Source organism: Homalodisca vitripennis, chromosome 4 (assembly GCF_021130785.1).
Source record: "Homalodisca vitripennis isolate AUS2020 chromosome 4, UT_GWSS_2.1, whole genome shotgun sequence".
In the NCBI taxonomy this organism is placed as follows: domain Eukaryota; kingdom Metazoa; phylum Arthropoda; class Insecta; order Hemiptera; family Cicadellidae; genus Homalodisca; species Homalodisca vitripennis.
In genome coordinates this window covers 105,249,372-105,360,166 of record NC_060210.1, presented here as the reverse complement: position 1 = coordinate 105,360,166, position 110,795 = coordinate 105,249,372, and the positions used below count along the sequence as shown (strand labels likewise).

The 110,795-nt window shown below is 32.4% G+C and overlaps 2 protein-coding genes across 4 annotated transcripts; both read left to right on the top strand.

The window, feature by feature from the left end:
* The first annotated feature begins 18,003 nt into the window (after nt 1-18,003).
* On the top strand, nt 18,004-81,722 carry LOC124359887 (protein Daple-like). Of its 3 annotated transcripts, none has more exons than XM_046813002.1 (26): nt 18,004-18,159; nt 21,260-21,363; nt 23,798-23,886; nt 24,939-25,044; nt 28,040-28,249; nt 29,575-29,688; nt 31,340-31,485; nt 33,490-33,571; nt 33,893-34,198; nt 34,712-34,841; nt 37,580-37,761; nt 37,863-37,994; nt 38,695-38,880; nt 41,381-41,487; nt 45,032-45,217; nt 52,786-52,984; nt 54,157-54,444; nt 55,248-55,448; nt 58,952-59,097; nt 63,217-63,309; nt 64,060-64,123; nt 64,730-64,814; nt 66,309-66,391; nt 69,479-69,549; nt 71,089-71,220; nt 74,120-81,722. In XM_046813002.1, the coding sequence occupies exons 2-26, from the start codon at nt 21,310-21,312 to the stop codon at nt 74,172-74,174; spliced, it is 3,447 nt and encodes a 1,148-aa protein (XP_046668958.1). In that variant the 5' UTR covers nt 18,004-18,159; nt 21,260-21,309; the 3' UTR covers nt 74,175-81,722. The 3 variants fall into 3 exon arrangements, 2 of the variants coding, with proteins under 2 accessions (XP_046668958.1, XP_046668959.1); XM_046813003.1 differs by having other exon boundaries at nt 18,029-18,126; XR_006922194.1 differs by lacking the exons at nt 69,479-69,549; nt 71,089-71,220; nt 74,120-81,722 and adding an exon at nt 63,587-63,588 and having other exon boundaries at nt 66,309-66,366.
* Nucleotides 81,723-97,015: 15,293 nt separating this feature from the next.
* LOC124359884 (ionotropic receptor 21a) lies at nt 97,016-107,545 on the top strand. Its single transcript, XM_046812998.1, is given in 9 exon segments — nt 97,016-97,218; nt 99,712-99,834; nt 100,129-100,299; nt 101,973-102,078; nt 102,081-102,216; nt 103,214-103,354; nt 105,735-105,930; nt 106,018-106,222; nt 107,045-107,545. Coding segments are annotated over 9 exon segments (1,659 nt in total). The 5' UTR covers nt 97,016-97,036; the 3' UTR covers nt 107,444-107,545.
* The last annotated feature ends 3,250 nt before the right edge of the window (nt 107,546-110,795 follow it).

The window sequence follows — 110,795 nt, the reverse complement described above, 5'->3', positions numbered from 1 at the left end:
AATGCTGCACTAACAGGAAGATGAAGTGGAACTACATAATCCCCTCCCACTATGGATACGATGATTGTTTGACATTATTTGTTATAATTCTTCCTATTTAAAACTAAAGACTTTAGTTATTAGGTTTGAGTTTTACAAGGTTTGCTATATAGTCTCTCTTTGTTGCTTTTTGAACGGATGTTCATAGAAAACTGAAGCGTTTTTATATCTTGTCAAAATATATCTTAGGTTTTCAGTTGCGCACCCAAAAATCTTCTCTGGGGAGTGTCCGGAACACCGGGCAGCCAGTAGCATGTAAACCCCTGATACCAAGGGGATACCCCTTGTAATACCCCTGGGGATCCGGGGTCCCTCCCCAGTGAAATTTTTGAATTATTAGGTTCTAGAATCTGTATTTGATAGTAATTTCGGACTAATTAAAATGGAGCAAAAATCAGATCAGTGTATAAAGTTTACAGTAAAACGACTCTACCAACAACCACCAGGCAGTTTGTACAGGAATAATACAAATATTGTGCAACAAATACAATTTATATGGAGTAGGCTATATTTAATTAAAACGAAATTTAATTATAACATTAATAAAATTATAACATAAATGAAGACAAATCTTTCTGTCTACCTGGATCAAAAATTATAGATATCCGAATTTAAAATTTGACCACAAACTACCTAATAGACTACAATAATGGGGTTTATTATTTCTGCGTTCCTACATATAAAACTGTTCACTAATAATAACTTACCGTTTTTATATAGATAACTACAAAAAATATACCGATTTGGTGCTTTACAACCAAACTGCAACTTTGAACATTTAACGTAAAATTAAGCACTTGTTACGTTATAGAGCTGAGTAATTTATCTTGAGCGCGTAACTTTGTATACCACTAGTTAAAACGTTTCATTTTAATACAGAGTAAATTGAGCGGGATTTGTTAATTTACTAGTAACTACTCGTTGTAACGCTCAAATCACTGGATTGCGCCCAGGATAGTATTGCCTTGTGGTGACAATGAATGACAACAAACATAGCACAGAACTGCTCAGAGCTTGTGGAATTCAGTCACTACTGTGACAAATGATCACATCAGAACTACTATAACAGATACTTTGTACCGGATACTTGTCTGTCCCGAGAGTAGGTACAAGTTACCGCAAGCCGAAAGTATTCGGTACAGGTTAATCTACTGCTAAAGGTACTTTTAAGTTACAGATGCTTACACGTTTACCACCATTTCCGGTACAAAGTTAATCCAACTAGTTTAATAGTAACAGTAGCTGGAACATGTAACTGTATAATTTTAGGAGTACTCTGTTACATATGATTCTAAATCAGTACGAGTAGGCTACATTTTGTGCTTGGTTATTGAAAGTACCGAGTACAGGTAGAAGCCACAATAAATACTGTAGTAAGAAATAACCACACTTTCGTAGTTGCTGCGAGACTGTAAATTTCAAATATTTAGAGTTTTGAACAAAATTAAATTATTAAATGTATAGTACCACGCATTTCTCAAATAAAAAAATATAGTTTTATATATTTATACGTATTTATATATTTTATTATCACTGATTTCAAAGTTTCGATATCAGTGTTATTTTTAGCCTAAAAATATTGTTATGAAATCGGTTATTTTGAAATTAAATGCTCTTGGGGGGAGAGGGACTGTCCCGTTCGTCTTCCCTGTCGGTGCGCCCCTGCACGTATTATTCAAAATATACCACTCTTCAGGGTTTTATCCTATGTTTGTGTTAAAATTGCTTCACAACTGAAAACTTAACACAATATTTTATCTTATGAGATTTTTTAAATATGACTTATGGTTATTAATTTTTTGTAAGGGGTGCAATTCTAATTTTAATATTACAAGCCCTAAAAGAAAACAAAATGCACTCAAATTCATGGTTTTATATTTCCTTTCTTACCATGTGTCACAAAGGAAAGGAGTCTTGTTTTTATCTCACGCTTCCAAATGATTTGCATATGATTTATCAGAGAAAATTTTATTTAAATGTCTATGAAATATTTTGATGCATGGATAAAACATCCAGTAATGTTTATTAGGTATATGTAACAACATTTTTACTTTAATACAGCAATAAATGTCAGGATTACTGATGAATGTTTAGTCTAATCCACTGCCGACAGCTTAATCAGGGATACCACAATGTTCCAGGTGTCTGTTTATTATAAATGTACTTTTTTAACTCTGCAATGCTCTACATTATTAAGAATACCCAATCATAAACAATTCGGAACAAAAATGTACGTTGGCGGGATACTACGAGTAGTTTTGTGTTTATTTTATTGGAACCTAAATAATCGAACTGTGTATAGGAATTACGAGTCATAATAATTTACGAGTACACTTTGAATGCACATTGCATAAATACTATATGCAATAAACCATCTGGAGATGAACTACATTATGATTAGAAGTTTTTGAAATATTTACGTAATTTTGCACTTATCATAGTTACGATTTCGTCATACTGTAATCGTATGGGGAAAATCATGTTTCAATTATGTAGAAGATGTATTTGGCCTATATTGCAAAAAATTCAATAAGGCCAATTTCAAAATAAACGACATTTAAAAAACGAAATTATCTCATAAATTCTTCTCCAATATATTATTTTAAAGTTGTGCGTACGTGAAAACCTATCCCGAATCATTTTGAAAACCCATTACAGTTAATTCTTTCAACTAAATATTAAAACATATTACTCACAATGCAGTTGTTGCAATAACCAGATATTTATTATATTTTAATATTTTAGGTGATCTAATGAAATACATAATCAAATTAGAAAAAGAACAAACGTGAATACATTAGAATTAAAAATGTTTAAATCAAATTAAAGAAGAAAATATAGACTACGGCTAAGATACCATCTTGTAGTCACTATAAATGGAACAAATTTTAATAAGATCTATATCTATGTAAGTGCCTACATAGTATTGAATATTTTAGCCAATGCAATATATTTTCATGGCGTCAAAATTAGTCTTCCTCACCTTCGACTTACAAATATAAAGTAACCCACGAATATATTTTTAAATCTCCTTTGCCTGTTTATACATAGTATGATTACACAGAAATCTGAGGATTTGGGATATTAGTCGAGTGGTTAGGATGTGAAGGGTAAAAACCACGCCAAAGATATAAATCATATTATTTAGAGATGTAATGTCATGGGTAATAAAACATGTTCATATTAGTGAAGTACAGTTGGTCTCTTTTAATAATTCATAAATAAGGTTTATAACTTTATTAACAATTAGTAACACTAATTTCAATTTCAATATTCTAGCCCAAGATTTATAATCTTCTCCCAATGCTTTAAAATATTTTGAAATAACTTATTTTCACAAAATAAATTAAATTATTTTCTTACTTGCAGTTTTTATTTTATCTATTTTTTTATGAGAACAAATAAGACAACACATTTTAGTAAAAAGTTCTATGTTTTATACTTGTATCCTACAAAGCATATAATACATATACCACACGTTAAGAGTTCCCAAAGAGTATTGGGGAATGAAGAGAATACATCCATTACCTTCCTTGGAGGTGTACTCCCACAAAAGGAGTTGCATTCCAGGATAATTATATAAAAGCAAACACCCATGTTCCAAATTTCCTTCTTCGTTCACATAAAATTATGCTTTTTGTCTAGTCAATCATTATTTACCTTATGCGCAGCACTCTCGTCGTTGCGACCGCACCACTAGATGGATACCAGCAGGGTGATACCCTTTTTCTTTTTTGGGGTGATACCCCAAAAAAGGTGACACCCGGTGCGGCCCGTCCCCTCCACCACCCTTTGTCACGCCACTGGATACCAGCTTGATTTACATCCCAAAGTACACAGATGAAGTATAGCGGTGGCGTTTATAATTTACACTAAAGGATACTTTCAATGGCATGTATCACAAAGTTTTATATTGAATAGGTTAACATGCACTGTTAGAAGTAACAAGCAGAAAAGTAACAAAAGTAAAGTTTGTTTTAAAATAATCCTCAAATTTATTTTAAACCATAATGTTAATCTCGTTGCTGCTCGAATCTATTTTCCGTTAACCATACTTCGTCACGATCTGTAACTTTATATATCTGTGAGGCTGTGCTGTATGAAAAATGTTTATCAAGATTTATATGGAATTTCTAAAATGAACGATTGTAAATAAAGTTTTTGTAAAAACATTTCAATGGGATACAATTTTGCACAAAATGTTTGGAACTAGTTAAGAATTTGTATTACATGTTTTTTTTTACGTATAAGAGTTTTGATAAAACGTTGTAAATTATATACATTTTGCGGTTTTACTCTTTATATACACTTAGAATTGCTTTCATTTATTTCTGGTACACAATATGGTGTACCCATATGATTACGATAGTCATTCATTTGATATAGAATTTTACAAATGACGACTATTGAGATAAGCGTTATTGAAGATTATTGAGATTTGGGTACATACTCAAAGTGTTCTAATATTTTTGATAGAGTGATTCTTATTTCAATCGCCGCCATTGTATAAGCATTGTATGAAATTAAGGTGTCATATTACAATCTTCTGTGGCTTAACATATTTTCTCAAAGAAAATATCTAGATCAGAGGAGAACAATTCCCAGTCAACGTCACCGTCGATAAGTCTAGGCAGGATGGGTAAAAATATTGGTTGTAATAAAAAGGTTACAGTAATAGGAAGATGATAGGAATCAAGTTCACTTACAACTTGTTGTAACATCGGAAATGTGAAAACTTTATGTCGATTATGTCTGGATGAAAATAGTTTTGCCAAGGTTAATGCGTAGGCTTGGAAAGGGGTAGAAATAGTTAGATAAACATTAATGACACGAAGGATAGATGCTTCGCTTCTTTTTACAGCCTCAAAACGGTGTTTACAATACTTAAAATCACCTACAATTTAAGTTTTTCATGGAATTAATTCCAAATATCTTGCTGGTAAAAAGGGCGATTTGGCGACTTGCATGCAGAAATAATTTGATAGCCTGACAATAAAAAAAAATTAGTTTGATTCTAACATCTTTAATTGATAAAGTCATGATAATATACTATAACATTACTATATATAATGTGTACTTATTAAAATAAATGCAACACTTTATGAGCAATATATGTATGAAGAACATTTCTGTCTTCCGTATATATAGAGTAGCCGGAGGTTTTAAAATATTTCGTATGCATTGGGTTTCGGTGATACAAGTAACATCTGTATTATGCCCGATCATGAAAGAGCCAAACACATTTTTAATTGATTTAAGACGTTCCACATTCCTATTAAGAAAATGATTAATTTTAAATGATTGAGATTATATTGGCTCATTTTGGAGCAATGATTTAATAAATATACTCAACACTTGCATTACTGTTGGCATAAGTATTTTACAACATTAAGGGCAGTTTGTTCAATATTTGAAAAGCGTAAATCATCGTTTAACTATTTCGAGTGTTAACCAGGTTCGTTGGCAGTCCTGGGTGGAGATCCGTTTTGTAAGGGGAAGGGTGGGCAAAGTGGCCACTGCGGGCATAGTGGCCACGGCCGATTTCTCTGCCCACGCAGTGCTGCTACGCAGCGGCCAACGCCTCAACTACTGCGCGAGACCTCCATTAGTGTTCTGTAGCGTTGTGAAGGTGGTCAGTTTACGTGTTCGGATTTTATCATCAAATGTGTTGTTTTTTCAAGTTGCTGATGTAAGGTAAGTGGTCTGCTTTACTTGTTATAACTATAACTACGACCCTAGTAAGTAATGCTGACAATAACCATTAAAAAGAGTGTGATTTAGGCTATCAATTTCATGTGTAGGAGTAAGAGCTGGGTGTTACAGATGTACGTGCAAGGTCGCTATTTTTGTAATGGCGTTCAGAAAGGGCAAAGTGGCCACTGCCGTGGCCACTTTGCCCTCCGCCGTGGCCACTTTGCCCGACATCAAATATTTAGTTTTTAATATAAAATATACTTTATTTTATATAATATAAAACAAATATTATTTGTTTTACCTGTTCCGAAACCCCAGTTTAGGTGCCCTAAAGCAAGTATTTAGTTTTAATATTTAAAATATATTAATTGTCGATGTGCCCAAATCCAATTTAGGTGACCTAGAAACGGTATTCACTTGTATGCAACTACAACGTATTTTTTTTTTTTTTTTAGTTGGAGTCATGGTGTCCAAATACAAACGGAAAACCGAGCAGCAGTCTTGGGACCCTCAGGCGATGCAACGAGCTATCAACGCCGTGAGAGATGGTATGCCAATGCAAACAGCTGCAAAAAACTTCAATGTGCCAAGAAATACGTTGAAACGCCGGGTTTTAAATAAGAACCAGCATGCTAAGGAAACAAACAAAGTTCTTGGCCACTACCGTCCTGTTTTTAATGCAGAACAAGAACAGCATCTTGTAGAATATCTTTTAGAAATGGAGGTACGATTTTTTTGGAATCACTTTAAATTGATTTGCGTAGTCTTGCTTACAAACTTGCAGAGCAAAATAATATCACACATAATTTCAACCATGAAACAAAATTAGCTGGGAAAGATTGGGTTAGGGGCTTTAGACAGCGCCACCCTGAAATGGTGTTGAGAGTACCAGAGGCTACTTCGGCAGCAAGAGCCCAGGCTTTTAACAAAGTAAATGTTACAAAGTTCTTTGACATTTTAGAGGATGTCCAGAAAAACCACTTATATCCACCTCACAGGGTTTTCAATGTCGACGAAACAGGACTTATGACTGTCCAGACTAAATCGTCAAAGGTTTTTGCACTTAAAGGCAGACGACAAGTTGGCTCACTCACATCTGCTGAAAGAGGTGTTTCTCTCGACATTTGTAGTTTCAATGTCAGCAGGAGGGACTTTTATACCTCCTATGGTCATATTTCCAAGGCAGCGAATGAAAGTTGAGCTGCAAGATGGTTTCTCCACCAGGGACAGTTTTTGCCTGCCATCCATCAGGGTGGATGCAAACGGACATTTTCACTCAATGGTTTTGAGCACTTTTTTGCGCTTTGCTAAGCCTTCAAAAGACGACCCCGTCTTATTGGTACTTGATGGACATGCAACTCACACAAGGAACCTTGACTTTATCGAAAAGGCTAGGAAAAAACCATACAACTGTGGTTTGCATCCCCCCCTCATTGCAGCCACAAGCTCCAGCCGTTAGACGTAGCGTTTATGGGGCCATTCAACACCTATTATGTCCAAGCAATCGAGAGATTTTTTACGAAATAACCCTGGTAGGCAAGTAAACTCAATACCAAGTGTCTCGTCTTCTCGGGGAATCATTTTTAAGTGCTGCTACTCCTACTGTTGCGGTTAAGGGATTTAGAAGGTGTGGCATAGTGCCAATCAACAGGGATGTGTTCACTGATGCAGATTTTGTTGCTTCTACTACAACAACGGAAATTCCCCAATCCATCTCAGTCACACCCAACAGCTGACATCAATCCAGTTTTCACCGGACCCTGATAAAGATGGACCTGCTGATGCCGATCCCAATGCAAGTGCAACATCAGGGCCTGTTGATCCCGACCCTAATGCAAGTGCAACATCAGGGCCTGTTTGATCCCGACCCTAATGCAAGTGCAACATCAGGGCCTGTTGATCCCGATCCCAATGCAAGTACAACCTCAGGGCCTATATTAGGTTCCGGAGACCCCACAACATTATTTGTTCTCGTCTCTTCAAGCCCAAATACCTCAAGCAATGAACGTCCATTAAAAACCCAATGCCTCATCTGCCTTAAGCTCCATGCCTAGTAGGCCTACCTCATCTGCTTTAAGTCCAACCGCCATACCCAGTACATCATTTGTTGTAAGAGCCCTCAAGAAATTATCCCCGATTCCTAAAACAAACATCATCAAACGACAAAATAAGAGGAAAAAGGGTTCGGCTGCAGTGTTAACCTCAAGCCCTTACAAGGCTGAACTTGAGGCAGCGAAGGCAGAAAAGGAAAACAAAGAAAGACTGAAGAAAATTAAACTGGAGAAAAAAAGAAGAAAAAAAGAAGTTGGCGAACAAAAAAAAGAAGCCTGTCAAAGAGAAAAGGAAACCAAAAGTGGCAAAACGTGCTTTGTTTCTGAACGAATCAGATAGTGATGAAAGTGACGCGGATTGTTTGTACTGCCAGAACTTGTTCTCAAAATTCTAAAAGTAATGAAGGGTGGATACGGTGTTCGGGTTGCCACAAATGGGCACATGAAGCGTGTGCCGGATGTGAAGAGGATGATAATGAATTCATTTGTGACCTATGTAAATAGACTGCAAACAAAAGACAACAAAATCGCAAAAAGTTGTAGGCCTAAAGTAATTTTTTTTATTGTATTATTTTCTACTTTACACGTTTCAAAATATGGTAGACAATGTAATAATAACTAAATTTGTAACAATACATACATACTTTGGTATTTAAAATGCATTTGTAGTATTATTTTTGACATCGGGCAAAGTAGCCACCCTGTGGCCATTTTGCCCTACCCCAACGGGCAAAGTGGCCATTTGGTAGGGCGTGACAAAAAAATTATGTTTAAAAAAAGTAACTAAGATACAGGTATATATTATTTTTTTTTAATGAGTGTAACTATATATGGTATCTTATAAATAATTTTCATTTCTTTTGAACAATTATAACAGCTTGAAAAAAATAAGTTTTCCTTAGGGTGGCCACTATGCCCACCTTTCCCCTATTACCGCTTGACAATTGAGATGTTTAGGAACATACAAGTGATGTCACCGCCACACTTAGTTCTGCGTTGGCTTTTCTTTTTCCACGACCTTGAGGAAGATGATTTTAATTCGACATATTCTATTTTAAAAGAGATCGTAGAGAGAAGGGTCTTATTCACATGGTTATCTTGATATCTTTATAAAATTTTGAACCTCTGTAGTTGAAGGTATGTGTCTAACCGCAATTAACACATATAGTGGTGTAGATATTTTTGTAGGAACACTCCAAGTAATTATGTTGTCCTGCAAATTTGACACATTCAGGTGTAGTGTGCAAAGTTTTTTTGTATGTCCAAAGCGCTCACATCGAGTTCTCTGAGGCATATCTCTAGATTTTCATTCTGGTTCAACTCCTATAACAGCTTAGAACATCCTGATCAGTGTGTATATTTTACAAGTTTTGTTGTCGTTTTCTACGGAAACAGTGCACAATGGGATGGTTATATCATATTTATTTAATAGATAAACTACAATTTTTACTGAGAACCTAAGAGATACTAATTTATTATAATTGATTTTCTTCATCAGAGAGGAAGCAAGGAACGTTTCTTAATACTACATCGTTTCTTATCTAGCCTCGTTTAGAAAGTGTGATATTTCGAGTCATCACAAAACCCCGTCAGAATTCTAATTCTATATATACACATATATATATACATTAACAAAATTTGTATAAATGCCAATAGCAAAATTTAATTTCAATAAACATTGCATCTCAATGCCTTGCCAGGCGAATGTGCTACAATTACACAGTGGTATTTTTGTCCATTACAAAGTTGGTTGTATTGCCATTTATTGCAGCGTAATTATGTCCTGATAATATAAAGTTTATTTTGTCCACACAATTGATCAACGTTCAGAACGTATTTCTTACGATGAACAATGCTATTTTAACTTCTTGATTTTAGCTTAGCTAGAGTGACGACCCGTAGCCATTACTCTAGAACTGTTCACGTTTAACAGTGATGCATCGGCACTTATAGTCATCTGTTTGCAGTCGGTGTTGTCATTTTACAAATCACAGGATGCCCGGGGCCATGTTTATGTTTGAACAGTGTTGGTTTGATACATTTTACAATGGTAACAAATATAAAAATGTGAACCAAGCTGTTGGTACTTAAAAAGAGTGACAAAATACCTATATCAGTTCACACTGTGAATGATAAACGAACACAATTACTAATTAAAATAAAGATAAAATAGTTAACCAACTTACCGTAAAATCCCCAGCTGGTATAAAAATAATTCAGTTTATGTATAATTTAGCTTTAAGATGTACAGGTGTTCTCTGCTCATTTGATTAGCAAAGTAAGAAGTTCTATTCCAACTCTTGAATGGTTGTCTATGTCTATGTACCACCACATATCTTGCCGCACGTTTACGGCTTTATTGGGTTTCTCATTTACTAGTGTTAATTCAAAACTCCATTTGAGTAATAAATGTGTATTGGACACAAAAAAATCCTTGCCTCCCATTAACAAGTTCCATTAAATGTCAAGTACGAGTCTAGGATCTCCTCTTGCTTCAGCACGCGTCCTCATTATTACACCAACTGACTTTTGCAGTGCAAATTACGCTCCAGTGTGCCTTAATACATCTTCAATCAATTATTTGGTATATTCCAGTGACTTTCTTCTCTTGCTACTTCTGACACGGTGGGTGTGGTCCTCCGCACATATCAAAAGGTATTCTCACCTCATGGTGTCATTGCTTACTTAATTTTTGAAGTGAAAACTTCTTTAGGCGCGTTGAGCGTTTTGGTAGAGGGTAAAATCCTCGGTTCGCATCACCGACATGCTAATGATACTAACCTGCATGAAAAAGTCAGTCTCGCTGTGTTTTTTAACCGTAGACTTGGCCGCGGACTACTAACCTGCATGAAAAAGTCAGTCTCGCTGTGTTAAAACTGTCCCGGCGGAGTATGAAAACAGACTGCGAAAATCAGTGACCTTTACGGCTTCCTCTCGCGATTTAAAAGTGAAGCCAATGTCGTACAATTCTGTAAGATGCGTCAAATTAAAGCTCTTAATATTGGCAATCTATTGGTTACATTTTTAAATATAAAAAAATTTCGAAATAATTTTGATTATTGTTTACATTTTACATAGCGTTTACAATGACAAGAAAAAAGTAGTAAGCGAGGATTTTTTTTATTTTTTGGTCAGACAAAATTTGTCAGCGAGAAAGTTGTGTGAAAATAGATGAATATTTTTTTTTGTAATTTATCATTTTTTTATTGGAAGTTTAGTTTAGCCTGTAGTAGCGTATGAAGTGATGAGTGAACGTTTCTGCCGGAACTGTAGTTGGCGCATTGGCTCACTGATACCGTATTAACTCAATAAATTAGTTTTTGTGCAATAAAAATACCTTTACGAAAGAACCAAGTTAATTTAACTAATTTATTAGTTTTAAAAATATTGTGGGTTTAATTGTTATTGCAATTATATACTTATCCGTAGCAGGGGTGCCCAGCCCCCCCAAGGGCAATGGCGCATGCCCCCCCCCCAATCCAAGTGTAATGCCCCCCCCCCCCCCAAAGTACCCAATACCCAACCCTTTAGTTTTTAACATTAGTCAGTGTATGACAATAAAATTTCACATCTTACATTCTAATCTTCCAAAGGACATCATTTACCTTTTGGTCTTGGTGAGGAATTCTTTTCTGTTTTCATTATTGTAAAAAATATATACCACTGTTTATTATCTTTTTTAGAATAGAAATAAAGTATCTTTTTGAATTTTGATATAATTTTTGACACTAGCAGTGCACCCGTTCTTTGTACGGGAGGACTAAAAAGTAGTAAACAATTATTATAGTTTTTAATATTTATATGTTTATCAAAGTACTAGATGTACATCAGGAATAGCTACATGACAAATATTTTTAATAGGACATTAAAAGGTCAGTAAGGGAGGCTTTGCCTTTTAAATGTTAAGGTTACTTATAAAAAGTTGAATAATAATATCATTGATAATTCTTTATTGCAAAAGAATATTGCATAGCAACTTTGGTAAACATTCATACAATTTTAGAACGTTTATAAAAAGTTAGATTCCAGCCAAAAAACCAAAAAGGATTGAAAAAGAATTGAAGAACTGAAGGTTAAGGTTATCAAAGGTTAGGGCAATGAATTAATTAATAGCACTTCAATCTTCAATGTATATGTCATTTTAAACACTTTTTATTTATAAGTAATTATACTGTAGTTCCAATAGCAATTATAGTCACTAGTTAGTATGTTGCTGTCATGAAAACAATGAGATACAATTTACAGCTGATCATACAATACAATCCAAATAGTACAACATATTATATATCCAAATAGTGTTGTAAATTTTATTTCATTAACACGGCATGTATTAAAAAGTTTAATAAATGTATTAATTTAATTTTGTTTTTCTATTATGGTGGAGGCATCATGTTTAACAATAACCAGAGTTTTCAAAAGTGAATGGAATAAAACATAGCTGTAAAATTAATATATAATGTTGGCAAGTTTAGGTATTCTAAAATTATTATAAATTGGAACAGGTTGTTACTGATGTTGTGTTGTAGGTTGTATTTACTTTTACATTACAAGAGTAAATAACAAAAATCTAACAAAATGTATCATTATATGGTTTGATTTTTGGAATAAAAGATATCATCTGAACAAGTACATTTTTGTAAATTCTATCTACTAATACCAATAACAATAACAACTTTTACAAAAAAGAAAAAAGTAATAAAACATTACAATAGTTTACTTGATTACTGTGTGGTAAATAGGGTGTAAATTTAAAAGGTTGAAATTGGCTTCATTTGATACTTTTCTTAAATTTTTGACAAAAGAAGTTTTTTTCTTTGCACACTTGAAAGTGCAAATCTGTTGATGATTTCTTCATATGAGATCTGTTTTAGAATTTCTTTCTCGCAAGAAAGAATGAGCAAGCTTGAAAGCCAAACTATCCCCCATGGTGCTTCTTAGACGATTCTTAACTATCTTCAACCGACTCATAGTTCTCTCAGCAGAACAACTTGTGACTGGCAGAGACAAAACAGTATCCTATAAAGTATACTGAGATGAGGGAATCCTGATAGATTCAATAGGCACCATGTATGGTCTAATAAATCCTCTTTTCACCAGACGTCAACATTTTTCTTTTTCTTGAACTTGTCAGTCACTGTAACGTCCTCCTGTTCTTCATCTTCATCATGGTCAGAACGTAAACTATCCATCGGGGTTAGCAGCACTGGTTCTCTCTGATTTCTTCTTCTCAGACATGACATCAGAATATCTATGTCCCAAGTGAGTAGCTTTGTAAACATCAATGACAGATGTCTAGTTCATCTACAATTAATTCCTTGTCTAGATTGTAGTATTTCACAAGAAGATTCTCAATTGAAGATGGGATTACATTTTAGCCTTTTTTCTTATCATCTACCATCTTCAAAATTCCATCATGAGAAAAATATCCCATCTGCGACACCATAGCCAGAGAACTTTCTGGAAAATCTGTCATTTAGCTGGTTGTAGAGAGAGTCTAGAACGTTGAAATAAATATCAACCTTTACTTTCTTAAGTAGGGTCTTCTATGCATTCCTCAATTGCCAAACTCGTCCATGAATCTTTTCCTTTTTCTGATTCGTTGTCTGGTGGGTAAAGAAATGTTGTGTTCTTTCAGCAAAGGAAGTAATGCCACTTTCAAATCTTTTCCACGCCGAATCTTGGCGCATGAACGCCAGTTTTTCCTGTGTTTCTTTAATAACTTTTGGGACTATACTGTAATCAATGGTAGGTGACTGAAAACAAATTGTTATGGGAGACAATATTTTGAACAAAGAAGATGCTATGTATATTGTGCTTATATTTTCAAAATCTGTCATTTGCTTTAGGAGGCCTATTGCTTTGGCTTTGGTGTTGTTGTCAGAATTCTTGTCAGTCGACAAATCTTGCAATGTATCTCTTATTGTTTCAAAACAACTCACAATGGTTTGAAGGGCGTCAGTTTTACTCGACCAAACGAGTAGTCTGTACTCTTTTAAGCGTCTCTTGCTTCTTTTTTCCCCCTTTTCTAGATTTTCGAGCAAAAGGTGGTGTCTCCTGGGGCCTGATATTGAAAAACATACAAATCTTCCAAGAATGAAAACAAATTCCTCATTTGACAGCATATATCAAGGGACTGCTCTACAACAAGGGCGAACCTGTGAGAGCAGCACCATACATAAAAAGCTTTAGGGTTTTCTTTTGTGACTAGTGATTTGAGACCTTTGAACCGCTGCCCTCTCATGTTCCCTGCACCGTCCATACTCTGGCCCACTATACCTTTGGGATCAAGGTTTAGGGCTGTTAAGCATTTCTTTAGCTCTCTAAACAACATTTCCCGGATGTATCCCCACTTGTAAAAACATTGACCAAGCGCTCTTTTGGTTTTACGTTTGATATTGTAGTTTGTTGTGTATCATCCATGTGCTCAATGTAGCGAACTAAGAAAGTGGTACATTCTTTTTTACTCACATCCTGGGTAGAGTCTAGTATAATCGAATAAATGTTGGTTTTAAATTCACATTGTTACAATTTTATTAACTACCACGTCACTCTCATTGTATTGATAAGATCAAAAAATATTCCTGTAACTCAAGAAATTAGATCCCAGTCTTACATTCTCAGCCCTTGCTCTATCAATTTTTTCAAGGTAAACTCTCGCATCTGGGCTATATTTTCCTAAAAGTCTAAATAACCCTAACAGCTTTCCTTCTAAAAACATCGTTTTTGCCAAAGGCAATCATTTCCTCACTCAAGTAACTACAACAATCAATGACAACTGACAGGACTTCTCGGTTTTGGTTCAAACTGCTCTGTTACATTGTTGAGCAAGGCTCGAATCTATTCTCTTTTGTGAGATCCATTGAATTCTGGCAACCCTCAGCAGATATATGATTTTTGGAAGTCTCGTGGAGTAAAAAATCTCTTTCTCCTCTATGCTCTGTTCCACCCTCTGTAGCCGGTTGTTCCCCCCCATACAGACCGTTCAGTTGGAAGTGCAAATAGTGTGCAAGGCAAACAAAAATACAGTGTCCTTTTTTTACTGTACACTAGCCACTTCCTAGGTTTCACACTGTTATTGGGCAATATAAAATTTTTCCACAGAGGATTAAAATTTTCTTCCACCCGTTGAAGGAAATTCTATTGATGATAAGTCTTGATTTTCCAAATTTAGAGCCACATTTATGTCTTCAGGAGAGAGCTTGAGGTTAGCATATGAAGCTGGATCACTGTGATCTTCATTAGATGAAATATCCGAGTCTGGTTCATCTACATCACTTGTTCCAAAATTGTCAGGTTCCTGTTCTTCCAGTTCTTGGTTTGATCTACAAATATATACACAATTTGTTTAGTCTGTGAGAAGTTATTAAGCCCTAAGCTAATAGGTTTTAAAATTCTCAAAAAATGGTAGGCCTATTGCCTATAACTTCCAACATATGCCTGAAGAAAATTAACCCTTCTATGCACGCCCAAATTCTATGCTCTACCGTCGATAGATAAACAACCAAGAAGCTTCTGAACTCTAACGGGACTTTGGCGAACTACAACAATATTCAGACAGTGAAGAAAGTCAAGAATGTTGTACACGGTTATATTTGTATTCAGTATTTGGGTCAAACTATTTGGGTAACATAACTATTAGGCCTATGTTATAACCTAACCTAACTCCACAGAGTGCTGAACAGTACCAAAAATACCTATAACAGTGAATACGGCCAGAACCAAATCAGACTTTGGTTTGATCCTCAGAATACAAGCTTGGGTAAGTTAGTCTATACCATACATTTTACAAGATATTATGTTTTTTTAGGTAGGTTGGATACATAAAGGCTTAGTATTCGTGTTAATCGTGTTTGCCTCTATAAAACAAATATAACAGCCTGCGCCCTGCGCCTAGGCCTAGACATATTAAAATTTTGACTAAGTAAAAACAGTTTTTTTGCCCCTTAGGTTTACATTAGTTAGTTATTACAAAGTTAGGCCTACCTTTGTGTTTCAGTTCAGAGTCTGTGACTTTAGTAGTGGTAGGAGTAATTGCATCAGTCTCGATCTCGCTGGTAGATTTATCTTGGAAAACTTCTGATGTTGGCTCAAAAACATCTTCATCTTGGTCTTGGGTAGGCCTACTCGTCAAAGTATGAGGGATGTCATCCAGGGATGTAGATTGGCTTGGGCTTGGGTCTGGAACGTATTTTTGCCATGGGCCGTTGTCGACTTTTATTTCAACTCCACTTTATAATCGATTTTTAAATTGTTCTTAAACTTGTAACTATGTTTTCTACAGTGATCCAACCATTTGGTCTTTGCGATGGATCGTGTTGCACATCACTTCTAGGCATTTAAATTTGTACAACGTTTTTGCTCTCTTAGGCATCTTTAGTTTTAGTTATGAACAAATACAAAATCTACAACATAACATAAGACATACCATACGCATAACAAATACACGCACATTCAACCTTCATTAACGTTCCGTATCCGAGCTTCTTCAAACGAGACAGTTTTGTTCTGTTGCAATAGGTACTCCAACTCAAAAACTCACGACTCACATTCACATCAGTACATCACTAACGGCTGTGATGTGACTGTGACAGACAGCAGGACGGCAGACAAGACAGTGTTGCCAGTTTGAGCCACTTGCCAACCTAATCGCCTAAACAAATAAAATATTTCTCTTAAGGATTTTACACGGAGATCCTGGAGTTAGTTTAAACGGCGGAATAATATTTAGCTATGGCAAATTTCGATCTTGAATCTTGATGATATGGTTAAATGATTAATCAGTACTTTTAACTTAACTGTTGAGTATAATTCTCATTTCTCTGGTTATCGTCATGGTTTAAAATGTTAACATAAAAAAATCATGCCCCCCAAAAAATTTTTGATGGCGCAAATTGCGCCATGCCCCCCCTTCTGGGCACCCCTGATCCGTAGCAATAACTGTATTATTTACAACGGTGTTCAACTCACTGTTGTTCATTCGGTGTTTACTCACTTGTATTCTATGTTTAACTAACTATTAATATTGAGCAATTACAACATATTTTTATACAGATAAATGAATAATGAAAACAACGAATATATTTTTAAACATTTTTAATATTTGTACGAATATTTGTATTTAAAATTTAGCATTATTCATTTTAATTATGTTTTTAATATTTAACCTCTTCATCATGAAATGAGTATTATTACGGTATAAGATTTATCTTACTAGCGTGGTAAAATAGATTTCTAGTTATTTGATATTTTTTCGTGGATTTTAAAATTGGAACATTAAAAACGCGTCACATTTACAATTACAGATGTACTGCTACTATAACGTATTGTTAATTACTCTCAACTTAATAGTTCCGTTTTCACTTCTATCGGCAGTCCCACGACTGCTACTGTTTTTTTTATTATTAACTTCTCGTAACTTCGCACAACATCTGTTCATACCAACATACGGCTTGAAGAAATGATGCACGGGTGATTCTTGACCTGATTTTGGTTATATGTATTTGGAAGAAGAAGCTATCCGTGGTTGGAACAACATTTTTTTGTCAACCCGGTCGGGGTTTCCTGGACAAACATTTGACAGAGAGGAGCAAATCGTTCTTCCAAAGATCCAATTACAAAATTGATACATCAATTTGATCTGTTTGGGCCAATAAAATTTATCAATATATGCTACTGTGCTATATGAAATTTGTACTATATTGGTTCATATTTAAATGTCATTTACGAATAAACGATGATACATTTGGAAAAACAGTTCATGTATGTTTTATCTAAAATTTCAGTTCATTTAAATTTACGATTCGAACCACATAAAAACAACAACAAATTCTTTACAATAACATTTATGTAAGTTATAAAGGTAAGTTATCGTAACGTTTAAATTACAATCATAATCCATGGATCAAATTATATAAAATATTTGATAATGACAACACTTTATTGACATTGATGTTATTGTACTTTATAGTACTGTTTTTAACATTTATATTCTCTTTTATAGACTTGAAGCACAAGCTTGGCCTAATCTGCTTTTATGTGCTCCAAATCTCATTTGACGGATCGGATTGACATATCATACAGTGCAATAACTAATTAAAAAAAGAATGATTACCAGAAATTGACAAATGATATATTTTCTTCTTTGGTAGTTGTCATATGTTAACATGCAATCCATATAAACTAAGAAAAAAGACAGTATGAAAGTGCCAAAGCCTGAAAAAAGTAAAAGTTTAAGTTCTTGAAAAACAAAAGATGTATCTACTATTGAGATTGGGAAAGGAGGTCGTGTCTATCCAATAGTGATTTCAATTGTTTTGTATATTAACATAATGTTTAAAACAAAGTGAGTGTTCTGTCTTCAACATCGTTGTTGAAGGTAACATATCAATTCCCGAACATTTTGGGGAAAAAGGTTGAAGTTAAAGTATTTGTTCTTATTCAAAACTAACCTAAAATAATATAATATGATATTTATTTGTCATCTAGGTTTTATTTTCTAATATTTACTTAAAATTTGTAATATAAGAATTATATGCGCCTTGAATAATCATATTTAATAAAGTACTGTTTTGTTTTTATTCATTTTTATTTTAAATTTAAATTATATTTAAGTTGTTTTTAAGCCTTAGAATTAGGATAAAAGTTTGAAGTTTGGTTTTCTTCTTTTATTACTACTAAAATGCACCACATCGATAGGCTGTTTTGGAATTGTAACATAAAGGCTGATATACCTAGGTTGTTTTCTTTTTATTTTATGTATAAACAATTTAATTCTTTTTATGGATGGAATCTATGGCCAGTTTCACACTGCAAAATGCACCACATCGATAGGCTGTTTTGGAATTGTAACATAAAGGCTGATATACCTAGGTTGTTTTCTTTTTATTTTATGTATAAACTATTTAATTCTTTAGCCACCAAGTGACTCCATGTCTGACAATATAATATGTCATTATGTATAACAATACTACTTTAACCTTCATTAGTGTGTGGGCTGCAGTATAATATGCAGCCACCACCACTTCAGATGAATCATCAATATTTATTATTATCTAAGTTAAACTAGCAAAACCAAAATGTTGAGCTAAATTACGTTACGGGTATTTCAGAGTACAGTGCAGTCTTTTCACGGCAGTTATATCTAAAATAGTTACAATATATCTATATGGACTAGTGTATTTGTTAAATTTATCAAAGTAGTGTAACATTTAGTTACTTTTTGCTATTTTGAAGATACCTGTGACACAAATAACACATGCTTATTTGACAATAACTGTTTTCTATTAGGCTACTCAAATACCATAACAATATTATTTTGTTTGAATTAATATTGATCAATTCATTAAAGAGTTAATAATTAATTTTAAATAACTATAATTAGAATGTTTTAGTATTCAATAGTTTAGGTATTTATAATTGATAATTTGGTTACTTGATTCGATTGTGGTGGTGACCTTTTCCCATACTGCAGCCAGGAATATTTTATATTATATCAGTACAAATCTAACTATAGTGTATACAATGTTAACACTTGTAGCCAAAGGACTACAAAGCAGCTCAATGTCTGACAATACAAAGTGTCATCACATAACACTACTTTAACCTTCGATAGTGAATATGTTATATGCCAGTGCTACTCTAGCTCTAGTACATACAATGTTATCAGTTTGGCTACTAAAGGGCTCAAGGTTTAACTTGAGTGTCATCACACATCACTACTGTGCCCTTCGGTAGCTTTGTTAAATCAGTACCGCTGTGGCTATAGTACATACAAAGTTATTAATTGTAAGCAGTAATTCAGGTAGTTTAAATTTGTCTGATATTGATGCTTTGTTTTTGTTCAAACATTAAATAACATGAATTAACTATCAATCTGATCGAACACACATAGCCCTACATGTGATAATATCTGTAATCTGGTTTGAATTCATACTTATTTGTGCTCTTATTACATTCAAGTAAAGATTGATAATGCGTATTAAATGAAAGAAAGTTAAGAGAAAAATAAATAAATATAGTCTGTACTTGCCTCTTTATGATTTCAATATCATTATAGTAAGTGAAAAAACTAAAATAATATTTCATAAAAATTATACTATATTGTATTAACCTACATGATGCGAAAAAAACGTTTTTAGTTTGATGTTTTAAGTCCAAAGTCTGAACCCCAGAAAGCACTATCACCCTGGCAAAAGTACTTCCTTCTAAGTTACAAGTTAAACATAAATGGGCAGTAAGGTTTTTCATATAATATATTTTGTAAACCTTTCCAAGTAATGCATTCTTATAAATATTCAATCCGCAATGTTATTTTATTGAGCTATTGTCTTGAAAAATAACATTGGATTGTCAAATAAATAACACAGATACATGTACAACTGATTTTGATTTATTGTATCTGTAAAGGCAGAAATTTAATAAACTATCAGGTGAGTTACAGCCAATTAAGTGGTTAGTAATTCAGTGGACCAGACAAGCATGATAGATCCTACCACCTTTTTCAACCACTGTTAATGTCTTTTCCAATTTTGTAAGGTTGTTTGTTTCTTTATTTTTACTGTATCTTTTTAACTTCCATTCCAGAAAAGTGTGAAAGTGAAGTTACTGCATATCAAAAATTTAAAAAAATAAGAAAACATTAGAAATTCTGTATTTATTATGGATTGGTATGTCAAAAACGTGGATTGGTGTTTTCATTGGCTCAAGTTCCTCCTCGGATATTTGGTTGGTAAACTCTTGACTATTTTTCTCCTTATATGCCATAAACAACAAAACCATGTTGTATTAAAACAGTCATGTTCAGTTTATGGCATTGCTTAAAATTGACCCTGGTACTATTGACACATCTGGGAGTTGTAAGAATCAGGAAAAAAACAACACCTCTTCCACTTTATCTCCAGAGCGTTGAGTTTCGTAGCTCAATTCCTCTCTTGGCATGTTCAAGCTCCCTCTCCTTCTCTCAGCACATTACCATAAACTTCTTTACATGGATACTAAAGACACCATGTCTATAAAACAAATCTGACAATTTTACACAATCTTCCCTGAACACAATAAACAAGCTTCTCTTGTTATGACCATATTAATATTAATTAATACATAGAATTCAATACATGTTTGAAGAGCTCCTTGTCATGTGAAAGATTCACGTGATTGTCTTATTGGCAAAAACCATATATCCTTGTGATATACATGCCTTATGAATACATTAAATGACAGCTGTAATGGTATCACATTCAATAGTCATAGTGGTAACTCTTATCCTTATCATCAGTTATATATTAGGCTACTCTCGCAACTAAAATTGGTTTTAGATTTGCAATTTTTGTTTTATTTCATGTTTTGAATATTATTTATCTAGTTGCGATAACTATAAGTTAATTAAATAATTGCCCATTAATTATTTTCAATACAATTGTATAAACATTCATTAAAGCAAATGTATCTTGGATGATCCATTTTTTAATGTTTTCCAGGATGGTGTCCATTGCAAATTCTATTAGTAGTTTGATTCCTTGACAACAAAATGGCTTCCTCAAGTGAGCTTGAAGATTTTCTTCAAGGACCACTTGTGACATGGGTAAGTATGTTATACAATACTTAAAGTAAAAGAACAATAATAAAACATACAGTTAGTTATTAATAGTAAAATATTCTTTGTCAATGCCTCAAATTTAAAAAGATAACTTGATTGTGATAGAAAAACATATAATTGTTTCAGAAATTCTTAAATTAAAATTACAGCGTTATCTTATTGTTAGAAACCTAAAACAGAAATAATATTTCAGAAATATTGAAACAGAAAACATAGTGTTATACATCAGTGGTTTTTACTGTTTTTTTAAATGAATTGAAGCTAAAGAGCAAGATTAAGGCAGAGCTTTAACCCTGATTGCGATTTGTTCACGTACTTTCCGAACACGCAAAAGTTACCATATGTTTGTCAAAATTCCCTGCTTAGAGTTTACGTTTTACACGGTTGTGTGTGTCGTTATTGAAAAGGGTGTATTCTTGGCTTTCAGAAACATCATTACAATAGCTTGTAAGTGTATAAATGTTTATACAATAGTTGTTTAAAAAGGTAATGTTTTGTAAAATCTCAAAATGCCTAATGCGTAAAAAATAGCTTCATTAAAGTTTATTTTATTATTTTTACTTTATCGTTGTCTGGAAGTTGTCAAAATCATATCAAAATATAGAAGAACTTCTCTTAAGCAAAAATATCATCACTGAAGACGTTGAACTAGTATTTTATTTTGTTTTGTTGATTAATAATGGACTCAGCTAGAAGATAAGAATTATGCATCATTTAGTTGTCATAATGGATTCTCGGTTGTTACACCATTGTCAATACTAGTGTCAATTTAATATTTGTATCATATATTTTTCATTGTTTAGAGTTTATAAATAAATGTTAGTGTAATGTTTTTTTTTAATTAGTGCAGAGGAAAATGTGGAAGTTTGTGTAAGGTTTGAGTAAATTGATTGAATATTTGTGGAACATTACTGTTGATTGACCTATGTTAATATAGGTTAAATATTTTTATTTAGTAAATAATTTTTCGTACGTTTCTCAAAAAGTGTTAATTTAAACAGTAGTGGCATTAGGAATTTTCTGGGTGATCCAGAAGACAATGTTAGTTGGTAGATGTGGATGAAGTTTTATCTGAATTGGAAGAACCATTGCGTAGTGAATTAATTGTGCCTGATCCTACTGATTTTGAAAATAATAAAGATAAAAATACATTGTTGTACATTTTTGTAAACTTCTATAAATGTACTTTCTATAGCCTTATAAATAATTTTGATTGAAAACAAAATTGCTATCTAAAAAAGATTAGGTCTTTATTTCAAAGCTTTTACTTTTTTTAAATTTTAAAACATGTTGCCTTACAAAAAATGTTATTAACATAAAATTCTATAAATATATTTTTTTCTACACATATTTATATTAGTTAAAAATTTCATCCAATAGAATCCAAACTGTCATAAGTACATTCAAAATATACAATAAGATTTTTGCAGTATTTGTAGTTTTTATAGATATATTAAAAATTACCAATAAACTTTTTACTGATATATGTTTTGGTAATCTGTGAGTTAAATATATAACAAAACTTTTGGATTTATTAAAATAAATTTGACATTGGCCGTGAGGATGCTATTGTACATTGGAGAAAAAATAGTTTTTACTACGTTTTATGTTATTTTTTTTTAAGTAAAATTCAAATGATTTAATGTTTAATTATCTTGTTGTAAACTAAACTTTTTTCTAAAACATTGATATCTTAAAAATGTCTCTATCTAAAAAAATAGATGACCAGTGATTCAAATTAAAAAAAAAAAAAAACTTACAAACCCACAAAAAGTGCCTGCCATTTTGGGAAAAATGATGGGCAGTTCATGGTTACAAAACTACCAGTAATAGTATTATGCCATGTATGAAATTAATACCCAATGATGTTCTGCAATTAAAAATATCCAGCTGCTTTGTGATGATTATGCTCTAGTTGTATTTTTAGTAGGATTTGTTTTTCCTGAGTTTTATATTATTTATTCTGCAATTAATATGCAATATCTCTAAATCTTGGTGTCTACTTTCAGATCATAAGTATGATCTATTTGTTTTTTGTCCTTGTTTAATTTTACTTTTCTTTTGGTAATAAATATCTATTTATGACAGTCCTGCATCATCCAGTAGAGAATTTTAAATAGGAAGTTTGAATAAATTATCCAGTTACAAAACCGAAAGAAACCGAATTTATAAAAAACTTAATAATATAAGGAAGCTTCATATTATACTCCATTATTAGTTTACAATCATAAAAAATTTAAGCCAAACAAATCTTTCAATACATATTTGATTTCTGCTAACTGAAACATCAATTGATTTTCATTAAAGCTTATTAATTAGAAAATAGCCAAAATATTTGTAAGTTTTAAAGAATTTAAGTTTTATTTATTACACTATGATCGCCGGATTAAATTAATAATATGAAAATTCAATTTTTCAGTTGCAGTCCTGCATTGACAGCCCTGAGAAAATTACAGATTTTGAAGACTTGGCTGATGGAATAGTAATTCATGAAGTATTGCTGCTCATGTAAGTATTATGTGTTGTGTAATTTTATTCTTAAAAGTAGCTGACTATAATATTGAAGAGAGCAAGGTTAAGACAATACTCCGAGTTGCAGTCGTGTTGCAAGCTGGTGCATGCAAGTGTAAAACCGTGTCTTTCCCTTGTCCACATGTGACAGAAGAAAACACACGAAAACAGTGATATTGGGGTAGAGGGGGGAGCAATAAACAGCAGAAAACTCTCAGTTGCATATAAAGTTTCTGCTTATAGCATTATTGCAAGCTGTCAAAGCGGAAGAACGTCATAAGCGGGTTCCACTATATGTTGCTTCTTAGTTACCAAAGTTTAACTTTTAATGAAATATTACCCAAAGTAGGTCTAGGCCTACCTACCTAAATAAACTAATAAGAACACTTCAGTTTACTTGTCCAGTGAATAAAAACATGTACCTAATGTTATCTTTGTGCTTTTTTACCTGTATTCATGCAATTTTGGTTTTTTACTTTTATAGCTGAAATAAAATTTTTTTTATTTTGATACTTTACAAATTGATGTCTATAAATATAAATAAAATGTTCTAAAATAATGTATAGCCTCTTTTGATATTATTGTATAAAGAGAAAAAGAAATAATATTGTAGAAAAACAGTGTTTTTTTTTTTTTGTATTTCGAATAAAGGTGCAAAATAGCAGAATATAAATACGACCTGGGCACAGTTGAAGCGATTTTTAATGAGACCTCAAAGTGTTAACAACCACTAGATTTTCAATTAAACTTAGTGTATAAGGCAAACTTCACCCAGGCAAATTTCAGTCTGATCAAATGTTTATTGTGTAGATTAAACCAGTATGCAGGCTACAGGTTAATGACAGCTTTCCCAGCTTTTGACATAAAAGTGATTATAAGACTATGACATATTTTTAAAACCGATAAAACTGATATAAGTTTTTGTAACATTTTTACAAATATGGCAATCTTGTATACTTTTTTGTTGTTTTAGTACTCTTTTATTCATTATGTTTCAGCCTGTTAATAAGTCACACACTGAAGTAAACCACTTTCATTATTTGTTCTAGCGATCCTGAACCTCTTCATCATGGTGTACTTCCAAGCCTTGGGAATGCATCTATTCGTGTCAGAAATTTTGATTGTATCATTAAAAATATTAAAACTCTTTATGAGGTATGTAGAAAAAGTTATATCAATTTGCAATTTTTAAAACACAGATTTTTAATGTTACTGTTAATAAAAGGTGTATACTTATCATGTGTATATAAATGAATTAACCCTTCGCGCGCTGTTGACAAATATAACCGCCAATATTTACTTTGCTAAAAACGCTTTTGACAAATATATTCGCTTTTAAACATTGAGGTTATTATTGGGAGTAATTAGTTCCCAGTTTTGCCGGTGGAGTGCAGCAACTGCTGGAGCATATATCCCTCAATAGAAAAGCACAGTAATAGTTGTCCCCGCCTCCCGGTTTTTCTCCAAGCTGCAAAATGGCGGCGCACTACCCATGCCACTGCCTGTTTTGCCAGACACTAGCACTACTGACGAAATAACTCGCCGGTTTAGTTCTTTTGTGGACTGCGAGTGGAACTGTTGTGTTTACGTTGTCAAATTGGTTTTTGACATATTGGGAAGATGTGTTGTGTGTACACGCAACGGTTTACGCAAGGAGACCATTTACGTGTGCGAGACATGCACCGCCCGGCCGAACCTGCACCCGGATACGGATTTCAAGACGTACCACACGTTGACGTTATCTTGAACACCGTGGTGGCTAATTTTAGATCTTTTTATACCCATTAATGTTTTATTTTAATTGTATTATATACATACTATACATATAATATACTATAATATAATAATATACACGATAGTAAAATTTCGTTCAACATTTCTTTAAATTTGGTGTATTTATATTGTTTTATAATTTAAATAAACGTATTTAAAAAATTATACTTTTTTCGTTCCCAAAAGACTTTTTATATGGTAACAAACTCAAATACAACGTTAGCGTTGACTTTATTGAAAAAAAAATTTTGAGGTACATGTAGCGTTTGGGTATGGTGCGTCCCAAATTGCCGTAGTGCGGGAAGGGTTAAAGATTAAACCGAGACAGACAAGTTAAAGTCTCCCCACAGAGCAATTTTATCTAATATAATACTACGATTTAGTTCCCTGTTTTGTTACTGTTTTATATCTAATTGTTGTTTTGTAATAATTGCAGTAGTGTAGAAAAACAATTACTTTAATAAAATCCACAAATAAAATTAATTGAAATAATAAATAATGTGGATTTCTCTGCAGCTAACGATACAATATAAAATGAGATTTATCAGAGTTTTTCTGTGTAAATCTTCTTTTGCAGATGTAAATTATGTTTAATGAATCATGCGTAGGTTTACCTTGAAGTAAGAAGTTGGGTGGTTTTTTTAAATAGATGTATTATATCTTTTCTAAGGATTGGAATAATTCTATGATTTAAAAAAATGTTAGTAAGCTGATGTAATTGAAACAAAGTCTACAAAGTTCATCAGCACCAACATTACGCTATTGTGTCACGGCACAAAACTGTCTACATAAAGGAATATATAACCAGATTGCGGTCTGTACCTTAAGCTAAACATTAACTATTCCAAAACAGCGAGTAGTTTGCTTCCATCTTAAAAATACACTGGCTGATTTGGCACTTAAGATCTGGTTACAGCTAAAATAGAATGAATATCCTAGGTAACAATAGACTGATCTCTCTCTTTCACTTTCAGGAACCGTCTCCCAAAAAACAACAAGAAAATTAAAGACTAAATTAAATGTGATACAACTTTTAGTTTTAGAGGAGGGTACATACAAATTCATTAAGTTAAGCTCTTTCCTCAGTGTTCAGGCTGTAGTATTATATACCAATCAATATATCTTTTATTCAGTTACTACATTTTGTTCTATGCATAGTATTACACTATATTACAAATTCTTAAAACTAATATAATTTGAGTGATGTAAGGTTAATTTAATTAAAGCTGGTGAACATTCCTTTTTTTTAATGAGTAAATAACATGTTTAATCAAAAAGAGTATTAATATAGATCAAACACAAATTTTACATAAATATTGTGCTTCTATCCGTTTAATCTGTAACCATGTGAGAGGGGTCAACCTACAACTAATCAGGTCAAGAAGTATGATCTTGGTATCCTCAGGGCTCCTGGTTCTAAGCAATATTGTCCCTCTGTACACTTCTCATTTTGCACGATTATATTACTCAGGTTAACTGTTTGAATACCCACCCATTCTTAGATCAGCATCCTCTATCTATACGCTGGTATTCCATCGATTCTAGCAGGCCAAAATTTGAAAATCATTGAGGGAAAAATTAGTAACTCAACAAAAACATAATTGAAAGGGTCTCCCCATCAGATAATGGTCTTATATTAAATTGGATTCATAAGGTTTTTGATATTAAACAAATTATATATTTTTGCATAACATATTACCTATGGAAATTACCTAGCTTATTTATAAATAGAAAACATGTTATTTCTCTTCTGTTACCTTTCATATACATGCTACAAAAATTCATATCCTTACCTTCAGCCGTTTTTCTGGAAGTCTAATTAAGAGATACCTCCAGATACTACTATTCGTCATGGATATTCACACAAAATTCTTTGTATTTTTTTTTTGTCTTGAAAAACAATATCTGAAAGGTCTGTGTCTAAAAATGTTTTAAATTAACTACCTGAACAGTAATTGTAATTGTATCATCTTAAAAAAGTACACTATTAAGCAGCCAGCCCTGAGCTGAGACTTCTTTTTAAACATGAAGCTAAAATTTCAAACAGTGTTACTGGCTAAATAGAAACTTGTTTCAAATTAATAAATGTTTCAATTCAGAAACAGATTTTAGTATCTCAATCTAATGAATTGTTGAAAATATAATTATCCCTTAATACTAATTATTTATAATTATATTCAGTACAGATTTGCTCATAAGAAACTCTAATGAAGTGAAACATTTATGGATTTCTTTCCGTTCTACATTTCAAAATCTACAAGGCTGTAAATTAAAAACCAAACAGTGTGGTTTTTTATGTACAACAAAATAATAATTTTGATTCTAAAAAATATTGTATTTGGTGTATTAATTTGGATTGACTAATATGAGTGTGTAGGAGGAGCTATGTCAACTGATAGTGAGTCTCCCTGACTGTGTGCGGCTTGGACGAGACATCAAGACCAAGGAGGGGTTGGAAGACCTGCAGTTACTGCTGTTGCTGCTGCTGGGCTGTGCAGTGCAATGTCCCAACAAACAGACCTTTATTGAAGGCATCAAATCACTTCCTGTAGATGCCCAACATGGTCTTGTCCACTGTATCAAGCAGGTAACAGAGTTGCATTATTCCTTAACATAACTAGAAGAGATTCTTGTATGTACTACACTCTAAACCCAACTTGCTTCCTTGGTATCTTGCCTTTATCGTTGTGAAGATAGTGTTAGTTAGTCCCTTGGCAAAATCAGTAGGTATTTTTCATTGTGAAGTATTATAAGCATATGCAATAAAATACAAGTTCAATATAATAATTTTATTCCTGTATTTGCAATCAAAGTTAAGAATTTAAAGTTGCTCGGTTAGTACTTAATAGAATGAATGTAATCCTAAAACTGGTTTAGAAATTCAGTTAATTTATTTATTTTGAAATTTAAATATTTAGAAAGTTTGCGTGTGTTCAAGTTCAAAAATTCTTTATTCAGAAAATACAATACAATATTTTACATTTATAATCCTCCCAATGCATTTAACAGAGCGTGCGGGAGGGCAGTTGGTAATTTATACAAATGATGTTAAATAATTTTTTAGTTTTTAACCACAGACTGCTCACTTAAAAAATTAATACTATCAAGTCTACAAGCCATGCGCATATCTACAAAAATAAACTATTAAACAGATAATTAATTCTTAACTATAAAATATATAAAAACAAAACAATAATCCATTACAAGGTGTCAGACAGTTATATAATGAATTCAAATAACTTACAGGAATTTAAAGTTATTCACACATAAAGAGTATTAAATAATTGAACAAAATTCAATAAAAATAAAGACAAATTCAACAGTCAGCAAACTCTTTAAATAAAATAACAGATAATAAATTATATAAACAAAATTTTTAACACACATTTGAAAGTTACTGTAACAGCAACAAATATTATTTGGTAGGAAGTTTATGTAACAGGTAATAAATTTTTTAAATGATACAACAGAAAATAAGCTATAGAATATTATACATAACATCTGATAAAAAAATAATAATAATAACAATAAATAGTGAAATAAAGATAATAAACTAAACAAAAATATGTACGTATAATATTAAATAAATACACGTTACTTTTAATAAATACTAATATTTAGCAATTAACTATCTTGCATGGATTTGAAATATTCTATAACTGTCAACTTTACTCTAGGTTTTGTTATAAAAAATAACACTTTGGCCACTATATGATAAAAACTTGTTCTACATTTTTGGTGCCAGATAACAAAACTGATGCCTACTGGTCTCTTTTGGCAGACATGGAACATCTAATGTTAAATTTTGATTTGACCTGGTTACTGTATTACTTTGTTTAATTTTGAATTGGCTAAAATTCTTTTGGATAAATAAAATGATTGAATACTGGTAAAGATGACTATTTTGTTTAGGTGACGGAGAGCCAACAGATTGTACTGACTCCTGACAACTTGGAGTCTGTTTCCAATGAACTGCTGCTACGTCATGTCCGCCACCTTATCAAACAGAGGGACAAATACCTACAGGTACTAATAAACTCTATTGTGATCTTTATATGTTGATTATAAGGCTGTGTTTACACTGAAGAGTAAAGTTGTGTGAGAACTTATGCTACTGTTGTTGCATAATATGAACAAGGATGAGCTCTGGTCACACACAACAGTAATATTTCGGCAATGTTTATAGTTGAAATTTTAATGTCAGAGATTGCTCTCCAAAGATCTGTTTACATGAGATAGTTTTGCTATCCAAACTTCTCTCTAATTCTTGTGTACAACTGTTCCACACTCACGAGAGCTCTTGTGCCCATTTAGGCCATCAATTTTTGCTGTTGGACATGAAACTGACATAAATTTTAGAGTTTAGAAATTACATAGTAATCTTGTAGTTTTCACAATACATCAAATAAATCATCAAGCTAACGCAAATCATTATGATTAGTAATGTAGAGACGAATATTTTACTTACATTTATTTTGTATAGGTGTCGGTAACTTTGTAAAAACCAAAATAACCCTATTATATTTACATTGAAAACTCACGTTTTTCACTTGGACACAACTCAAATCATTAAGTTATTTTTAAAGACAAATATGGTAAAACACTGTATAAGTAACTATTTTAGTTTATATTTGGTCAAATGCTTGGTTACCGGCACATAAACAAAAAGAATGTGCGTTAAGCAACATGATACTCGTCCGCTATGTCATATAACGGGAAGACAAAATCATCACATAGCTACTTCGGTAATATCTGGAGCCCACTATTTTTGGACGAATTTTCTTTATCGGAGACCAAAACATACTTCTTTATATACTAGTACTTTGGAAAAATACTCCATGAGTCATACTTCCTGTTGGTAAATCCCTTCAAATAGGCTTAGACAAGCGACCCTTAAAGTAGACCTAGACGCATGAATCACCTATCATATTTGAATAATTAATTGTTGTTCTTTTAGTTTTTGTTTTCATTGATTGTCGTAATAACTTGTGAATTTAAAAAAAGATTAAATAAAGTTCTTTTGAACACCATCATTTATTTTGGTCCCCGATAAGGAAAATTCGTAAAAAATAGTGGCCTTGTTCAAAAATTCAATAACCAAAGTACCCAAACAACATATGTATCCTTGTATAATATCTGATGATTGTCACATTGTGACTGAAATCAGCCGTTAGTCATTGACAGAGATGAAGACAGAGTGGTGAGAATACCATTTTCATTTTACATAGCTTTAACCAATCAAATATATAGCCTACTTTTTGTGTTCTTAGAATATCCCATAACTAATTTAAAACTAATGTTTTGGGTTTATTCAGTTTAGAGGCAGTTTTAATAAGAAAAGTGTAAATATTTGGTTGAACTGTTGTAAAAGATAGTTTAGAACATATGAAGTCAGCTGGTATGTTCGGGTATCCTACTCATGGAAGTCGTACTAATCAGATGTAAGTGATTGTCACTTTTCCTGTTTTCTGTCCTAGTTTTTCTCACTGTTGCTTTTTTGATACAACAGTGTTTTTGTTGTATGTTTTCATTAAAAACATAAGTGAATTTTGGATTAAATAAATGTAAATAATTCACTAGTCACATCACTGATAGTAAAGTTTGTTGTCAAAGTTTAAACAAATCTTTTGAAAACATTGTTGTGTAGCCAGTAATGCTAAAACAACTATGTTCATAGTACTGGGCAGGGCAGGAGGAACGCAAGTGTGGAGCAGTGACCCCTACAGTCACTGCACTAAGCACCGGAGAGAGGGGCGAGTCACAGCATCTTGCAGTCGAGTTGGCTGACTGGAAGGCTCGACTAAGGAAACAGCGACAAGAGTTGTGAGTCAATTTCAGTTCATTGTAGCATTTTTATTATATCACTTGCGAAATTTTAATATTTTTGTGTGACAAATATTTGCATTTTTTCTAAACGTTATAAAATCTGCAGTTAAATCTAAAGTTTTACAATTCATGCAATACTCTTTCCACACTCTCTCTTACTCTTTTTACAATACTCTATATATATATATAATTAGTTAGCCGGGATTGGCGGAGTTAAAAATACAAAATGTTGGAAAAGTAACCCAGACAATTAGTATTAATTATTGTAAACACAGAATGAGAATGTGGAAGTCTCTTTGTAATTTGAAAGAGATAATTAATAAAAAAGATGACCAGTTATCATCAAGTTGTTATATATTTACAAGCCCAATGTTTACTTATACAAGTTTACTACCAAATAAAGTGGAATCAAGAAAAAAAAAAAAATATATATATATATTATATATATATATATATATATATATATTTTTTTTTTTTTCTTGATTCCACTTTATTTGGTAGTAAACTTGTATAAGTAAACATTGGGCTTGTAAATATATAACAACTTGATGATAACTGGTCATCTTTTTTATTAATTATCTCTTTCAAATTACAAAGAGACTTCCACATTCTCATTCTGTGTTTACAATAATTAATACTAATTGTCTGGGTTACTTTTCCAACATTTTGTATTTTTAACTCCGCCAATCCCGGCTAACTAATTTATCAGAACTTCCGATGGTTTTGACGCAGGTAAATCAAGTACTCATGTGGCGACTGAATAAAAGTATAATTTCAGAACTTTACTCAACTATACAATCGGGTTTTTAAATTAATGTTATACAATATTATATTTTAAAAATAAATTAGAAACAAACAATTTAGAAAATGATTTTAACAATGTTACATTAATAAATGAGAGAGAGAGAGAGAGAGAGAGGACGCGGACCAAGATGTTACCTACTTATAATTTTGAACATGACTGACGACCACTGGCTCAGCAGGTCAAGCGGCGGTCATTGCCTCAGTGGCCGTGGTCAATCAAAAAGGACTATAGCCTGTGTGAGAGGCTAGCTAGCCCTGGAGTCAGCAAATTGTATCAGCAGTGCACGAGGCTAGCTGCACAATTCCAGCTCTATAACTTTGTACTATTTCTATTGTAATAATATTAGATTCCAGTTTCTGGGCTCAAAAAACCTTAAATTACTTGGTTGGTGACAGGTCAGATTAACTATTAATATTGAAAAAAATTATTTACTTATAAAATGGAATAATTATGTGACTAATTACGATATATTATATTATTTCTGAAATCATGGTTAACATATGCTTTGACTGGCAGTAACGATTGCATATTTATGTTGCATATTTATACCTGAAATCAGTTCTAATAAATTAATAGGGGATGGATATCTTTACAAATGATCTTAATCAATTGGACGACCACATACAAAACATGTGTATGGTATCCATGTGCCAATCATGGAAGACAAAAACGTCAGCTGGGTATGATGATATCTCATCCAAGATGTTGAAATTATGCGAGGAAGAAATATTACAACCCCTTAATTGATATTACTAACAAATTTCTTCATTCTGGAATTTTTCTATCGGCCTTAAAGCTGACTAAATTTAAGAAAGGATCCACAACACTAGTACTAAACAAAAGAATTAATATTTTACTATTAGTAATCAGTTAGTTATATTTTAAAATATGTACAGTTATGTACATGTATGTATATGTATTTCTGTAAATAATCATAATAATTTGTTTTAAGTTTCATAATTTAATTAAAAGATAATGTATAGTTTTTAGTTTATAATTTATGTTATGAGCTGCAAATTTAAATAAGTAATTAATTAAGAAGTATTTAATAATTTTTATTTTTAGAAACACAGACATATATTACTTATAATCAATAACCATTAAATTATAAGGAGTTGTTTATGTGTAAACTTTAACATTAGAATGCATACATTTAACTGTTAGCAAAGTTAACTAAGTAAATGAATTGATTACAGGGAAGAGAAATCCGAAGCCTTAGCTGAAATGAAGGATGAGCTGGAACACAACCGTGCTCAGGTGGCCAAGTTAAGAGCTGAGGTACAAGCCAGGATTATTAAACATTCCATATTACATTTACTCATATTTATTTGCAGAAAAATTTATAAATATAATTATTGCTAACTTACTGTAAACCTTTAAGTTATAAACAAGGTTTTTTTTTCTTGAAAGTATTTTAAGTTAAATCTTTCAAACTGAAGCATTTTTAACAGTTTTGTTTAAGGAAAACATTTCAAAATCTTTGTATGAAATAAATTAGGTTGATTATTCCTCAGAAAGTATAACTAATTGAAAGCCCAATGATTGGAATTACAATTTGGTATAAACATTGTTTCCTTTACTAATACAATGTGTGATCAGATGCAAGACCTGAAGCAGCAGGCCCGAGCCACAAAAGCATACCGGGATGAACTGGACTCATTGCGGGAGAAATCAGAGCGTTGTGATAGACTGGAGGCGGAGGTGGCTCGATACCGCGACAAGCTGAGTGACTTGGAGTTCTACAGGAGCCGTGTGGAAGAGCTACGCCAGGATAACCGTGTGCTGGAGGAGACCCGTGAAATGTTAGAGGAACAGCTGGCACGTGCACGCAAGCGTGGGGACCATCTGCTGGAGCTGGAGGCGTCTATACTGCAATACAAACAAACTATCAATGACTTAGTCCTGGTATGGTGACAGTTCTTTACACAACACCTATTAAGTATAATATTATGACAGCTACAAAGAAAGGAGTGAGCATGTAATTCACAATTCAACTTAAAATTTATGTAATTAATGACTAAATCACCATTCTCTTGCTTTTAGTCTATACCAAGTTACTGGATACAATGATGATTTAAGCAACATTGGAAGTACTTGTTGTATGTTTAAAATTTGCTAAAACAATCTTTATAGATACATTTGGCTAAGCTCAAACTAAAATGTTAGGTTAATATTTCCCTACTAAAAAGTGATCCTAAACTATTTTAAGACTATAGTTTAGTCATTTAGTATAAACTAGAGACTCTTGATACTGTTATTGTTTGGGATACAAAATAAAGCCAACTAAATTAAATATATATATATATATATATATATATATATATATATATATATATATATATATATATAGTTATACAAACTGTTAATTTCAAAATATTTACATTTAAAATGTGCTTAAATTTTTGTGATTGTTGTTAGGAGAGAGATGCTAACCATGAAAAGCTACAACAGATGTTTGAGGAAAATGCAGAACTAGCTATTCTGAGCCGATCACAACTAAATAACACCGTCCATGATTCTGATCACCTAGACGAAGACACCGACACAGGTCTGACAGAAATGTTACTGTATTTATAAACTCAATTCAATCTATTGTGATATAAATGAGTATGTATTTTTACTCCGGTTTAATATTACATTAATGAATTGAAGCAAGTATTAACACTTCAAGTTACTTGGAAACCAGTACATCTGTGCATGTCTGAAATATTGGACCTTAGACAAAAAATTTTAAGTTGAAATCATCCAATGCATGTTATGTAGTCTAAAATTTCAGTGTTTGAAAATGCTACAAATAACCTAGCATATTTGATAAACTGATTTGTTAACAAAATTTATTGCTTAACCCTTTGAGTGCAACAGTAATTTCCCATAGTTACAATGCAAAACGTGCTACTGCATGTGTATAAATTAGCAAGCATTTGTGAAAGAAATATAGTACAATAAACATCCTAGAGATTTTCATAATTCTTTTTTTTTCCAGTTAAATAAAGAATATAGCATATAGGCTATTAAACAAATAAATATAAGTGTTAAAATTTGCTTTACAGAATTACTTTCATTTGATAAAAAAAATATGATTCAATGTTTGGTCTATTTAATAGTATTTAGATTTGTTAGATATCATACACATCATAAAAACTAACCAGATTTATCATAGTAATGCATACTACACCAACTATTACTTCGGAATGCAAAGGTTTAAAAAAGTTATAATTATTCAATTGATTTTATATTGCTCTTTTTCAATGTATTGATATATTAGTTGTAGAATACAATATGAACATTGTATAAAATTTTGTTGTTAAGTAAACAAACAAACAAACTTCTACACAAACATTGTTTCTCCATTTTCATAAAATTTTATGTTTGTACTAGTTTTTATTCCTTTTAATTTAAAATATATGTACTGTATAAATGACCATGGAAGTCTGTATAAAAGTCATATACTATCAGTTACTACTGCCCCTGCTAGCCATATGGGTTTTTACTTGTTATTATTAGCAAAAAATGCATAACAGGCACTTTCATCTAGTACTTATAATGACTAATTTTATCATCAGTAATGTTGTTTCCACAAATTCAATGATTATTTCAAGAAGAACGGCACTAGAAGAATGTTAGGCATACTGATAATAATAATGCAAATAATGTTCATACAAAACGTCTATAACTTTGGAGGACCCATACTAAAATTTAACACGTTTTTATTTTAAAATAATTTATTTACATTGTTGATATGAATTTTAAAAATAATACAGTTGCAATAACATACTTTTTAAATGCTTATTTGTACCAAAACATATTATTAACAACATATACAAACCACACTATGTTTGACCTCCATGTTAACTATGAGAGAAAAATATTGTTACATTCACAGATCCAATTCAATTCAATTCAAAACAGCTTTATTCATTTGGCATATATACATATATACAAGAATAGTGTCAAGATTCAATTCATATTCTTACCAAATTATAGACAGAGAAAACAAGAATTCATAACAAAAAATACGAGATTTATCAACAGGAAATAGAAAAAGTTTAAAATACAGTTTTTACAGTTGATAAAAGATTACAATTAAAACAGTCAACATTAAAAGTAAATCACAATTTATACAGATACAAGTAAAACAGCTTTTGGCATAAAACTATTAATTATGGAGTACTCCACCTCCAGAATCATCACAGGAATTCATCAAAGGAGTATATAGCCTTGTTGATGAGAAACTTTTTTAATTTTATTTTGAAAATATTGAATATTTACAAAAGATTGACACTTTTACTGTGGGTCTGAATGATCTTGATTACTATCATGATGCAGCATCACAATGGCCGTTGCTGCAGTCAGTGTAAGTGAGAAAGAGTATATTATAGAACACACATATTGATCATATGAAGCTTATAAAATACATAGTGATATGACCAGAATAATATACCACAATATTAGTATTACTGAATTACAAACTGTGATATAATCGATATCAGCACTTTATACCCATTTTATACCTTTGATATCGTCAGCACCATGGCATTCAATGGTTTAAGAACTGTCACAAAGAGTGTGATATACATGTATCAATTCAATATTTTATCTTGACAGTGGATAAAATACATTACTATTGGTTTATAAAACTTTATTGTATTGAATACTTAATGAGCATATTTTAAAATAGCTGTAACAATTTTGTAGAGTTTAATAAAAAAGAAAAGTTATAAAGGAGATAATATTTGCTATGATGCTTCAGCTATCAATCATATTTGTATTGAACTTCAATGTACGAGTTGATTAGTCTTCATGACATTTTACATACCACTCCATCTATTTAAAAATGCATTTTTCCATTTCTTCTTTATTAATTGACCCATTTCAAGAGAAAGTCCTCATTTGTAAGAAAATAATAGAACATTTATTTTATTTTATATGAATATGCATTAGTCCTTTTCAATATTGTTATCAACTGAATTCTATTGGTGTAAAGAATTTCTAGGTATACAAGCAGTGTCAGAATCTGTATTACAAACAAGTTACTATTAAGAAAAGATTTATAGCTGAATTTCAGAGAGAAATCTGCCATAGCACTCCTAGATTTGTTTTTTTGTCAAACTAAAACATTATTTTCCATTTTGTTGTATTCAGTAAATATCTAAACCCAATGCTTATGATCGTAAGCTGTTGTCTTGCAACTATTCCAAGAATTCTATAATGTTTATATTAAAATAATTGAATTCATCAAGTTAAAAAAAAATTAGTTTTTCAAGTTAAATAAAATTAATTTTACAGGATCTGGAGATAACAGTTTGTCGGAACAGTTAACCAGTAATGCCCAAGCTCGAGCATTACGACTGGAGCTGGAGAACAGACGTTTGGCACAGACTGTGGAGAACCTACAGGAGACGGCATTCCAGCAGACCAACCAAACCATCCTGGAACTGGAGAAAGAGAAGAAAAAACTTTCTTTGTTGGTCAGTAATATTATTCGTAAAAAATTGTATTTTTAACAGTTATAAAACATTTAAAATGGGTTATAGAGTCTTTAAATTGTGATGTATGTGGTCACTTTTAGGTAGAAGACTTGGAATGTAATAAGCGAAAACTGGTCCAACAGAATTCAGATTTAGAGAACACAGTTAAGGATGCCCAGAGAGACACCAAGAAAATGCAAGAACTGAGAGATACCCTGCAGTTACAACTTGAGGTAAGTTTCTGTGTTACAACTCAAATTTAAATTGCAAGTTATTCGATAATGCAATATACAAATGACTAATCGCTGAAACATGTTTTTGTCATATTTTGTGTTTCAAAAACTGCTGTTAGCTAATTAATTATTGTAGTTTTCCAAATAATATTTTGCTTACAGTTTGTATTTTTTTTATTTATATATGTGTATCATCACATGTCTGCTGTTGTTGGTGAGAGCTGATCAATAGTATGTAAATAACTGGTTGATAAACTGTTTTTATTGTACTCTGTGTATAAAAAACGTACTTAGATAACCAAATTAAAAAATTGCCCTATTTTAGTGAATTATTTTTTGCTTGCAGTTTGTATTTTATATATTCATGTTCGTGTTTCCTGCATATATGGACAATCGTGAGTTGCGGTTTGTTTACCTCACTATTTGTGTAGTTGTAATATAAATATTTTCTTTTTAACATTTATGTGCCTTTATAACATTATATTAATTTTTTAATACGGTTATGTGAACCGTGTAGAGAGAGATTTAAATTAATTTAATTGAGTTAAGCTATAGAGAGGCAAACCAACTTGATAATGACAAAGTTAACTTAATTTATCTTGAAATATAACAGCAAATAATACGTACTCAATTTTGGATAGGAAGTTGGGAGACATTATTATCAGCAACTGTAAATATCTGTATATGATTGTTATGACAGATTCGCAGTGAGGAGGCAGAGTCTCTTCAACGGGAGAAGCAGCGGTTGGAGAGGCGAGTGCTGGAGCTGGAGGCCAGTCTAGAGACAGCCAAGGCCCAAGCAGAGAGAGCAGAGAACCAGCAAGATGCTCAGAACAAAGCAGCCTCACTTGAGAGAGATGTTGCTAAACTGAAAGAAGCTTTGGAGGTAAATACATTTTCCTTTAACTGTATACAGTAAACGCAACACATAAATAAGTCTTAATCCTGGATCAGGAAGTTTAAAAACCTGTAATAGCAAACAAACTTTGCTAATTTTTTTATATAAACATTTAATTATTTGTAAATTGTCAATTATTGTAGTGAAGTAGTATACATTATTGTTCAAATGAGTATTTTGTTTGTAAATGCAGGTTATTTTCAGAGTAACTAGAAGAAATCTAGTAGTTTTGTAGTAACGAAACACATTTTTAAACTAAAACTCTGACACACTGATGTAAATGAGAGTGCAGCAGAGAAAACAATAGAAGGCATGGTCTGTACAGCCCACCACGTAGCCTCAGAATTACCAGAGATGCGTTACTAAACTGTCCACTTGCAACAAAGACTCCGAGCTTGACATTGATGTATTCAATCTATAACTTTGGCATTTCAAAAATAAGAGAGCTGTTTTGTACCCTTCCTACATCTATTACAGAAAATCCTGTGTATCTGAACATTGTTTATAGAGGCTGTAAGATGACTTTAATTGAGGCGTCAAATTGTGTGTTTTCTGTGAATTGGAAGATTTGATGTTTTTCTTTTTTATACATAGTCTTGAAAAAATCAGTTTCAATTTTTTTACTTCCTATGATAACTTTAGAAATCTTAATTCAAATAGAATTTAAAGTTAATCAACATTAGTTTTTAAAAATCTAATTACACGCCAGGGGAAGTATAGAAATTTATATCGAACACTCTAAGGGTTAATCATATACTACATAAGGGGAATCTGAAAATAATTGTTTTGTTAAAAAGATCACTTCTCTAGGCTCAAAATTAAGATAATTAATTGACCAGTATATATTTTTATGTTAAACCTGTACTGTCATCCTTTACTATTTTTCATCTTGTATTATTTAACTAAAGTTATATACAAAATTAAAATAAAGTTTCAAATTCGTTATAAATTCACAGTTTTGTATTGTTCTGATACAAACATGACATAAAGATATATAAGCTGTTCTTGAATTATGTATTAAAGCCTTAATACATTCACTGTGGGTGAGGTCTCGGGACCTCAAGCGGAGGGTCCGGCACATGTGCATGATGTCTCGGGACATCATGTGCACATCACTTCTTTCTTTCATTAGTGTGTCCTCGGCACTTGCGCGGGACGGTTGATGTTATGTTTGTTGTTTTGTTGTATGGGCTCGGCTGAATTCTCGGGCACGTGTAGTTTACACTTCCTGTGCTCGGCGAATCTGTGGCGTTTTATTAAAAATAAATGTCACAAGTATGGAATCAAGTTGTATACATTATGTGATCCCATGGATTTATGCTTAAATTTTTAATTTACTGTGGAGTTTTGGACGACATGGGAGGAGAAGGGCACGCCGCGAATGTAGCCACAGTCTGTATAGGGATAATTATACAGGACATTTGGGTGGCTGGTAGGGATGTATATATAATTTTAAATACCTAGTTATGCATATATTTTAGCTTTCTCACAATATTTCTAGACATAAGAGACAAAATGTGTTTCCTTTGCGCAAGTGATAGTGATAAGTCGGGCGCTGTGTGCGCGTTAGGTCCCGTGACCTCAAGTTTTCAAAATGGCCAAAATAAACTTTTCCAAGCTACAATCAACAAAATACCATCCCCAGTCTACAAGAAAACATCTAACGTTAAGTTTAAACCAAAAATATATTTTAGCATATTGGGTACGTAGTGGGCTGAAATTCAGTGAATGTGTTAAACCGTATTTTGATAGGTATTAAAAAACGAATTTTTATTCTTTCTTCATATTAATTATGATTTTTTTCTTCTTACTTTTTAAATAAATAAAAAAATTACACATTTCACATAAGTTAAAAAGATTTTAAAGTTACTATTTTTTGTTATTGTGATTTATATTTTACATTGGCTAATGCTAATAATATGCATTCAGAGTACAAATATGTTTAAATATTTCTAGGAGACATTTGAATAATTATTAAGCAAATTGTATTTTTATTAAATTTAACTCCATTTAGCAACAATAGGTATGCAAAGCAAAACTCCATCAAGATATTTTAATCTATAAACTGTGCATAGGGGGAAGATTCATTACAGATGGGCCAAGGAATCTGCATGCGCGGGCCTGCTGGCAGGCTGATGAAATGGCGGGGAAGAGGGGCGTCTTTTTTAAGAAATCGCGCTTTCCCTTAGAACCCATCTTTTAGTATTCTCGTGGCCCAAGAGGCAAGAACTGGAATATTTACTGATTTATTCAGTTGTCTCGTGGTTACATTCATATGAAAGGTGTTCCAAAAGTTAAATTCTTTTAAATCAATGACAGAGTGTATGTGAGATCAATGTTTTGTGGATGGCTAGTAGAGCCTTGGCCGCATGCACAGATCCCTTGGCCCTTTTGTGCACAAAGTTAATCATAACTACAGTCTTCAACTACATTAAACAAGTTTTTAATGCTACAAATGTCTTTATAAATAATTCTTCTTTTGTTTTAGGCTAAGTCTGTGACGCTAGACGAGGTTACAACAGAGGCTGAGAAAAATCTGAAAGAGAAACTGCAACTAACAAAAAAACTTGATGAAGTAAACAATCAAGTGATAAGGTAAACTACACATAGCAAAATGGATTTAAAATTAATTGGACAAAATCCTGTAGTAATTATTAGATGTTATTAAGTATAGGTAATCTGAAATGTACTGATTCACTACAAAATAACATACATGAAACTTTATTTTGAAGCAATTAAAGATAAAGAATTAACTCTTAACCTGTGCGGACAATATATTGTCTGCCTAAAACTACACGAAGCATACAGATGGACATATTATTCTCCACCGAGTTACTTGCCGAACATACGGGCAGACAATTTAATGTCCGCCGATTCTATGTTTTGAAAAAAGTGTTTTGGCTCAAGGAATATATATTTAATCGTGTTTATAGTATTTTGTAGTTTATTGGCGATTTCATATTAAAGACAAATTCAATAGTCTTTTACTTTTTTTATTCAAAATACTAAGGTGATCGTGGTGTACTGGGTAGGCCTCGGGCAGGACGTTTTTCATTGTTGATTGAAGTTACATGGTAACAAGATGAAAACTAGTTAGGTTTGTTCAAATAAAGGGATCAACTGTGACATGAGTAATAGAAAAAGATTAAGAACTGTCTGTTCTCAATGTCAAGAGGTCTGCCACCCAATTTGTTTACCCAAGACCTATCCAATTTTGTTATAAGCCTACCTTTATTGTGAATATATAAAAAAGTGTTAGTAAAATTTTGTTAAACAAACTTCATAGGCTCAATTATTGAAACTCATTTTATGCTATTGGTGGATAAATTGTATTTGTTTTTATTTTTCCAAAAATTTGCGCATAACAATTTATTTTGTTTTATCTTAAAATAATATTTTTCACTAAAGGGTGTGACATTTCGATATTTTATAGCAAATTAAATGCAGAATTGAAATATTTAGTTGTTGTAGTAAAGTTTTTATTATTTCTTGTAGCTTTAAAGTTATTTTTAACATTAAAACATTTATAACCTTACAAAAAAATACATGCTAGTAAATTATATCATTGCTTTGATAAACTTTATAGTTCTCTATTTAGTTAGAGAATTTAATTTTGTAAATTTTAGTACCAGATACACTATAATACCCTGAGTAGAAATTGGAAAAATGAATTGTTATACATAAACATACAAAAAATAAAGTAGTATGCATGTGGCAGTTATATGAGACTTTAAAGAATGGGTATAATAGTTTTAAGATTTTACGAGACAATAATTTTTTACAGGTTAAAAGGTTTAATCTAAATTTGTAAAAAAAAAACATTCTAAAATAGAAGGTAAACCTAAAAAGAACAAGAATAATTTTGTTTGAGGCTGACAAACATTTTAAACACTTTCTGAAGATACATAACCAGATAAAGTCCATAGTAACAAAGTCTGGATTATTGATGATTTACTGCAGTTTAAAACATAGTCTTTAAAGAAACATATTCACTATATCAATCAATACAATCTATGGGTTGCCCACCTGCAAAAGACTCAGATTGTATCAATTACTATTTTTAGGGTTAATAGTTTGCCATTTTTTCATAGGTACAAAATATAAAGTGAGATTTTGCAATCAGTGAATGTTATTTTTTAATTACTTCTGTAATACCCATTTCTGGACAAAACATTACTATATAGTAGAATATAATTTTTACAGAGCTTATATTTTGGTGATTATTAAAATTATTTTTTCAGAATGCTTAAAAGGCTGTTTTGTTCAGATTCAAATGAAGATGATTTGTACAAAATCATAAATGAGGAGAACATTAAATAAGTGTAAATAAAAACAAATTAAATGTAATAAAGATTGTTTATCCATGGAGCATATAATAAAGAAAACATATTGAGTACATGCACATATAGATTTTTAAACAGGTTTATTTGTATTGGCCTAAACATAAGCCATTGCTTATTAAAGTGTGACAGACAGACAGATGACCCCTACCCTTGTCACTACACACCCACATTCCTGAGTGACCATTCACTTTCTCCTGCCACCCTAGAGCCATTCTGGCACATTTCAGACAGGGCAATGTTAGTGTAAGTGTATGGTGAATCCAATTATAATTAATTTTTATATGAATGATATATCTATATTTTGTTTGTAATAATAATTATAATAAATTGTTATTTTGAGATAATGTAGAGGGAAAATGACCATTTATTATGGAGCTCAAGCCAAGATTGTAATTTAAATTAAGACCTTTAGCCTCTATTAAAGTAATGACAGTTGAAGAAGTTTTTTGTAAGTATATTAGAATTTTTATAATATGTGGTCATAAAAATCATGTACAGACAAACAATAATATCAAGTACACAGTTCTTTAATAAACAATGTATATTGTATTGTAATTTTATTACTGTTAAGGAAGTTTATCATAAATAATTTATGATAATCAAATAAAGCTTTAAAAAATTAATGGCACCAAACATGCAATACACTCCATGAAATTGTTTTAAAAGTTTATTTATATGAAAATAAATGTTTTCATTTCATTTTAAATAAAGTAAGCATATATTTAAAATGAATATATGCTTATCACACATATCTTGCTTCACATTTTGTATTGCAAAATATCAAGTCTATTGCTTATTTTATTAGGCTATAGACAAGTTTAGAAAAATAAACATTAATAACAACAATTATGAAGTTCACAATTAAATTATTCTCTAAAAAGTATTATTGACGACTTAGCAGTTTTGTTACTCTGTCATATGATTGTATTCAGATTGTTTCTGTGATTTTTTATTACCATCAAGGTTCTCAACAAGACCAATATAAAAATGTCCAATGCACAGCCAAATAATTAAATTTATGAGTCTAAATTACAACTGTTGTAATGTAGCTTCCAAATATTACTACGTATTCGATGTTTGAACTCCATTGTCACCCATTGAGCCAATCAGAGTTCCAATCTTATAGTAAATTGGAAGTAGTTAACGCAAAATCTAACATAATATAAAACTTACAAGAATTTTATTTGCTCAGTAGAATAGGGAAAGCAATATTGTTTTTTCCGATCACTACTTTTAATTATTTAATGAAGAAAACTCCCTACACTGAAGCTAAATTGTTATGTAATGTAACAGTGAATATAAACCAAATAAAAATAATCAAATAGAAAAAGAACTAAAAATTGTTTGTCTAAAAAAGACCATAAAAATAAGGAGATGTATGAATGTTGAATATACTAGAAAAGTGTGTGAAGGGTGTTACTATGTCTTACTTCATAAAATGAGATTAGAGTCTTCTCCTGAACTCTCAATTAAAAAATATGTTTTAACGTGACCACTAAGAACAAATTTGAGAATCAAGCTCAGGGCTAACTGAGATACAAAAGCTTCAAATTGTTGGAAGAGAAATTTATTTATAGCATCTGGTTTGCGATGATTTCTGTATCAATTAAGACTACCTTCAACAAGTTAAGGCATTCAATTTAATACAAAATCTCATTTATAGAATATTTTAGATTATAAATCAACCTTCTATTGTGTTTTTTCCCAATACTTTATTAAAGATTTCAGTTTGTAAATTGATGATACAGGAAATTTATAGCTTATTAGTTGATTGTTAATTGACTGAGTTACCGTAGGTTACAAGAGGTGGAGAGGGAGATGCAGGAGCTGGAGCGGCGGTGTGCCGTGGACAAAGCGACGTTGACAGCTCTGCAGAGTGACTTAGTTGCTGAGAAACTTAATACTCAACAACTCAAGACTAGTCTGGACAAGCTCGGCCTGCCAATGGATCACCTCTCAGACCCAGATAATGCTCTTGATAGGTAAACAGAACTTGGTGTATATCGAGAAAATTTATTAAGTTTATGGATAATTTAAAAAGAGAAGGGGCTAGTTGGTAAATTTTAATTTAAACTAATGTTTTGTAACTCGCTCTTTATCCAACAGCTTTACATGAGTTAATGGTATCTCTAAATACCTGTATTTTAGAGGTACAGTGTATAGAAATGGCATATAAAGTAGTATCTTCATGACATGTTCAATACAATATAAAATTTGTCAGGATGAGCCAGAACAGAAAAAGGACTTCTTTGAGAAATTCAGTCAATGGTAGGAACATTCTAAAGCAGAATGGGACTGCAGGATTACAGGTAAACAAAAGTGAAAATAGACAAAGCTCAAAAGTAGATAAAAGTTTGATATTTGATTTCATGTTAAAACAGATGCAACTATATTATATTGATAATAAATCACTGACATTCGTCAGCTACTAAATGCAAAATACATGGTAAATTTAAAAGTAGTCATTTCATTTAAAACGCATAGGCATATATCAAAGTAAATCTTAAAATTCACACAAAGGTATAAAATTATACTTATGTGAATGTATTAGTAGATCTGTTTGGCTGAATACAACAGTGCATTTTTCATATTACTACAAAATTTAATCACATGCCTCACAGCATATATAATGCCCAGTACATGGATGTTCAATGTAAATAAACAATTTTAAATTAAAATTCTGTTATTTCTATATACAGTACATAAATAATGCATAAGGCTATTCTAACCTATAGAATTTATATTATTTTGTATGTAATAAAACTTTAAGGAAATTTAGCCTCTCCAGTGCCAACGCCCAGTTTACAAGAAAAAAATAATACATTATATTTTTACACACATTTTACAACAAATGAAATTTTAAATAAGCATACTTTCTTTCAAGCATGTATATAGTGCACAAACACAGCTGATCAATCAGTAACAATGACGAAAGTTTACAACCAAATTGGCTAGCCATCAATAACATTGTAACCGAGACGCTTCATAGTTGTCAGACTGCTGTTTCGTCGAGTATTCTGTCAGAATGTTGTGGTAATGTATACATTTGCTTATAAAATATAACCAAATCGTGTGTGTGTTAACATGTTCTGTTATTTCTGTGTTTAGGCATGTAGTGAAGTATTATGAATCGTTCAAGGTCCCTAGTGAAAATACTCTTAGAAGAGTAGATTCAAGATTCAAGATTCAAGATTCAAGATATTTTATTGTCATTAAGCACAATACATATTATGCAATAGACAAAGTCAACATATTATATAGCCTACTTTAATCTAATCTTTAATCTAGGCACAGTTATAGGACAAAATACAGTATTGCCAGCTAGAACTAAATAACAATAATATAAATGTGAATAAAAACAATAAAAATACAATTAAAATAATTAAAAATCTATACAATATGTGCTAACAATCCTAATCTTTAAATTAACAATGGATTAAAAACTTAATGAGCTAATATCACAGGCTAGGTAATCTTCAACAGTGTAAAAAGCTTTATTTTTTCAGCCACTTTGCAATGGTAACTTTAAAATTATTAAGTGTAACATTCCATGCTTTCTCTGGTAATTTATTAAATAATTTTATACTGAAAAATATCTGGCTGTTTCTGGTCTTTTCGAGTCTGACTGGGGGTAGATCGAGTAAATACTTTTTTCTTGTGCAGTGTGTATGAACATCTTGTCCTATTTATGAAACTATTCAAATTTTCTTTTACATCAAGTAATGAGCAGTAGATGTATAAACCTTGGCAAAGGTCATAATTTGAAGTTCTTTGAAAAAGGTGAACAAGATTCTTGTTTAGAAACATTTTTTAAAAATCCTAATAGCTTTTTTTTTGCCATAAAAATATTTTTTGGCACTGGAACTGTTTCCACCCAAAGAGTCACACCATACCTCAAGTGTGAGTGGAAAAATGCATAATAAGCAGTTATCAACATCTCCTGAGTAACAGTATTCCTTAGTTTACATAATAGGTATATAACTCTAGATAGTTTTAGTACATAAATAATTAACATGATGTTGCCAGCTTAATTTACTATCTAGGATAACACCCAATAACTTAACAGAATCATTACTGTATTTAGTATTATTGTGTAGAGATAATGTTAAATATTCAGTTTTATTATGATTCACTGCCAACCCATTTGCTTTAAACCATGTCTAGAGCTAATTTAAATGAACGTTCTTGATCAGATTTTAAGGTTTGTGAGTCTTTATTACAGTTTAAAAGAGTAGTATCATCCGCGTACAAAACAGAATTACAAGGTAGGCTAGATGAAAAATCATTGATTGCAACAATAAACAGAAAAGGTCCCAAAACAGAGCCTTGCGGAACTCCCAATTTCACTGTTCTGAAATTGGACTTGTTCTCCCCTTGGACAACCATCTGTTTCCTGTCAGATAAATAAGATGACAATAATTGTAATGCTTTATGTTTTATGGCCATAACTAAACAACTTTTTTAACAACAACTCATGATTAATACAGTCATACAGTCAAACGCTTTACTTAAATCTATCAATGTTGCAGATGATATAATCTTTTTCTCAAAATTATTTAAAATGTTTTCCACAATTTTTCCTATTGCTTTCACAGTGTTTGATTTTTTTTTTATAAATCCATATTGTTCTTTACAGAGCAAATTGTTTTTTGAGAAAAGAAATCATACAATTGGTCTTTTAAACAACACTCAAAAATCTTACTCAGTATGGGAACCAAAGAAATGGGACGGTAACTAGCAGGATCTGCCTTGCTGCCCTTCTTATATACTGGTACTTACTTTGGAACATTTCAGTGCTTTAGGAAAAATCCCCTCAGATAACATCCAGTTGAATAGAAATGTCAATGGTTTTACTATGTAGGGTATAATATCCTTGATGATTTTATTAGAAAACCCAAAATAATCTTCGCTTTTTGATCCACTCAACTTAGATACATTATTTTATAATTTCAAATTCAGTTATTACATTTAATTGGAATGTTTTTACTAGCATTATTAAATCTAGATAAATTAATTACTCAAAAGCTCAATAGCAGTGTCAAAATTATTTTGCTTCAAATGTGTAGTACTAACTATATTTATAAAATAATCATTAAAGTCATCAGGCTTTATTAATTCTTCAACGCTTTCTTTCTTACAATGAATTTCCTTTTTTATTATACTCCAAGCAGCTTTACATTTATTTGGAGCTCTCATAATATCTGTCAGTGGCTAATCGTTTTTCTTCCTTAATTCTATTTTTATACATCTTTTTTATTTTCTATATACATTTTTTTTTGTGTTCAGCTTCATTTTCTGTGCCCTTACTTATCTTGAATCTATCATAAAACACTGTTACTATATTTCTAAGTTTATATAGTTCAGGTGTTAAAACCAGTCAACCTTTGGTCTATTTCTACTTTTGATTTTGACATCTTTAACAGGACAGCATTCTTTAAGTGAACTTGTTAATATTTTTTATAAAAAATCAAAAAGCATCGTCAACAGTTTGAAAAAAAGTAAGCTGCCACCAGTCAGTCTGATTCAGTCTATATTTCAAACCTTCAATGGCACCAAAAGACAGATCTCTCACTTTTCTTTTAAGAATATTTTTGTCTGGTACTGTATTTGAAAAATGCAACTCATAAAACTCTGTGTATATACCAGCATGATCAGATACATTTGGTTCGATAACTTGACATTTTACTTTGTTTTTTGCTTAAATTACTAACAACATTGTCAAGACAAGCATCCTTCTCTAGTTGTATCAAAATTATGACAATACATATTAAATGATCTTAATAAATTCAAAAAAGTAAATTTTTCAGAAGAATCTTTTTCTTACATCTACATTAAAATCACCTGTTAGTATCACAGTTGCAAAATTTTTATTTTAAAAATATCATTAAAGACTCCAAATAGTCAAAGAAACTAAAAATATTACTCTTTGGAGTACGGTAGATGGTAACTATAACAACATCAATCTCCTTTAAATATATAGCTGTTGCTTCCAAAACAAAGACAACACAAAAATTACTAATATCTACAGTTTTATATTGGATTTTGGACTTTACAAAGATTGAGCTGCCGCCCCTACAGAGTGTGTTTCTCTCTACAGTAAATACTTGCTAATTGATAACCATTTGGTATATACAAATCAGATTCTTCATAAAATAACCAGTGTTCATTAAGAGTTAGGATATCACAGTCATAGCTATCTAAAAATAAGTCTAAAACATCTACCTTATTTTTTATAGATTGAATGTTAAGATGAAAAAGAGTTAGGGGTTTGGATGAGTGCTGTCTGTTTGTTCTTCTATTCGATGACCGTGAAGAGGAGGCTGCACATTTCCCGTCAAGGTTTTCGACAGTAGGTTGTAACATGTCTTCCCGTACTGGGTTCTCCTGCGCTGCTCGGGTCCATGGCCGAAGGAGGTCGAGATGCTGTAACTTTTCACGGCCTCATCAATTTTACCAGCCAGCCAGTCCTTACCTTTGGCATTGAAATGCATACCGTGCTTCGTGTGCATGTCCTTTGTAGCAACCCTTGCTTCCACCAAAGACACATTGCCAAAACCATTGCTCAGTTCTTTTAGCACTAAATTGGTTTTTCTTGTTTCCTTATTCACACAAAGACCACTCAGCGAGATCGTACCTATTGGTAGATCAACGAGGAATTACCTTTTTTTCTTATCACACTTTCTAATGTATTTGTTATGTTGTTAATTAAAAACTCCGCTTCGTTCCGTGCCACATCATTTGTTCCACACAATAATAACTAGAAAATCTTCTTTGGAAACCACTTCACCATTGATATTGTCCATGTTTAAAATTTGTTCAGCTCGGCCACCTGGTCTTACAAAGCCAACAGAATTTAGAGAGTGTTTTGTTATTTAAGTGCCATGCAAGATCCTTACCCATGGCTATCAGAACAAATTAATATTTTCCCTTTTGGTTCTAGGTCTTCTACATAGCCCACTTCATCATTATCATCATTGTCTTGACGTAAAACATCATAAATATTATTTGAGAAAATATTTTTTTTCTGTAATTTCGACCTTTGTTTTTTTTCATATATTTTTCTTGGGGGTTTGTTTTCTTACATTTAGAAAATGCCTGTTCACTCAGGGTCTTAGTTGAAGTTTTCTCATGGGAATTACTTAGTCTGCAGAAAGAATGTGGTTTGATGGAAGGCTAAGTCTATTTGATGAAAGTTTCTTTTTTACAAACTGTAGCATATGTTTCCTCAGATTTTTCTCAAATTCCACAATTTTATTTTCAAGTTTAACTATTTCCTCTACTTTCAGCAACAAGAGATGTTCCAACTGAACTTTTTCATCTTTGTATTTCTGTATTTCTTCTTGGGCTTTAATGAGTCTTCGTGTAGAGATTTAATAAGGAGGTCAGAATGTTGTAGTTGTTGTTCCAGTAATTCATTTACATCTTTCATGTTCATGTCCAAAATTTCATCTTCATTACACTCACCACAGCTCCACTTTACTTTTGAACTCTTTATTTCCCCCATAGTCCTCAGCTGTAAGCTCGGTACACTTAAGATGAAACCATTTTTGCACATTTGTCTTTGCATAAAACAGCTTTCACATTTTTTGTAACATTTTTTAAGCAAACTCCACATGAATGCTTTATTTGTTTACTTTTCATCCTTTAAATTTAAATAAAACAGAGCAAACAAAGTTTAGTAAAATAAATAAATAAAAATAATAATAAGTAAAGCTACTTTAATACAATTTATTCAACTGAGAAAAGAATAACAAATTAAATAAAGAGTGCAAAAAGTTCAGGCACTGGGAGGGATTTGAACCATGTACCCAGTGCTTGACAGTTCACAACTCTAACCACTGAGCTATCTCAACTTACAATCACAAGTCAGATAGAACTTAATAGCTGGTTTACATCAGCTATTTATCAGTTTCCAGACGCGTTTATCAGTTCACTGAAAATACTGTTATCACACAGTAAACATTAAACTAATTATAGTTAGTTAGAGTTATGTAGCTTAAACTGTTTGTTTTTTATAAATTCTCTTGTTTTATTTTTATTTATTACTTGAAAGCTTGAGTTACAGTACTGCTTTCAATTAAATCTAGTTTGCCCTTTTCTTTTAAGGTTATACTAATGTGATCACTTTTTAATTGAAGAAAATATTATACTTGAAATGTTTATAGAATAAAAACTTTAGTTTCAGGTAATAATAATGTCTTTAAAATCTTGAATTCAAATAACTTTGCTCATTTGTACTTACGAAACACCCATAAATTCATATAAAATAACTGTTTAAAACACAAGCCAAAACCACTGTAACAGACGACAGGTGTGTTCCTAGTGAAGGAAGAGTACCTAAATGACAAGCATATTGTAACTGATATTTCTTTTGTCATGTAAATATTTGTAAATAGCCAACATCATGTTAGACGTACTCATTTTTGTTCTATCCTACGGTATTATGTAGTTATTATTATGAAATAGAAAAGTAGGAAAACTAGGAAAGTCATTAAAGGACATGGACATTTGCTATTCAGGTTGTGTATCTTAGTTCCTCATAAAAAAGTTAGTGCCGTTAAAAAAATGCCATAATATTTTTATTTTGGGTAATAATTTGATAAAAATTAGTGGATATGTTTAAAATAAAGTGTTCTTTTAGTGTGCTTGACTTTATTGAGTTTGAAAATTCTTTTGGTTATTTATTTGAATGCCAAACCTGAAAATTAAAAAAAGAAATGCCAAGGTAAAATTTTATTGTTTTTATCTTTTATTTTTCTTGTAGTATAAGAAGTTTTTGAGTATATTTAGTGTTAACACTTTTTTGTATAAACAAACATAAAATAGCCAATAAATAACAAAGTTATGACATTTTATAATAACTGTATGCAAATTGCTAAAATGACATGGCACTTTAGGACGATACCTGTAAAAATACCCTTGGCATTATTGACCAGCATTCTAATAAATTATCTGGCACTGAACAGCTTCAAAAAGTCTGTGTATATTGAATTTTTTTTAATCTTACCTTTCTTCATCTGTTAACTAAGGACAAACAGGAATCATTGCTCTTGTAATACTGCTGAAATTATTGTAACAAGGTTATTTACTTCAGAATATCAGGTGGTTCAGCTGCCAGCCTTCAGCTTACTTGTGTTTCTTGTAGCTTATTTATTTGTACATAAATTTGGAATATTTTGTAAATAAAGTATCAGCAAACTGGAGCATAGTCATAGATTGAAATTTAATCTAATCTACAGTATATATTTCAGAATATCAAATATATACCTGGTAGCTTAGTGAGCAGTACGAAATTCAAATTGTTTAGTATATTATTTATATCCTATTTATCTAACTACAAGTAACTACATTCAAACATCATTGTTTAAAACTTTTCATGAATAGAGTAGTATGTTTAGCAGTGTAAAAAATTTGATTTTGACTGTCTCTTTATTTGGATTTTTTACAAGAATAAATTCTATAAAAGTAAGGCCATTTAAAAATAAAATCAATTAAATTAATTTTTGAAAGTATTTTGAGTCCCGATTATTAAGTTGTCATGGTTTGCCAGGATATTGTCAAGCCCAGAGGTGATGCGGCTGGTGAAGGAGCGGCTTTCACAAGACGAGGAGACAGCTAATGAGTTAGCAGCTCACAACGCTCGACTGGAGGTAGATGTGGCTACACTACAGTCCCAAATCTCCTCCTTCACCTCTCAGCTGACAGCCTTGCAACTCGCCAACTCGCAGCTGGTGGCTGAAAAAGAAGAGGTACAGTTAATTTCTTATTATTGTCTATAACATGTCATAGTTTTGTAATTTCCTTACTTGATAAATGATTATTTCCAAATAATTACTTGGTGTATGCTTTTTGCAAACAGAACTAGCTGTACCCATACCACTATAATATGAACATGTGTAGTAAAATGCAAAACTAATTTTGATTAGTTTATAAATTAAGATTTTTAAGTAGTTTGAGTTTTAAAACTTGTTAAAACCACCCATTAAAATTATACAAACAAAATTTTAATTTAGTAATACACTTGATAGCCTACAACCATCAATTCATCCAGTTTGATAGTGATTAGTTTTTGGTGGGGCAGTAAATCAAGTGAAATTTCAACAAAAACTACTGTACTAAACATTAGAATTAAAATTTTTAGTGTAGTATCCGAAAATAGATAGCCTACCTGGCATATGTATACTCTTTACTGAACTATAATTCTCCTTGTTCTGCGTTATTGCGTAAAAAGGCATTAAGATTTTGTCTATTTTTTGTTAATGTGAGTTTGCAGCAGTAAAAGTAATACATTAAATCACAGAAAAATTGAATTTTTGTAATATTGAAAGTGTAATGTTTACACAAATATTACTGTAACATGTTCCACTGCTTACAGTAATAAAGTGTGGAACAACTCACAATATTAGATAACCGCATTTAGATTGCCATTCGGTATGCAAAGTTTTAATTTCAAAGAATACTTTTCAGGAGAAAGGGAAAAGAAAAACGCTAAAAGAATATCTCTGAACTCTAAGCTAATTAAAAATATTTGATAAAGTGAAGGTTCTCAGTGTTGCTCATCTCGCAAAACAAGAACTTCCAGGGCAACACTGAGACAGAATAACAGTGTAGAGAGGAGGATTTCCTCCAATGACTATAACTGCCTTTAGGGCTGTATGGGGACCTCTAATTGTTCAAGGAAGGTTTCCTAATGTCATTCTGAAGGGATACAAGGCATAAAGCCCTCGTGCAAAAAGAAGGTTAAGGCTTCGGAGGAAGTGATTCCTTTAATAACCATAACAGACATGAGTTACTTTCTGAACAACCCCTTTAAGCGAAGAAATTCATTTTTTTAGAAAATGATTTCAATTTATATGGAATTGCCTTTAAATGTGTAAAAGTTAAGAAATTTGGAAGGGCTATAAATATGAATTGGTTAAAGGTTTTGAAGAACCATGCAGACCTGCAAAATGAACATCAGCAGATGTTGGTGGACCAGCTGACTCTACAAAAGCTTCATGAACAGCTGACAAGTGAGTATGACAGCCTGGTGAAGGAGAGAGAGGCCCTGAAGATAAGTTATCGGGACCTGCGTGCAGATCAGCGTCAGCTCAAGGAAAACTATGACATCCTCACCACCACCATTGAGTCTCTGCGAGGAGAGAGAGATACATTTAGAGAGGAAAGCCGTTCTCTCGGTAATCTGCGAGCTGAACATTCCAAACTGAAGGTTAGAAATATGTTATCTGCTTTTAGTAATAAAAACACTTGCCACTGATGTTGTTTATTCTTAGCTTTGATCACATTAACTGACTTTAAGTAATGATGTGAGAAATGAAATTATTACTACTATTTATTTTATAATCTGAATTAAAGGATAATATGTACATAAAATAGATGCATAGAAAGATGGCAATAGGTTAACAACACGAAACTCTTCTTTTGCCTCTCCAACCATTAATTTCACATTTTTCAATAAATGCTGCAACATATTTAAATGTAGAAATCACAAGTTTGTTAATTTATAGTAATGGAATTAATGTATATAACTAGTTGTATATTCATTAAAATTCACAGTTTAATTATTTAACACATCAGAAGAAATTGAGACTTTTAAGTTTTAAATAATAGTCATATAAGCGTCAGTCAATAAAATAAAATAAGAACTTTCAATCTTGTTATCCCATTGGCTAATGCTGATATAACCTTGTGTAACTATTATTTCTTTGTTTGATAGTTGTTTTTAATTTTTGTGAAGCTATATATTTTAATTATGTATTCTGAAAAAAGATATGACATTTGTATTTTTTATTCTTTTCTGTCCTCCTATTTCAGAAGGAGCTATCAAAATTCTATGTGGCTGACATTTCATTCTTTGGAGAAATTCCTCTAACAACTATTAAAATATTAATTGTCCTCTTATAAATTGAATATTTTGCCTCTCAAACTATTGAAATAAGATCTTTATAAGATTCTTGATAAGAAATTCCAATTTTAAATATGTACAACTTAAAATAAAATCTGTAATTGTAGGATGATTTCCGTAACCTGTTTACTGCAAGTGAGAAGGTGAAGAGCGAGTACCGCGGGCTGCAGGAGGAGTATAAGAATGTACGAGGAGAGGCGTGCAGGCTGCGGTTGACAGTGACTGAGCTCCAAGGAGAGTTGGCCGCTCGCACAGATAGAATCACAACTCTGGAAGTGCAGCTGTCCAAACTGTCCAGCCAGTGTGAGGTAATCCTGTAAACATCCTTCACGTTGTGTTGACATCTTCTTAGGTTGCGTTTTATTTGTTTTTGTCCTGAGAGTTTGGTAAATATGATTTGTTTGATAAAACGTATTGTTTTTAATACGGCAGGGAACAAATAGTTATATATTTATTGATTCATAATTGTTGTAACATTTGAAACAAAAATGATGCTGCATAAAGACTAAAACTTTAGTTTGTGCAAAGACAACAATTATTAGTTTACGCATAGCATCAAATTCATTAGTTGGACACAATGCTATGGATAAAAAGTAAATGTTAAAATTTGTTTAGAAAAAATCAGCATTGTTGGATTATAGGTAAATGATGTGATATTAGAGTGGGTGGGTTGAAAGGGGGGAGGGGTGATTGATGTAAGAGAGATTGATTCATATAATAAATAATATTTTCTTGCTCCCTCTTTTTGGAGTAATTTTGAAGTGTACTCTAACGGTGAAATCAAATTTTCCTACACACTATATATATACAGTGTCCAAAAAGTCCCGGGTCGGTTGAATATTTTTCAAAATATTTAAAATAGAGCTACAAAACCTTTCACAAAGTTACTGGACATAAAAATCTATTTTATCACATATTCAGTGATCCGCTACTTCCTCAGGGGGGCGGCCCGCTAGGAGTCAGAAGAAAATCTTAAATGTAAGCATAGGTTGATATGCATATCAAATTAAAGGTCTATATTAGTAGAGTACAGAGCCACAAACCCGACCTCAAACGGATAACCGAGTCAAAAATGGCAGCCGTTCAAAGATGGCAAGAGTTTGGGTCCAAAAAGTCCCGGGTCGGTTGAATATTTTTCAAAATATTTAAAATAGAGCTACAAAACCTTACACAAAGTTACTGGACATAAAAATCTATTTTATCACATATTCAGTCATCCGCTACTTCCTCAGGGGGGCGGCCCGCTAGGAGTCAGAAGAAAATCTTAAATGTAAGCATAGGTTGATATGCATATCAAATTAAAGGTCTATATTAGTAGAGTACAGAGCCACAAACCCGACCTCAAACGGATAACCGAGTCAAAAATGGCAGCCGTTCAAAGATGGCAAGAGTTTGGGTCCAAAAAGTCCCGGGTCGGTTGAATATTTTTCAAAATATTTAAAATAGAGCTACAAAACCTTACACAAAGTTACTGGACATAAAAATCTATTTTATCACATATTCAGTCATCCGCTACTTCCTCAGGGGGGCGGCCCGCTAGGAGTCGGAAAAAAATCTTAAATGTAAGCATAGGTTGATATGCATATCAAATTAAAGGTCTATATTAGTAGAGTACAGAGCCGCAAACCCGACCTCAAACGGACAACCGAGTCAAAAATGACAGCTATTCAAAGATGGCTAAGAGTTTGCAACTTAGGTTAATGTAACAAAATACACTGAGCTTTTTGATTTTAACTTTACTAACCCAAAACTGTTTACAATTTAATGAGTTATTCAAATGACCCTCAAACACCTCAAGAAACACCTCATGTCCATTTTTTAATGTTAGGAAAGTTAAAGTCAAAAATCTCATCAGTGTATTTTGTTACATTAACCTAAGTTGCAAACTCTAGCCATCTTTGAACGGCTGTCATTTTTGACTCGGTCATCCGTTTGAGGTCGGGTTTGTGGCTCTGTACTCTACTAATATAGACCTTTAATTTGACATGCATATCAACCTATGCTTACATTTAAGATTTTCTTCTGACTCCTAGCGGGCCGCCCCCCTGAGGAAGTAGCGGATGACTGAATATGTGATAAAGTAGATTTTTATGTCCAGTAACTTTGTGTAAGGTTTTGTAGCTCTATTTTAAATATTTTGAAAAATATTCAACCGACCCGGGACTTTTTGGACCCAAACTCTTGCCATCTTTGAACGGCTGCCATTTTTGACTCGGTTATCCGTTTGAGGTCAGGTTTGTGGCTCTGTACTCTACTAATATAGACCTTTAATTTGATATGCATATCAACCTATGCTTACATTTAAGATTTTCTTCTGACTCCTAGCGGGCCGCCCCCCTGAGGAAGTAGCGGATCACTGAATATGTGATAAAATAGATTTTTATGTCCAGTAACTTTCTGTAAGGTTTTGTAGCTCTATTTAAAATATTTTGAAAAATATTTAACCGACCCGGGACTTTTTGGACACCCTGTATACATATACATCCTATTCACTGTATAACAACTAGATTTTTGTAATAAAGAATATTTATTGCTGCTTTATTTTCTAAATTTACTAATTAGAACTGCATCCCACTTGTTATTGTCCTTAGAAATGTGATTCAGTACTAAGCTAAAAAATTATTCCCTACTTTATTTCAACTAGTTCCTATCATACTGACAGAACCACTAATCAAAATGAAAAACAAAACTCACGCATGATAACAACTTGCAAAACACACAATGAATGGTAATGTTCTGTTTAAATTAAACCAATATTTTAGTTTTTTAAAAGTCAACACATCCACTAGAGTACAGTAGGAATCAATTGGAACTAATATACAGTTGTAGTTCAATGGTAAACTATTAGAGGCTCTAGTCAATCACTTTACTACTCAACCAAACAGATTATGGAAGTGATACAATATAGGTATGGCAGTCAAGACATTTAATTAAAAAGAATAATAAGTAGTATATTTACTTTGTGTTGACACTCATTTAAACAGTAGGTCTAGTAGCCAATAATGCTTCCAAAAATTTAAATAAATAAAACAAACTTTCTTATGAATAGAAATAAATAGAGGAGTTACTATAGCAAAATGTTATTTTAAACATGAAAAGAAATAATTATAGTGTATATTAGTGATTAAAGATGGAAACAAAGTGAAAGCGGTGCAGCACTACATTTGCCTGAAAAGTTCTGTGACAGTATTTTGTCTGTGACGTTGTTTGTGTTTTCTGGCAACAATGTCTTGCCAGTTTTGTATATAGATAATGTTTGCACCCATCTTACCGTCTCTATACAGTTATGTATCACAAAAAATAGCTAACATGGACTTAAGTTAGTATGGATAAGTCCAGTAATCAAACTACTTTGAGCTTATTTTACTTCACTACAAATTTAACTGATTCATTTATTTAAAAATCGTATCCAGTTATTATGTTTATAGTTCTTTTAACAGTTCTTGAACACAATTATTTTGTCTTAATTAATTCATTGCTCTCGTACTTTTCTTTTGTAATTTCAACATTTAGTTCAGATTGTTTTAGTAATAGCAGGGGCATTGTACTCGGGCATGGAAAACGCAATGTAACCGATATGTAAAAATGCACATGCTGTGTAAAAAATCTACAATGATCTAAACTTGAATGTCAGTAAATTTTTAAGAGAAATTTATGAAATCCATAGTAAAATTGCAGTATTAAGAACTATCAATTTATTCTCTTTAGAAAATTATTAAAACTGTACAGATTTTGTGAATAGTCATAAAGACCTTCCAACTATCTTGAATGTATTGTAAAGATTTTATTTACAAAATGCAGTATTGTGTAGCTGCTGAACCAAGTGAAAATGGGACTGGAGGAGGATCGTCGCTCGTTGATGGAGCATGTCAGCCTGCTGTTCAACCAGTATCATGAATTACTAACCCACTCACTCGAGGACAAGGAACATTACCATACAGAAGAGAAACTGTTTAGGTTGGTATCAGGTTGTATTTGTCAACTCAATCAGTGTCTCTTAAGATGTAACTGTATAACAATGACATTTGTATGTAGTTTGAACCCATAGGTGTTGTGTAATGTACATGTTCTTTTTGAAGTATATTCTGTATGAAAATTTATTGGATTAATAGAGTTTGAATCATCTAAATATCCATTACTTTAACATCCATATTCCTTCACAGAATTCTCTTTTAACTTGGGTTTGTCTGTGGAATTTGTTTTTATAATAAATTCCTATAAACTGTAGGTTTAAAATCACTGTCACATTGAATGCGGTGGCTACTCCTATATTCGGAGGTGCACCATGTGTTGGAGGTGTATTACAGCGAAAAAAGAATGCATTTTGTTCCAAATACAACCAACACCAAACCCATCGTATTTCAGTTTTCGACTAGTTTTGTGTTCTATTTTACATGGTATGTTTCTTGAAGTAATGATATTTCTAATGGTTAAAGTTGTTTTCATTAGGTTTTTACCCAAAACAACATATTTTCTTCGGACAATTTTTTTGAAAGTATTTCAAAACATTTGACACTAAAATCTATTTAAGCGCCTTCGCATGGGCCGTGGGGAAGTTGAAGCAACTTGCATGACAATAAATCATGTACGCTCACCATCTCATTGAAGACATCGACAGCAATATGGTAGAACACTATAATTTGTGTGTCGCTATGTTTGCTGGTGGGAAAAGAACAAATCTTATTCAAAAGAATGCATACAAAATAAGATGTGCCGCAGCTGTATTTAGCCACAACACTGGTACTCCAATCTACAAACTCCATAAAGTCATGATGAGCCCAAGTCCTGGTATGTATGCAAAAAAATACAAGTCGTCTGTGAAAAGGAAAGCTGAACGTGATTGTAACAGACAGGCCAAACAACAAAAAGTACAAAGATCACTGCAGCTATCTGCGCCCACGTCATCAAATGACAAGTTGGATTACGGGCCACATGCTCAAAAGCCGGATATTGATCATGGAGTGTACACGATAAAGGCTAAAGAATTTATTTGAAAACTACAAAAAAATGAAAATGAATTAAAGGCATTGGATCGAGCCACAGTGATGCAGAAGAGCTAATAATGAGTGATTAGAAGAACGAAGAGCCAATAAGAGAATCTGTTCAAACTATTAAACCTCAACAGGTAAATCTAAATGTTTAATGCAATACGGCCCAACATGCACAATATAAATAAAATATTTTATGCGACTGTTTTCATGATTTATATACATGTATAGTATACAACCAAATAATTTAAGGTTTAGGATATCATAACGTAAAACATTTAGTCTTCTGCTTTAGAGTTGTTATTAAAAGGGTGCTTAAGATAACATTATGTTGAATGTTGATAATGTTATTCATCATTGAATAATTTTGGTTTTCCCGGGATAACTGTCCTGAAGTCTCAATCTTCACTGCAGCAATCTTTTCAGGGTCAGCAATGGCATAAGAGTAACTGTTTTGTTTCTTTGTAGTTCCATCTTATATTTATTTTATATAATTTTGTAAATAGTAGGAATTTAAAATTAGATTATACTTAAATATTGCTAATGTTATTCTGCTTGTTCATGTTGTTTTATATTAAATAAATATAATAGTGTCCGCTAGTTGATATTTGTAATGAATTGTATATTTTATTAATAATGTTATTTTTATTTATCTTACCATATAGGTAACTGTTTTGTTGGTTGTTTTTCATTTTATTATATCATATACAACTTGTGGATATTATAAATAACAGTGTGTCACATGATGGGTTGCTTAATGTCCTTAGTGATTTGAATATAAAAGGCAAGGAATACAATTGGTTTAGGTCATATTTGAAGAATAGACAGCAGTGTACTCAAATTCAACACATTTTAAACTATGTTGGAAGTCAATATAATTACATTAGAACCTATTTTTCAAAATTTAAAATAGTAAAACGTGACGTTCCTCAAGGTTCTATCCTGGGCCCTCTTTTATTTCTCTGTTATTTAAAGGGGCTCCCTGGGACGGTTTCAGGTGGAGGCTCAATATGCCTTTATGCTGACGATGCAAGTATTACGGTTTCAGGTAATAAAGAGGAAGACATTGAGCTTTTATCTTTTTTAAACCTTCTAACTGTTAAAGATTTCCTGAGTTCCAAAAATCTCTTGCTAAACCCAAATAAATCAAATTTTCTATCGTTCAGTACCAAACAATCAAGATTACAATTTGAGCCTAACATATATTTAGAAAAGTCAAAATTGAATCAAGTAGACAATACAAAGTTTTTTTGGAATAATATTAGATCGGAATTTAGATTGGGAGAAACATGTTGATTATGTGGTAAAAAAAATGTCCTCCGGTCTATTTACTTTACGCCAAATGTGAAGGGTGTGTAGCATTGAGACATTGAAAGCCATCTACTTTGCTATGGTAAATTCCCATATGTCTTACAATATAGGCATATACGGAGCCACAACTAAAAGAAATCTGGACAGAATCTTATTACAACAAAAAAAAGCTTTAAGAATAATTTTTAACCTAAAACAAAGAGATACAGTGAAACCATACTTTTCTCAACTTCGAATTTTGACTGTATATGATCTATACATTTATGAAACTGTTTTATACGTAAAAAAATACAACAACCCAATTAATATTTTAAATCATCATGATTACAATTTAAGACGTAGCAGATATGTGGAACAACATAGGCTGAAGTTTTATGAAAAGAAAACTAGTTTCATCGGCACAAAATTTTTGTTTAACCTTCCTCTCAATATTCAAAATGAGCAAAATTATGAAAAATTCAAAATACTACTTAAAGATTATTTATTAACGTTATCCTTGTATTCTTTTGAAGACTTTTTTTGTTTCAATATGTAAATAACTTTTAAGTATTGTTGGGTATGTTTAGAAATGTATAAAATCCCCTTAAATTACCTAATAATTACCTTAAGTAATAACTGCCTTGATGTAAAAATGCTTTAACTTACTCTGTAGAAGGCTACATAGCCAAATCTTACTTTTTCAGTGAGTGTCAAACTGATTTTTATGTTTTAATATATAAATGATAAATTTATATTGAGATTTATTGTGACGCTATTCTTGTAATCTGTTACATGTCTGAATAAAGAAATTTTGAATTTGAATCAAAGTAAATTATAATTATTATTTTTCATTAATATACAGTATATTTATAGTTGTATATTATGCTATTATTAAACACATACTTTCTTCTATGTTTTATTGCAAATGCAAATGCAAATTTATAGTTAAATATTTTGTAATTTTTCTTCAGTTATTTTATTGTTTGTATTTAATTGCAGAACTCTGAAAACCGTTAGAAAATAGTGTAATTGTATTGAGGTGGCAAGTATTATACATTAAAATTAAGATGCTTAAAATACACTCTCAATAAAATATTATTTTATGAAGTTAAATATATATTTTCTTCCTAAAAGCTTTATTTGCTAAGAAACAATACTTTATAAAGTGTTTAAAGAGATACATTTAAACTATTGTTACAAACTATATTTGAAAGAAATTACATCGTGTTTTACAAAATCTCGTTTTACTGAATCAATGCCTTCTCAACAAGGAAGCCGGATTCCATTCTCAAGCCTGGCCAGACCCGACCGAGGGTGTTTGTTGATATTGCCTCGTCACATTTGGGACAACGGGACTTTGACAGGTGCAAAACTACCGAGGAGCCCTTCCGTATCCTGTTCTAAAAATACAATATACTGTCTTGAGCTTTCGTCTCTTGTACGTAGTTCCAACAGCACCTATGGAGAGAGTCAGTCGACAATTAAATCTTTGCTGGATGGAGCACCCCCTTAATGTGGCTAATATATTCTTAGCCCACTTACATAAGTGATTAGTTCTCATTTCAACTATGGAAGAATCCCTTCAAAATTAGAAATAATAAAACTAATGCTTATTAATAAAAAATACTATCTCTACATGCAGATTTCAATAATTTCAGTATACACTAAAATCTTGGAGAAATATTCCAGAGATCAGAAAGGTACAATGATGTAAAAAATATGCAGCCTGGAATTATCAGGAAGTATGTTAGAAAGGATTAATATGACATATTAATACCATAAATGTATTTATGTTTAGGGACAAACTCAACAACTTGTGTAGACAGAAAGAGAAATTAGAAGAGAAAATAATGGAACACTACAGGCGACTAGATAGTTGTCCAACAAAAAAGTGAGTACAACTGTGAGAAACTAAAGTGTATGTTTAAGAAAACTGTATGCATCTCTCTATTTTTAGTTCAAGACAAGCCAACTTGTGATTTGTAAAATTCTTATGCTCACTTTTATTTTTAGCTGAGTTGAAATATGCCAAGAGTTGTGAATAATTATTGCCTATTCATTGTTTAGTTTAGGTCTGTTATGAGGTGTAATAAATAGCTTGTGATTCTCCCAAATCACCAATACAGTTGGAGAGGGTTAACATAACTCAATATCTGGTTTCACATTAGAAGTTTAAAATATAGCCTTGCCTACATTGTAGTATTTTTCTTGTTAATAAATAGATGACAGTCTCAATATAAAACATAGTATTTTGCTTTTGCTTTTTAATGATTGTGCTACTATTATTTGTTGCCAGATACATTGTGACATCATTTATTAATCTCTTGCCAATTCTATGTTCACCCTATAGCAATCTTGTGGTTTCTTCCCTTAATAAAGGGATTCTTGATAAATTGGCTTTAGCTAATCATTTTCTAGTTCTGCTTTGTTCCATGATATACCCCACATCTACCCCACACCATCCCTCCACTCAATGAGCATAGTTTATGAACAGCTCAAAAATGTTTGTTTTAAAGGCTAGATGCATATTAACAATAAATATTACTTGTTAACATTGTAGGGATGTCGTACTTTAAATGTTTATGTATTCAATTTCTTAGTCTATTTGTGAAATTTCTAAAAATGTTTAATTTGTGCTTAGAAAAAGTATTGGGGCCAGCTTAGTGAGAAGAATGCGGAAGGCTGGCTCAGATTTTATTAGTAAGGTAATGTATATTTCTTTTTGTCCTTATTGAATTATATGTACTTTTAATTTATATTTTAACTTTTGGTTTGTAATTAGGTATGTTATTTTTTTACAAAGACAAATCTCATAACAAATAGAAATTAATGTGAGACCAGTATAGAAATGTTTAGGAGTTTTTTGTTGTTAATAAATAATCCTAACATTTTGAATTCAAGGAATAGGTTGAAAGATAGGGCTAATATTATCTCTTAGCAAACCACATTAAAGCCAGCAAGTTTTCTCTCCCTTATCCCACCCATATCTTTCTCTACATGTTTTTGTTTTATATATTCCATACATTCCAGATCTGTAAAAGCCCAGATTTGATAGTTTAACACCAACAAAGCTGTACATTATTAGAGAAAAATACTAGAGAAGAAGAATCTTTCTTGTTTTGAATACTTTAATCTTTAATCATTTAGAACCTTAATTAATATTAAAGTAAAATTGAAGAGTGCAAAAACCAGGTTTTAATGTAAGAGTTTTGTTAGGTTAAGAAGAGCACCTTTACTCGATCAGAAAGGTTTTAAGTAGTTTTAATTTCATTAGACCATTTTAAGGGAATAAAATTTAATTATTCAAACAGAGCCGTAGATCATGGCATGAAGATGCAACAAGAAGAGGAGGCACTGACTCAGATACAAGTCTTGAAGATGTACGCACCAGGCAGGGTAAATATGTTTGTACAATCTCACTACACAGTAGTTCACTGTCAGTTAAAAATGTTTATATTTATTTCATAACACTTTATATGTCAAGCCATGAACATTTGATGAATTATTTGTTAGAATTAGTTAGCATTTTTTGTCCCATATAAATTTTAAAATTATATTTAAATGCCAATTTGTGGTCACAAATCAGCACACACAAAATCTGGTTCCTTTGTAATCTTCCCAAATGGTATTGAAAGTATTTATAAAATGTCTACATATCATAAGACCAACTCCTAGTTTTTTAAGATAGTTGTTGAGACTTTCTTTTAGTATGATTATCCTATTATTGATTCTGAACAGTGAAACAAAGCACATTGAATGTGGGGAAGGAACATACAAAATAGGAAATAAAAAAACCTGTTTACTATAAAAGATTATCAGTTTTTATGTAAAGAGTACAACAAAACTGTTGTTTTCCTTGCACTCAACCTACTACTTTTCCTTGAACGAGTACTGTGTAGCCGATAACTCAAATAACTGTGAATCTTTGTCCATGTACAAATATACACTTTTCAAATCTGTATGTTTACAAAGTAATACATGCGCTTAATATTATGTTCATGATATTCAAGTTATTATACGTTGTTTGTGTTATTAATTGTTTATATAAACATTTATTTATTTTCACTATTACAGAATTTAAAAAAGCTGTGATCGGTCTGTGCCCTTTATTTTTTTATTTTTCCATTGCATTCTTTTGCTGTGATTAGATATCTACATGTATGATGTAGGACAATAACACATCAGCAGCTGTGACTGCTTCGGCTGGCCAGAGATGTGATGACCATATGGCCATCATATTGGTGTGATAGCACACTTAAATCATTCAAAAACTTGAATAGAATAAATTAAATATACAAAAGTCAATTCTGTTGGATTTGTGACCTAAAAATGTATAAACAATAATCTAACTGCATGCCATTTTAGTGGCATTTATTTGGATGATCGTTGCCTAGTATTAAGTTATACTATTACATCCTTCAGCTGACCATCAGCATGATCGCTCTAGTGCACATTCACCCTTACACAATGGTTTCTGTTTTTATCTACATTATTCATTACGTTTAACAATGATGCCTAGTTGTGATATGGCAGAGCATTAAGTGGCATTTTTAAGAGGGAGTAATCAACACATTGCAAATAATAAAATAAAAGGTGTTTTTGCTTGTTAAATTTCATGCCTAAAAATATAAACTTGTGTTAATTTTTAAATTTATAGAAAACATTACAAGTTTTATAAAATGATTTATTTTATTTTTCATCAAGAGAAATTTACTATTTATCATGTATCTTTTACTTTGATTTAAAAAAATAATTATAGAATAAATATATATGACAGAAGGGCTGCCTCTTTGTACAAACATATTGCATGGATACATTTCCTTATATTATCTTGTTTTTAATACATGTACAGTTGGAACCATTGATTTGTAAAATAATGTAATGTTTCAGATGGTCTGAGTGGCCTCGGAACTCCTGGCACTCGCAGAGCTGTCTACTACTCAGCAGATGAGAACAATTCTGCTTCCGCCAATGTAAGTAGTGGAGATTCCTTGTCTTACTCTTTTAGTTGCTCTTACTATTAATTACTTACATTTTATATACACTTGTATAGTGTATTAAGTTTTACCATAATTGTTTCATTTACAAAAAATGTGTGTTATATGGTTTCAAAATGCATTTACTGTTTTTGTAAATAATGTGGTTTTGGAATTAAAATTGTCATTCATGTTGTGCAAGAGGCTTCACTGAGGTTTAATACAAAATTTCAAGGCTAAAGTTCATTTTATTATTGACAGATAATTATGTGGCAAAGCAAGTTTTACATCCTCAGGTTAACAAAAGAGAAATTATGTCTGTCTATTGAGTGATACTACTTCAACGACGTTTAACCAAATCCATGGTTGGACTCGCATCGGCATACAACACATTCTTGTCTATGTAAAAATTAAGTTTAATGCAAAATTTCAAGTCTGCAGATGAAATATTCTAAAAATATCTTGTTATTCATTTCGATATTTTCTTGTTGCCATATCATAGTTGTCCATGAGACCAATTTAAAAATATTCGCTAATGCTTATCCAAATCCCATTGAGTGGCATGCACCAAAATAGAACTCATTGTTCCTCATATAGAAATGAAGCTTCTTCCTGATGCATGAAATCTAGTCTATAGGGCAGTTTGTTTTTGAGATGTAACCCTTAGCCCTCGAATTACTTTTACAAGAACTGATAGTCTAATCGATTATGGGTTTTGGAGTGATTTGGTATTTTAGGTTATCTTTTTTTATATATTTTGTCCTCTTATAGGGGTTTGACAGTTTCACTCTTAAAAGTTATTTAGTAACTTATATAAAAACCTTGATCTGAGTATTTTAGATACATTTATAACATTTTTGAGAGTCAAAAATAAATTTTTTAAATTTTAAAATTCTTTTTAGTTTAGAAATTGCAGGAAATGTATGTTTCTTACATGTTTTTTTCAGGATACCACATATATTTATCGTATGGATGCATATAAATACCATTTAAGTCTTGTATAACCAAAAACATACAATAAATAATTTCAAATAAATATCCAAAGTCTAAAAACAACTACAACTCTTGTAGTCATAGGCCTATTAGAACTAGTCGATTTCAAGTCACCATCTAAATTAAATTTATGTTCTGAGGATCAGTAGTATCATTTTCATCATCAGTTAGGTTTTCATCATCAAATAAAAATTCATCTTCAACACCATAAAAATCTAAGACTTCATCTATTTCATGCCGATCAAAAATATCCCATTCGGTGGTATAAGCAATCACTTACACAATAGTATATCACCTAAATGAAAGGAAGGATTCTCAGTTTGCAAAGAAACAATGAAAATGCATCACAGTTACAGAATTGTTGAATGAAGTAAACACAACCAGTCTGTTTCAGACTACAATCCACATGATGATAGCAGTAATAAACTAAATTGATCTGAAAGTAATGTTTTTTCATGTATTTGGAAGCAACTAGTTATCTCCAAGCCGATTATTTTATTGTATCATGTATCGAAGTATATGTCCAGATCGATTTCTATTTGGTTTGTGATGAAATATTCAGTCTATAACGCGATAAGCGGCAACTACGCAGTAGGCGGGTTGGCCCTGACCTGCGAGGGCATGGCGGAAAAACGCATCGGCGGGCCAGTCCCGCCCTGTGAGCGCTAACAATGAATGCAAAAAGTCTCCAGATGAAATATTCTCAAAATATCCTGCCACATATACATTCCGAAAGTTATTCTCAACAAAATATTCCAACAGAGATTAACAAGACGATACAGAAACCTACCCGAAAAAGCGTCTATTCTTGTAAGATGTGCCCTAAAACTTATACACAGGTTGTTAACTTGGTTACTCATGAACGCATCCACACTGGTGAGAAACCATTCAAGTGTAATATTCACTTTTTTGTTCATTAAATGTGGTTTCATATCAGTGTTTGAATAATAAATATTATATTTAAAAAATACACAGATAAGTGATTAGTGTTTAGTATTATTTTGTATAAATACTAAGGTAAGGCACTAGATGAACCCAGTTCGATAAAGTGTACATTTATACTTTTGACAATTTATTTAGTGGTGTGAAAGGTTTTGAGGAACACAACCCAACCACTTGAAACACTTGCAGCACATCCATGTCATGTCTCTGCACCATTGCTGGCCGATACAGTTTTTACCCTTCTAATCTTTTTTTGTTAATTAGAACTATCATAACAATTATAGTCATTTTCTTCATTAATAAAAAATCCTCTATAAAGGTTAATTTAAAAGCTTTTCTTGCACAATCCTGTGCAATCGCCAATCACAAAAATGTTTATTCCCTAATCCATTTATTCACAATCCGTAAATACCACATCTATCAACTATGTAAATATGAGATTACTAAGTAAGACAAATCTAGCAACTTAAATGTAAAAATATGAAATAGAATTAGGTGATTGCTTTCACTATTTTCCCCATCTGAGATAGATGACAAGCCACAGTGAATCAATGGAAAATTATGAAGAAATGAAGGTAATGGAGAAAACAAGAAACAAAGCAGGAATTATTGTTTAGTAATGTAGCAGATCCCTTAGAGAGATTTCTGCCGGTGGTATAAGCCACGCTCTCTTGTGACAGTTGGAGTTAAAAGAGTAAAAATGGAAATTATTGTATGTTTAGGTTAAGTGGCTCTCTAGATTTGGCTCCATAATGGTAGCGTAAATATCATCTCCTCAGATGGGGTTGACTGGTCTGATTGAGTAGGTTTATTATTACTTTAGTTGTATTGTACAAGGAAGTGACATTCTGGCTGTTTGAGCATTGGTTGACAAGTTTGTCTGTATTTCTTTTTGTATCTTGTTAGTGGCCGGCCATTCATATGGGTTCATAAGTTATTGGATGTTAGGTCTATGAGCAGGGCATTGATTGTACTGAACTTTGCAATATGGTGCCCTTTTATCTAATGGAAGCGATGACACCTGGCTTATTATTTTTGACAACCAATCTAGACAGATTCTATTATCAAATCTCTTCATGTTGAGTAACTAACCGTAGGTTATGAGTTTTACGTTTATACGTCACTATATTTAACCTATTTTGTTAACAGGAACGGGATGATAGCAAGAGCTCAGCAGGTGATATCCCTGTGACTTCCACTCCTCATCCAGAGCAATCTGGGTAATAAATTATGTGTTTTATGGATACATAAGTTTAGGCTATCTGCAGTTGTTTACATTTTCTGAGTAATCAAAACTACCTTGATATTAATAGTTAAAAATTGGTTTTTATACCATATACATCTGTTATGAATGTAATTTTTTATCCCAAATAGTTGGTCATCAATAATAACTTTCAAAATGTGTATGAAGTACATCACAATTGCTCTTAAACTATTTTCTGTTGTAAGATAAAAATATTACTGTCTCATTTAAGAAATACGTTTACTACATTCAGTTCAGTGAAAATAGAAATGTATTAAGCTAAATAGTGGTATTTTAATTCGATTAAATTTTAATATTTTCTACAAATTAAATTCAATATTAACACATTGACTGTTGAATGTTGAAAATCATGCAATATTGGTAACTGTATGCAATAATTTATTTTTTCACTTACCAAAAGGATCATACTAAAGAATATTCATATAAATATTACTGGAATGGATATCCAGGTTATTTTCACCATCTTATATCAGCAGGAACTATGCTGATCTTCCATCATAGTTTGGTATATACAGTTCCCAGCGTGCACCTGCAGCCGGTCATTTATGTTACTGAACACTGCACTATATTGTGTTTCTAATTGTATTGTAATATTTTGTTTTGTTATTTTTTAAGTTATTATTATTCAGATCATCTACTTCTGCATGATCCGTGCTGTATCCATATCATGGCTGCCAGTTATCATCAGAGTTCTTTATAGTTACGGTTATTGGCATATCACACAAACCATTTGACACTGGTGGTAGATTCATAATAATAATGTCACAATAAAAACTGCAGCAAATAAAAGTAATACTATTTACAAACGAAAGTTTGAAATAATGCAAATTAAAACCTTTGACCACTGAAACTAAGAAAAAGTATGAAGCATTGTTTTAAGTAAGTACAGTTTGATATATTTTTAAAAAATCAAGTAATTTTTTGTATCAATTTTATTTTATATAAAAGCCCATACATTTATCTACTTGGCTGTATAATAAACATCAATATTAAAGCACTTGTCATATCTAAAAACAACCTTTTGTATACTGCCGTTATAGATGATTCATGCCTGATTTAACAGGGACTACAACATGATCATTTAATTACTATTGTCATTGTTGCCGCACTGACCTTGAAGATGCTTCTTCCGTTGAAAAAACAATTGGTAGTCATTGAGCACTAAATTGGAGCTGTTTGGGGAAATTACCAAATTATCCATAGCACAATTCTGTGATGAGATCTTGAGTTCGTTTTGCTGCATGTGGCTGGATATTGTCTTACAGCAAAACATGTTTCTCAATGGTTTTAAAATTCAATATTGTCACTAAGTGCAATTTCTAAGCTTATTTATTGTCCTAAGAGAACAAAAAATAGAAAAACACTAATATCGTATTATTTTGCAAGATTACACTGATAAGTTGGCCTGAATTAATTAAATTTGTAAAAAAAGCAAAAAGCACAGGTGTATAAATGTACTGAAATACTGAAAATACCACTTCTTGTTTGTTGTTAGGAACAACATGGTGGTGTACAACAGAGTAACAAATGTGCTAGGCAGCGCCACCCCACCCCATAGCCCCCACCATGGCAAGAAGACACCCCAACCTCCGCCTACAGAGCCCAAAGCAGGGCCTCCTCCCATCTGGTATGAGTACGGGTGTGTCTGACAAACCGGGCCTTGAGCACCTGTATACCACTCAATAACCATTTCCTAGTTTGTGTAATACATATATTTTTTAATACAAATCATAAAATTATCACCAAACTCTTGGAGTTACACTAAAAATTGTTTCGCTCCATTGATATGTTATTTATAGTTAAGACATGGTATAAGTAACTTGTAAATCCAAGTAGTTTGCTTTTTGTAATGAGTCTCACAAAGGTGTTCCTATTTAATAATACATTTTTACTGCTGCATCATCGATTATACTTTCCTAAAGATCTTCACCCTTAACTTTTCTGTATACTAGAAATACAAATGATATATTACATTTTGTATGTCAGAATATGCCTTTATAGAATGTATTTCACTAGACTTTCATGGTTGTGTTCTGACAGCACACTTCTTCATTCATGTTAATTCTAAGCCACTCGCATACAAGTTATTTATGTCAATACAGTAGCTTTCATAACTATGTTCTCTAGGCCTATAGAATGACTTTGTTCTTTATCACTTGTGTATGATTATATCATACGAACACAAACATATTTACCGAAGTGAAAAGTACCTATACACAGCTAAATGCTAGAGCCATACTGTACAGGGTTGGACATGCACCAGCCGTTTACATTCACCTAACTGGAATACATGTAGTGAGTAGGGTAACTGGATGAGTTTCAGTAAAAGTTTTAAGAGAAATTCAAATTTTGTATTTAAGTTCAAAGTTTCAATTAAAAGTATAAGTGGTTGTAAAATCATGCATGTTGTTATGGTTGACACTAAAATAGTAGAGAATAATCACTGTAAGGAGACAAAATTAGTTTTTTTTTAATAGTTGTGTATAGTTAAAAAATTAATCATTAAAATTGATAAATATTGCACCTTAACCCAGTTAAATAAAAAAGATTAATTTGTCATATCAAGAGAAGAAGTCGTCATCTCATGTGCAAACCATATTGAACTTACATTGTCCAGACCACTCAGTCACAGTCATTGTATTGCACAGCATCATGGTATTTTTGTATCCACCTATTAAGAAAGCACGCTAATCAGCTGCTGGTTGTGCACCTGAGGATCTGCTTTTAACATGGGCATAAATTTTAAAACTGAACGGTTTATAAATAGGAACTCACCTCAAATCCATTAACGTTTCCAAAACCTAGATTTTAGTATCGTAATTCCAATTAATTGTATAAAACACAATTATCTGGTAGTAATAATGATTTATAGTTTATATTCAAAATAGAGTTTTCTGTTGGGGGGAGGGAATCTAGACTAAGTATAAATTATAAATAATTAGTATTAACAGGCAATTGTATTTTTAACCTATTAGAAATAACACGCTAAAATCAATGTTTCTGAAGTGAAAGCTTCATGGATCTGAGACGAGTTCCTATTTAAAATATAGTTTTAAACTTTATCCCCGTGTTAAAAGTGGGGCCTCAGATGCACGGCCAGTATTCTCTTTTAATTTAATTTTAGATGCATTTCAAAGTGTTATGAACACCTTAATGTGACTCATTAAATGTTCATCAGGAATAAGCATTTTATACCATAATGGATCTGTTATCCAAGTTTATACAAAGCTGACTTGTTAGTGAGTTTGAAAATGTGCTTGCCACTATCTACTTCTATTAATCGCTGATCACTTCTGTTGCTGTAGCAGCGAACCTAAATACATGGTGCTTCTCATAATATGTAATTAACAGAGTTTCCTGTATTTGTTTTTACATTAAGTAACAATCATTGCAGATATTGGTCAATTATCAACAAAATCTTTCAAAATATATATATATATATATATTACTAGCAGTTACTCGCTGCTTTGCATGTAATTTCGTAAGTTTTGCACCTGTATGAGCATTACTGGTTCGAGTAAATTATATTTCTGACGCCAATGTTGAGTTTACCTTCTTGCCACAATTAAGAATGTTAAAAAATGTATATTTATGGTTGCGTGATCATGTAATTTACTCTGGTCTTAGTATTTTTTGTTTCATAGTTGATTTTACCGATCAGAAACCTATATACATACACAGATCTGAGCCTACTTCTGTTAAAAGATGGTTAAAAATGGCTAACATAGGGCTGTATAATTGGAGTAGGATCATCTGGAATATCCCTAACAATCGTCAGCCTGTGTAGTATAACATCTCAGTTTGTTATGTAGAAAAGCAAATAAACTTCAAAACTCAAAAAATCATATTTTATTATTACAAGTAAAATTACAACTCAATTTTGAAGTCTTTCACGTCTATTAGTTGTATATAACCACAGAGAAAACTATTTTTAGTGTGATAATGAGAAAAATAATTCAAAACTTTTACAATAAAGTGAAATTAAACCACAGTTTTCTTGGATATTTTGATGCCTTTTGAAGCATTATATAGCATTCAATAGCATGGGTATTTATAGAACTATGTTATTACTCTAGCCATTAAAGGCATTATAAAAAATACAAGTCAACAGTAATGTTTTATCTGGAGTGAGGAACTTTCCCTCTTCACACACCAACAAATCAGCTTCGTGTAATATTGTGGTACAATTGTAGAATCTAAAACATTTAATCTTAGTCTAAAAAAAACTATAAGCTAAACAATATACTCCCCAACTAATTACACAACAAAACACAAACAAAGTGCTTATAAAATATTTTTGGGGACAAATGTAATGATTCTAAAACATTTATAATAATTAGTTTTCTATTGAGTGGTATACATGTGTCGTTTATTTTAGTGTCTTGGTATTATTAGTCTATTTTTTCTAATATTACAGATATAATGACAAACCCACCAGAATATTTGCACAGCAATTGGATAGTTTTAAAACTCTTCATAATTATTGTTGGAAAACTGCTGTAATTTTAAATTGCTTTTGATTTCAGGTGTGGCTATAATAGTTACAAATCCGATAATAAATCTGGAAACTTTCTACTTTAGTTGCTTAATCTGTTTAGTAGGGGTTTCAATGTATATTTAAACTATTATCCATTGTTTTCATTTATTTCTCTAGACAGTTACCATATTAAATGTACTGTAATATTTCTAATTTAAGCACATTATTGTTAAAGAGAAAATGACAATAACTCTACATTGTTTTTGCTCACAAAGTGACTTAATGTTGTTCCAATTAGTTATATTTTCAAAATTCTTTTGAAGTGTTAACATATTTGTTTATATTCACAAAACGAATTTTAGATTTAAGTTTCAATTTATCAATTTAAGTTAAAATAAAAATCAAAGAACTACAAATTTTATCTGAGTTCTTATAAAAGTTATATTCTAAGTCATAAAATTAATTTAACAGTTCCTCAGCTAAACAAGGGTACAATTTTGTATTTATTAAATTAGCTGTATAAAGAATCTCGTTACAAAGTATTGCTGTTTTCTCTAAATATTTTTGCACTTGTTAACTGATGTGTTGCTTTTAAGATTAACTAATGTTTTGGTTATTAAGTTTAATAGTTAGTTTTTTCGTTTGATGAATATTGTCATTTTGATAGTTGATAATCTTGATTTCTCTCATTTTGCTTAGGTAAAAGTACAAGTGCTGGTAGTTTACACTTAAATTAAAAAGTCAACAATTTTACTAAATGAGATCATTCTCATTAGTTATTTTTTAATCTTTTGAAACTTTACTTTAGATTACAGTAGACTTTAAACAATCCTAAAGAGGTGAGATTTGACAAAAGAACCTGCAGTTAAAAAAACAGAGAAACTATTGTACAATTACTGTAATTTATTTACACGTACAACTGCATTAGAACAAAATATTTTTTCAAAGTCTTTTCTACCAGTTTCCTACTTCTCTCAGTCACTGAAATGTTATAGCGACCTGAACTAGTGTCCTTTTCAACTATATTAATGGTTCAATGTTATGCAGCTTTGTCCTCTCTACCACTGTACCTCCCTTACCCCCTGTACCATTCAATTCTTAGATAGTGACACTCATAAATAAATATAAAATTTTATGAAAATTGATCCAATAATAACCATATCCAAGATGCATGTTATTTTACGTATATTGAAGGATAATTTTTATTTACTAGACAATAGTTAATAATAAATAAATAAGCATAGAATATTGCATAATATTCATGCCATACATGAAAATAAGATTTGTATTCTCAAAAATACATTTCTGTAAATTCATATTTTTAGAATTTTTCGTTGATTCTCCAAATTCACTCAGTCATAATTTGCATAATTTAATTTCAGTAATATTCTGTATATTGCAATAATATACAAGCATAGTTCAACCTCGTTAAGTTGTACTAGCTGGCACCACGGCCGATCCAACATAACGATAATCCGGGTTGACAGGAGAATGTTGAAAAATATAGTACAACATGTACAAACAATACAATATATGTTTACTGCGGAAAAACACTTAAAATACACTTCATGATAAAATATAATACATCATAATTTTTCTTAAATAATTTTATTAATTTGTGATGCGTCAGCTTTGAACACTGTTTCCTTGCCGAGCGGTCACACATTCTTTTCAACATGAGAAGCTCAGCCAGTGTCATCTATTTTTATTGCTCAAAATATACCAATAACTCGCCCAAATGAGATGCTGCTTCTGCATAGCTTAACTGGTCCTCCCTGTTATTAATTGGCATCTTTATTGCAATAAATCACAATACATGTAATTATTGAGTTCTACAAACAGTCTACTGATAAACATACATCCGTTCCACGCTTGGCAGTCTGAGTGGAAGACAAAAAGTTAATTTTAAATTTTCTTGAACTGATTTGGTTTACCCTGAGATCTGACATGGTATAAATTTATTTGTGTTTAGTTTCCAAAAAAAAAATAAAACGATGTATACAGTGTTTATGGTACAATTAGTATAAAACAGTGAAAATAACAAATTAACTCAAACTTGTAAAAGGAACTAAACATGGTATGTTTCAGTTTTCAGTGTGGATTTTAATTAATTAATTATAGAGTTTAAAAATATAAATATTATATTATAATTAAAATATGAAAGTTAACTTCAGCTCACTGATTTGCTACTGCCAATTCAGTTTCAAATTCTTAAGAAGTGTTATTTTTGTGAGACTCTTGTACTGCCTCATTTCTGACGAAAAAACTGTCTAAAGTTTTTTGCTTCTTATATATAGAAGACTTTCTCAAAACATTGTCATAAAGTCTTTGTAAAACCAAGATGTCTTGTGCTGCTTCTCCATTTTCCTCAGCCCATTTGATGCTTGTTCGAAAGGCTGCTATTGCACTTTCAACATTTATGGAGTGAATTAGTCTTTGAATGTTTTCAATTTTTTTCCTCCTAGTCTTCTTTCTCAACATTTCTTGAATAAGTTCTCTATGACTCATGATTTGAAATTCTTCAGGGCTGCCAACAAGCCAAATTTTAATTTATTGTTGGGTTTTCTTCATCAAAGAGAAGCAATAGCTTTCTGAAGTCCATTCAACTCAGTTCCAGTTTGATTTTCATCTTGAACGCTTGATTCCTCTTTTTAAGATTTACTATTTTATGGTGGACTATATTATATTCTTTTAACAGTAGAAGATCGAGCCATATGTTCACCCATGAGCAGACAGTTTTTTCGTAGTTACTTTTCTCTCAAGCATTCTGCAGATTGAAGACAACATTGTTGAGATTTAACCTCCATAAGAGTGAATAATACTCTTATTTTGCTATTTAACACGTTATAGAGCAGACTTTTTGTGATTCATTTTAATGGCATGAATTATATTTTGATCCACTGGCCGTAGGATTGGTGTAATGTTGGGTGGTAATGATATAATGTTTGAACACAGCCATCACTTGTTTTTAATTCGGTTTCATCGGGGTGTCTAGGGCAATTTATTGTCTAAGATTAGTAGGGCCTTCTGAGGCAGTTTTTGTTCAGCTTTTTGCACAAAAATGGTTTTTTTATGTAAAAACCTCCAAAAAAGTCCATTTTCGTCAGCATCATACACCTGATCTGGACCAAGTTTCAAATCACTGACAACGTTTAGAAATTTTTGTTTATAAGGCTCAATTGCTAATTTACAAGATAGTTTTTTACCACTAAAATTAAGCAGGCGACGAATTCCATAATGGTTTTGGAATTTTTCTAACCAACCTTTGCTAGTTTGAAAATCATCATTTTTGTTATTTCTTTATAACAAATATTTAGATTTTTCTTGTATCATCTCTTCTGACAATGGTGCAAGTCTGTTTCTTTCCTGTACAATCCAGACAAAAAAATTCAAGATTTTTATAATTTCATTCTTTTCAATTAAAGAGTTTTATGTTTCCGTACTTCATTTGATGGCATTTTTAAAGTAAACTAACAAAAATGCTGTTTCCAATGTCAGATAATATTTCAAACTACAAATAAAGTCACAGTACAGTACAATCTCACTGTGTCACTATCACTACAAAAGTACACTATCACTGTCAGTACAAAATTTATCAATTTATCAACACACCACAAATACTAACCACCATAAATTATGAACAACACAATAAGCAAAGAAAAAATGAAATTATTTCACAAACTTCCTCTACTACATGTTCACTATTCAAAAACGGAAAACAATGATGTTAAATACACTGTCGTTTTGACCTAAACTCGCAAATTGATGGATATGATGACAGATAGCTATTCCCCTTTCTCTCACACATCAACATGCAGTGACTTGAATGATGACAATACACATTCTCATACTGCATTTGTCTACCGGACTGGCGCAGGGTCGGAGTATAGAGGGACTACTGTGTAAGAAAGAAGTTGGGTGGCAAGGAAGTGGAAGAGTGGAGGCAGTGGAATATGGAGTAACCAACAGCCATAGCTCAATGTGTTTGTACTACTTTCTCACTAAAACTTTTACCATCAAAATTGCATTAACGGATATATATTTTTGTTAACCATTTCATTCAATCCAAATATGATATCGTGGCTGTGTTGTTGAGAGTCTATTGTAATAAGAAATGCGGTGTAGTCTTATTTATATTGTATTTTCTTTCATCAAATTATTTTATTTTAAAAGTAAGTATTCATTTCAAATTTTTACTCTGAACACATTATAAAATACAATAAAACCTACATACAATGTTGAAATACCAAAATTACCTACAAAATAAGATTAGTTGCTGATACTGAGCATACAAATTAATGTTGTACTATCTAAAACTTGATTACTGCCTTCGATAAATACTGTGAGCAACTCAGTACAATGAATTAATCAATCAAAATGTACAGGAATTGTGAAATCCATTATATGAATATCACAAGATTACTGAATTGTACTCAGTTTTTTAATCTAGTCATTAATAATTATTCATTATGTATGTAGACAACGTTGTAACTAATATGTTTTTATGTAACTTATGTCATAATTACGTTTTGAATGTTTTATTCCGTGTGGCCTTAAGTTAGAATTTTGTTTAACTGGAGGCAAATATTGATTCTACAGTAGAAATATGATGTAACAACATGCATTCTAAAGTTAGAGTCAAAAATGTATAGTCAATATTTGCTTAAAAGCTATTTTAAGAGGCCCTAATGTAGTAATGCTTTGTGTTATGCTTTAAATAGGATTAATCGGTTTTTGTTTGTATACATTCAGCAAGTAATATGGTTTCTATTATTATTTAAATGGTGCATTTAGGTGCACTGTATATTACAATAGTATTTATGTAATGTGTATGCGAATGGAATATTTCTTAGGGCTGATTCGCTTTATCTCACGTGGCGAGGTTGTGATTCATTCCTTCAGTTTTATTTGATTTAATAAATGTTTAAGGTTGTAAAAGTATTCTGGTTTTTAACGTCGTTTATTAAATAATTATTTTTCATAACTGTTCAGGTTTTGTTACATTTTTATTTAGAGTATCAGCGTACAGACAGTTTTATGTCATTATCCTTGTGTAAAATACATTATTGAGAAGATTGAAACATCATAGCCAAAGGAGCTTTAAAAAATAATGGAAATACAATGTTAGATAATAGTAATTTTATTTTGGGTTTTGATCTTCTAGTTTACTAAGATGTTCCTATTAAATTTTTTATAGAAAATCCAACATTAAAATTTATATTTTATTAGAATGGTGACTGATACTAATTTAGGCTTTATATTTTTTTACATTTCAAATAGCAGTCATCAAGATTTTTTATCATGGTTATGTACTATACATTTCAAATAAATTTGTTTTAATGTTATGCAGACATTTTTTGCTTTTAAGTCCATTTAACCTCATGCTACATTTTTGTTTCAACATATTATTAATCTGTATTTTTATCTAAAATAAATATAAATAATAGTTAAAGTGGTTTATTACCTATAAAATATCTTATATCAGTTGTATTACTTTGTAAACAATGCACACTTTAATGTTAATACGTATTAATTTAAATATGATCTGATAAGAATATATAACACCACTGTTTCATAACTCTCTGAATACCACAAGCTTGTTGTATGATGTGCTAAGCAATAATATCATGTGGTTATGTTATACTATGTAGCTTGCAGTTATAGCCTTGTAATATAGTTTTATAGAATGTTATATAGTGTACTGTAAGGAGGCAAGGCTGTACTCTGTAACATTGCACAATATAGCAATAGCAATAACAGTATAGCCTTCCACTAGTTTTTAGTGCACATTCTTTGCTTTTAGCTATTTACCAGTATAGTTCCTTTACCTGAATTTGATTAAACTTTTTTAAGTAACAATCCCTTCTTATCAAATAAACTTAAAAAATTTATTTTTCCTTTTAATTTTGTTTAGTTATGTACTGTATTTTTAATGTATTCTATTTATATTTTCTAATTTAAATTATAATAAGTGATAGTAATTATATAGGTGTTTACTATCTGTATTTAACTGTGGTTTCAGCATCATTACAAAACTTGTTTGTGATGTAGATGAGATGTCCAAAAAATGAAACTAGTTAAAAACTGTCATAAATTGGAAAAGAAAACCAATAAAAATTAATACATCATGAATTTAGTAACTTCCACCCCTCTAGAGTGTTCATAAAATTGCTACTAACAATATTGTTGTAAGTGCAATAAAGAATTAATTTATTTGATTATTTTTTAAATCTATTTGTTCTAATTAAAATTTGCAATCATTAAATTTGGAAAAATCTGTAAAACCATAAATAATTTATATTTAACTTTACAAGTAAATTTTGTAACATCAAAAGGCACAAAAATATTTTATTATAAATAATGCTTCTTGAGTTTGCTTCTTGTTCTTATAGGTATGGTTCTGTAGGGTTAGAGAAGATGTGAATTGATTAAACCTTCAATAGTTTTTCAGCTTGGACTACATACAGAAAAAAATTAAATGAAAAGCTCAAATCTTTTATGATTCTAATGTGTACAATGTACTTACATAATGATATGTATATCTTATTCCATAATATTATGTTTTTTTTATAAAAATGTTAAAATATTAACAGTTTAATAAAAATATCCCAAATTATGTTATTTTAACAAGTATTTTATAGCGAAGTTAATTTGGTGAGATATGATTTTAATCTTTTAATTTTTTAAAATAATACTTTGTCTTGTTTTGTAACAAAAATATTTAAAACAATATTTTTTCAGCTTTACAATTTATTTAGCACTGCAGTGTTAACACAGCACATCATAACAAGGACTTCCTGTCAACTAGTGGGCAACGCTAGAAAAATGTGTGACGCTCAATACACCCTCCTTGTGTACTATCATGACATATAACAGAATAAAATGGGACAGGCGCATTATTATGTCAGTGACATATATTTTATGATATTACCAAGAACAATAATAATAATTAATTAATTATTCCGTCAGAAACTGGTAAGGGCTTAAAAGCAATGGGTTACTTGATATACTACAATAAACTGACCAAACGATACATTCAGAGGTTTGTTAAACCACTGTGGTAAAATAGTTTATAACATTTTAAGCATATTAAATGATTTTCCCACAATTTAAAATCAAATTAATGTGCTCACTTAAGTCTTGCTTATTTGTTGAAGAGTACACCTAGAATACACATTTGAAAAAATACCTAAGTATATACTTGTGTATATTTTGTTAATTTTTTAGTAATTTTTGGCAGCAACTGATGGAGGTTGTGTTGTTTTTTATCTTTTTGTAAGTTTTTCTGTCAAATTAACATTGCTTTTATGACAGAAGTTGTGTGATGCAATACTGATTTTGTAACTGTACTAATTAATTGGAAGGTGAAGAATTGACAATCACATAACATTCCAGACTTTTATACAACTCTGTATAACCCAATTTTATTGTCAGTGTTTGATTTTAAATACTGGTTGATAACTGAAAGCAAAGAATGTTTCAAAATACAAATAATGGGAAGAGGAAGAGCACAACTAATATAGGTGCTGGATGTGATCTCCAGGGTGTTTGGTGCCTATCCATTCCGCAGACTGTAATGTGGCAGCTCTGTTTGTACTTAATGTCCATTGATGGCTCTCATTAAACTCTGGTTTTTACACTTTTGTACAGAACCGTTTTGTATCTTATTTAAAACCTTATTAACATCCCTTCTTTCCTTTTTTTTCATTCAATTCTATATAAGTATAAGGACATAGGGTTAGTGGATTTTAATATGAAACATATAGCAATTACATTCTACCTGCTTCTTCTTATTGGAATCTAATACTTAATTTATAAACAAATACTCCAATAATTATGAAATTTTATTTTTGTGAGGCCTTTCGTGTTGAATGAACACATCATCAGACCCACATAACTGAAATAAAAGTGGTTAAAGTAATAGCACAAACAATTTAGACTTAAATAAAAAAACACATGTAAATAAAAATACAAAGAGAACATTTTAAAGACCAGAAAGTTTGTCTGCTGTATATGTAAAAATTAATATTTAATTAGATTTAAAGCAGTAACAGTGAATTTTGGAAAGGTCTAGGCTCATTATTTACTAAATAGTTTTGATTCTTTTGTATAAAAATGTTTTGTAAGCATAGAGGATTTTTTTTATTTTGATGTGTTCATTGAATATGAAAGGCCTCACAAAATAAAATTTCATAATTATTGGAGGGTCTGTTTATAAATTAAGTAAATAGCAATTGGTTTGGTATATAGCCAAAGTTGTTACTTACACAATATTAAAAATTTCATAATCATAAATTTATTGCTTAAATATGGGTTTACTCCACACAGGATATATACATCGTATGGCTTACATATGCCAATTACCAGTCTTGTCTACAGACCAATACAAAATAAATTAAAGATATTAAAATAAATTACTTCATTAGACTAAGTACTGAAAGTGCATGTCTAAAGGTTAAAAGGGGTGTCTGATCTCCCTCTCTAAGTTAAGTTCAACACCTTAATCCATGTTTCACCCAACATTTGCAAACAAGCCAAAGCGTCCGAATAAAACCGTAAAGAGTAGTCATTAACTGTATATTCCATAGTTTGAGTCACGTAACCCAAATCACATGTCCGGTCTTCTGACATTTCCCATTTATCTTCTACAAGTGTCATTCCACCCTTGTATACAGTCCACGGGGGTAGGCACTCTAATGTACAGACACTTCATCATGTTTACTCTTCCTGATGAAGGTTCTACTGCATTTGTTGGGTCTGACGCTAAGTAATTATTACAACCAGCAAATTTTCCTCAGGTGGGAAATGCCAGTTTACGAATAGTTATAATAAATACTTGCCCATAAGTATAAAAAGTATGAAAATGTACTGACAATTTTCTTTCCATTTTCTACACAAGGTATAAACTAAACCTACTAGAAGCTGGCCATATGTGGAAAGAAATAGTAATTTGTATCAGAACTTAGTGAGAAAACACTCAAGTCACTTTTTTCCATTTTTTCAAATCTAAAAGTTTAGGATCATGAAGTTTTTTATCAAGATGGATTGATGATACAGTTGCAAGAACATCAATATTATGAATAATATTAATGACAACATTTGTTTCACAATCATAAACTTGATATATTTGACGTTTAATTCAATTAAATGTGCAGAGAAAGTACTGGGTATAGCAATATCAGGTTGGGAAATTCTATTAATAGCATTACCAGTAATCAGTGGCGTAGGTCTACAGTCAATATTTCTTCTCATAATAAGGTTTGTTTACATTCCCATAAAATTTTATGAACTGTCTTAGCCCTGTATCAATACCATAACTATTCTAAATGGATCTGATTTAGGATCGTATTCTATATGGGAATTGCTATCTGAAGAACTAGGAAATAGGTATTTTTTATCTGTCGTACATGCCTTATTACAATATTCAGTTGTGTAATATACCACTGGCAGAAGTACATGGCAGAAGTACATAGAACTTGTGTTAGCTTCCAAGATAGCTTTGGAGAAAAAGAAAAACATATCATTCACTTACTTGCTTTTTCTTATATTTTAAGAAGGCTTATAAGGATAGTTTCTAGATATGGATTGTTAGAATGAGCTGGACTTAATAGTAGGGGAGCCAGAGATGCTAAATTTGCAGTGACTAAAGCGTCATGGGGACCTATGAGATTGTGAAAATTAAGTCCTAAAACGAAAAAAAGTTTATGATAAGTTTTTTATTTTAGTGTGGAGGAAAACGTGTACAAATTTTCAAAAATGTAAAAAAAAACAGTCACATTGAAATACTTGGGCGTGTCAGACATTCATAATGTATACGCGATATGTCTTTCTGATAACCGAGCGATAATAATCTGATGAGTAATTAGTGGAGGGTGGCTATAAAAAGGGGTAGAAAAAAAAGTTATTCGGGCGTGTCAGATATTCAGAGCGAATGTTCAGTAAACTCAAAAAAGTGTTCTATTCAAATGACTGACGATTTGGACGTGGTCAAAAGTCATGGCAGATTTTTGAAAATGTAAAAAAAATGCAGCCTTGAAATACTCGAGCGCGTCAGATATTTATACAAGCGGTTCAACTTGATGCCCTAATCGTTCTAAATGATAATCTGACAATAATGTGGAGGAATATTGTTAATCTGACAAAAAAATTTGGTGGCAGATGGTAGTGTGTGGATGGTGCGAGAGAGTGAAAGATGGAGAAAGAATGAGAAGGAAACAGAGACACAGAGTGGGAAATATACAGTTGTACACTCCACACTATATTCATGGTTTTAGCTACCTCACCCTATGAAAATCGTAAGATTATATTTTTTCCGTAATCCTTCAATGATTTCCTTCAAAATAACAAAAAAGTTTAATCACACTCGAGTATTTCAAGGTAACGTATTTTTTACACCTTTGTGACTCGTCTATTTCCTTATACCACACTTAAATTGCCAGATTATTTGTTCTACATGTACTTAACTTACCTTGTCTACATCTGACGAGCACGAGTTTTTCTGAGGATCAATTTTTTTTACTAGTCTGACGGTCTGCCCTCGACGCAGACCCCTATATTAAAGGTTTATATATGGTAGGGGTACATTACTGGGTACAACATTTTCCCCACATAATTTTCTGACGCGCTGAAGTAACACGGAAAATCCCCGCTTGGGCTCCCCTACTATAACCTAACTTCACCATTGTTAGTATGAACTTTATTGAGGCTATAAATCTTCACTTATGAGGCATTTGATGTGTAACTCACTAGATATGCAATAACTTCCAAAAACTTTTGTTGAGTTGATTCACAAATTAACTTTGTGAGCAGTCCAATACATGTCCACATAGTTGCGTTTTTTCTTATGCCCATGTAATTTATTATTTAAATATTTGTATGTCACCTTTGAGACAGAGTGTGAATACAGAATGTGTTATGTATTTCAAATTGACGTCAAAGGATCTGTAGATGTGATACTCAATCTTACAGAAATTCAGTTAATATAATATTACAGGAAAATAAGTGTGAAGGACGAACAAGTATTGAATCCTTATTTATTTATTCAGTTCAATGTACTGTTTGCTGGGCAATAAATCATAAAAGTTTTAGTTGTTACTTCATTGATATGTCAATAGTCAACATATATTATTATATAGGAGGGCTTGCATTCTCAATGCTATATAAAACGCATTGTTAAAGATTAATATTCATCACCATTATTAAGCAAGATTGAACACCACCAATTGATTTTTTTCATATTATTTTTTTATATTCAAGCATGGTAATAGTTTTCACATAAATAATTAACTATAGCATTAAAGAACTCTTATAATTGGCATACTGTAGCGAGAATCCTGTGATAAATTTTTCTTATGTCATGAAAGTAAATGTCATAAGGTAATAAATAATGATTAGATGGATCCCTCCAGTTCTGAAATTGGTTTTAATAATAAAGTAACAAGGCCTCTACCTGTCAGTTACCATGAAGCTGTCTTCTTGTTACTACCTGAGATGTACAGTTGTGATAATTTTGATATTGAAAGTAAATGCAAACAGAAATAAATCATTTTTCAAAAATGGAATCACTTTCAAAGTTGAGGTAAGATAGTGAGTATTATTATTTATTTTATTGTTAAAAAACGCAAAATGTTCTATATTTTTGCATAGTTTATTTTTTGATCTGATTTCTGGGATTTACTGTATTGTGGTAAATTGACAAAAATAATACACAAGGAAGGCTGTTCATAAATTTGGCAAACCCAAGCTCTTCCACCTACACTGTTAGAAACAGGTCCCTGTTTGAATTCTCTTATAATTTCATCTAACAGATCTGCCCGAATAACAACCATATAATGGTATCAAATTTTGAAACGTAATGTGCGACTCGTTCTGTGTCAGCTCTTGTATCCTTTGTAAAGTTACAGTTTTATTTTATTAGGGTGAAATAATTTAACTTCATTTTATCTAGGCTGTAAGTTTAAAGTAATTTGGGATAGTTTTGTGGAAGCATTAATAGGGGCTACTGCTTCTACTCTCAAAGTCCATCTGCAGTCTAAAGCACTTTGTGACCTTTTTATTTATTTAAACAAACTCAATCTTTCTTGGCTTCAGCTAAAAAATTATATAGTTAGTTTTGAAAAAATCTACAATTTATATTTAAGATTTGCTAACTGTAATAACATTGATCAAGTGTAAGCATCCTAGCACATGGTGAATATAGTACATCTGAATTGATCTTTGATACTTGCCTACACCCCACTAAACAACAAGACATATTTGAGCAGTTGCCAAATCTCTGACCACGATAATCTTTGATGAATATTTCAAATGTACTCAACTTCTGAATACTTACTTACCTTACGTGTCCGGATCTAACCTTAAGTCTTCCCAAAATTAGCCACCAAGACAGCTTTGTCATTTGCCTCTAAAAGATCTTTCATTTTGTAACGCTGGTGCAGCTGTGGGCAGACCAAACAGTTGGGCATCACACTCACACAGAGTGCTCTAATCCGCCGGCAAGTTTCTTTTGCACTTTGGTTCTTTTGACCCTCATTCTATTTATTGTAATCCACACTATATAAGATAGTTCTCCTCCAGGTGCCAGTTCCCCCTTGGGTGGTATGGATAGGACCATTAAGAGAGGACCACCACCTCACAGTGCAATTGCTTTCTGGCGATACTTCTAATATTTGAGTCCTACCAAGAAAGCTCTCTCTGGATTGCAACTGTTGCTTAGCATGTAAGGGGTGACGGACTTTATGACAAATGGTTTTTTATTTCTTCTACTACATTTTAAAATTAAAAATGTTTTGCTCCCTTGGTTTCCTTAGAATATTTCACAGTACCCTCACCCTCACAAGTGCCAGGCACCATTACATGCATTATCGATTTATCACCTTTGAGTGGCCTGTACACAAATAAATTTACACACACACTTTTTTGGGCCTGTGTGGTTTGAATTTTTTTGCAATGAATTTGCAGTAGAGGTCACGATTTTCCTGTTCAAGTTGTTTACTGAATAATAAGATATTTAATAATAATGAACAATGATCAGTAGTAATTGCAATGTGAATTATGACAGAACTTATATTAAGGTAGTTTAGTTAAGAAATGGTCAATGTTGCTATCAGTATGTGTAGATAGTTTTCTATGCCCTCCTCTTGGAAAATATTTAAGTACCTTATCTGAACTTTAAAGTGGTCTTAATAATTTTGTAATTAATGTCACCAGTGATGATCTATCTAGACACGATTTCATACATTATCAAATTAGTTTTTTTTATTTATAATGGATGGTTTGAGAGGATAATTGAATTTCAGACATTTGGTATCATTATGTTACAAAAGTAGAACACTACTTGTCAAAGATTGAAATTTGCTTATTTCTTTGTGTGTCAAAATCTCCCAAGACTTAGGGTTAAATGTACAAAAGTTTAAAGACTAAAAAGTGGGGAAATGAACTTGCCACGTGCTAAATTTGCTACTTACTAAATCTGACATAATATGTTGCATCGCAAAGCATAAACCTGTTTGGTACAACATCACCATAATGTCCAGACTGGTGAAAATGAACCTAAATGACGTCATAATATACGTAACACATGAAACACACATAAAATATGGATGAGGAGAAAGTTAATTTTGGTACTTTATATGTTATCACGGTGCGCCATCTGAATCTAAGAGAACAGGAAGGTCTGTAGGGGAGGGGTAAAGGCCGATTTGTATTGGCTGAGATTTGATGGATTGTTACAATTTTTGTAGGTTTCCTAATGAATTCTATGTTTAATGCGGTACTGAAAGTTGATTAACTTTAACAGAAGGTTGACTTAGCAGCTGATCTGCTAATAATTAATTAAAAAAGAATACCCAGAAAGAATTTGTTTTTCCCACATAGATTTAAAACTACTGTGAATTTTGCAAAACCTGCATGCATGAAGATTTAATAAACAGAAAGACATGGGAGAAAGTATAGTGTACATTACTGAGGCACATGGAAGCCTTGTGTGAAGCTTTTGAAAGCTATGTGTAAATTACATTTAAACAGCATGTAAAGAAAGGCAACCAAATAATTGAAACATACTGTCAAATGTCCTGCTTGGAAGGTAAATATGCTTTTCAATACAGTAAAGTTTAAATTTTTATTTTCTGTTTGTGTGAATATTTTTTATAGACATTTCAGAGTTTAATTATATAGTTCTTTTGATTGTTGTACACAAAGATGATAAATTATAGGATGATCTTCTGCCTCAAGAGGTTGCCAGGGCTGTCTGTTCAGATAACAGTCTTGCTCCTGTTGTCAGACTTCTTAACTTCATTGCGACCCATTACCTAACTAGTTGTGTGTCTGTCATACTCTATGACGAATTCTTCTATAAGAGTCTTTCGTTTCAGGTAAGCAATCAACATTTACAGCTTTAACTGAACTGTCTATGTATTAATAATTTGATATACAGTATAAGAAAGATACCAATTTAAATAGATTATCTTAGTCAAGTAGAAAAATAATATGTATAATTTTATAGTTTCCACTTGTAGAAGATATGTTGACGTATATTTTATGACATTTTTAAACATCAATGTTTTGTTTATATATTCTTAAAATAGAATTCATAGACTATATTTAGGAAAATTGTACATTAATACATCGGTCTTGAAACATATGTTTTGTCCTCCTCCGTAGATTAATGGTTATAGTCTCGGCTATCTAACCGAGAGATCACGGGTTCAAATCCCGGGTAGGTCCAAGCATGTACTTTGACAATAAAAACCAGTGAACATCGAAGCCAGCATAGCTAAGACGCTGAGGCTTAAATGAGAGAGAGAAAAAAATGTATGTTTATTTTAAACTTCATGTACAATATTCTAGACAAACATAATTGAGTTATCTATCAGCAACAATATTATTTAAACACATGATGCTCACACTTTCTTTCCCCTTGGGGCGGCCTACTGCCATGCACTTAAGCCTCAAGGGCCTTTTGCGCACCCCGGAAACACCATGAGGCCTACCAGTCTACAACTTCAGCAGTTCAACAAACCGCCGAAAACAACCTATCAAGTCCTCCTGGGAAAACTCACCACCCCTGTTCAAGCTACCAAAGATGGCATACCGCTCTCTTGCTATTGCAGGGCAACCAAAGAGCAGGTGCTCAGCAGTCTCCTCCTGCTCATTACACCTTCCACAGAGCGGATCCTCCTGAAGGATGCCAACTCTGTGTAGATGCTTCTTCAGGTGACCATGCCCCGTAATGAGACCAATGACCTTAGAAGACATTGATCTGTTTAATGAGAGATGGTCCGAAACCACCTTGGAGGAAGGTGACTAATACCATGCTACTCACTCTCAAACCCGGATGCTACCTCCACCTTCTCCCATGCTCCGCGCGAATCCATTTCGAGACAACCCTAGAGGATTCACACCTTGGAACACCGCAGAATGGTTGAGGGCCCGTCATAATTGTTGCTGAGCCCTCGTTGGCCAGGGCATCAGCTCTTTCGTTCCCAGGAATCCCCTCATGACCAGGAACCCAACAAACGGTTACATTGTTGATTCTGGCAAGGGAGGAAACGGTCTGATAGCAATCCCAAACCAGTTTGGATTTGATTGCGCAAGAATCCAGCGCCATCAGCGCTGCCTGACTGTCCGTGAAAATGTTAATCGTCTTGCCCCTATATCGCAGACGAAGATTCTCACGAGCACATTCCATAATGGCTGCGACCTCCGCTTGAAAGACTGTCGGATACGGACCCATAGGAACCACCAGCTCCCTACATGGTCTCACTCCCAGAATTCCAGCGCCTGTGCCGCTTTTTGTTTTGGAGCCGTCTGTGTACCATTCGAGCTCCGCTGGTGGAAGAGGTTTCTTCCCCTCTGACCAATCATCCCTTGAGGGTAAAATAATCCTAAAGGGTTTGTCAAAGGAAAACTTTTGTGGCATCTGATCAGAGATCATGTGCAAGACATCCTCCTGTATCAGAGTGCCAATTCTGCAGTGCCCACCGCTGCAGCCCGGCCAGAGTCCCGTCTGCTGAAGACAGTAGGCACTCTTCCTGGCCATAGCTCGAATGACAATGTCCAGGGGGGCGAGATTAAGACAACAGTCCAGAGCCGCGCCTGGCGCACTAGGAAAAGCCCCTGTGATAGCGAGGCAGGCCATCCTTTGGATACCCGCCAGACGTGCTAACACCGTCTTGGCTTCCGTTTTTGGCCACCATACGACAGCTCCGTACATTAGTGCAGGTCTGACCACGGAAACATAAAGCCAGTACAAGAGCCTCGGCTTCAGTCCCCAGGGCCCACCTATCACACGTCTGCATTGCATTAGAGACCACTTACCCCTGGCAATGGCCCTTTCTAGATGAGGTCCCCAGTTTAGAACCCTATCTAGGATCACGCCCAGGTACTTGACCTCAGGCTTCAGCTCAACGGGTGAGCCTTTAAATAGAAAGGGACCAATGCCCTCCATCTGTCGCCTCCTGGTAAAGGCAACCACGGCAGCCTTGGTGGGGTTGACGGCGAGGCCAACCTTATCACACCAGTTTCCCACCATGTTCAGAGCAGCATTGGTCAGTTCCGTGATTGTTGTGTTGAACTTGCCACTCACAAGAATCACAATATCATCTGCGTACCTTTGTGCAAAGACACCGCTGCTATTCAAAGAATTTAGCAGGTCATCCACAACCAGGTTCCACAGAAGAGGAGAGAGGACGCCGCCCTGCGGACAGCCCCTCGTAGCCTTCGCACTAACACTTGCTCCCATGAGGGTTGAAACAACAACCCTGTCCGTGAGCAAGGCCCCTATCCAGTCACACACCTGACCATCAACGCCACGTCCCGAGACCGCATTGATAATCGCCTGAGTGGCTGTATTATCAAAGGCACCTTCAATGTCTAAAAAGACTCCTATGGCTACCTCCTTTGCCGCCAGCGTCTTCTCAATCCTGCATACCAATTGATGCAGGGCCGAGTCGCATGACTTTCCTGGAGTGTAGGCATGCTGGTTAGGATGCAAAGGTCGCTCCAGAAGAGCTCCCTCCCAAACAAACCTGGCAACCATTTTCTCCATGGTTTTGAGAAGGAAGGAGGACAGGCATACCGGCCTGAAAGACTTCGGCCGATCCATGCCCTCCCTCCCCTGCTTCGGTATGAACACCACTCTGGACACTCTCCAGGATAGTGGGATGTACCTGAGAGCCACGGAGGCTCTAAACAGTCTGCACAGCTGTGGAAGGAGAATGTCCAATCCCCGCTGCAAGCAAACCGGTCTCACTCCGTCGCCCCCAGGAGCCTTGTAAGGACTGAATGAGTTAATAGCCCACTCAATCCTACTGAAGGTAACAATACGGTGCGCCAGACCACTGCGAATGGGTGGCGCCACCCGCATGTCTCCCCTCACTTTCGGGTGGTTGTTCACCCTCATGAACAATACAGTCCGGGAAGTGTGTTCCCATCATAACTTTCAGAACTCCTTCCGGCTCAGTAATGTAAACACCTTGATCGTCCTTGAGACTACCAAGCGGCGAGATTGGATTCTTTGCCAATAGCTTTTGCAGCCTTGCACTGCCCTGCACACTGTCAATATCGGTGCAGAGCTTCTTCCAGGCTAACCTCTTAGCCGTACGAACCTTGTGGTTGTACAGTGCAAGAGCCTCATGGTAGGTGTCCCAAGTGCCCCAAGTTTTGGCTCTCCAATTGCTCACACTTTAGATTATGCAAAATTAAGGATAATTTTTGCTTAATTTTGGTTTTCACTTGAAATAATTATTAGTAAGAAATGTTTATTTAAAAAATTTATTCAAATATGTACACCAAGTTTAGCATGTAAGTGTAGATAGTAAATTGGATTTAATTTTTAATTTTATTATTTAAGTTTTTTAATTCAATTCAATACTTTTGGTAAAAATAAAATAATGTTGTAAAATAACCTCTATATTGTTGAATTTAACCCTTAGTTATTAGAATCTGTCCAGGAGACCGTGAGGGAAATTAAAAATCCCTTTTCACCCTCGCCACATGTAGTAGCTTCTGCAAGTCAGTTTGAGGGCGGAGTTTGAACTTGATGTGTTGTGCACCGTTCTAACTCTGGTGATGTAATGGTCTCCTAGACGTATTGTAGTAGTTGCGTTACAAAATATATTGGTCTCTGAGACGTGTTATAGTAGTTACGTTACAGAATCTTGAGATCTATCAGACGTATTTTAGTGATTGCATCTCTATCTTCTAACTGATTGTGATAGTGTTTATTCTATTTTTTATTATTGTTTTATATTTATGTGAATATTTTTAAGTTTGTGTCATCGATGCTGAACCAGGGCTGTCAAATACACCTAACATCAGAAGTAGCTATCGGTCACCGGCCAGATATGTTTTAATATCTTCGTCTCAAGGTTTTGTTCAAGATTGGAATTACTAGTGGAAGAAACATTGCAAGAAAATTTACTTGAAGAAAACTTATATGATAGCGACAATAATCCTTATTTTGAAAATGACTGTGAACTTAAAATTGACTCAGATATCAGTGATTCAGAAAATATTGTTGTAAATGATATCGAACAACGTAGACATGATTTAAATTTAGAAATTTTAATTAAGATTTTGAATACCCTGCAACCATAATGAAAACAATGAACCTGAACATATTACTGAACACGAGGAGGTGGTGCGAAATGACCATGTCACAAACAATGAAGAGGAAAAGAATGAACGACAGGAAGCATCAGACGAGGTTCCTCAAGTTGGGAATTCCAAATAAAAATGTAAGAACCAGGGCTGTCAATTTAATTACACATATACCTAGTTTGAAGGTAATGGCTAAAAATTTAGGAACAAATGTAACTGCAGAATCCGTTTGGAGTCTATTATTTTGTATATTTTTTATGAAATCGTAAAATGGATTAACAAGAAAGTTGACTCAGTAAATACTCGTTACAATTAACAATGTACATTCATGGCATTGATATAAATTGAACTCAAGGTTTGCATTGGATTACTGGTTAATACTGCTGTTTTTAAGTCAGTTTTGAACATCTTTTCTATAAATGGTATAGGCAGAAAAATATTTCGTTTTCTTATCAGCAAGGACAGGTTTTTATTTTTGCTTGCAGTACTAAGATTTGTTGATTCCACAGACAGGAAATAACGGAAAAAACAAATCCAAGAAGCAGCAATTTCTACAAATTTATGGAGAACTCCAAGAACAGCTACTCAATGGGAGAGTATTGCTGTATTGGTGAACTGCTGGTTGTGTTTAGAGGATGTTCTTCTTTTAGGATGTATAAGCCCAATAAGCCAGCAAAATATTGACTAAAAATCCAATGCTTCACTGATACACATTATCTCTCAAATGCTTACATCTATTCTGGTATAGACTATGATGGCTGAGTCCTCACAGAAGTCCAACAACGAACACTTCTCAAACCGAGTGAAGCATTAGTAAGGTTGGTTAAGCCAATCGAAAACACGAAAAGAATCATAACTACTTACAATTTTTATAGCTCCATTCAACTTATCGAGGAACTATACAAAAAGAATTTAACATATCTTGGAACTATGTAGAAAAACAAAAATGACATTCCCAGTAGTTTCCTACTAAACAGGGAGAAAGAAGAGTTCAGTTCAATCTACGGTTCCACTGAAAGAATTACTTTACTTTCATAAGGGCCAAAGAAGGGCAAGACGGTTATATTGGCGTTGTCAATGCACCAGGGACCTGGGAATGATGACCTATCAGGCAAACCTCAAATTATTGAAGACTACAATATATCTAAGAGTAACATTGACTCGGTTGATCAATTAATTGTGTTCCAACTATTGAACATCGCGAAGAACACAAAACTGGCCAATGGCGATTTTCTTCGCCATGGTGAACATTTCTGCTGGAGTGAATTCTTTTGTGCACTACAATTATTACCGGCATACTCCTCGAGACAACAAATTGGACTACATGAAAAATCTGGTAAAGTCTCTCGAAACACATGTCATGCAGCATAGACTGGAAAGAGGGCATCTGAGTGATGAAATGAAACTATCCATCAATACTGCTGAACATTGTAGATCCTCCAACACTTGTGTAAGATGATGTTCTACCAGTCAGCGAGACATGCTCTTATTGTCCTCCTCGGCTGAAGAGGAAAACTAAATATCCCTGCAATGTTTGTTCTTTTATGCCAACAACCTAAAAACAAAACAAAAAAATAAACAACTATCAATGACTTTAATTCCAAACTTTTTTTAACTGTTTAATTAATTACGTCATATATTAGGAGCAGCCTTCTGAAAATGGCATACACTTCGGTGGGGCATAAAATAAACCAAGGGAGTTTACATTCTACAAAAATAAATAAACGACATCATGAGGAGATTAGAAATTTGGCATCATAGTAGCGGATTCAATAGCTCTCTTACCAGCAGATCTACGAACTTTGGGAGCATATAGAATACTGGGATCAGGTCTATGAACAGTCTCAGGAAGGTTGTTGCAATAGTAATGACGTAAAATCAGGGTCATGAAAAGGTCTGTCCATCCCGAGTCTACACCAATAGTTTTGATTGTATAGACTCAACCTACCTGCCTTAAATCCAGAATAAATTGGCCAGAATCAACTATAAAGTCGGAGAGTAACGCGCTGCAAGGCAAAGAGGCTAAGTGAATAGTAGAAGGAACATTTTGGCTCAGAATTGATCATTGGAACACGCTATTGCGATTCTGAAGATGGTCTTGATCATCCCTGCCAAAAGGATAACATTTGGCCAGCTTGGTGCGCATTCGCCATTTCATTTCAATATGCAGCCATTCAAAAAAATTTTTAATTCACAACATTGTTGTTTATGAATTTATACGAAAAACAGAACATGTTGTGAAATGCTTATAACATATTTTAACATTTTGTAATTAACAAATTTTACAATCTCAAACAATTTTCTAGATATCAATTATATGAATATCTCATAAGAAATTTTCTATCACCATAAATTGGTGATAGGAATGATAAAACAAGTTCAGCCTTGGTATAAAGAACAACAAAACGTGTTCTGAAATGCTTATAACATTTCCTCAAATTTCATTTTCTCACAAACCCTTTTTTTATCTTGAACAGGTTTTGAGATACTGAATGCATATAAATCTCATGAGATATAAATTAGTTACGTTTCAGTTGGCACAAAATCTACTCACTCCTTTCGAGTTTTGGTGTCTAGGAAACGAAGTAGGGTGTTTACTAATGTCATGTTTTGTTATTTGGAGTAGTTCTTAACTGACATGATAGTTGACTTATTATTGGATTATCAGGACGTGAGTATGAAAAATAATTTCAAAATTGTTCTGGCACAATCCAGAATATTTTATATGTTGTCTAATTAAAATATTATGTGTAAATCATTAGTATTTAAAATGTTAATTCCGTCAGAGTTTCTGTGATAGCAAAGATTCTACTGTTATAAAGATACAAATTTACTGTTGAAGTAAGAAACTAAAAGTATGACAACTTCCCCCATAGCCAGTGATTATGCAGCTGTTGAAGACATACCCAAGACCCATTATCCACGGCCAGTTTTCCACAGACGTGTCAGCTACCAATCTCAACGCCCATACTCTAGTCTCACCGCGGGAGTCACATTGTTTCGATTACATTGTTCTCTCTCAAACTTTGGAGCCCGTTCTGGATATACTAGAACACCAATCTTTTAGCAAGGTAACAGACCGTCAAGTTTTGTTTGGTTTTCTAGTGATATGAGCAGCAAACAAAATTCCAATTTTGATTTCAAACATAACAATTTATAAGATTTATGTTTCCCTGAAATGGTAGCCCGATGCCTAAGACTCAATTTATACACTAATTTATCAAGTTTAATTTTGGATAGCAATAAAAGTACACCGTTTGGTTTTGAGTTTCCAAGCTCATTGTCGACACAATGGAATTATTTAAACAATTTAATTTCTTGTACTAACTTCAACTGCATATCAAGTGCATTAGATCCTGTAATTTCGATAGAGAATCACCAAATTAAAGAAAAATATTATCAACAAGGTTAGTTTTTACGATTATTTTCTGTTCTCGTGCCCCCCTCCCCCGGCATGTGCGGAGATTTGATCGAACAGAATAATGGAGAAAGTTGTACAATACAATATTCAAACATAGACTTTTGTAGGATATAAGGCTGTACAACTGATTTTTCATAGACATTCTTTTGTACTAACAATTTATTTTGAATTTGTAAAAAACTCCATCCATAGGCAATACGAATCCTTGATAAAGAAGATTAGTTTTTGCTTCGTAATAAAGACATTTTCCATTTTCTTTTATCCACCCAATAAAATCTTTTGACGTAAAGTTTAGACCAGCCAAACCATATCAATTAAAAGGCATGTAGGCTATTTACATCTTAACAAAGATTTTAAATTTCCTCAACATTGTAAGACAAATTTGTTGTTCTGATGTGTTTGATCCAGGTAGTGTTGGTGCCACAATCCTCCTTATGGCAAATCACCAACTTCTTGGAAAGTCCAGCCTCAGAAAAGTTTGTGAACCTTTTGGTTATCGCTGACCCTTCACTGCAACTGAATCTGTTCATTGAAGCAAGTATATTGATGATATTTAATCAATTACTTCAGTGCCATTTGTGTACATCACCATTCTTAAATGGTTTTATTTTCTAACTTAATGCGCATCTGGCTCTTAAATAGTATTCTATTTGCAGTTTAATCAATATTCAAATTTGATAAATATATTAGTATAATAAATTATAAAATTAATTGATTGAAAATAATTAATTTTTTGATCCGATCATCACACAGATATATACGAGTAAGATGCAGTATATGCCAGTGAAATCCGCTCATAGTATGACAATTTGCAAATTCGTCTCAACTTCTATTCTGACACAAGTTATGAAAACTTGATCTAGCAAATTATTTAATGATAGTCCAAAGATGTCTTTATCGCTGTTTTATGTTTTTCAGACAGAAGTATACAACCTGGACATAAACATGTACACCCATAAATTGTACACAGACTCATTGGGAGCCAGAGTGCCTCAGCTGCTGACGTCATGGCGTTGCGATAGGCTCACTCAACCTCACGTTACATTGTTCCCAGATAAGATGACTAGTCTTAACGGCTACCAGTTAAGAGTGGTGGCTACCGAGCATCCACCTTATGTCTACCAGAAGTAATAGCTAGTTGTGTTTAGTAGGTTTAAAATAACAATAAATTTAGACTCTTGATATGTATCACCTTAATTAACTACAAAGTTATATTAATTAGACTATTGCGTAATGTCTGATAAGGTAAGTTCAATATCACTTGCTGTTTTCAATGATTTAGTTGTTACAATATGATTTGGGGAATACAGTATTTAAATTAGTTATTTTTAGTTTGTTGTTTCTGGCAAATTACTTACATGTGCTTAAAAATACTTACATTAACTCAAGATGTAGAGAACGCACAGAAGAAGAAACTTACAAGCAGATTCGGAGATTACGGGAATATATCCCATTTTGTTTAATACAGCATTCGAAGAGTCCTTGATATTTGTATGTATTTAAGAAAACTTGAAGAAGTGGAAAATTTAAAACATTTTGGTACGTTATGAATTATTATATTATTAAATATTTTCTGGATGTTCTATGTAGTTAAAAATGTTCGATGTACTAAAACAGTATCTGTTGATAAACACAAACCTATGTAGTATGTTACAATGCCCCGCCCTTATTCAGACAAACTTATGAGACGGCTCATGAGTAATACAAAATAACGTATTATTTTAATGTTTTGTAAATATTGTATTATGAATATTAAAAATAAAATTTAAAATGTTGCTGACTCCAAAACTTATCCTGTTCGTGAGAACAGAATAGCACTGCCTAAATACGGACATTTAAATGAATGATGTAATAAGATTATATGATAATTTGGCAGTTTTACATATAATTATGTCACAAAACTGATACAAGACTTTTTGAAAGTTAGTGTCTGTCCTCTTCTTTAAATTTGAAACCTAACATCATAAGGTTAAGCAGACAGTACATGAATACTATTTTTAATTGTAAAAATTCCGATTCCGTTCAGTCAGCCAACTTTCGTCCTATTAGTATAACTTAATAGGTAGTCAGGTAACACCTGCTAGACCAACTTGGGACGGAAAAAAGTGGTCGGGAACATCAACTTGAGTCTTTATTACATAACTATATCTTCTTATTCACTCCATCATTATCCTACTTGAATATTTGACACATTTCTCCTTCTTTATTTTTTTGCAGTTTTGTTTAGACATGAATGTCGAGTTAACTCTAAGTTCGCCTTCCTCTTAATGCATCGTCTAGAATCTGACGCGGTCACAGACTTGACTCCTGGCATCTGGAGTCATGTTCGTCTGAAGAAATCCAAAAAACTGGGCAACAAAGAAGATCAAAACTAACTCTTCACATCGTTTTAACATCAAAGACACACAGACCACAAAATATAACAATATATTGTAATATAGGTGTGTAAGTATTCTCATTCTCTCGTCAGGTTCACAATTGTATATTTTTTTTGTCTAGGTGACTCTAATGTCGAAACAACGTAAAGAGCTGTTTTGAACCTCTCAGCTGCCGACTTTTTTGGATCTCTTCAGACAAACATGACTCAAGATTCCATGGGCCAAGTCTGTGACAGCATCAGATTTCAGACGCTGTTCTAAGAAGGTGGACTGGAGCTAAACTCAACATTAACACAGAATAAACCTTTTGATTCCATTCAATAATATACGAGTATATATCTGTCCAGAATTATATCTACAAATCTTTGCCATGTTAAGTGCGTCAGAGGGACTAAGATCTCTTTTCACTGTCTTGATTCCGATTATAATTGTTTGATACTTGGCTGGTCTCAAAACTTGTACAGTACGTCGTTATTCTCATTTGTTATATCAGTTACAGTGTTATATCTATGTTTAAGTCAAATACCTCCCAACAACAATATGAAGATAAGAGGAATGTGGCCTGCGACATCCAATGCTGCATCGTTTGTTTTGTGCCTGAAACTAATGTGCAATTCATACTGAGTTGCTATGATGAATAGTGGTTGCATTACGTGGAACTTTTTTGTTATTGATACTTAAAAATTACTTTTTTGGGTGATTTTTGCATCATGAAAGAGTAAAGTATCTTGGTAACCACTAATTAAGCCTGGCTTTGTTCTGGTAGTAAATTTTAAAAGACAATACAATTATCGTTTTACATGTATAATAATTTTGTACAAAATTTGGTTGTCTCAGAGTCTAGAATTATTAGTAAATTTGGTTTTCATCTTTTTAACTGCTTAGAGGAATAAACACTAGGGTTCTTCTAGGCATCTAATATAATTTTATAAACAATAATTGCTAGAACTGTAGGAGCTGAAAAGTAAAATTGGGAGGCTAAAATAAAATAGTATTGTTCTCCGTGTATTCTGAAGATGGACTATTGAAAAATATTCAGTTTATTTTATTGTTGTTGAAATTACCAAAAACATTTTAAACCTATTTTATGGGGCATTAGCGTAAATATGTTTGTATTTTTCGCGAAGCAATTATTCCTAACTAGAGGCAGTTTCATAGACAAATGATTATAAATTATTTTACTAGAAAAGTCGTATATTAATCTAGGATTAAAACATCTTTGTTAATAATAGCATACTATAGATTTCAGGTGAACGGTTTTGGAGATGCCAAAACTAAGTGGGATGGACTGGAAGTGAGGTTGTTGAACTTGATATCTAGACAGCTAAATTTTACCTTAAAGTTCAAACAACCTACTCAATCCAGGTATGATATTTTAGAAGCCATGCTTAAGTTCTCAATTATTACCGCTATAAGTATATTGGTACCTTCATTATATTATATTGATGACGTCTCTGAGTTACGCATTGGAAAAGAGTATATACTCGTATACATCATCGCATATGGTAACATGTTTAAAAAATTCTGAGTTACTCGCATTAAACAAAACCAAAAATAGTGATGGATTTATACAATCAGAGAATACAATGATACAATGTTGCATTGTTTTTGCCAAGTTATTTATTTCTGGATGTGTTGTGTGATGAGTTATTGTTACAGGTGGGAGAATACAGCTGAAAGTGTGCTAGGAGACCTGGCCACTCACAAGGCAGACATGGCAGTGGCAGGAGTGTTTGCCAACAACAGCAGATGGCAACAGTTCCATTCCTCCGTGGTTCATTCTCATGACTGTGCTGTCTTCATGACCCTCGCTTCAGTAGCATTACCTAAGTAAATAGCCAATATACTACAAGGCCTTAACTGCACTATTTGTACACAGAATTTTCCAGTGCCACCCCCTTTGCTCAAGTAAACTATTCACTCTAAATATTTTGTTATGTTATGTAGTGAATAATAAAGATGGAATTGTCCGGAGTACACCTTATCCTTATCTACTATTTGTTATTAGACTGTGTAAGTAGGTAAATACATACGTACGTTTATTAGTATAAAAAGTTAAAGTTAACATGTACGAGCACTCACGTGATCTGATCTTGAATATAGATACTATCTCGAGAGGTGTTTTTATTTTATCGCCAGAAGTACGAGGCACCGAAGCTCGGCACTCATGGCCTGTGCATATCCCATCGGTACTTTCTCGAACTCAGAGTTCGTCTCAGATCGTCCAATTCTTTTCTACGTTAGATCACGTTGGATGATCTGGCACGTGATCTGAGGTCAGGAAAGTACAGATCGGAAATTTCACTGGCCTTCGGTGCCACCCCGCACGTTTAGCGGAAGAAGAAAAACATCCCTCGATATAGTACCCAGATTCAAGCTTAGATCACGTGAGCGCTCATAAAGGTCAACTTTATCTTAGGTGCTACTAGTGGCATATTTATTATAACCTATTTTAAACCTACTTGTACTGTATCTTGTAATAACAAGGAGTAGATAGGGACATAGTGGCCTCCTGATAATACAGTACCGAGACCTACATGCCATATACAAGGGTGGGCTGATATGGGATTTCATCATTGTATCAATGAAATCCCTTTCCACCAACGAGATTTTCAAAGTGAGAGATAGATGGTAATCTGAAAGACCAACATATTGAATGTACAGTAGAAGATGATGATCGTGTTGGAAAATTCCTTCAAATGTGCAGCCAATTGTACATTGATAGTTATGAGGAATAAAATTATGCTTTGTTGTGATGGAGAATTAATTTTTATAGTACCGCAATATACTTATCAGTTTGATATTTTTCAAATATTAAAATATTATTATGTGTTCGACATTCTTAAAAACAATCTACATTACTCAAGGATCAATATTAAACTAGGGTGTACAACTACATACCTTTGAGTGCGAACAAAAACAGTCAACACAACGGATTGCCAGAAACAAGAGTGCAAAAAGGCTAGAATTATCTTAGTGGTGTATAATGCTTATCTCTATGGACGGCGGTGAAAGTCCTCTGGATAAAACTCTATTTGTAACACATCAAAATATATTTGAATCCATTAATTTTTTGAAAATGACTGCTTGTTTTGTACTGTGAAGAACCTGAAGTGTTTAACAAAGAGGGATAATTCATTATTATGGAAATTTGGAACTAGTTCCTGAAACAGACGTTAATATCTGACAATTACTATGATTCAAATCAACGCTGCCATCTGTGTGACTTATGGAATTATTATAGTCAATTGCAATATTTATTTCATAACTTATAATTATTTATTTCATTGAAACAACTTATCATTATTTTGCTTTATAAGTTGGACTACGATTACACCCTTTGTTTATAAGGCACATTTACTGAATGTATTTTGTCATAATACACATGATTGGTAATAGAATTTTCCAGCACAAATTGGTTTTAACGATGCCAAAGCAAAATAAGTTGTGTGTGCTGGACAGATTTGTGTAAAATTTCACCCCTAGCCTGACTGTTATGACAGGTACCGCGCCATCATGGGACCATTCCGATGGGAGGTCTGGATGGCAATCACATTTGCTTATCTACTGGCCATCCTGCCCATGAGTTTCTCTGCCTACCACACGTTACGCCCCCTCTGTTGGATAACCCTTATGAGTTAGAAAACATGTTCTGGCATGTCTTTGGAACATTCACGAACTGTTTCACCTTCTCAGGGAAAAAATCTTGGACCAGTGGAAAAAAGAATTCCACACGCATTTTCATAGGTATTTGTAGGTATCATAAGTGTTATTTCTCGAGTAAACTTTGTCATTAGGTACTAGATTGTTAAAAAAGAGCATAATGAGTAAGTGCCTACACTGATGAATTTTCAAAATATTTAACTTTTTTATATTTGAACTCTTTACCAAATATTAGCAAACAGTAATGATACTGACAAAACCATGAAGAAAACTGTTGCATACGATTTATGACCGCATTGTTATAACTCTCTGTGGTCAAACCTTTACAACTATCCTGACTCAGATGTGGACTGCTATAATTTTCTAGTTCCAGTAGAAAGGGCTCTTCAAAATATAAAAACATAATACTTTTTCAGAGATGAAAAAAATTAAACTAGTAATAAATTATGGATTTGAATTAATCTTTTAATAAATAAATACATTACCAACGACTAAATCCTACGGGAAACATCTATAGTGGCTTCCACCAATTTACTCCAGCCGTAAATTACAGTGCTTACGTTTTGAAAGTGACCAGCCCCTTTTAAAGTAAATTAAATATTTAAAAAATCTCTTAGTGTTAGCAATATAAAAATAATATAATTTAGTCAGTATAATATATTATTTATTACTTTCATTCTGAAAAATAGATGCAACAGGACGCATTAAAGCAAACTAAATTACAAATTTATTTATTATATATTTTTTGTTTTTAATATAATATAAATTTTAAACATAAGAATAACTATTCGACTAGATTGTCAGGTTTCCGTGATAATGAAACATTGCTTCTTCATTTATCATTTCGATTATGTGCAACCTTTTATATCTATAATTATTTTCGAAGTTCAATGTGGTAAGAAAGAATTGACGATTTTAGTTAATTTACTTTATATGTAGCATAACCACTATGATCACCGTAACAGTATATATAATATTAAAACAATGCATTCAAATTATTAGTCAAATTCTATATTTAATACTAAGTAGAATAAGATAAATTCTATTTATAAGATGATCTGACTATGACGTTTGTGTTCAGGAACTTACTGGGCATTTTCAATTATAATATCGACCGCTTATACGGGGTCTATCATTGCATTTATTATGTTGCCAAACTTCCCAGAAGTAATTGAGACTGCTCATCAACTGGTGGAGGAAGATCTAAGACTGATCGTTACAAGTAAGTTAATCACAACACAAGCAAGAACTAAAAGTTGTTTTTATGATCTAATCAAGTTGCAATTTAATTCATTAACATGTTATATAGACGTCACTCTGATTAAGACTGTAATAGTTATAAATTAGATTCGTATTAGTAAACAAGTGAAATAGGAAATATAAATTTATATAACACTAGCTGTTACCCGCGGCTTCGCACGCGGTTTTTAAAATCAGAGTCCTTGCCTACATTGTTATGTAATACGATGGTCCTCTATGATATTTTTTAAACGTAAGTAAGCATACTATCAGGTTCATATTATTTCAGTGTCCATGGTTAGACGATCAGAGGAACTAACTCTCATATCACGTTTGGCGTGTGTAGGAGCATCTCTGGTTCAAATTAATTATATTTCCGATACCACAACAGAGCTTACCTCGTTGCCCTCACCAAGAAAATATATACATAGATCTCAAGTAAACCACTTTCGTTTAAAAAACCGCTAATTTCCAGCTATTGTGCTGTACTTACGGTCTAATATATTTCCAGCGCCGTAGATGAGTTTGCCTCGTTGACCCAACGACGGAAATATGTTTTACGTATTTAAGACTGACAAGTCTACTTAGGTCAAAGAGTGTCTAGTTCCGAGCGTTAAAATTTACTTATAGTCTAATGTATTTACAGTGCTAAAGTTGAGTTTGCCTAGTTTACTCGATAATAATATGTTTATATAGACTAGATAGTATGGGTGTTTAAGTGTGTGTAGATCTAAGAAATCAACTCCTGTCAAAAAGTGTTGACTGCCATACCCAGTTCCATATTAGAATTCCCCACGTTGTCCTGATAAATAGAATATATGTAAACACGTAGACCTGAGAAGCCTACGTTGGCCAAAAACCAAACAGCGTCTACTTCAGGCCGTTTAAATGAATGTTCTAATGTGAGTGTATTATGGTGTGAAATTTGAGTTTAGTTTATTGTTCCCACAAAGAAAATATATACATACATCGATCTCAGAAAACTACTTCTTTCAAAAAAGGGTCTACTGTACTTACGACTCTTGCAATCTTCTTTTGATCTAAGATATTTCCAGTGCCTTAGTTGAGTTTGCCTTGTAGTCACAATGAAGAATAATATTAGATAATATTAGGACTGAGACAGGAGTTTAGTGTCAGTTAAACTTTTATTATGAAACAAATATTATAATTAAAATAGGAGTTAAATTAAATAAAGGTAATGTAAAGCAAATAGCATATTACTACTCGTAGACTCTAAATTATAACACCCTCAATATTATACATAATTTGCGACCGAAAGAAAGCAAAATGACTACACCGAACATATTTTAAATATACAAAAATACCTTCCAAACACTAATACATTATTACAGTGAGCTTTTGTATCACATAGCTCAACAACATCTTCAAATCACCAGGTATTTAATAATCTAAAATCTACCTAACATCTAAGAATTCATACTTTTACTTAAACTAATACCATGCACGGCAAACTTGTGTAGTATTTTACCATTCATAATATTTCAAATTATATATCATATACCTTCAAATGATATGCCTTTATCATAATAATGTAAATGTACCATTACTAAAGCATAAATATCATCTAAACTGTGTTGACAAAATAAATGTGTTCAATTTGTAATGTAATTTTAAAAGATAATATACAGAAACCATTACGTAGGCTATCAAAACTGAAATATTTTACATCTCGGTTGAGGAGATTTGGCTTTGTTAATGTTGACAATAAGTAATAGACAATATATCAGTGACTATCCAATACGGTGTTTAAAATGTCTTAAAAAACTTGTATTTATTAATTTACGTATTTTCACCGAACCTATTGTTATCTAAAGCTAATAATAATACAATAGTAAGTTTTCAAAATGAATCTAGAAACGACAGACACGCGTAATAACGAAAAATGTTGTATCAATGTGACGTTATAATTTACCGAATGATTTCTCGGAGTTTCAATATAAAATAATATAATAAGTTTTACACTATCTATATGCGTGACTCCGACATTAGACAAACAGTTCTGGTTAAAATTAAATACTGTAAAATATCAAGCAGTCTTACATTAAATTGTATATAGAAGAATTTAATTGTAAATATTATAAATTCAACGAATTATTATTATTATTACCGTAACTTTCGTTGAATTTCTAATATTTACACACACACACACACACACACACACACACACACACACACACACACACACACACACACACACACACACACACACACACACACACACACACACACACACACACACACCTTCTTAATTCATTTTCAATTAATTTATAATCTTACATTGATATGTACTTTTAAATAATGTTATAACATTGGAAATGGAAATTTATATTTTTTCAATACAGATAAAAGTGATCTGAGGATGTCAGTTCTCAACTCTACTAACGTATCCATTCAACGCTTGTATAACAAGATGAAGATTGTTGATTCCGTGGAAGAGGCTATATCAAATGTCACAGAATCTCCACTGTTCACTGATTATGCATTCCTACACTCTCGAGAATTCTTGAAACACGTCATCAGGACCAACTTCTCTGCAAAGTAAGCGGTGATCACCTTTAATTCCCAATGGTTGCAAACACTGGTCTAAATTTTATGTAACTGTATAACAAATATATGTCGTTTCAGGATGTCACACAAGAAGTCAGTGTTTCACCTGAGTCAGAAATGTTTCCTTCCAATGTTGGTCGCCATGATGTTCCAGCCAGAGTCCAATCTAGTCAAAAGGGTCAACGTACTGTTAATGAGAGCTATACAAGGAGGATTTATCAACAAACTCGTTTCCGATGTAGCCTGGGATCAACAAAAAACTAGCTCTGGAAAGTTGTTACAGGTGAATTAACATTTCGCAATGTACCACAAAATTATTTACCTACTTTTAAGCAATTGGAAACCCACGTTTGGAATACAAGTCGATTTCAGACTAAATCACTGAGAGAAATGTTTAAATTCTTTACGTTGTTCTTAGAAACACATTTCCGTTATAATTTTCCCAAAAGGAATATGACATTCTCTGTGGACATTTCCAAACTGTACAGAAACAGGCATTGTTACAATAAATGGATTAGATGAGATTTGGAAATTATTTAGCTTGGAGATGTGTGATTTACGTATAAATTACAAAAACCTTTCATAATTTTTGAAAAGAACATACCTATTAGAGGTATTATTTCTCATTTCATAATAAACCTGGTGGTGAGCGAACCGGCCAAAGCGATAGTTGATAATTCGATACTAACGTGTATACATTATGGTTGTATATAACTATATGATTGTTATTTAATATTTTACCACATAAACCAATAAAGGTTGAGTCTGAAAAATGACAAACGTGATTTTACAAGTTCCGATCACGACGCTACCATGTTATACAGATGCAGTAACAATTATTAATACGAGTGTAGTATGACTAAATAAATGATAACCAATAATACAACCATTTCAAAAATCAGTTATTCTAAATAAAAGAAGTTTGTGTGCACGTGTAAGTGACTTGGTGATGAAAGAGCCAATGTCCCTTTGTCTTAAGTACTCTTGGCTTGAAGAAACAAACGTTAATCAATTACTGTAAGATTGCTGTTTAAAATTAAATGTTTAAATATTAATGTGACACCATGATTTCTTAAAATAAGTGTGTTTGTGACTGTTTAAACAGGTTTCTGGAGGAGGAATTAATATTCAACCACCAGAAGAAAGACAGTTGACTTTGGATGACACCCAAGGCATGTTCTTACTACTGGGAATAGGGTTTGGACTAGCAATAATTGCTCTGATGACTGAGTGTTGCGTTTATGTCTGGACCAAGCGAACTCGTGTTTTGTCTGTGCCATCCATAGTTTATTCGGAAACGGATAAACATTTAGGCAATAGAAACTTTCAATTTCAAAATAAAGAAGATTTTCTACGTTATTTCAACAGCCAGAGCAGTAACAGCCTGTTGGAGCTCCCTATGGAAAACTCACTGAATGATGCAAGAATTGTCCGATCGCTAACAATCTTAAAATTAGAACATCAAGAACACTGTAATATCAGTGCTAGTTGTCCTTCAATCTAAACCATGTGTATTCGCTGTCTACCTTGTTAAGTTATGCTTATTCATGCTAAAAAGAATTTTATCTCAGAGAACATAACACCTTTTAAATATACAGCCTGCATCCTAAAGGGTAATTTATTTTCTGCACCCAGCGAATTGAACCAATCGCTATAAACCCATATTCGACTAATTATCGACCAATAGTGTGTATTAGCAAACTAGTGGTTCATTTATCAAATCTCTCTAGGTAGCACTGGAGCCTGCGTGTCACACTATATGTAATACATATTCTCTACATTCGAACGATAGCGCCTTTTTAAAACCGTGAAGATGTGCGTGTCGGCCCGTCTCCCAGCTGTGCGGTAACTCTTGATAGAAAGGTCTTAAAGACTTTAGACTTACTCCTGGGTGTGTAGGTTTCTCTTGGTCCATTTCAGAACCCTATTGATTTTATGAGTCTGTCTGTCCATCTGCCTATATTACAAATTGATAGACAATTTCACAGTCACTTGAAACTTAGTACTTAGGTTTCTCTTCGTCCAAGGAAGAAATGTATTGGTTTTAGGCCAAAATGTCAAGGGCGGTCCAGTCAGTTTGTCAGATACCTCTATTGTTATGATATGTCAGGTATTTCAAGACAGTTGTATTGGTTTAGTTCTATAGAGTATTTGCTGAATGTTAGTGAATAACATTCCGCATTTACATTTTTCCGCATGTCTGGAAAAATTCCATTTCTGCCTTGTTTGTCTGACCGCATGATATCTCAAGAATGAGCCTACCTACAGACTTGAAATTTTCCCTGAAGCTTCATTTCTGTTACGCAACACAAAGGTTTGTAATGGTGTCTATCACTCCATGGAAATTGGCTGAGCATTAGTGAACATTTTTACATTGGTCTTTTGTGTAAACATGATGGCAATTAGAAAATCATAGAACGAACAAATTAGTAAGCTACCTGAGAACAGTAATTTTACATTCTAACAAGCTGATTTTAACACGAGTAATGAGGTTACTTTGGCGGGTTGGTTGGTAAAACTTTCGCTTGACAGGTATTTATATACTCCAATATATCGATTTCTTTGTATATAGACAAGATAGTGTTTGATGATAGTTATGTCCTTCTAGGGCATTTATCTGAACTGTAGCGGAGTCTTTAAGTTAAAATGGTATCTCTAGAATGAATCGAACTATAAAATTGATATTTTGAATATCTTTCTACCACTAAGTGTTCTGGCAAAGATTCTCTTCCGTCAGTCAGTATGACTATTTGTCTTTGTGTATGTTTTTATCTAAAAAAGAAACAGAGCTATTGACTTGAAATTTTCCCCATGTACCATCATTTCCACATACGCCACGTCGTGTTTGACGATGGACACGTTCTTCAATGGGAATTAGATGAGCTTTCGAGAAGCCTATCTGTTCGCAAAATATTTCGAGGAAGATTTCATCTGTAGGCTTTAAAGTTTGTTTAGATGAGTTTGTTGATTGTGCATGGGTTTTTATGAACGGCATTTGCTTATTTATTTGAAATTGTACAAAACTGTACAAAATTTCCAATTACATAATTGTAGTTTACTAAACAAGTCAATAATTTAGCAAGCAATCATAAAGTTTGAGTGATTGAAGCCATTTGAGTCCCAGCGAAAGAAATAGGCCTACTTTTTGTAATTCATTCTTTATTGAAATTAAATTAGACTATTGCCGAGTATACACATTTAATCGTACCGCTCTTTTGTTTAAGTTTCACCTACAACTTCCAATTTTCTAACTGAGCAGAACAAAGACGTTTGTGTTTTACTGAAATAAAATATTTGACATGATGTGTTTTAAAAATTATAATCTAATAAACACCACATCAAACATACTAGGTTTTGTATTTTATGCCATTGCTACATAATGTAAATTGATTTCAATTTAATTGTTATACAGTAAAAACTGGAATTGATTAATAAAAAAGACCATTTAAAATGTAACCAACAACTGTTGTTCACACATTTCAAACTTCATAATGTACAAAATCAAAAACTGTTTTTGATGTAGATGAATACAGAAATACACATATAAAACATTAGTATTATTTGTGGAACAGCAATACGTTAGTAGTTGAAGTCATACATGTTTGATTTTGACAACTCTATAACAGTTATCGCTCAATAATTGTTATAGAATAAATGGATTTCGTCTCACCACTATGTGGCTAGAGTTAGTACGGCCATCCCGTTTAAATGTTTCATCTATATAATCAAAGATTTTTCGTATATAGTGAAGGATATTACTTATCTTTGAATAGTAAAATGAAGAATCTTACTCGGAGACATTGTTATTGGTAAAATATTGATAGTAATATTAAACGTACAGGATAGGCAGCATAAGGTCGTGCATCATATTGTGGGACCAGCCAGACGAGAACTGGCAGTGCATTCATATGGACTATGAATGCAGGTCCATACGTAAGACTTATAAGTCTTTTATGATTAGTTTAGTCGTATAACGATATTGTTAGTTTTTCATTTTTTCTGCGTTAGACCATAAAGTAATTGTATGTTTTTAAACTTTAATATTTATTCATTAGCATTTACTACATTCTGCTCTTATTTTACAACCGTAAACGCATAGTTTCTATATAATTTAATTCGGCCTTCAACATAAAGAGAGTTGTAGTATTTAGAACGAAATTCATACGTTATATTGTTTTAAGTACATTTTGCACTAATTTATGAAGACATTTGAGTCTGTGCTATATTCAACAATAATTGTACTGTTTTTGATCTTATCATTGTGTTTGTGAATATAATATAAATATCTATATATTGTCTGGCTGTTGTGCAAAGTTGTGACAACTCCCATAATGTTTACAACTACTACAAGCTGTCTTACTCAACGCCTCAGTTATAACTATTGGAAATAACAGTTTAACCTTACCCTGCCATAAGCTTTGACCGTTATGTGAAAGCGACTGACAATTCTTACGACAAGCTGCGCATGCAGCTACCCTTGATTACATATACGAAGACATAATTTGATATATACCTTTGTGTAATCATGGTAACTACTCAGCAAAAGCCGTTATCTATAACTGTTATCGCAGGTAAACAATTTTTAATAATGGTTATATAATTCTGGCTTTTTTTTACTCTTCACAGGGTTGTTACACCCATCCCTATTGACCATTGTTCTAGTACGAGTTTGGCGTTCTACCCAGAAGAGGACCACAGACTGCTGTTGACTACTGATTCCGTCATACTATGTAATACCTTAGTAATATGTAACAATTAACACTCTTCGTCAAATTGTTGTCTTGTTATTGAAGTTTGTCTTTTAGAAGATAGACAGTATTACACTCTTGTGGCATTAACATTCATAAACTATTATT

Bases quoted from the DNA above. Each gene is read 5' to 3' on its own strand.
- LOC124359887 (XM_046813002.1), top strand. From the start codon at position 21,310: ATGGCTTCCTCAAGTGAGCTTGAAGATTTTCTTCAAGGACCACTTGTG. The intron at 25,045-28,039 runs GTATGTAGAAAA...ATGAGTGTGTAG, and splicing joins ATATTAAAACTCTTTATGAG to GAGGAGCTATGTCAACTGAT. The intron at 59,098-63,216 runs GTTGGTATCAGG...ATTTATGTTTAG, and splicing joins ACAGAAGAGAAACTGTTTAG to GGACAAACTCAACAACTTGT.